This window comes from Podarcis erhardii (genome assembly GCF_964252035.2).
Source record: "Podarcis erhardii genome assembly, chromosome: 9".
Classification (NCBI taxonomy): Eukaryota; Metazoa; Chordata; class Lepidosauria; order Squamata; family Lacertidae; genus Podarcis; species Podarcis erhardii.
The window spans coordinates 64,396,234-64,540,412 of record NC_138512.1 but is presented as its reverse complement, the minus strand read 5'-3'; the positions used below and the strand labels follow the sequence as shown (position 1 = coordinate 64,540,412).

The window sequence follows — 144,179 nt, the reverse complement described above, 5'->3', positions numbered from 1 at the left end:
TCTGACTAGCTTTGCAGTTAAGAGAAGGCTCAGGTCTTGCTATGGTCAGAACTTGTATTCAGCTACCTTAGGCTTAGGGTTGTATGGCTCTGTTTCAGGAGTTATTATCCACTGGGGCAAAGTGAGGAAGGGTTTGTAGCTCCATAGTCAAACATATTTGCATGCAGAAGGGCCCAGTGTCAGTCCCAGGCATCTGCAGGCAAGGCTGAAAAACATTCCCACCCCGAAACCATGCAAAGGTGCCGGTGCCAAACATTGCTTTCCTTTGGACCACATCAGTGAGGTCAAGGGGGGATGTCTGTGTCGACATACAGAGGGCCGGGAGGCCAGCTGGCTAGCCCCAGCTGGGCCGTCTCCTTCCAGCTGTCCCGCTGCGAAGACCATCGGCCTCTGTTCCAACGTAAATCAGCGACCCGGGCTTCTGAGCCAGGGCACACTATCAGCTGATCGAACTGCGCACACAGAATAGGCGTGAGGCTTGTGAAAGCATACTACAACTACAGATTTATTAAGCATAAATCAGGACAAAGAAACATGTCGTCTCTCTCTCTCTTCATCTTTTTGGAGAGAACTGGAAAAAGCAAAAGCTATACACACAACGGAACTTCCCAGCAAGCTGTGCTGGAATGTAAACAGACATGTGACACGCAACAGTTCCACACGTCTGCTCCTTAAGGTGGAATAGAAATCTCAACTGTCTTCTCATCTGGGCAGCCCAGGACCTCGATAAACGCTGCCCAGGCTTGCACCCCGCAGTGGTCACCTCAGTGTTGCTAGCACAGCTGTTTGACTTCACCCCCAGAGGCGCACTCCATTGTCTCTCAAGACAGACGGATGCCAACAACATTTATAGGGTGATTGTAAACAGCTACCTGTTTACAATAGGGTATTTTACTTACTTACTTACATTTATATCACACCTTTCTTCCCAGTGAGCTTTCCAAAACAATATGAGAACAGAAACACAGCCATCCTTTGAAGTTTGCAATGCTCTGAGTTTTGCAATGCACTACTCCAGTCAAGTAATGCCTATAAAAAATGCATATACTGAGGTCAAGTGTGACTAAGTGGAGAGGTTCTGTGGTGGCAGGCTGAAAGACGGAGCTTCGGAGGTATGGTGCTCCCTTTTAATGTTTGTAGTGCCATTTATGTAAAATCCACACACATACGATTAAAACACAATATTGTTATTGCTTGATGTTTACAAATTATATTCTAGTTGCCTCTGCACAAGTCCTTTGTTAGGACTCCCCTGCCGCCACCGCAGGAACGTCCTAAATAAAGAACTTTAAATACATATAAAAGAATAGTGAATTTTTTTGAAGAGTTACAGGAACAGGGACACCGACCTTGCACTCTTAAGATAAATATAGCTGACTTGTGAAAGCATGTTGATAAGTCTTGCCATATTTGGTATTTGCGGGGCATGGACAGATAAACTTTGCAATTCCAACAATCACACTAAGCTGCAAGAAGTCAGGGCAAGAGGTGGCTTTGCCAGAAATGAGATCTGGGACTTGGCCGCTGACAGGGTGGTGGAGGAAATAACTGGATTCTGCCAACCGTATCAGGTCAATTGGGCTGTTGCTTGATAGACCTCAAGAGAGCAATTGGTGATTGATGACTGAGAAGCACAGCTGTATGGGAAGACACGCAAGGCAGAATACCACGGGACCATTTTGGTTTGCTGGGTCGGATCACAAATGAATTTTCTCTGGAAGGATTTCTATTCTGGCATGGTCTCCATTTCTCCAAGTGTTGAGAAGCTCCACTGTCACTGCTCCTCTGATTTGATTTCCTGTGGATGAGAGAGTATTGGAAATTGCAAGCCTGTCTTAACATAAGCAGAAAATTCACCTCACACAAAAACAGAAATGTTATCAGAAATGACTGGGGGCTCTGCAAAAGCACATTGATTTCTCAAAGCCTCATAGCAGGATGACTTTTGACATCTTCACATCCCCTTGGTCCAGGCATAGGCAAACTCGGCCTTCCAGATGTTTTGGGACTACAACTCCCATCATCCCTAGCTAACAGGGCCAGTGGTCAGGGATGATGGGAGTTGTAGTCTGAAAACATCTGGAGGTGCGAGTTTGCCTATGCCTGCCTTGGACTCTCATTTTGAATATTTTCATTTCCCTTTCTCTCTTGAGCTTCTGCTTGTAAAAATTCAGTCATCTTCCCTGGTGCCCCTTCTTCCTGATACTCTCTCCCAGAATAGGATTTCACTTCTCCCTTTCTTCAGCTCAAAATCTACCTTTCCCATGAAGCCATTGCCAGCTGAGGCCTCCCAGCTTGAGACTTGGCTGACTGCAGCTGAAGACACATAGGTTCCCCCCCGACCTCCTGCCAAAGAAAATATTTTCACACATTGACCTGGTTCGCATATAATGCTAGGCCACAGTTACAAAGAATGAAATGAAGCACTAACAGCTTAATACAATTCAGAGTGCATATTTATTCCCCTCCCAATGTTTCCTTACCCAATAATTTCAACATTTTATGTGGTTTTTCATATGGCCTAGAAGCCACTTCTGGAAAATCTAGTTGAATTTAGTGCTTATTTCCAGGTTCATTGCTTCCGGGGGGTGGGGTGGGGGAATGGCACACCACTAACCTGGAAAGTTGAGGGATGAAATTTGGGGTGCCAACCCTGCATGCAGTTCTTTCCCGCTGCTTTCATACATGAACCATGCGGAAACAGAAGGACAACTGCCCCAGGAAAACCGGGACATCCCATTCCCCCCTGCGAGAGTACGGCAATCATTTCAGGCTGCAATATCCCGCCCCCAAAAAGCTGGTTTTTGGAGTCTGTGATCTTGCACGGTGCCCCCAAAAGTGTGTTTTTGGGTACCATACCTGACAGTGTGCTTTTTCTGGGTCCAGGATGTCATGTGACTGGCACGGGATTTTGGACCTGGAAGATGGTGTTTGTTGGGGGGTATAAAGGGGCAGAAGGTTGGCAATATGTCCAATGATGCCTGTTTTGGCACACCACACGCACTGGCGAGAATGTAATTTAGTGTGACATGGTGGTATATTGATAAAAAAAGCCACCGTTCCATAATGCCGCAGGTGATGTGGTGTAAAAGGAACATTAGAAACTGGTTTGTGTGTGTGTGCGCGCGTGCATGAGTATTATAACCAGAAGAACCTAACACAATGATCCCAATGTCTGAATGAACCATCAGCTGCTGTTTAAAGGACAGAGGAAAATATTTCAGCCTGGTATTTAAGTCATAACAATGATGACCCCAAGGAGAACTTGTCTCGGGAAGAGATTTCACAGCCAGGATGCCGGCACAAAACAAACATTATTTCCTGGTTGCCACCTGCCTCACCCGCAAAGGATGGCCATCGGCAGCTGTCGTTACACAAAACCCCACTGTAAAAAAACGGATGCAGACATTCCCAAAGAACAGGCAATTAGAATGATAGGTTATCATTTTATTAATAGCCTGCAACACGCTACCCCTGAGCAAAGTGAAAAAAGAGGCAAACAAATGAGCCACCTTCCCCCCGGCCTTTGGGTTCAGCGGATGACAGAGTCCACTCAGATTGCCCAGCTCCCTCGCAAGATGTGGTTAATTGTACAATTAGAGACCCAGCTGCATTGGGGATAAAATAAGCAAGAATAGCGATGTGGAGCCTGTGTGCATTTCCTACTCCCTCTGGTCACGCACTCTATCCATGCGACCTGAATACAGCAAATATTCCACATGCTGTTTCAGTGCCTCTTGCTTTCCACCTTGCCTAATTGAGTGCTTCAGGTATCTCACAAATGGATCTGGATTCTGGCTAAACAACGGCACCTTTGTGTCACCGGGCTTGAATCGAAGAGGAAACAAAAAGCATTTGTTCCAGGTAGTTGGAAACCCTCCCTCGTTTTGGATGGAAAAACATTAAGGTACATAATGGATGCTATGCTAATACAAAGTATGCAAATATTTTGGGTGTCATCTCAGTCTTCTGCAATGAAACAGCACTGCAGAGGTTCTGGAGGCCTAAAGTGAAGCAGATACTCTTATTTCAATATCTATTTGAAATGTTTCCGGCCTGCCCTTCAATGTCACCGACCCAAGGGTGGGCTACAAAACATAAAAATGTAAACATGAAATATTACAAACAGACCAAAGTAGACAAAAGTACCACAAGTGAACCAATGATTTTAAATATACTATGTGGCAGAAGACGGATGTTCAGGAGAGCCTTTTATGCCCAATGGCCTTGTGGAGTAGGCCAGTTGTGCCTTTTACCTGGTAAAAAAAAAGGTAAAGGGAGCCCTGACCATTAGGTCCAGTCGTGACCGACTCTGGGGTTGTGGCGCAAACCAGAGCAGCACACAGAAATGGCGTTTACCTTCCTGCCAGAGTGGTACCTATTTATCTACTTGCACTTCGACGTGCTTTCGAACTGCTAGGTTGGCAGGAGCAGGGACCGAGCAACGGGAGCTCAGCCTGTCGTGGGGATTCGAACCGCCGATCTTCTGATCAGTAAGTCCTAGGCTCTGTGGTTTAACCCACAGCGCCACCCGCACACCTGGTAGTCGCTGCCAACACTTCCCTCTGAACTTACAGTCTTCTCCAGCTCGGAAGAAATCTGGGGATCCTGAACCAACGGAGCCTGTATTTTCCAGTCGATCCCTCTCAGCTCACTTTGAGGTTAAAGCCAGCACCCAACTCTCTCTCTGTCTCTCCCACAGATCAGAAGAGTGTGATTCTCTCTCTCTCTTTTTTAAATAAATTTTTTTTTAAAGCAAGGTTTTAAAGGTTACAAAAAGAAAAAAGAAAAAAAAGAAAACAATCAAGGAAAAAAAAAAAAAACAATACATATCATCAAAAGACAGAAAAAAGAAATAAAGAACAATTCAAACCTTTAACTCACTTACATACATTCACTTACTTCCTTGACTTCCTCACGCCTCCCATTTTTGTATTCTAATTCAATTAAATATTCCAGCAAATCCTTCCAACTTTGTTTTTATCCTAATAATTTATCGTAACATATTATAATTTTACCTTCTCTCTTTCACCAGTTCATTTTTACTTAATCCTTTATATCCTTTCTGCTAAAACCACATAATTCCCCCCCCCCAACATCTTTCTAACATTCCTTAATTTTACAATATTTCTGAAGATAAACTTTAAATTTCTTCCACTCTTCTTCCACCAACTCTTCTCCTTGGTCTCGGATTCTGCCAGTCATCTCAGCCAGTTCCATATAGTCCATCAGCTTCATCTGCCATTCTTCCCGGGTGGGTAAATCTTGTATTTTCCAATACTTTGCGATCAGTATTCTTGCTGCTGTTGTGGCGTACAGAAGAGTGTGATTCTCTATAACAGCCAAATCCTATATTCACAGAGTGTCCCAGCAGTTTAAGCGAGTGGGAGATTGCAAAGATCCCTAAGGTTGGTAAGCACCAAATTCTTAATCCTTATTAAGGACCTGACAGATCCGAAGCTGGTCTCCTCAAGAGTAGGGCTGCCTGGACATTACCGGGATTTCAAAGGCGGAATTGTCGTCATAGGGGGATTTATGAAATGTGACGCTTTGTTCTGGATGTTAGGCAAGTCAAGATTTTTTGGCGTTTTTGTAAAAAAAAAAAAAAAAAAAAAGGCTCCACAACTTTTGAGTCTTCATTTAAGAAGCTAAACTACTTTCAGGGTGTCCTGGTTTTTACTTGTTGAAATATGGCAACCCTGCTCAAGAGTAACACAACCAGGATGGTCACTTGCAAGTTTCCTGATGGTCAGCTATCAATTCTGGAGTTAGGGTGGGGATGGAGCCTAGTGTGCATACGACAGCTCAGTTTTTAAGGACTCCTTCTCTCTCCCATTGGTTTGTGTGACAGTTGTCATTCAGTGATCAATCAGACCTCATGCCATGTTTCATAGGTAAGGGCGGGTCTTGGCACCTGAGATCAGAGGAAACCAGTGATCTTGGTGCAGTGGCGTAGCGTGGGTTGTCAGCACCCGGGGCAAGGCAAGTAATTTGCGCCCCCTAACCCATGGATTTGCGCCCCCTAACCCGTGGATTTGCGCCCCCTAACCCGTGGATTTGCACCCGGTGCGGCCGGCCCCCCCTGCACCCCCCACGCTACGCCACTGTCTTGGTGTTCATAAGCACCTGGATTCCCCCCACTTTCCTCTTTGTGGATCAAAGAATTTGGCAGGACTTTCCGTGTCTGTCTCATTCAACCAAAATGGAGGGGCACCTGGGCAAGGATTCTCTCCACCCCACATAATATACTGTACGGGGGGGGGGGACTGCCTTCAATATTGCAGGTGGCTCTGTTCTTCCAAGACTGGGCCAAATTAGTCTTCTGCAAATGACTGGGAAAATAGCTGCATTATAAGTTGGCTCCAAAGAGTCCTCCAGGCATCTCCCTGCTGCTGATGAGTCACGTGAAGCCACCATCCCTCCCTGGCCCTGGCCAATGTCCTCCTTGAGTGTTTTTGCCCAGCTTGAATGTGTTCTTGAACTTGTGTTTTTGCTGCTTCCTTCCCTGGGTGGAGATTTGTATGTAAACCTCTGACCTTGGCACAGCTGGAATGTAGCTAGCAGAAGAAAGGTAAGAGTCACATCCATTATTCCGCCCACTTTTGCCTCTGGCTCCACCCACCATTAGCATACGGCCCCTGGAAGGTGGCTTAGAGAAGAATGTGGCCCTCAGGTGAAAAAAGGTTCCTTGCCCTTGCTTTAAAGGTACAGGCATATTTGACCTCTTTGTCTATCCAGTCCCACTAATAGGTTTTATTCATCATGAGGGTGAATGTTGCGTCTTATTTCTTATCCTGGAGTACCTTTTTTAAAAAATTGAAAAAGCTTGATGACTTTGCCAACTAATAGCTTCTCACAGGCAATTCAAAGAACTAGGCTAACAGTTTCAGAGCAATTATCAGTGCACTTCCATCCTTAAAAATGCAAATCTCATTAAATTTGCACAAAAAAACCTGGTTGTTTCTGGCCAGAGGTGCTCTGGCGACTCTGTGCATATGGGCGAATGTTTAAAAGTTACATTTCTGCCTGTTTCACTAGGCCACATGACAGCTTAAGCCGTTTGCATCCAGAATAACAACCATACATCCTCAAAGCTATCAAGGAACTATTTACTTTCTTTCCTTCTTTGTTCCCCAGGACTCACTTTGAATCTTTCACTGTAGGAAAGGCAGATAAGAAAAGAAGGGACATCTTCACACAGTGCAGAATTAATGTATGGGATACTCTGTGAAAGCAAGATGTCCTCACCATCCATCGTCAGCTTAGATTAGCTAGCAGGCTAAGGGACAGGCAGTGGCGTAGCGTGGGTTGTCAGCACCTGGGGCAAGGCAAGTAATTTGTGCCCCCTAACCCATGGATTTGCGCCCCCTAACCCTACCCCTAACCCTAACCCCCAGATGTTGCACCCGGTGCGGCCGGCCCCCCCTGCACCCCCCACGCTACGCCACTGGGGACAGGTCTATCAGAAACACAGGATGGGTCTATCAGTGGCTATTGATGGCTGTATCAGAGGGAGCATCCCCTGAATACCCATGGATGAGGTGGAAGCAGGAGTGCGAAAGAGCTATTTCATGCATGCCCAGTTTGTTGGCTTCTTGGGAACATCCAATTGGACTCTATTAATCTTGAGTTTCCTTTGATGGGGCCTCTCCTTTATCAGTTGACCCTGGCAAGCTGGCAAGCTGATCTTGCAGGTTTGGCAGCAATCCAGGCAGGGCCACCCCTTTAATTTCCCATAATGCTCCATAACAATGATAGGCCAACACATACACATTGTACACACATAGCCAAGTACAAAGCAAAAGTACAATATTGGATTCTGATATATGAGGTGATTGTGAGGGAAGGAGGGGGCGGGCTGGGTTCAGCCCTGCCAATTGGTGGATTCCAGCTTCTTGGATTCCAGCTTCTGGTTTATGTGTGTGTGACCCTGTCTGCCACATAAGTCAGATCAGATCCAAGAAAGAGGAATATTTTGTTTAACGGAATATTACTGTCTACTCTAAACAAAGGCTCACCTTCACTACATATCTTTAGGCGCCAGGCAAAAACATTCCTCTTCTCCCAGGGCCTTTGGCTAATTAAGCAATCTATGGCCTTTAAAACTGTTTACGATGTGTATACTGGGGGTTATTGTTTTTCTTTGTTACTATGGTATGTATTTTTGTGCTTTTATGTCGTAAACCGCCCTGTGATCCAACAGTGAGGGGCAGTATAGAAAATTAATAAATAAATACAACAAACAAGCAATAAATAAATAAATGCAACCTATCAGAATACCTCTGCAAGAAGTTGCTGGAGAAATGTAGAAACTCCCCAGGTATATGAGAGAAAGATTTATCTGTGCTTAATTATATGAACGGTAACTATGAAGTAGCCCTAAGGTACCAAAAGGATTTCCCACAAACAGTAACATTTCATTCTGGGTGTGCTCTCTGACAGGGTTCTGGGACAGAATATTTGCTTGGGATGTGAAACTACTTATTTAACTGTGATTTGTGGAATGGATACATTTTGGTTGAATGGATACATTTTCAGATCCTAAGTGACATGTTTGGAAATGAATGGATGTCAGTTCATTGTTTTCTCAAATCACAGGATGTCACATTGATGCTTGGAAGCCTATCAACCCTATAACATTGATCCAACCTTGTCTTTTCTTTTTTTAAAAAAGCTGATTCTCTTAATGAGTAGGCTTCAGACAAAGAGCAGCAAAAACTACCAGGATAAATGACAGCTACCGGGTTAAGAGCAGCATTTTGGCTCCCTTGAGGAGCCAGAGACTGTTTTTTATGTGGCACTCCTGGGTAGCTTTTTAGACTAGACCTGACCTGGAGCCTCTTAAAAATCAGTGCTTTGATAAGCACCAGGTAGCTGCCATTTTTATTTCCCACAGTGCCCACAATGTAGCATCTTTCTGGTGCATTGTGGGAAATTAAAATGGCAGCCATCCAGCACCAATAAGAGCACAGCTACTGCTCATCTAAGGGATACATGGAAGTAGAAGGGGGTCTCACCAAAGGACACTTATCTTCAGCCAGCCTAGTTCACAGCTGAGAGCCCATGCAGATAATTTGTCCTGGCAAATGCATACAAATTGAGGACCACACAACACAAGAGGAGTGGGGAGCAGCATTCTTCTCGCTGAAACTCCTTTAATTAAAATGAAAAGCGGCAAACTGCTTTTCTGCACACTGCAAAGGAGAACCTTAGGGGCCCGTGCAGAAGGGAAATTGCTTACATTTACATCCCATTCCCAAACCTTAATGCTGTTGCCAGGATACTTGCTCAGTGTCTCCTGATCATTATTCTCTCCTTGCTGGCCAAAAAATAAACAAAAATCAATGCAGTGCTTTGGTTATGGAAAAATTATTTTAATGCCAGATGGCTGGCCAATAGTATAAAAACTTTTCTAAATCTAGAGTTATTCCAGATAGGTGTTTATTGTAGAGTCAGTGCTGCTTACAGATGATACTTCTTGTTCAAACATGCATCAAAGTCCATATTCCCCACCCCATGCCTAGTTTAATCTGGCTTTACCTTTTTGGGGGAATATCTGGAAAGGTCGCTTCTAGACAACCTGTTCATTGAGCACCCACCCTGGATTGTTTGCACAAAGTTTGCAGAGAGGTTAGACGATGTCAGCTATACATCGATAATTTGTTCTGATTCGTCTGCAGTGAGGTTATACAACATTGCACCAAACAATTGAAACCCCAGAATTCTCAGCACACTTTCTTTATTACAAAAAGTTAAAAATAAAAATAAAATAAAAATGGAAGAGGGAAGTAGGTTTATTGTACAAGAGCACCATATCAACTGCAATTGTGCAATCTGAATTTGCGGGTCTGTTACTGAATCACACCAAAAAGCAGTGACAGTCTGGAAGCCCCCTTAGTTTCCAATGACCCACTGCCATTTTCTCCATGACATGTTTGTAAGTTAAGCCCCCATCTGGAAACATTTCTAGATTCATAACTAAAGCAAAGACAGGTTGTTGTTTCATGCTTTGTTTTTTGAAACTTGCATCAAAGGTTTTACAAGCAGAGCATTCGACTTTGGCAGTTTGACTGTGCATAAGGCTGCCTTAGGGACGCGGGTGGCGCTGTGGGTTAAACCACAGAGCCTAGGACTTGCTGATCAGAAGGTCGGCGGTTCGAATCTCCGCGACGGGATGAGCTCCCGTTGCTCGGTCCCTGCTCCTGCCAACCTAGCAGTTCAAAAGCACGTCAAAGTAGATAAATAGGTACCAGTGTGGCAGGAAGGTAAACGGCATTTCCGTGCGCTGCTCTGGTTCACCAGAAGCAGCTCAGTCATGCTGGCCACATGAGCCGGAAGCTGTCTGCAGACAAACACCGGCTCCCTCGGCCCATAGAGCGAGATGAGTGCCACAACCCCAGAGTCTGTCACGACTGGACCTAATGGTCAGGGGTACTTTTACCTTTTTACCTTTAAGGCTGCCTTATACTGAACCAAACCATTCGTCCATCTAGCTCAATATTTTAACACCGACCAGAGAGGCACTCCAGGATCTTCACAGAGTCTCTCCCAGCCCTACCTAGAGACGCCAGGGATAGAATCTGGAACTTTCTGCATCGAAAGCAGATGTCGTGCCACTGAGCTACAGCTCTCATTCAGTTTAAGAGTCTGAATAGAACTTCGCCACAAGCGTAAATTTGGTCGGCACGTTTGCCTTCACTCTCATGGACTCAGGATCTCATTTGTAGTCTGCAACGACTGTGCATTCATCCACTGATTATAGCTTAATGGCGTTCAGACAATGCGTCTGATTGCTCTTAGCGGAACTGAATCCGGTACTGTCCTCAGAAAGTGCTAATATAGTGTGTTTTGCTTTTCGTTGCTGGTGTCGCCACATCCCGCAGGAGGAAGGATTCAGGACTGGGATCCAGCCCCAGGCAAAGACATGTCTAGCCAAGGCATTGCCTGAGGATACAGCATGAATGAAGAACTCGGGGTTAATCCTATATATCTGCTACATTCTCTTTGTGGAGTTTGTAGCAGCAGCAGCAGCAGCACCTGTTTCTGGAGGGGCCTGCGCTGAGAAGCATCGACACGAGGCCCAAAACATGTGAATGGATTCATGAGGGATACGTCTTGCCTCCTCAATTGCATCATGGCTCTATCACTGCAGGGAAAGTTGATTTATGAAGCTCAGCTCCCACGTCTGTCCTGGCCCGGTTTTGTTGCTTAATTTAGAAACACTGAGCATGGGCTTGCTGATTGGCTGCCTTCCCCCTTCAAGGCAGTCCAGCAATTGGCTGGTCTCTCTCACTCTTTCTCTCTCTAGTGTAGGTCACACGCTGAAGAGCGTGAACATGTGAGCTTTGCTGCATACAAATTGAGTGGGAGAAAGCAAGGAGGCGTCTGAGGCAACTGTCTGGCTTCACGGCAAGCTGGGAGAAGCTTCCGGTGCACGTCTCTCTCCCCCCCCCCCGTATTTTTCAATTCATTAACAAAAAAGAAAGAAATCGATCCCAATACCCCCTTCACTTGCAACTACAGGTGGTTTGGGATTGGCAAATCGTTAAGAGATGGTAGAGGAATTATAAAAATGCAATCAAAGGGATTCAATGCAGAAGGGGGTTCACATTGCAGGCTGCAGCCAATCCCTCCCCCCTCCCAAAAACATACACACACCAGTGTTGCCTTTTGCAGGACTAGCAACTAAGGAGTGGAACTACGCATGCAGCAGAATGAGGTGTTACAGCCCGAAAGTGCCTAGAATAGATTGCATGTGGGAGAGATCATATTGGGGGAAAATCTGTATCTTCACGGGTCACTAGCATGGTGCCCGTGGGCTTCTGTTTCCTTGTCAGTACAGTGGTACCTCGGGTTACATACGCTTCAGGTTACATACGCTTCAGGTTACACACTTAACCCAGAAATAGTGCTTCAGGTTAAGAACTTTGCTTCAGCAGCGCAGAAGCAGCAGGAGGCCCCATTAGCTAAAGTGGTGCTTCAGGTTAGGAACAGTTTCAGGTTAAGAACGGACCTCCGGAACGAATTAAGTACTTAACCTGAGGTACCACTGTACCTCCTATAGGGCCCACGAAAGATCTCGGAAAAATATCCCTTCCCAACCTCACAATGCATGGCAGAGCTTCCTTCCTTCCTTCCTTCCTTCCTTCCTTCCTTCCTTCCTTCCTTCCTTCCTTCCTTTCTTTCTTTCTTTCTTTCTTTCTTTCTTTCTTTCTTTCTTCATTTTTATTAATTTTTGCATATGTTTTCCAGACAAAACTTCATATCACATTACATCATCCTCATTTTGGCTATTTTAGCCTGAGACTTCCATCAATCCTGTTTAGTGATTTTCAAATTCGCTAGCCATAAAGAAGGCTGATCGCTGAAGAATTGATGCTTTTGAATTATGGTGCTGGAGGAGACTCTTGAGAGTCCCATGGACTGCAAGAAGATCAAACCTCTCCATTCTTAAGGAAATCAGCCCTGAGTGCTCACTGGAAGGACAGATTGTGAAGCAGAGGCTCCAATACTTTGGCCACCTCATGAGAAGAGAAGACTCTCTGGAAAAGACCCTGATGTTGGGAAAGATGGAGGGCACAAGGAGAAGGGGACGACAGAGGACAAGATGGTTGGACAGTGTTCTCGAAGCTACCAGCATGAGTTTGACCAAACTGCGGGAGGCAGTGGAAGACAGGAGTGCCTGGCGTGCTCTCGTCCATGGGGTCATGAAGAGTCGGACACGACTAAATGACTAAACAACAACAACATTGAACACGGGCCCTTAAACACGCCAACATTTCACAGAATACAGTGGTACCTCGGGTTACAGACGCTTCAGGTTACAGATGCTTCAGGTTACAGACGCTTCAGGTTACAGACACTTCAGGTTACAGACTTCGCTAACCCATGAATAGTACCTCGGGTTAAGAACTTTGATTCAGGATGAGAACAGAAATTGTGTGGCAGTGGTGCGGCGGCAGCGGGAGGCCCCATTAGCTAAAGTGGTACCTCAGGTTAAGAACAGTTTCAGGTTAAGAACGCAACTCCAGAACGAATTAAGTTCTTAACCCGAGGTACCACTGTACCAGGATTCGACACCCACCCCATAGCTGTCAACCTTCCCTTTTTTGGCAGGAAATTCCCTTATTCCAGTGCCATTTCCCACTGATTCCCGCTGCTATTCCGGATTGTTAGATATCCCGTAGACCGTCCTCAGGACAAGTGAGGCTGCTGATCCCTTATTTTCGAGTTTGCTGATCCCTTATTTTCAAATCTGATAGTTGACAGCTATGACCCACCCACCCACCCTAAATAGAGGAGAGGCGCAAAGGGTTTGTTGTCTGTCCTAGCTTGTCCTGCAGTGATTTAAAAGTCAGCTGGGGGCATAGGCTCTTTGGGATAGATAGATAGATAGATAGATAGATAGATAGATAGATACACACACTAGAATGGGGAACCTCAGGTTTGGGGGTGGCACCAGGCAAATGCAGCCTCTCAAGCAACAAAATGCATTCCACCCGCCCTATAGAGTCAGTGTGGTGTAGTGGTTAAGAGCAGTGGACTCTTGATCTGGTGAACTGAGTTCGATTCCCCGCTCCTCCACATGCAGCTGCTGGGTGACCTTGGGCTAGTCACACTTCTCTGAAGTCTCTCAGCCCCACTCACCTCACAGAGTGTTTGTTGTGGGGGAGGAAGGGAAAGGAGAATGTTAGCCGCTTTGAGACTCCTTCGGGTAGTGATAAAGCGGGATATCAAATCCAAACTCTTCTTCTATACAAATCTAGCAGCTCACTCTCAACAACTGAAAAAGTGAAACAAAAGAAAAGAAGGCATCTTCAAAACACACACACACACATGCACACACACATAGGAGCAAGTATTGTCCAGGGGAGAGGGACTGCCTCTAGTAAATTGGGAGTTGGAATGTATCTTGTTCTAATAGCAGCAGCAGGATGAGGCAAAATAAAAAAAATATTGTTTTCTTGTTCATGACAGTCCCCCTGTTCCCAAGCGGTAGGGAGTTTCACAGGGTCAGTTCCCCTGTGAGGCGAGTGCTGGCGATTGATGGCATTTTAGTGGAATCTGTTTATCTACAAATATAGTTATGGAGGCCTGCGGGAGCAGGCAAAATCCCTGAGACAGACAGTGTCCGACTGCAAAGCAGCCTTATTTCCCCTCAAAGTAAACAGCTTCCACTCTCCCTGCCTCAGTCAGCTACAAAGAGTCAGGTTAGTCTGGTGCCTTCCCTTGTTCCAAGACAACCCTCACGTAGGCAAAATTTCGGTTTCCTTTCAGTTTCTCATTTTTCAATCGGTTCTCCGGTGCATTTTTGAGCTGACAACTGCACCACAAAACCCCGCTTTTCACTATACAGTGGTACCTCAGGTTAAGTACTTAATTCGTTCCGGAGGTCAGTTCTTAATCTGAAACTGTTCTTAACCTGAAGCACCACTTTAGCTAATGGGGCCTCCTGCTGCCGCCATGCCGTCGGAGCCCAATTTCTGTTCTTATCCTGAAGCAAAGTTCTTAACCTGAAGCACTATTTCTGGGTTAGCAGAGTGTGTAACCTGAAGCGTATGTAATCTGAAGCGTATGTAACCCGAGGTACCACTGTAGATCCCACAGCAGGTGAAATATACTGAGGAGTCAAGAGTGGATTTCATGCTCTTTATTCAGCTCATAGTGGTGGGGAGGAGGAATGGAAGTTCCCCCAGAATGTCTGCTTTATATACAGTTACAGATAGGTAGCCGTGTTGGTCTGCCATAGTCAAAACAAAACAAATTCCTTCCAGTAGCACCTTAAAGACCAACTAAGTCAGTTCTTGGTATGAGCTTTCGGGTATCTGAAGAAGTGTGCATGCACACGAAAGCTCATACCAAGAACTGACTTAGTTGGTCTTTAAGGTGCTACTGGAAGGAATTTGTTTTGCTTTATATACATTATTTACACAATGGATCCCACATGATTGGCTAATTCCAGGATTCACCTGTAGGCCAATCAGGTTGCGGATTCACTTCCACCTGGAGTTGGATTGGGTGGTTTCTGTGGACCAATCAGACTGCTGCCTTTTGGATCCTATTCAACTCAGTACATAACAGCAGGTTTACACAACAATCAAAACAGTTCACCAATCAAATAATACAGTCTTTAAAACAAACAAAACCGTAGGTAAGAACATAAGAACAGCCTTCTGGACCAGGCCAATGGCTCAACTAGTTCAAGAATCCTGTTCTCACATTGGCCAACCAGATGCTGTTTTCCTACATAGGCACAAAACAACTTGAAATACCTGCTGAAACAGTTGAATCTGAGTTCTGTACAGACTTTCTCTTGCTTTCTGTAAGACGAAGTAGGGGAGGTGAACTCCTAGCTCTCAGTTAGGAGTTTTACAGACAAGTTTTCTTCTTTTTTAATGTTTGCAATACAGCACTGTAACTGCTTATTTTTGTTGGATCTGGTGGCCAGAATCTCCTGCAGTGAGCTTGTCTTTCTCCCAGGGGTGTGTTTGCAAGAAACAACATCCTTTTTGTTGGCAGTTGCAGACCCTTTCACAGCTTGGCATCGATCCAGTACTTCATGCAGCGCAACCTTGTGTATGTTTGCTAGGACACAGATCCTAGTAGTTTTCCCAGGCAACTCTGCAAATAGGATGCTTCACCATTCTTTTGATATGGACAGTATCACGGGCAATATTTGATGTTAACTTTCAGAGAGGCTGAATAGATCCAGACCCTTACTAGATTGAGACCTGCTCTTAGCTCCTGCAAGGTTGCCACTTCTACTTAAATTTTTTTTTTAAAAAAAATTAAGCAATTTCAGCATAACAAATTATCAAACCATATAACCATTATTTTCCCCCCTTCTATCCCTCCCCCTCCACCAAAGACTTCCTTCAGCTCCTCTCTCTGATTTCTCAGCACATATCATTCTCTGCATGCTATAAAATTCTACATATCCTTACGTTATCTATCTATCATGTTGTCAACCAATAAATTTGTGTATGTTTATTCAAAACCTGCCAAGGAGTCCAATTCATTTTGTTGTCTTTTTAGATAACGTTCCCATTCTTCCTTAAAGTCCTTGTCTCGCAGTTTGTAAGTCAATTTAGCCAGCTCTGCATAGCTCATCAATTTTTCTTGCCACTGTTCTTTCGTTGGGATTTCTGCATTCTTCCATCCTTGTGCTATCAAGACTCTTGCCGCTGTTGTAGCAAGGTTGCCACTTCGTGGCCTCAGACTTTTCCTGGAAGCTCTGTCTCCTGCCAAAGACATTTCATTTTTTTAAAAAAAACAACAACACAAAACTTGTCCTTTGCAACAAAAGTATTGGTGAAACTATAACAGGAAATTTGTTTTAGTTCCTCCTACTCATGCAAGGCTATTTTAGCACCGGAGAAACACACATCACTCTCTTTTCCCTTTTCCTCTGAAAACTGTAACAGGAGAACCAGAAGTGGGTGGCTGGGTGACGCATACTTACATTGTACTACAACAAACCCAATGGCTGTGGAGTTGATACAATGTCAGATTATTACTTTTGTGCCTCTTTTAAACTATCAATAGCTTTGAACAGTTTCATCCGCCTGTAACGTTCTTCGGCCATGCACAGGAAGGGGCCTTCTCCTTAAAGCAGGCCTGCAGGACTAAATAGCCTACCTGCTGCTGCTAATAATAATAATAATAATAATAATAATAATAATAATTTCTATTTATACCCTGCCCTTCCTGGTTCAGAAAACTTGTCTCAGGGTGGCTAACAACAAATTTAAAGCACTCAATTGTGATACAACAAAAAAAATAATCATAAAATACAGTATAAAAGTGTGAATAACAATAAATTTAAAGTTCAAAAATCTATTTTGGGGGAAATCCATTCAATAAACGTTAGCCAGGGCTAGCTGGCTAAATTAGTCCTATTTGGGCCAGCGAGGAGGCCAGGGGAGAATTAGCTGTCTTCAAAGTGCTTGACAGTCACTCACTCGCCCCCATTTCTGCAATGTACTGCAGACAGCAAAACCAGGAGGTTTGTGAGCCACACATGGCTGCTGGTGACTGGCATTCAGCTTAGTGGGTCACGGAAGATACACAGACCAAATGGAAAACCACTAGCTTCTGAAAGAGCTAAATAGGAATTAAAGGTGCATTCCAACGCATGTTTGCACAGCAGCAAAACCCACTTCTCATAGCATATGTAGGATTGCAATATAACTGTAGCAGCTAGGAGTTCCTTGGGAGCTATTCAAAGCTGATGTGGGCAACCTTTAGGCCTCCAGATGTTGCTGAACCACGACTCCCATCAGCCCCAGCAAGCATGGGCAACAGCTGGGGATGATGGGAGTTGTAGTTTAGCAGCATCTGGAGGACCAAAGATCCCCTCCAGACCTGATTTAAAGGGTGGCAGGTTAGTGAGTGATCTTTTCTCCTAGAGCTAAGGAAATGCCCACATCTACTGACTCTTGAGAGTCCCATGGAGTGCAAGAAAATCAAACCTATCCATTCTTCAGGAAATCAGCCCTGAGTGCTCACTGGAAGGACAGACCCTGAAGCTGAGGCTCCAATACTTTGGCCACCTTATGAGAAGAGAAGACTCCCTGATGCTGCGAAAGATGGAGGGCACAAGGAGAAGGGGACGACAGAGGACGAGATGGTTGGACAGTGTTCTCAAAGCTACCAGCATGAGTTTGACCAAACTGCGAGAAGCAGTGGAAGACAGGAGTGCCTGGCGTGCTCTGGTCCATGGGGTCACGAAGAGTCGGACACGACAAAACGACTAAACAACAACTGTCACACATACTTGGAAGGATCCTAGCATTTTAAAATGTCTTTCTGCGTTTTCTCAAACGCATCCCTTGTTTTCTTCCAGCATAAGATGATTACGTCAGCTCCACTGGGGTGGGAACAGGTCCTTTTTGCTTATGCTGGGAAACAGAATGTGCATAATGCTACAAGGACCTTGGCATCTGAAAGTACAGCTCAGGTCTTGTATTCAATTAGCTATATTTTCTCACATGTTCTCTGTGCAGTGTCAAAATCCAGGCTGCAATCCCACTGGGACAGGGACCTGTCAATTTTGATTATGTTCGAAAACACATGGCTGACACTGCACTATTGTCGTTATGAAGCATTTATTGTTTCAGTACAATTGCACAAGAGATAACTCTAAAAGTAAATTGCAGATATATTTAAAAATCCACAGTTACACCATCACAAATGCCATTCAGCCTGGAATATAGACGGAAACTTGCAAATCAAACAAACCACCACACTATAAGATTTGCAAGTTTCCTTCTATATTCCAGGCTGAATGGCATTTGTGATGGTGCAACTGTGGATTTTTAAACATATCTGCAATTTACTTTTAGAGTTATCTCTTGTGCAATTTTATTGCAACAATAAATGCTTCATAATGATAATAATGCAGTACCAATTGATTGTATGTTTGTTTACTTGTATGTACGTCTGTTTTTCATAAATGTATTTATTTTAAATTAATAAAGATATATCAAATTAAAAAAAAGAAAAGAAAAAGAGAGAGAGAGAAAGAAGGAAGCTTGCAAGCCAAGCAGCTGGAAAAAAAAGTTTGTTCTTAGACGTCTCCAATGGCAGATACTTAAGATTAGGTGTCATTTATATATACAGTAAAAATATGAATGTGTTAATTGCCTCAAACAATTAAACACTATATTACGGTACTTAACTTTCTGAGAGTCAAAAACTAATTGTGTCATCGCTCAGTCCATTGCAGAGGGTAGAATGAGATGAAATATGCTCCAAAGGACAAGCTTTTCTTCAGATCATGTCTCTGTTTCATTCAGTCTATTTCTGTTAGCTTCCAGCAGGTACATTACTGTGTAGGGCTGGATAATTGTAGGCTTGTGAATACTGCCAACCATATGATCTGAGATTTTAGATGGGTGTGTGAAATGACGCTGCAATTTGCTGAGTCACTTGCACCTGAACCCAGCCCTGCCGATCTGGAATGTGGAACAGCTGGAACAAATTTTTGCTGCCCTGGCTTCAGTAACCTCAGAGCCTTCAACAGCACAATTATAAATATTATATATTTATATATATATAAATAAATATATATATAATATATATATACATACACAATCCTAAACAGGTGTACTCAGAAGTAAGTTCTGTTGAATTTAGTGGGTCTTCAACCCAGGTAAATAGGTTTAGGATTGAAGGTTTACAAAAATAAAATGTCACCCTACAAATATTTTTTCTCATGATAATCCTTACAATGGCCTTGTAAGGTAGGTCAGGGGTATCACAGTTTTTTGGGGGGAGAGAGGGGGAGGGGATGTTTGCTTTTAATTGTATTGTGTGGTCTTCCCATATTGATTTCCTCTGGATCCATCATTTTAATTGCACCTTAGTTTCCATGCTGTTGTTGTTTTGAATATTGATGGTGAACTGCCCTGGAAAAGGTGTCAGATGGAAGGGCAGGATAGTAAGCATTTTAAACAAATAAGGTTTCCAAGTCTCTAAGGTCACAGTCCTGTGTGTGCTTTGCTAGGGGATAACCCCATCACACACAGTGGGATTTACTTTTGAATTAAAATCACTGCTGAATCCAAGAGTTGTTCAAAGGGTAAGACCAGGGGTCAGCAAACTTTTTCAGCAGGGGGCCGGTCCACTGTCCCTCAGACCTTGCGGGAGGCCAGACTATATTTTGAAGAAAAAAAGAACAAATTCCTATGCCCCACAAATAACCGAGAGATGCATTTTAAATAAAAGGACACATTCTACTCATGTAAAAACACACTGATTCCCGGACCGTCCGTGGGCTGGATATAGAAGGCAATTGGGCCGGATCCAGCCCCCGGACCTTAGTTTGCCTACCCATGGGCAAGACAGTGTCCTCCCTGCCTTCCATTCATCAAATACTGACCAGACTGAGAAATGAATCTTACCCCTGACACCGGTGATAACTAGGGATGGAAGGATCTGTCCATTTTAGTTCTCCGAGTTTCCAATTTTTCAAATCTTAAATTCAGTTCTCCACACCTTGCAGCAATTTGCAATATTTTTTTTTTTAAAAAATAATTGCCAAAAATTCATCATTTGTGCTACTAAACACATTTTTAGATGCAGCTTTGAGTTTGCATGAAATTTGCCCTAATATAATGCATTCTTAAATGTTACTTTCACCAATATATTCAGTTTTAGGCACACCTAATTTCTGCATTTTTGTAAGCACTGGTTGGAGAACTGCACTGCAAAATTCGCATTGGTGCGAATTTTGAAACAAGGTTGTGTTTCGTTCGCATATTGTTTCACAAAGTGCACATCTGAATGTTTTGTCTTAAAATGAATACTGAATATAATTTCTCCTCCATCCCTGCTGGTGACATAACAGTGGTCTCCTCTGTACCTGAGCTTAGGAGGCAAAGGACAACCTTTGTAGCACACACACAGCTTTGTCTTCAGACACTTCACCCTCGGTCCCCAGTACTACAGACGCTACCGCCTGAGGCCTGCGGCTCACACTGCCTCGTGGCAACTCTGGCTCTGATGTTCAGAACTGAAGACCAGACATTATATTTATACGCAACAGTAGCCGCAAGGCTATTGATTGCGAAAAATTGGAAAAGTAGTATTATACCGACAAAAATAGAGTGGCTTGCCAAATTATTGGAGTACTACAATATATCCAAAACAATGGGAGAAATTGGAAGGATCTCAAAAGAGAAGATAGACAGGGACTGGAAGGTGTTTAAAGGATACTTGCAAAACCATACTGAAAAATCAGAACTCCTATTAGAATAAACAAGTTCCGTTTTAAATACTGGAATACTAAATAAGATGGATAACAATGTGTAATAGAAAAAGAAGCATGAAATTAGGTTAAACGTGTGTGAAAGAAAGTAATAGAAGTGGAAAGAAATTGCAATTGAGTAGATTGGAAGTCTAGCACAAAGGTGGGGTGAAGGGTGGTGGATGGTGATGGGAAAAGGATTATCTGTGGGATTGAGTGTAGGTATGTTTGAACATTTTTAAGGATTGTATGAAATGTATGTTTGTATATTTGCAATATGTGTGTATTAATGCTAAATTATTTTAACAATAAAAACTTTTCAATTTTTTTTAAAAAAGAACTGAAGTCTTTGTTTAATTCCCAGTTGGTTATAATTTCTACATTAAAAAATGCTTTTCTTTAAGTAGCCAGAGGGGGTCCATCTATTTGGGTGGGGAAGAGGGAGGAAAAGCAGAGAGAAGTTTTTCTTTCTTTCTCATAACACTAGAACTCATATACATCCATGAAACTAAATGTCGGAAGATTTAGGACAGGGGAAAGAAAGTATTTCTTCGCACAGTGTATAGTTAAACTCTGGAATCTGCTTCCATAGGATGCTGTGGCAGGAACCAAGGTGGATGGTTTTAATAGAGGATTAGACATGGGAACTATGTTCTTCCTCCGCGGTCTGAGGCAGTAATGCCATCTGATGGAAAACACAGGAAGGTCTTCTGCTCAGGTCCCGCCCACTGGTTTCCCACAGGCATCTGGTTGGCCGCTGTGAGAACAGGATGTTGGACTAGAAGGGCCATTGGGTTGACTCAGCAGGCTCTTCTTATGTTCTTAAAATGCTGAAGAATTTTCATAAGGTGGTTGTTGTTTTTTTTAAAAGGAAATTGCTGCAGAAATATGGAGTTCTGAATTTAATACTGCAAAAATGAGAAATGGGCAGAACCGGAAAACGGCAGAGCCATCGATCCCTACCCTTTCATCAGATTTGGCTGGGTTGTTATGTTCCGTCTTAAGTTCTGCCTCAAGAGCAGATTCTATCCTTACTATACTAATATTTAGGTGTGGTCTTACACACACACACACACACACACACACACACAGAGCAGGTTGAAGTCAGAAGGGACGGCTAGAATGGCTTCAAAGTCACTTAACTGCTTAGGAGACATTTTGGCATCTTTGTTGTTGTTTAGTCGTTTAGTCGTGTCTGACTCTTCATGACCCCATGGACGAGAGCACACCAGGCACTTCTGTCTTCCACTGCCTTCTGCAGTTTGGTCAAACTCATGCTGGTAGCTTCGAGAACACTGTCCAACCATCTCATCCTCTGTCGCCCCCTTCTCCTTGTGCCCTCCATCTTTCCCAACATCAGGGTCTTTTCCAGGGAGTCTTCTCTTCTCATGAGGTGCCAAAGTAATGGAGCCTCAGCTTCAGGATCTGTCCTTCCAGGGAGCACTCAGGGCTGATTTCCTTCAGAATGGAGAGGTTTGCTCTTCTTGCAGTCCATGGGACTCTCAAGAGTCTCCTCCAGCACCATAATTCAAAAGCATCAATTCTTCGGCGATCAGCCTTCTTTATGGTCCAGCTTTCACTTCCATACATCACTACTGGGAAAACCATAGCTTTAACTATACGGACCTTTGTTGGCAAGGTGATGTCTCTACTTTTTAAGATGCTGTCTAGGTTTGCCATTGCTTTTCTCCCAAGAAGCAGGCGTCTTTAAATTTCATCTATGTAGTAAATAAATAATAAGAGTTCCAAGTGGATAGACTGAAATGACTGAGAGCTGACAAGCGCCCCCACTTTTCACACTACCCTGAGACATCCTGGAAAGGGCAAAGGTTTGGAGTGGAAAAGGGAACAGCATGACTCCACTTCCTCTCATTGAGATTTATTTAGCATCCTCCATGACAGCTGATATTTAAACTGCAGCACCGTAAATTACACTGCTTTTCATTCAAAAGATTAGATTATTTCCATCGGATCATTTCCCTTATACCTTTTTTTTGAAACTGATATCCAGGCCCACCCTTCCAATGAGGCCACTGTTATTTTCTACAAAGTCCAAGTCTCTAGCCACAACACCACATGTTTCATATGAAACCACGATCATTATCAGCAGCGCATATTCTTTTAGAATCTGGGAGTTTTCAACCACAGCTGTTGAGAAAAAAATGAATAACTTTTTACTTTTGCATGATAACTGGCATACTACTCTATGCTGAGTTGGTTAAATGTATTAGAACTGCACCTCGGACAAGCTGAGTAGGATATTGCTTTGTAAGTGAAAATTAAGCCTTTTTCTTTCTTTGGTTCTTAGCGCCTGGCTTTTAAGTAGCAGCTGCGTGTTGGGAAAATGTAGCTTTGTACAATTCATACTGGAGTCTTTTCAGTGGGTGGTTTGCTAGACTGTGTCCAGGTGTGTGCAGGCCATATATACAGTGGTACCTTGGTTTAAGAACAGCCCTGTTTACGAACGATTCGGTTTACGAACTCTGCAAAACCGGAAGTAGTGTCCCAGTTTGTGAACTTTACTTTGGTCTAAGAACAGAATCCAAACAGTGGAAGGGCACGGGTGGCGGGAGGCCTCATTAGGGAAAGCGTGCCTTGGTTTAAGAACGGTTTTGGCTTAAGAACGGATTTCCAGTTCGTAAACTGAGGTACCACTGTATGTACATTGCCTTGACTAGGCACTTCAGAGCACAGATTGGTGTACCTGTGGCCCTCCAGCATTGGTTGAAGTACAACTTTCATCAGCCTCCTCCATCATGAGCAATGGTCCAGGGACATCTGAAGGGCCACAGATTCACCATTCTAGGTTTACAGCATGCATGCACAAACTTGCCCTCAGCACACTTCACGCTAATAGTGTCCAAAAGATATATCATGCAGAATATGAGGACTGTGTATCCTAAACATGTCCCTAGGTGGTCATTCATTTGGCATTAGTGTGAAAGCAGTTCCACATGTAGATTTTCATAGTTCACTTTAGCCCATCAGAGTTCCTGTTGCAATGGAGAAGGAGTCCCTGTGTGCTTACAATTTAGAGGAAGAGCCACAGCTCAGTGGTAGAGCATCTGCCTTGCATGTAGAAGGTCCCAGAATCAGTCTTCACCATCTCCAAATAAGGCTGGGGAAAATCCTGGAGAGCTGCTGCCAGTCAGTGTAGACCAGTGGGTTCCTAGAGGTAGCTGGACTACAGCTCCCAACGTGGTTGGACTGCAACTCTTATTCGATCATTGGCTAAGCTGATGATGGGAATTGTGGTCCATGGGAAGGAGATGATTGGAACTGCAGTCCAACAATGTCTGGGGATCCAAGGTTGAGGAACACAACAGTAGTTGGTCTGTCTTGATTTAAGGCAGTTTCCTACTGTTCTCACTGTAAGCATATAGTTGCTCTTCACACAGACACTGAATGTGTGGTCCTCCATGGATGCGGTTAATGCATCAGCTGTCAGGTCCGAAGCTGGTGGGGCATAAGGCAGGCACTAAGCAGAGCCCTTTATCACCCCGGTCCTACTTGTGAGGAGGTGGACAGGGCTGTTTGCTTTTGCAAGTAGTCCTTTTGGATTCTTCATGACATCTCTAGTTATAACCCAGAGACAGAGAGCCTTGGGGATTCATTTTGGAGAAACAGGGACTCTACAAACAGAGTAAAAGGCACAAAAACAGATTCCTTTTAAATCAGATCTATCTGCCATCTGAGAAGATTCTGCTTTAACATGCAGTTTGGGGGTGAAACGTTTCCACTTAGGCAGTTGAAAGCGTCTTGCTGGATTGACAGGCCTGTACTGATAAGTTGCTATTTGTTATTTATGGTGATTATATGAGGTGTTCTTTATTTCGCTGTATTACGTCTGCAGTGATGTAGGTCTTCTATTTAAAGATAATATTTATTTATCATGCCAGGAGTATCCGGTGTCTAGGAAGGTTTCTATCGGGAAAGTAAACACGAGGCGCAGGCAAACAAAGTGTAAGTGAAATGCTGTGTTTACGTTCAGTATTGAATTTTTAATTTCATTTCCCAATTTTGTAAGAAGGGAAAAGCCAAAACAAGAGTCATGGTGAAGGGATGGAAATGCAGAACATTTTGTGCTATCTATGGCAGCTGTTGATAGTCTTTGCGTACTCCTTTATTCATTTATTCCTGATAGTCTAGTGTTAGGACATAGAGAACACAGGAAGTTGCCTTAGGGAACACAGGAAGTTGCCTTATACCAAGTCAGATCATTGGTCCATCAGGGTTTCAGGCAGAGTTCTCTCCCAGCTCTACCTAGAACCTTCTGCATGAAAAACAGATGCTCTACTGTTGAGCTAACGCCCTTCCCGATTTTGCTAGGCATGTATTATCAGCAAAGTCCTCCCGATGCTACTGTATGGGGTTGAAATCTGGGGGTGGAACTTAAAAACACTACAACGGCTCGAGATTCTACAAAACTCCTTTGCACGAAAGGTACTGGGTCTCCCCAAGGGCTCGGTTGCTGCACAGTTAAGAACAGAACTGGGCCTCCCCTCCATTGTCGCAAGAGCCCACATTAGAATTATTAGTTTTTATTGTAAATTAATCAAAGCCCCAGGTTCCCTTTTAGCCAGGCAAGCCTTTTTAACCTGTTCTCACAGCAATAAATGGTCCAAGGCCATGGAGACTATTACTGCACGCTACTCCCTCCCAGATCTGGACACGCTGTCAGCTTGGGATCAACATAAAATCCGGGCCTGGATTCTTACTAGAGACGAGGCCATGGACCGGGCACAGTCCACCACAGCTCGCCTCTCTATGTGGCTCCCTAAAGTGAAAGTGGTAAGATCACTTGCCAACTACTTGATAGACCTGACAGAGCCCAATTTGAGAAGAGCGTTTACCATGGCCCGTTTCCATTCTATACCCACGGCCTTCCTGCAGGGGATTTATTCTAAGACCCCTATTACTCAGCGTCTATGTCCATGCACAATGAATGAAGTAGAGGACTTCATACATTTCTTTTTCTACTGCCCTATTTATGAGCTAATAAGAACTAAGCTCCTCCTCTTGATCCCGTCCACCATCACATCTAAGGAAGACTGTTTGAAATCGCTTCTTGTGGACGCAAATCCCCAAGTTACACGTGGGGTGGCAATCTTTATAGTGCAGGCCTTGAAACTCAGGGCTACTTTGACGGGGTAGTGTGTCCTAGACCTGGTCCTGTCTTAATTCTTTTATTACCTTTTTAACCTAATGTCCCGAGCCTATTTTGGGGCCATTATATGCTTTATATACATTCGCATTCTAGATTCCCGGCGCTGGCAACTAAATCTTTACATTATTGTCTTAGGGTAATTTAAATGTCATAACCCCAGCAATATCACTTTGAATTTTGTGTGGTTGTTTGTTTCTAGCATTTTTTGTTTTGTTTTATCCTGCTATGGCTGTATGCTAATGCAATAAAGGTTTGATTGATTGATTGCTAGGCATGTAGTAAAATCAAATTTACTGCACAGCGTTGTATCAAACTAGTGATTTTAAAAGTACCTGGTCATTCAGTAGAGCCTGAGAAATACAGTGGTGCCCCGCAAGACAAATGCCTCGCAAGACGAAAAACTCGCTAGATGAAAGAGTTTTCCGTCTTTTGAGCCATTCCGCAAGACGAATTTCCCTATGGGCTTGCTTCGCAAGACGAAACGTCTTGCGAGTTCTTGCGAGTTTTTTCCCTTTTTTTAAAAGCCACTAAGCCGCTAATAGCCGCTAAGCCGCTAATAGCCGTGCTTCGCAAGACGAAAAAACCGCAAGACGAAGAGACTCGCGGAACGGATTAATTTCGTCTTGCGAGGCACCACTGTATTTCTTGAAAAAGATTTTAAAGGGAAGAATTACTAATGAGGAGCAGCAAGAAATAAAAATAGCTTTTTGTCAGAGAAATTCTTTTATTCCTAACACCCTGACTGAAGAAAATGCTAGCACTGTACCCTAATTCTGGTGGGTGCAGCTAGAAACAAAAGACACCACATCTTTTTGGCTTTCCTTATGACCCCTTAGGGCACCACATCAAGCTGAGAGGAAGAGGCTCTCTGAGGGACCCCAGGATTAGCCCCAGAAGTCTTAAGTTGACTTATTTCCTCCAGCAAGCTCCCTTTGGTTGAACAAAAGCCACAGACATTTCCCTAAGATTTAAATGTGCGCCAGAGCAAAGAAGAGTAACGCAAATCAGGACCGACTGCTATTGAGCATCTGATGGTGAACATGCCACCAAGACTAGCTTTTAATTACATTTTTCCTGGAGAAGCTCCTTGTTTTGTACAGGAGTCAGGTCTTCAGAATGGCTGGCAACACTCCAATGGGAAATTAATCTGCTTTGAAATCAACGGGTCTGCACTTACTTAATTCTGAGTGGGTGCCCTTTAAAAGTTGTGTTTTTAAAAAGCAGCCAAGGCAAGTCGGAAGCAGCCTCTCTCCATTCAGTACAACTGTATCCTATTCCAGGGTTGACTAACTTGTGGCTCTCTAAATACGGCTGAACTACAATTCCCATCACCCCGGACCATTGGCTGTTCTGGTTAGGGGTGTTGGGAGTTGTAGTTTGGCAACATCTAGAGGTCCACCAGTTTGCCATCTCTACCCTGGTGTTGTCCCTGATAAACCATTGGTCCCCTTTTGTCCCACTATCCTTTTGGGGGGAGATTTGGATGAAAACATGCTTTCAAGTGAGCATGCTTAGGATTTCTGCCATTATTTCTAATTTCTGGTTTATGATTCAGAGCCGAACAATATGCTATGTTAAACGTGCTTCGGCATTTAAAGTAGGTTCAGTTTTACGCAGTTGCTGCCATGACAGGGGCACTGTATTCCCTCTCCTACTTTGGCCCCGGACAAACATGCCACCCAACCCTCACAGCTGCAATTTCCTTCAGAAACTAAGCAACTAAGCCCCCATTGGTGCCAATGAAAGCTTCCCTGCCAAGTCAAACTGCAGCCATGTGGGTGTCAGGAACTGGCTAGATGAGGAGGAAGAAGAAGAGTTTCGATTTGATATCACTACCCAAAGGAGTCTCAAAGTGGCCAACATTCTCCTTTCCCTTCCTTCCCTACAACAAACACTCTGTAAGGTGAGTGGGGCTGAGAGACTTCAAAGAAGTGTGACTAGCCCAAGGTCACCCAGCAGCTGCATGTGGAGGAGTGGGGAAGCGAACCCGGTTCACCAGATTACAAGTCTACCACTCTTAACCACTACAGCCAGGGAACACCACAGGGAAGCATCAGCGTGGGAAGGCTCCAAGCCGGGAGAATGGTGGTGGGATGCAGGAGATAGGTCCGACAAGGAGGGAGTGCAGGAGGGTTGGAGGCTGAGCAAGCAACAGGTTTAGGTGAGGTTGAGGTAGCTGAAGAGGAGGCTGAGATCCCCAGCCACCTGCCATTTCCACTGTTTCCTTCTCCCTTCCTCCTATTTCCCCAAGAACAAGGAGGGAATTACATGTAGCAGAACAAAAGGCACAGAGAGTCCCTCCCCAAAGGAGTTTGCAGCTGTTCGGAAGGCAGTTGGCTGGGGAGGAGCCTTCAGAGGAATTAGGAGGCTCAGTTCTCAGTTCTGGCAACTGCCTCACCAAGCTCGTCCTGGCCGTGGAGTTCTCTGTTGGGTTTTTTCCTCTCTGAATAAAGAATCAACCTTGCTGCTCACCTCTGAGCTTCTGCGCTGAACTGCAGCTGAGCCAGCCCTGAGAGTGGGAGAGGGCTGGACTCACAGCAGGGGAAGAAAGAGCTAAATCAGGGGTCAGCAAACTTTTTCAGCAGGGGGCCGGTCCACTGTTCCTCAGACCTTGTGGGGGGCTGGACTATATATATTTTTTTGGGGGGTGAACAAACTCCTATGTCCCACAAATAACCCAGAGATGCATTTTAAATAAAAGGACTCATTCGACTCATGTAAAAACACACTGATTCCCGGACCATCCGTGGGCCGGATTCAGAAGGCGATTGGGCCGGATCTGGCCCCCGGGCCTTAGTTTGCCTACCCATGAGCTAAACCCATGTACTATGATTGTAGTGACAATAGTTTAAAAATGCACTTACATTTAATACATTGTAGCTTATTTAATGTGACATGCAGGTTGTTTTTGCTCAGTTATAATTCGTATGTGAAGAAGTGCCTTTCCTTTAAGTAACCACAAAGGTCAACTAATGCCAGTCAGCTGGAGGTGTGAACTATTGGGTTTGCCAATCCCCTGCCCACCCATTTCTGGTACCAGGCAAGCCTGTTAGAGCACTCCTTGAAATGCCAGCGGAAATGCATGTTCTATCATCAATAAAGTCAGCAAAAGTCTACCTGGCATTTCTGTCATCCTTTAAGTCGAGGGCTTCCTTTTAGATAGTTTCTTAGAGCTGAACAAGACAATGTCAGCTGAACAACAACAACAACAACAACCAAAATGTCATGGCATCTTCCCTAAGCAGGAATTTTTTTCCATCCTTGGTGCAAAAAATAGCCTGGGAAAGGAGGTGACATGCATGGCAAAACATCAATTAGCTTGTAAAGAGGCTCAGATGGGTTGTAAAGTGCTGATTAGCTTGCCAAGGAGGGAAGCAAAGTGGGGCTTATTTGCAAAATGTGTTATTGCAAAGAGTGTGCCAACTGCATTTGGGAAACATCACTGCAAATGAAATTGAGTAGAATAATGAAAAAAGGAAGGAGATGGTATTTTGAAGAAGGAGAGTGACATAGCTTCTTTTAACGGATCCGCCTTCAAAGTGAGAGAGAGGTGGCAGGACTAATCAATGCACGATGTGACTGGAATATACTGGTAATAGAAAATGGCTGCGCTATTTCAGGCTCTTGTGGTTCTAGCTTCAGGACTGATTACCAACTTTCCACCCAGCGGCGTAGCGTGGGTTGTCAGCACCCAGGGCAAGGCAAGTAATTTGCGCCCCTAACCCCTAACCTGCCGCCGCTGCCAGCTTCTTCTTGCTGCTGCCTGGGCTGGGGTATTTACGGTATGGTAGCCATGGCGGTGGCGGCGGGTCTGTGTCAGGTGATCTGAGGCAAGTTGCTGCTGGTGCTGCCGCCCAAACGACGCGACTTGCCCGGAGGAGGAGGGCAGAGAGGCGAGGAAAATGCAACATGGCCCAGCCGCTGCACCAGCAGCGGCGGCGGCAGGGCTGTGAGGAGGGGCTGCCTGGCGCGCCCTCCGCGGCCCTGACGCGCGGGGAGCGCTGAGAGCCGCTGCCTGCCAGACGCCTTCAGCCCAGACGCGCGCACAGCTCGTCGGTTCCGCGAGACATGGGGCTCTGCTACAGCCTGCGCCCGAGGCTCTTCGGCGACTCCGGAGGTGGCGAGCGCCCCCCCAGATGTTGCGCCCGGTGCGGCCGGCCCCCCTGCACCCCCCACGCTACGCCACTGTTTCCACCACACACGGACAAAAGCCTTCCTAACTTCAAAACATCACAACTGTTAATATGAATGCCTTTTTGTTTCTGTCCTTCACACAGTGCCACCCCCATATTACCTATCACCAATAAAATGGTGTTTACCTAGCTGCTCCTTCTTACTAAATTCTCAGTCTTGTTACCTGAAGTTGAAGAGAATACAGACTCCCCCAGTGTCCCTGTTTTCCAGGGACAGTCCAGCATTTACAGAAGCCATCCCAATTTCTGATTTGATTCCAGAATGTCCCGCTTTTCCTTAGGATCAGGGCTTTTTTCCCAGCCAGAACTCACCGGAAGTCAGTTCCGGCACCTCTCAGGTGGGTGCCAATGCCATTATGAGAGAACAAGGAAGGCATTCATGGTGAGTGCCAGCACCTCTTTTTCTAGAAAAATAGCACTAGGCACCCCTTTTTCCATCAGAGAAATGTTGGAGGATACCGTATACAACAGGATGTCCCTATAATTCATGGGGACTAAATTCAGGAGAATTCTTTCAGCATTCACAAACTAACCAACACTGGAATGCAGTGCCACTTAGTGGTTTTGCGATAGCATGCTCCCAGTTTGGTCTGAAGACAAAGACTGTATTTAATTTAATTAGAGTTGACTATGGTGTGGTAGAGTTGATATTCATTACTGTGAAGTGTTTATACATAGTTACATAACCCTTGGACTGCAAAAAGATCAAACTTATCCATTCTGAAGGAAATCAGCGCTGAGTACTCACTGGAAGGACAGATCCTGAAGCTGAGGCTCCAATGCTTCGGCCACCTCATGAGAAGAGAAGACTCCCTGGAAAAGACCCTGATGTTGGGAAAGATGGAGGGCACAAGGAGAAGGGGGCAACAGAGGACAAGATGGTTGGGCAGTGTTCTCGAAGCTACCAGCATGAGTTTGACCAAACTGTGGGAGGCAGTGGAAGACAGGAGTGCCCGGCGTGCTCTGGTCCATGGGGTCACAAAGAGTCGGACACGACTAAACAACTAAAGAACAACAACATACACACAAATATCTACACACACACACACACTCAGCCTCCACCATTACCACTTTGTCCCATTATTGGTTCATGCTAAATAATTTATTTTAGCACTTCAGAAGCCTGTGAAACCTACCTTGTCTTCTCCAGTTTTGTTTCTAGTAGCACCTTAAAGACCAACTAAGTTAGTTCTAGGTATGAGCTTTCGTGTGCATGCACACTTCTTCAGATACACTGAAACAGAAGTCACCAGACCCTTCTATATAGTGAGAAGGTGGGGAGGGGTATTACTCAGAAGGGTGGTGGGAATGGGTGATTGGCAGATAGTTGTGATGAGCCTGTTGACGACTCTTAACGACTGCAATAGGTCTTACAGGAAAAAGCAAGGGGTGAGAAGGTGAAAAATGGCTTTGTCATGTATAATGAGATAAGAATCCAATGTCTTTGTTCAGACCAGGTCTCTCCATGGTTTTAAGTTTGGTAATAAGTTGCAATTCAGCAGCTTCTCTTTCCAGTCTATTTCTGAAATTCCTTTGTAATAGAACAGCTACTTTGAGATCTTGTATAGAATGTCCAGGGAGATTGAAGTGTTCTCCTACTGGTTTCTCTGTCTTCAGGAATCACAAGACCAGTCTGCAGAATGCTGCGGTGGTAATTGAGGAAGCTCTTTGTGGGCGAATCAGGTTAAAATGGGCAAAAAAGATCACAGGATGGTGTGGTGCATACTAAGACAAAGAAGCAAAGTCAGCAGTTAATGCAACTCTGTCTCTGTCACTGATTGGAACTCATGGGCTCCTTTGCAATGCAAAACAAATACAAAGCTTTTACGGTCAAAGGACAAAGACGAAAGCCACAGAATTTTTTTTTACTTCTTGTCTACAGGGATCTGTGGCATCAACGATCAATTGCCTGCTCCTTCCTTGCTGTCTACGATGAGCACAGAATGTGATGTTTAGGTAGATCAGTTAAATTAGGGTCAGGGAATCTGTGTCTCTTCAGATATTTCTGAATTATTTATTTACTTATTTGATTTATGAACCGCTTCCCACAAGGCATCCCAAATCAATTTTTTTCCAGTGGAAAATAATTTTATTCTGCAATTTGCAGCACACTAGAGGACAAAGATAGCAAAACAAGCAATTACAGATTTCTCGTGTGTCACTGTTACGATATATGGTTGGGAAGAAGTGATAAGCACTGAGAATCAGATAAACAACAAGTAAAACAACAATCTGATGCAGCCCCCTTCGAAACCCAGCGTGCGTCACTGAAGGTTGTGAACTCTCAAGAGAAGTATTTATGAAAGCTAGGAGCGGAAACTGTACAGTTCCAGATTGGTTAGATGCAGTTTGGCTCCTTGCTTTCTACTAGGATTGCCAGGTCAGGAGCATCCCAGACCCTGAGAATTCAGGGCTCAAATCTGAAACCTAGGGGTAACCCTTGGAGAAGTCACATGGGCAGGCCCTGGAGATGGAGGTTAATTGGGAGAGGGGAGTGGAGAAGGGCAGCCCGCCGCTGCCTCGATTGCCTAAAATGCTATTATTTGCAGCCAGCTCCTGCTGGGCCAAGCTTGCAAACTATATGCAAAGTCTTCTTTGTTTTGTTTTGTTTTATTAATTTTTAACCACACTCTCGCCCACCTGGGGATTCGAGCCCCCCCCCCACCTGGAGGGGGCCAGGCAAATCTGGAGACTTCAAGTCACACTTGGAGGTCTACTCTAAACATATCACACATTAATCGTTCCATGAGAGCAGGATGCGAAACACGCTCATGCAGTGGTGGATTGTGTTTTAATGGCCCCAGACGCACGGGCAAAATGGAGCTCACCACACGCCAGCCCAGCCCTCACCGCCCTAAGTAACACCAGCCCTAAGCTGCTTTGTAACCCAAGGCATATGTAACCCAAGGTACCACTGTACCACTTTTCATTAAAAAATACAAAATAAACCAGAGGATGTTTTTCAGTCACTGGCTACCAATGATCTGACTGCAACCAATAGGAAATTAATAAGATCTTTATGGAGGAATTTTGAGGCAGTGAAAACAGAGAGAAGAGTGAAGGGCCTGCTCTGGGGACAATCAGGTTTGTTAATTTAGAAATATGATCAAATATTTGAATTCATAAATCTGGATATAATGGGTCTTGTCAGGTGTTCCTGCCTTTCATAGAACTACCGTTATAGAAGAATGTTCTAAGTCTGTAACATATTTTATATTTGCGGTGTTTCTGCTATCTCAATGATTTTCAATGACAATAGTAGCCAATTATTGTGGTTGTCTGCTTTGAATCTGCTAAGTAAAAGGAAGACAGGCATTTAAAAATGTGTGCATTATTACGCCCTTCTTTCCAGCTTGCTTCCAGCACTGACAGGGATACGGGTGGCGCTGTGGGTTAAACCACTAGGACTTGCTGATCAGAAGGTTGGTGGTTCGAATCCCCATGATGGGCGTTGCTCAGTCCCTGCTCCTGCCAACCTAGCAGTTCGAAAGCACGTCAAAGTGCAAGCAGATAAATAGGTACCACTTCGGCAGGAAGGTAAACGGCGTTTCCGTGTGCTGCTCTGGTTCACCAGAAGCGGCTTAGTCATGCTGGCCACATGACCTGGAAGCTGTACGCCGGCTCCCTTAGACAATAAAGCGAGATGAGCGCCGCAACCCCAGAGTCAGCCATGACTGGACCTAATGGTCAGGGGTCCCTTTACCTTTACCTTCCAGCACTGATAAGACATCCTGAGGCTAATTTGACATCAGCCTTGGCTCCACTGAGCCTTGGAAGTGATGAAGGAATACCCCCCAAAGGTGTTGTTGCAGGGCACAAAGGGGTTCACTCCAGCACTCACCTTGCACCTACCTTCTGGAACATGTGCTCTTCAAACACGTGGCAAGCAGAGGTCTTCAGAGCATGATGACCCTCAGATGCTACCAGAATCATTTTGTTTGTTTGTCTGCCAGACAGTTGGGCCATATTATAGGATCCGGAAAGGAATGCTAAAAAAGCTCATTCTCATGCTTTTTTTCCAGGATTATTTAGGTTCACAGTCAATCACTTCCAGGAAAAGATGTCAGTGGGAAATGGGAAACCAACCGGCCAGTGCCTAGCCAGCTGCAGCTAACTTGCAAAAAATGCCAAAATGCAAGCGAGCTAATGACTCATTCTTTAACTCATGACTCATCTCTTAACTGTAAGATAGAGAAAACTTGAAAACCACAAGAAAATATTTGGGACCATATGTTGTGATAAAAAGAGGATCTGCTAAACACTCGCACACCCATCTTGGTACTGATCTCTCATTCATTGCCAACAGCCATCACTGCCTTGGCTTCCGTGGGACTTAGGCTATTTTAATCTTGGTCTAGCATCTGCATTGCGAATTCCCCCCAGTCTGAACCACAAACAGAGAATGAAGAAGAGGGAACTTCCTGTAACAGGGTGTGAATCTGCACTCTCCTCTTTATGTTTATTCATTTATGGCATTTCAACCCCACCTTTCTTCCAAGCAGCTTAAAGGGCTATAGGTGGTTCTCCCCACCCCCACTTTATGCTCACGATAGCTCTGTGAACTAGGTTAGGCTGAGAGACCGATCCACCGAGCTTCAGGGCCAGGTGGGCAGTTTTGAACTTGGGTCTCCCACGCCTGGGTCCAACGTTCTAACCACTACACCACTTCTTGATTCCATCTGCACTGTACATTTAAAGCAGCGCCACACCACTTTAAACAGTGGTTTAACAATAAATGCATCTTCACAGTGCCCTCTGGGAATTGTGGCTCTGTGAGTGGAACAAGAGTCTCCGAACTACTATCAGACCGTTATCAAACTACATCTCCCAGAATACTTAGCGGGAAGCTGGGACTGTTTAAAGTGGTGTCACAGTGCTTTAAATGTACGGAGCGCATGTCATCATAAGCAGCCTGTGATGGCTTCTCAGTTACTCATATGTAATTGGGGAAGGGTCTAGTTTAACACTGTATTTCTATCACTGTTTGTGACTTAATATGCTTTATAAACCATATTCCAATTTTAAAAAAGAAACATCTCACTGCTTTCAGGGTTAAAAGGGCTGGTGTCTAATGGCTTAAGTTAGCCTTGCTGTTCTTTTCAATACTTGTCCACTCTTGCAAGCTGTGCAAGGTGGTGAGTTTCACCCAATGTCTCCTTGATTTATTTTATTTTTTCCCTCCCTCTCTCCCTCCCCCTCTCCTTTCTCTGTGTAAGCAAGGGAGGGAGGGAAAAACATATTACATGGGTAAAAGTGGACCAAATAGTTCTTAAATGGCTCCATGCCCAGCGACGGCAACTGGGACAATTTTCAAAATGGCACTCTGCAAAATGCAGTGTTTATTTTATTTTCGCACCTTGGAAGGAAATGTGCTCTTCGGGGAAATTGCCACTTGCACATTTTGTTTGCTATAATGGTAAGCAAAAGTTTCAATTTTTATATAAACGCCTGGGCAGCCATCTTGGCTAATTCAAAGCCCTTAACTGCAGTAAGGCTTAGCAATTGTCAGGCTAAGAGCTGGAAAATGGGGAGGGCAGCCTGCCTTGAATGGAGTTGCACTTCCTTTGCAAACTCATGTTTGTGGGGAATAATCCTAGACCTGGCTTTGATTATCAGGGGATGAGTGACACATACTTCAATGGCATCAAGGTATGATTCTGTGATGCACTCTATGTGGGGCTATCTTTGAAAAGTGCTGAGAAACTTCAGCTGGTTCAGACCACAGATTTATTATTTATCCTCCAGAATATTGTATACCACTGGATCATAAAAATATACCACTGCAGTTTAAAACAATATAAAAACATAAAACCAGACAGTAAAATCATAAAAAAATTAAAACATGTTCAAAGCAAAAACAACAACCCTTCTCTGAATTTTGCAATGCAGTCTTCCAGCCATGTTATGTGTACAAAACGGCACATTCCCTGAGCTGTTACAGGTAAATGTAGTTAAAATCCCACACCTGCAACAATGGCGCCGCCAGACACATTTGAAAGCATTACAGAGAAAAGCTGGTTTGTTTATGGCACTTTCCAGGGTGTACTGTAGGTGGCACTGTACCGTTGAAGATCTGCATGAGCTACAGCCAGTTTGGTAAGGCTAGGGTGCTCCTTTATGTGGCAAGTAGGATAAAAGCATAGTTTAAGGCTGCCTCTTCTGGTTATATAATGCAGGAGTTTCTATTACAATTCTGAGAAGATTGGTCTGTTGTTGTTTTTCCGGCTGCAGCTGAAGTGTAGCAGTCAAAGAGAATAATTCTTTTGATGGGACTGTCCACAAAACAGGATAATAGAATTTTAGAGTTGGAAGGGATGCTGGAGTGCTGGTGGTCATATATTCCAGTCCTCTTGCCCAATGCAGGAATCTTGCAACTGAGAACATAAGAAAAGCCTTAATGGAGAAAGCCAGAGGCCCATCTAGCCCTGGGCTCTGTTCTCACAGTGGCCAGCCAGGTGCCCATGGAATACTATGTTTAAAATACCATATTTCAAAAAGTGTGTGATTGCTGCCCTTTCACAATGCTTTATCTCCCCAACAGCTCTGTGACAGCTGCCTGCAGCCTGCAGCCCGGAGAGCGCGGCGCTGTGCACTCTGGGCTTCGGGCAGCTCTCCGCAGCCTGCTGTCCCTGAAGCTAAAACAGCGAGACGGGGTGCTGCGCAGCCCTCCGTCTCGCTGTTCCAGCTTCGGGACGGCTGCGCAAAGCCTCCGCAGGGCGGCGGGGTGAAGGCCCTGCGGAGGCTACAAAGGATGTCCCCGAAGCCTCAAGCCTTTGGAGTGCAGCTGCGCTCCAAAGGCTTCAGGGATCTTTGAGGCTGGTGGTAGGGGAAAGCAGCGTCCCCCCCCCCACCGCCAGACCCACAAGCTCAGGGGGCAGCGGCAAGGCCTGCTCTTGAACGCACCTTGTTTTTGAGGGGAAGAACAAGGGAAATCCCCCCCCCATTCTCCCCCTCCTATGTTCCAATGCGTCCTATGGTCCGGTGCGTCCAATAGAGCAAAAAATATGGTAGGTTAGTTTGAAAGGCCAAGACTCTCTAGAGAGCCCCATGGATGAGTGCAGGGTGCTGGAAGGGATTGGAGATAAGCTGTGCTCTGATTCTATGGAAGGGCAGAGTTGCATGCCCTCAGAATATGAACAAGGGTCAAGTCTGCTAGTAGGGCCGGTCCTACCGTTAGACAGTGAGGTGGCTACTTCAGGCAGCAGATTTAGAGTGGCTTGAAAAGGCAGGAAATTGCAACTTATTTGTTTTACTGTTGTATTTTTCCTTCCAGGGAGAGGGAGAGGCTCTTGTGGATTTTGTTTTTATCAAGCACCAAAACAAACAGACTGTTATTGCTATCATTATTTATTGAATTTGTTAATTGCTTTACCTTGCCCAGGGCAACCCAGAGTGACTTACCACCAACAAAATAGACAACAAACCCCACATAGATACATTAAGACCAAGAGGAAAGAGAAATACATTAAAAACATCCCGCCCACTTCTAAAAGGCCACAGATAGCTAAAGGCCTGGTTTTAGAGGAAAGTTTTTCCCTGGCACCCAAAGATATATAACGATGGCGCCAGGCAAGCCTCCTTCAGGAGAGCATTCCACAAATGGGGAGCCATCACAGAAAAGGCCCATTCTCTGTTGCCATCTTCCAGATGTGTCTTGGAGGAGGCACATGAAGAAAGGCCTCAGATGATCAGTGCACAGTCCGAGGCAGTTTGTTTGGGGAGAGACGGTCCTTGAGATATTGTGGTCATGAGCCATTTAAGGTTTTATAGGTCAAAACCAGCATTTTGAATTGTGCCCAGAAATTAACTGGTGGCCAGTGCAGTCAGGCCAGGAGCAGTGTGATATGCTCAAAGTGTGTTGCACCAATGTGCAACCTGGCTTCTAAATTCTGTAACGGCTGGAGTTTCTGAACCGTCTTCAGAGGCAACCCTACGTATTACCTGGAGGTTATCTGAGCATCAATGACAGAGGTTAGGCTATCCTAAGGACTAGCCTTGGGTCATCCCCAATAGTCAGTTGGCCTTTAAAGGCTACCTTACCTAATTTACACTTATCAAAACAATATGCGAACTGAAACACAATAATCCCTAAAAAACTGGCACCTCTCTGAATTTTGCAGTGCAGTTTTCCAGTCATGCAATCGTGAAACTGAGGCTCCAATACTTTGGCCACCTCATGAGAAGAGAAGACTCCCTGGAAAAGACCCTGATGTTGGGAAAGATGGAGGGCACAAGGAGAAGGGGACGACAGAGGACAAGATGGTTGGACAGCGTTCTCGAAGCTACAAACATGAGTCTGATCAAACTGCGGGAGGCAGTGGAAGACAGGAGTGCCTGGCGTGCTCTGGTCCATGGGGTCATGAAGAGTCGGACACGACTAAACGACAACAACAACAATTTGTACAAAAATGCATATATTAGCCTAAAGTTCTCATAAATGCATATATTAGTGAACATAACATACCAAAAATGCATTATATTGGGAGTAATTCCTTTAGAAAAATATACCCACAGTCTGAAGGGAACCCTATTGATTTTATCTTTAATTATGATTAAAGATTTCTTTAATTATGATTTTATGTATGCTTGTTTTTAATTGGTTTCTGCATTTTAGTCATGTCCTGCATACTAATTGGAATCGTACACTGCTTGGAACTTATTCTGAGCAAGCAGTCATTTTATACATTTTTGAAATAAATAAATTAGTTGAACCACCATGTAACCTGAAATATTTATCTAGACCATGTTCCAGTTCAAGTTCTAGATAGGTTAAGAAATAATGAACTAGGATTTTGAGAAACAACACAAATGAATGTTTGAACCAGCTCTGATTTTTGGGGTGGGTGGGGGGAGTTTGCTCTATTTTGGGGATACAGGATGCCTCTATTGTAATGTGGGGAGCAGGCCTCTTTTGGTCTCACAGAAGAAAATTACTGGCTCACACAATTCCTCTTTACTTCTTCTTTTGACAACAAGGCACGTGCCTATCATCTTAATGAAATATATTTTGCTCTGGGCAAAATTGCAGTGGCAACTCTAGATGACACCTCCTTGCCCCAGTAGGAAGGTTCCGTCAAGCCATTTCCTGACAAGCTCTATTTATTAAGCTTTTAAAAGCATTAATAATCTTTGACCAGCATGAGCAGTTAACTACATAAATAGTGTAATCCCCTAAAATTATCTCTGCACGACGTTGCCAGAGCTCTACTTCCTTAGCCTCCTAATAATTTGCCCTTGCAGCAGGCATGCAGAAGGGGGGGGGGGGAGAGGAAAGGAAAAAGTGAGATTAAGGGCATAGCCTGAAATCAGGAAAGGCGTTTAAACTGACCGTTAATCTATTTGTAGACTTCCTTTCAGGCAGTTTAAAAAATGGTATTGTGGCAGACTTATGGGCAGCGATAAAGGAAGGAATTAAGACTCCCTCTTTCAAAACCTGTCCCCAGGTTAAGTGCAGATGGCTTCAATCAAACACAACATGAAATATTTTTGCGTACCACTGTAGAAATGATGGGGAAGGGCAACTAAAATCCCTTTTGCCACCTCTCAGGGCAGGTCCACACTTGGCAGGGTCCAAGCAGTTTCCCCCTGGGAAGTGTGGATAAGCCCTTTTGTGTGATACGTATTGTCTCTGCAAACCTTGGGATTTTCCCACAGTTGTTGGTACATGTCAAGGCTTCAGGAAAGCTATTCCTCCCCCGGTTGCAGCAAGAGCAGAAAAAACAAGGTTGAGTCCTTTTTAATAAGTTTATTTGTTCATAATAGTGAGAGACAAAAGAACGCAACAAGCTCTGACAATGGGGTTGCTCCAACTGAGCTCCTCCTCCCTCCTTCCTAGCAACAGCATCTTCCCTTACGGTGGCTTATGGTGGCCAATTGTCTCTGAGTCCATTGTTCCTGCGCTCTTAACGAACGTCGCACTCTGGGAGAAGGGGGATCAGAAATACTCTCCAGTGACGTGTCAGCTGGCTCCTCTGCTGTTGGCTCCCCACACCTTCTTCTAATACTTCCCAACTCTTCTGTTCATCTATCTCTGAGCTGTGACCTTCCTCAAACCCTTCAAAGCCCTGCTATGAATCAATGCTGCATTCCACTTCTCCTACGGCATTAGGAAAAGGGTATAGATCTCCACCATTCCTCCTCCAGCTTGTCCTCTTGAGACCAATCCCTGACAATACATCTATCTCTCTTGTGTACAAATGGTGCCATCTTGGCAACCCTTGTTCTAACGTACACAATCCATCTCTACACCAGATTACTAATCTGGCTCAGTAGAGCAGAGGTGTCAGGAGTGTGTGCAGGAGCCAGGCCCCATGACCAGTAGGGCTTCGCAGGACTGGGGCCTACCTAAGTTTGTTCTGGAGAGGCAAGGCGTGGCCGCACAGGTGAGGCCGCTTGGTAACTCACTGCACCTGGTGGCAAGAGCCAGGAAGGGATATAAGGTCAGCATTTCCCTTTGGCTCTTTGCCACAGCAACATGCCTCCTGTTTTGCTGCGTTTGGCTTCTTGCTTCCTGATCCTCGGACCTTGGCTTCTTGACTCCTTGTTTCTCAACCCTTGACTTCATGACTCCTTGCTTCTTGACCCTCCGACCCTTGACTTCTTGAATCTCTGCTTCCTCACCCTTGGACCCCTGGCTTCTGGACTCTCGTTCCTGCTCCCACCCTCCCACACTGACAAACTGGAACGTGTCCAGAGGAGGGCAACCAAAATGGTCAAAGGCCTGGAAACGATGCCTTATGAGGAACGGCTAAGGGAGCTGGGCATGTTTAGCCTGGAGAAGAGGAGGTTAAGGGGTGATATGATAGCCATGTTCAAATATATAAAAGGATGTCACATAGAGGAGAGAGAAAGGTCGTTTTCTGCTGCTCCAGAGAAGCGGACATGGAGCAATGGTTCCAAACTACAAGAAAGAAGATTCCACCTAAACATTAGGAAGAACTTCCTGACAGTAAGAGCTGTTCGACAGTGGAATTTGCTGCCAAGGAGTGTGGTGGAGTCTCCTTCTTTGGAGGTCTTTAAGCAGAGGCTTGACAACCATATGTCAGGAGTGCTCTGATGGTGTTTCCTGCTTGGCAGGGGGTTGGACTCGATGGCCCTTGTGGTCTCTTCCAACTCTATGATTCTATGATTCTATGCCATCTTGCCCCCGGGTCCTGATGTCCTCAGCTGGGACTTCAACCGCCTGTGGAGAACCTGATTTGGCCAGCAAGCCAGACCCCTACCTCCCCTGTCCATCACTGGAGAAATTTGACAGGTGGGTGGAGCCACTCACCTCTCAAACACCTGATGTCACCATGACATCAGATGACGATTGTTTTCAGAGCATGATCAACTGATGGGTGGTGACTTCAAGTTTGCTTTCTACAGGGAATTGGCTGTGCAGTTGACTTCTTCACTCGGTTGTGGTTCACATGGCTGATCAAGACCTTCCTTTTTCAACAAGTCATATCAGTGGAGATGTTTGTCCCAGTCTGTATCTGTGTTGGATTCAAAGCTTTTTTTTCATTTTACATATGGAAGCATTTCCATTCATGAAAGTGTTTATATATTTTTAATTGTTAAAGTTATTTTTCTATACGAAATTGTGCAATTGCTTTTAATGCTGATGTTCATCCTGTGAAATCGCTTCAGAGCATTTCGTGGGAACTGATTCATAAATGGAGATAGATAGATAAATAAATGCAATCTCTTCCCCCTCCCTTAATTTTTTTATTGAGATCAATCAGGTGGCAGGACCTTAAAAATCAGTGCTTCGTGTTTCTTGATGCTTGGCTAAGTTTTGATGACTGCTGTTTTCAAAAAGCATTAATTCACTGGAGCTTCTCCAGTGATTTCTCAAAGATGCCTTCAGGCGATGCTACAGTTGCAACCTTTGATGTCACTCCTTTTGACCCTTGATGCTTGTCGTTTTGGATGTCAAGCTCTGCCTCTTGTTCTGCAAATCCCATTCCACTCCATTGTGGATACAAGGTTGCCCAGGGCTGCTGCCCTTGCCATCCTGTGTTAACCTGTTACTTCTGAAAATTCAATTTATCTTCTTGCTAGCTTTGGAAGCACAGCAGATGCAGTAAGTAAGTCTTTCCAAAGCTTGGGGGAACTCTGCTGATTTGCTGGGAGATTCATATTGTTATGTGTTTGGGTTCCAGAGTTTGCAGGTGCAAAGTTTGTGGGTGCACATTTAGAATTAATCAAGGTTGCATTAAATTGTGCCAAAGGTGCTCCACCAAACAAAAAGAGACAAGGTTGAATGAACTGGCCACTCTTGCTTGAGAAAAAAGTAGTACAGTGGTACCTTGGTTCTCAAACGCCTTGGTACTCAACGCCTTGGTTCTCAAAAGCCGAAAACTCGGAAGTAAGTGTTCTGGTTTTCAAACATTTTTCGGACGCCAACCATCCAATGCGGCTGTCGGCTATTGTTTGCAGGGCACTTGCACCAATCAGAAACTGCGCCTTGGTTTTTGAACATTTCGGAAGTCAAGTGGACTTCTGGAATGAATTAAGTTTGGCACTTTAGTTTTTGCTATTTATTTTGTATTTTTGAGGCTTTTTTGGTTAATTGTTTTTGTGACTGTGTGGAACTCAGTTCAGCTACTGATTGATTGATTGATTGATTGATTGTGTGACTGCGGAAATGGATAAAAGCCCCCTATCCAAACAATGACTATCATCAGTGCAGGTAAGAATTTTTTAAAAAACTTTTATCTTTATCATCTACAATACTGTCTTATTTATTGTATAGTACAGTACATTGATTATTGCTTTCATTTTATGGATCAATGGTTTCGTTAGATAGTAAAATCCATGTTAAATTGTTTTAGGGATTGTTTTTAAAAGTCTGGAATAGATTAATCCATTTTGCATTACTTTCTATGGGAAAGCACACCTTGGTTTTGGAACGGACTTCCGAAACGGATTAAGTTTGAGAACCAAGGTACCACTGTATTTAGTACTAGAGAAGTTTATATATTGGGTGGATAAAAATCTGTGGGCGGGCCTGCTAAGCTGATATGTGCATGTCTGTGATGTATACAGGCAGCTGGAAGGAGGATTCAGGAAACAGAACAACGCTGGATGCCTCTTGCCAAAGGCTGCTCTAGAGACAAAGAGAAAATCTGTTCATATTGGCTCCCTTTCCAATCCTGAGCAAGGTTCCATTATTCTTTCTACGGTAATGGAAATGTGTTGTTTTTAATGCAGCTCAATGGAAATCTACCACCCTACGACCTCCACCTCCCACAGCAAGAAAGAACAGATAAATCGTGAAAAATCCATTTCAGCCCAAAGTCTTAGCTTCATTTTACAATTATCCCAGCTAATAAGGGATGTGATGGGATGCCTCCAGGGCCTTCACATTCACTGAAAGCAACGGCATAATTCTTGCAAAGCCACAACAAAATTCTCACTGAGCTCTTATTATTCCTATTTTGAAGGGAGAAGCTGAAAGATTAGGACGACAACTTTACATAAAAGAGGGGTGGTGAACTTTTTTTTAGCCTGAGGGCCAGATCCCCTCATGGAAAAGCTTCCTGGAGCCACATACATGTAGGGGATTCAGCCAGAGGCAAAGTGGGGGTCGGGTCAAAGGCAAAAGTGGGGCAGAGTGCCCAGAATTATTACAGGGAAAGAATGTGCTTTGAAAGTATCGTATGTATACAGCCTTTTGGGCACATAATGGCCCATTCAAAACGTCTGGAAGAAGAGGAGAATCTTTAGCAGCTGCTGAAAAACAGCCGAGTTTGGAGCCAGCCAAAGCTCAGAAAGGAGTGTGTTTCTTAGCTCTCTGGTGATCTGCAGATCTCCTAATCTTATGTAACAATAGCACTGCCAGAAGAACATTTCCAGCTGACCTCAGAACCTGGGCAGGGTTATGTGTCTTATAATTGCCATTATAAGAGAACAAGGGTGAGATCTAGCACCTCTTTTTCTAGAAAAATAGCACTGTTAACACCCTGAGTTGGGCCTAATGACAAAAGACCCAAAGCCAGTGCAGATCTTTGAGAATTGGGGGGAAATACCACTTAGTGGCGTTGTGGGTTAAACCACAGAGCTTAGGACTTGCCGATCAGAAGGTCGGTGGTTTGAATCCCCGCCATGGGGTGAGCTCCCGTTGCTCGGTCCCTGCTCCTGCCAACCTAGCAGTTTGAAAGCACATCAAAGTGCAAGTAGATAAATAGGTACCGCTCCGGCGGGAAGGTAAACAGTGTTTCCGTGCGCTGCTCTGGTTCGCCAGAAGCGGCTTAGTCATGCTGGCCACATGACCTGGAAGCTGTACGCTGGCTTCCTCGGCCAATAAAGTGAGATGAGCGCCGCAACCCCAGAGTCGGCCACAACTGGACCTAATGGTCAGGGGTTCCTTTACCTTTACCTTTTACCACTTAGCAATCTGGCTGCTACTTTCTGCCCTAGCTGCAGTCTCCAGGCTGCTGTGAAGGGCAGCCTCATGTAGAGTCCATTACTGAAGCAGAAACGTAAAGGAACTAAGGATAATAAAATAAAAAGTGTGGTTGGGGGGGAAAAGGGGGGTGTTTGTGGAAATTATGTCATTATGCAGTTTAGTCACTAGGTGGCACTGGACCTGTTTGTAGTTAGGAGTTTCCTTTTACTGTCCTATCGTTGTTCAAATGATAATAAATTCATTGTTTAGATTCTTGATAGGTGTGTCCTCATTTCAGGGTCTACAATGCAACCCAAATCCCCGCCTTAACCTCCCTACCACCATTCAGATTTAACCAAATTATGCCTCACCCCCATCCTTATAACAATAAGGGAATATCACAAATGGTAGACAGCCCCTTCTTCTGTCCTGTGGGCGCTGGGATCGTACATGTTTGTGGAATTGCGTCCATAATTCATACAGCTTGCTACTGATGGCTATTCCTCATAAACGAAATCCCGACAAACAATAGGGAAATTTCACATGGATGATGGATGAATCACAGATAATATAGCCACTGCTTTGATAGATGGAGTGAATCAATATGTCCTCTATTGATATAGACTGACATTGTCATCAAGAACATGCCACTTCTTGGCAGCATTGCCTGATGAGGAATTTTCCACAGACTGTAATTAATCACCGTTTTGGCATTAGTATCCCATATCCCCCCGTGATGCATATAACTGAAAACAATCAAAATTTAATCCTCAAAATGAACTCCTAATGCCCGCCCCCGGAACCCCCCCCCCCCCAATCCCACAAATCATTTGGAACAAGGTTATAACTTCCAGCAGTTTTGGCACATCTCTGCTCATTACATCTCTGCTCTATTTAGCCCCGTCTCATCCCAGGGTTACTTTACAGAGCTGGGATGGCTCAGTTTGGTAGAGCATAAGACTCTGAATCTCAAAGTTGTGGGCTCGAGCCCCATGTGGGGCAAAAGATTCCTTCATTGCAAGGGAGTTGGACTAGATGACCCTCGTGGTCCCTCCCGACTCTGTGATTCATGTGTAGAAACCCTGGAACTCACTGCCACAAGGTGATGTGAGGGCCACCAGCTTGGATGGCTCTCAAAGAGGATTATACAAATTAACAGCAGGGCAGGCTATCAGTGGCTGCTAACCCTGATGCATACCGTACTTTTCCATGTATAAGACTACGATCTCCCCCCTCCAAAATAATGTTCAAAATCGGGGCTCATTTTATACACGGATAGTGCAGAGGGGGGACGGGCGATTGGTTGCAGCCGCGACCAGGAGGTTGTCAGCGGCGATTGGGTGGGTGATTTGTGGCTGCGGCAAGGATTGCTTTGGATTGGCTGCTGCTGCGGCAATTGTGTTGTTGATTTTTGGTTGCGCCAAGGCCTGCTGTGTATACAGTCATACCTCGGGATGAATACACTTCAAGACGCCCAAAATGATGTCACGTGCATGTGCGGAAGCGGCGAAATGTGACCCGTGCATGCGCAGTCGTGTGTTACATTTGTTTCAGGATGCGAACGGGGCTCCAAAATGGATCCCGTTCGCATCCAGAGGTACCACTGTATTGGCTTCCGCTGCGGCAATTGCCAGCTTCTGTTGGCGATCAGGCAGACGCTTTGTTGCTTTTATGACGCGTCCGTTTCTCAGTCTGGTGAGTGATTTTCACCCCCTGCCCCAATAAAGCTCAATAACTCTGGGCCCTCTCCCCCCATTTTCTTAAATCGGAGTCCCCCCAAATAGGGGGCGTTTCTTACATTTGGGCGTCTTATACACAGAAAAGTACGGTATGTCCTAACTCCACTAATGAAAGCAGTATGCTTCTGAATACCAGTTGCTGAAAACTACAGTAGGGGAGAGGGCTGTTGCATTCAGGTTCTGTTTGTGGGCTTTCCATGGGCACTTGGTTGGCCACTGAGAGAACAGGATGCTGTACCAGATTGGGCCCGATCCAGCAGAGGTCTGAGGGTTATATGATTCTCTGCACCTTCGTGACTTCCAGATAATTTGGGGGAGGCAAGGGAGAACAGGGAGAGGATGCGAATGGCGTTTGGTTTGGCCGCAGGACTGTGTATGCACAGCAGTGCTGCAGGCAGCCTGATCCGGAAAAGCCAATGAATTTCATTAGACTGACCTTGAGGGTAGGAAATAAATTCCATGGCTTTCTGGCGGAAGGTCCTCGGGATTTAATTATACTTGTTCAGCTTCGCTGGCCGAAAGAGGCATTTTATTTCCAGCTATGACCGTTTGTTCACGTGAGACATTGTTGATAGTCTCGGGATGTAAAGGAAAGAGGCAGCAAGTGTTTTTGCTGCCTTTAAATAATGATTGCTAATGAAGAGCAGCTGAGAGGCAGAGCTATCTCTCACTGTGTTTCTATCATGAGTCGCTATCAGGGGGGAGCAGCGGAATAAAAATAAATATAATAATAATGTTTAATATTAGCAATTAATATAGGATGTGATCCAGCCAAAATATAAGAGCTCTGAATTCCCATGGGTTCCAGTAGAAGAGTTATATTATATCCAACAAGTCTTTCCCATTAAAACCAATAGGTTGTGGAGCCAAGTCTAATTCAGAAGTAGCAAGTCCCACTGAGTTCCACGGGCTGTAAGTGTGCCTGGGATTGCAGCCTTCATGTGCTTTACTTTGAATGGATTGTGTCCATATTGTTGGCATCTGTCTGTCTCAGGAGACAATGGAGGAGTGTGCATTTGGGTGAAGTCAAACAGTTGGAAGGTTGCAGCACCAGAGACCGATACAGGAGAGACATGTTTTGTTGCAGCTGGAGCAGATGAAGGCGTCCAGTTGTGCTGCGGCAGATGCACCACGGCGTATCTTCTCTCTGCGCTCCTCCCAGTGGTCATTCCTCTTCTGGTCACTGTCTGTTCTAGGCACTGCGGTCGTTGGCAAGTGATTCCCACATGGCGGGGTGGGTTGGAGCTAAGTGGGTTGGAGTTCCCAGGATGCATTTGGCCCTGGACGCATTTTCAGAAATGAGCTCATCAAAAGGCTAACCATTAAAGAAACAAAGCATTTTTTTTTTTAAAAAAAAAGCACTTGCTTTTCTCATTGTTCCTTTGCTGAATGGTAAGGAACATAAAGCCCGGCATTACAGCAACAGAAAACAAAGCAAAAAAGGAGGTCACCTTAGGGTAGAGATGGAATTTCCCATTGTTTTCAATTGAAGGAAGGAAAGGGAAGGTGGAAATGGAGAACAGCAGAACATGTGCTTGACCTTCAATATAAGCCACAGGTGTAACTGGGGATGGGGTTGTTTCTTTTTCACGACTATGTAATTAAAGCAGCTAAACTTTAAGGGGTATCCTTTGCACCAATGTCCCTCCCAATGTTGAGCTAAAAGTCCCAGCATTCCCAACCACCGACTGAACTGATGGGAGTTGGATTCAAGCAACAACTGCAGGGCCACAGAGTCACAACCCCTGCCTTAAGGTGAATGACACTAAACAAGGACTTGTGCTGAAATTCTTGCTTTAGGTGTGTCTCCCTTCCATTTCAAGAAAGGTGCAGAGATCTACATATGCTGGGAGGGTGTTCCACAGGGCAGGTGCCACTACTGAGAAGGCCCTCTGCCTGGCTCCCTGTAACCTCACTTCTCTCAGTGAGGGAACCGCCAGAAGGCCCTCGGAACTGGACCTCAGTGAATGATGGGTGTGGAGATATTCCTTCAGGTATACAGGGCTGAAGCCATTTAGGAATTTAAAGATCAGCACTGACACCTTGAATTGTGCTCAGAAACATACTGGGAGCCAAATTATTTTAGGACTGGTGTTATATGGTCCCAGCAGCTGCTCCCTGGATTAGTCTAGCTGCCGCATTGCAGTTGTTGTTTCTGAGACACCTTCTGAGTCAAAGTGAATGAACCTAAGTTCTCATTTATCCACATTTCCACTTGTCCTGCTGCTTTCCCCTAGGAAAGCCCACTCTTTAGTGCTCAATCGGAGGAAGCGGCAATTCAGGTTTTTTCTGGATTGATCTTTGCTCTGATTTAGCATTAAAGAGTGAGTTTTCCATGGGTTTTCCATTGGATACCATACAGACCGGAGTTGGTCCAGCCAAATTAAGTGCGGGCCCCTTGCTAAAGGACAGGGCTACTGGGCTTTGACTCTGATGCACAGCCTGTTGTGCAGTTGTGTATAGTAGGAGAAATACATCATTGCTTCCAGGCTCATTGGTAGGAAGAGCATGTTCCCAGCTGCTTGCTTTCTGGCTCATAATATAAGTCAGCCTGTCAAAACAATTCTAGCCTTCCATTTTTTAGGGGAGAGAAGAAGAGAGAGAAAGTACATGCACAGTGGGCAGCAGGGCTGGCCCAAGACATTTTGCTGACTGAGGTACCCTTCCTCCTGTTCCATCGGAGGCAATATAGAAATAAGAGGGGATGCTTTTAAAAAAGGAGGGGTACCCTCCCCAGGAACATTGCAAATGTTCAGAAATATTTCTCCAGCAGTAAAGGGAATTGGGTCACCTGCTTTGCAATCTTGAGACAGGACACCTTAGATCACATACAGTGGTACCTCGGGTTACATACGCTTCAGGTTACATATGCTTCAGGTTACAGACTCTGCTAACCCAGAAATATTACCTCGGGTTAAGAACTTTGCTTCAGGATGAGAACAGAAATTGGGCAGCGGCGGCAGCAGTGGGAGGCCCCATTAGCTAAAGTGGTGCTTCAGGTTAAGTACAGTTTCAGGTTAAGAACGGACCTCCAGAATGAACTAAGTTCTTAACCCGAGGTACCACTGTATTGTGGAATTGAAGCCATAGTGAATAACCATTTGACCTTCCACCAATAGCTGAGATAAATTGATTAGGTGCTACAGGTGCTAAGGAAGGTGGTGAAATGTGCTGGAATCAGTATCTGCATGCAATTTGAATTGATTCCCCCCAGACAGCTGCCATCTGAGCAGATAGGAAAAATAGCTGAATGGCTGTCATAGTGTATTTGCTGGTGATCACACAGACCTGCCCAGGAAAGATGTCTGGAGCTCAGACTGGGTTCAAATGCTTTTATGATGCAGCACTGCAAACTAGTAGATGCTTTTGAATATGGACATGTCCCTCATCAGTCTTCTTTTCCAGCAGCTCCAACAAACGGCATTTCCCAGAGTTATTTGGGAGAAGCCATTATATATTAACTAACATGAAATGAACATAATGGGTGGGATTCAACTATGTTTTAGACCCACTGAAGTTAAAAAACCCATTTCTATTCATCACCCATTTTGAGTGAGTAACCTCTGATTAAGACATCAACAGTTTGGCAGGTCACTGTGGGAACAGGTGGTTCTTCCCTAGTCTATAGGCAATTTTTTTCAAATCTTTCTTAAAGCAGATGGCCAGCGAAGTAATTTTAATACCAGTGCGAGACGCCGTCTACTCTTGGGATCAGTTAGCAGCCAAGTTGCTGGTGCATTCTTCACTAAAAGGCATTTCAAGGGCAGCTCCACGTAGAGTACAATGTAGTAGTCTAACCTGGATGTAATAAAATCCAGGATAAATGGATGGACATGGATAAATGTGGCTGGATTCCTTTTTCCAGAAAAGGTCCTCAGTCTTGTGTATACTAGGAGTTGCCACCTGTCGCCTATTTTACCTGCCTCTGGTTTGGTAATTTGTTGAATAAATTATATATTTTGAGCTGCAGGATAAATCTAAGGTTCCATTGACCCCCATAGCATTCCAGGCTTCTCCCTCAGCACATCAAAGTTGACCAGGCTTTACCCCTTGACCCAGCAAAAATTGGTGGTCTCTGGGAACCCATGATATTGCTTCAAGACCTGAGTTTCCTTTCCATGGTACATTTATTGTGAATGATAATAAGCTAGGTCAACGGGACACAGATTGCACTGAGCTCATATGGAAGCATCTTTGTTTGGTGCAGATTAATACTGAGACCTGAGAAATCCAAAGGAAAGCTCCCTTGAACTATGATATATCTGTCAAACTTGCTTCATTGCAGCCAGAAAACCAATAATGATAACACACACACACACACACACACACACACACACACACACACACGGTGTTTATGAAGCATTCTTGGTTTGTTGTTCCCACCCACCCTCGATTGTCTGGTGATTCTATCATTGCAAAGGGCAATGAGTGTGTATTCCAGAGAGAAAGAGCTTTAAAATGCCACACTTGACAGAGCAGCCACCTGGGTCGTGTAGCTGACACACAAATCATCATTAGGGTCAAGAAGATCAAGGGAGTGACATTTTAATTGCTCGTTATTTCTACCTGTTGACTCATACTTCACGTTCCCATATGGCTGTATACCAAATGTGATTCTGGGCTATTTTGTCCAGCATTTGAAAAATATCTCTGAACTTGATTGGTCTTCATGTAGATATGAGCCAGACGAGGAAAGACATGGGCGCAGGTTGGTCAAGTCCTAACAACCCAGACCCGAAAACCTTAAATACAGCCTTCCATCTCTACAGAGCCTATCAGGTGTTAAGAACAACAGAGGAGGTCCTCTCGGTAGTTCTAGCACCCTCAGAAGTTCCAGATCATGGCGGTTCAGGAAATGCTGTTCTCTTCTGCAGTTCCTAAGTTGCGGAAATACCTATTGTAATGTTCGGAATTGTTTTATTGTACATTATAATTATGTGTGTGTTTGGTTTTTTAAAAACTTGCTTTATATTTGTAAATCACTTAGAATACACTTTGGGAAAAACAATAACAATAGGAATATGTATTATACCCCACACGCATACGCACCAACATGTATCATCCTATTCAATAATAATAATAATAATAATAATAAATAATATCCCACCCATCTGGCTGGGTTGCCGCAGTAACTCTGGGTGGATTCCGAGATATATAGAAACACAATAAAACATTAAACACAAAAAAGCCCCTATACAGAGCTGCCTTCAGATGTCTTCTAAAGGTTGTATAGTTATCTCCTTGGCTCAGGGATCGCATAAAGCCATACCCCCCAACATTTCTCCAATGAAAATAGGGACGTCCTAAGGAAAAGTGGGACATTCTGGGATCAAATCAGAAACTGGGATGGTTTCTGTAAATCTGGGACTATCCCTGGAAAACAGGGACACTTGGAAGGTCTGCAGTAGTAGCAGCTGACAGAACTGGCAGCTGCTACAGTCACCTGAAGGCTTCTTATCAGGGGGAGGCATCTGTGTGCCTTCTTTAGGAAAAGAGGGTGAAGTTTCCCCCACATAATAATGTAAGAAGAGCAAGCTGGATCAGGCCAATGGCCCATCTAGTCAACCACCATCGTCTCACAGTGGCCAACTAGATGTCTGCAGGAAATTCACAAGCAGAAGAGCACTCTCCCCTCTTGCCCTTTTCCAACAAGTGGTCTTCAGAACTACACCGCTTCCAGTTGTGGAGGCAGAGCACAGCCATCAAGGTTAGCAGCTACTGAGAGCCTTACCCTCCATGGTTTTGTTTAATCTTCTTTTAAAGACATCAGAGTTGGCGGCCATCACTTCCTCTTGTGGGAGCCATAGCTGTCAACTTTCCCCCCTTTTTAAGGGAAATTCCCTTATTCCAAATAGGATTCCTCACAAGAAAAATTGACAGCTATGGTGGGAGCAAGTTCCACGGTCTAACTATGCACTGTGTGTAGCTTATTATTAAGATTCCCAACTGGAAACAGGCAAAGTTCCAATATGGAAACAGCATTGGGAACAGGGAAATCCCTTTGGTGCTAAATGAGCAATTAGGAAAAGGTAAAAAACAAGCAAACCCTGACCTTTGGAAAACCAAGCTTCTGAAGTTTGGTAAAGGACTTTTTGAATGTCACCTATCAATCACAATTATACTTTAAATTTTCTATTATCCACCATGTGTAACATTCAGTAGGAAAAGCCCACCCTCTCTTCCCTGGCTTGGTGACCTTCACAGAATAAATATGTATAATCAAAATCTTTCTTTGTAATGACTGCAATACTTTCCAATTTGAAATTCTGTCTATCCAATTACTGAAGCTTGCAGTGACTGAATCTTTTTATATAAGGAAACAACAACCCAAATCTCTCTCAGTGGTTCACATTTTAATTATAATCTGCTTTTTGAACAGCTTAGCCATCATTCTGCCGAGAATATTGTGCTCTGCAAAAAAACAAAAAAACAAAAACTACACACAGTACCTGGAACTCATCGTTTGGCCAAATGATAGCTTTGTTGAACAAGAATGTAGCCTGTTCTTTAATGGAAGCCATTGTTACAATTTGCATTGCTGAAAACACACAGCAGCAACAAATGAACTGTCAGGAGGGGGCGGGGGAATGACACGGTAATGAACACACTTTGGCTGGGCAAGTGTGACACATAAGGAATGAAAACATGCTTAGAAAGCCACTTCCACCTTAAGGAGGAGGTGGGGTTGCGGGCTTCATGGCCCCTCCACGCACAGTGTGGGTGGAGGCCAGCCCTGCACGATTGGGGGAACCTCCGGCCGCATCACCCCCTAGCTGGCCAATCGGCTGGTTTGGGGGCATGGCCTGCCCTATATAGGCAGGACACGGCCAGGGATCTCCCTCTTTGCCACTGGCCAGCTGTTCCTATTTTTCCCACCCTCCTGCCCTATATAAGGTTTTCATCCTTTGACCTTGCTATGGACCTTGGTTGGTCACCACTGAGGGGCCTGGTAGGAATTTTTCCACTTGGCAAATTGGCACCAGCCACTTGGTCTTCGCCTACCTCGTAGCAAATCGTCACAACTTTCTGGGTATTGGCAGTTAGGCATTGGTATAGTTCTGTAGATGGAAGAGGGGAGGTAGCGCCATCACCTGCCCCACATATTGAAGGGTAGTCCGTTAAAGGATTCCGGGGGGCATGGCCCTGTCCGAAGCCTAGGGAGGTTAGGGCCTAAGGTACGCCCCCTATCGGTGAGCCCGGGGGAGTTCCTAGTTGATGTGCATCAGCAGGACTCCCCCTACTGGTGGTTAACCCTTCCCGGACTTCAAGCAGACAGGCTGGAGTTGGATATAGTCGGTTAGGACCAATGCCTAAGCCAATACCGCTCATCACCTGTAACCAATAAAGTTGTGGCCTTTTTAGCCCATTAACCTTAATAATTGTGTCATGTGTTATTATTTCCACCTGGGGGGGTTGGGAACTCACCATGCAATCAAGTTCAAACTGTTGTTGCTGGGGGAAAAATAAAGGAGACCAACCCAAATAGTGTAGCCAGGTGTCCTCTTTTTAAATTTTATATTTTGCTGGAAGCTGCCCAGAGTAGCTGGGGAAAGCCAGCCAGATAGGCGGGGTATAAATAATAAAATTATTTATTATTATTACTGAAAGAAGTGCTGACTTTATATGGGTATTGAGGCAGGGGGAGTTAGGAGAACTGGAGTCGAAGGCTAAAGACAGCCCCTATTCATGCATTATAGACGACAACCAACTTATGCGTGACCAACTGACATGTGACTATGCATGTGTGTATTGCATCCACAACACATTGCTGAAAATAATTCCCCTGATATTTGGGGTGATGGCAGTTCAAAAAGTACACAGTTTATGGTGCTTGAAATTGTGCTGCAATATGTTTGAGGTTAGAGGAGTTCAGGGCCTTGAAACCAGGGCTGAATATGGATCCCTTCCATTAAAAACTGTTGGATTCCACTATCATTAGCAACACATTTTTGCCGCTAAGTCATTCCCCCCCCCCCTGCAAAGGGATTGTTTGCATAATTGGATCTTAAGCACGCATGCAGCTGCACCCATTGTTAGTAAGTAAAATGTTTGCACAGGTGAATACAGTCGTACACAAAGGAGGTATGTGCTTGTCCATATCTCAAGGACTGTTTATTTGCAGGTGGCGGCTGCTCTGGAGCAAGCCAGTTGCAGATTTCAGGTTCTCTTAATGGAGTCCCTAGCTGACAATGCATGGCCTGCTGGACTCCAGCTTCCACCATTCCTCACCATTGGCCACTCTGGCTGGGGCTGATCATAGAATCATAGAACTGTAGATTTGGAGGGGAACTCAGGGGCCATCTAGTCCAACCCCGTGCAATGCAGGAATCTCAACCAAAGCATCCATGATAAATGATGGGAGTTAAGAGTCTAGAACATCTGGAGGGGGACTGGGTTGCCCACCACAGCACTATGGAAACTTATCACTAAAAACTCTTTATTTTTGACCTTGCACAATATGCCGGTGAGATAAATTATTCCCATTTCACAGACGGGAAAGCTGACGCTAAGCGGAGAAGTGATTTCCCCGAAGGCGTTCTCTGAACTTACAGCAGAACTGCAGCCCAGACCTGCTTTCCAAGCACACCTGTGCTAGGCAAATTGCAGAGAGATGGATGACGAAGCTGGTACATGCATCAATTGTGTGATGCCTTCAGTTTTTCCAATACTGTGCCTAGGGTTGCCATGCGCCCGGAATTTCCCAGACATACCCGGAACACTGCAGTCGGTAGCAGTGTCCAGGTGGAAACCAGCAAAAAAAAGTTCGACAACTTTGGTCCACGTGACGACGGACACGCTTGCAAAAAGGCCCATTTCCCCACACACACTGATAAAGTGTCCAGAACATTGAATGAGTCCACAGAACTGCTACAAGGTTCAATATCTGACTCAGTTCTGAGCACCATTCTATTGCTACCACCGCTCCAGAAACTCTTGTTTAAAAACCCTAGTAGGTCTTAAGCTTTGTCACAGCATCTCTCCACCACTAGGTGTCCTTGGGGGATAATGTTCTTTATAGAATCTTGCCTTGTTCTCTCTCCTAGTTCTTTAGTTTGGCACGGTTGCTCAATTATTTCAATTCAAGCTTTTGAAGGGGGGGGGGGAGAATGAGATTCTAAATTACCAGTAGTAAATGATCTAATGATAATAATGTAGCAGCAGGGATCACTGCTCTATAAATAGTTAGAATGTGCAACGCAGTTTGCTATTCTATTAACATTCTGCTAATGTTTCCCAACATTGCGAACCTCTGATTGCTTCTTAGGCAGGGGGCTAGGCCTTGCATTGCTGTCAAGCCTGGCCCAAGGCGTTTTCCTGTCTATACTGGGGTCCTCCAGATGTCCTTTTTTTGTCGCGTGCTCACAGTGGTACTGGAGCAGATGTGTGTGATCCTGCTTTTGATGCTACCAGCATCTGCAAAAGTTTCATGGGGGACGTTTTGCTTCCAGCCTGTGTATGTCCCATAAATTCCTGCTGAAACCTTGAAACTTGTTATATCACAAATGTTTCATGTGTTTGTGAGTGAATGGCCTGCTTTTGTTGCCCTATAGCATAACAACAACAACAATTTTTTATTTATACCCCACCCATCTGGCTGGGTTTTGCCAGCAAAATACTGAAATACAATAATTCATCAAATATTAAAAGCTTTCCTAAACAGGGCTACCTTCAGATGTCTTCTAAAAGTCAGATAGTTTTTTATTTCCTTGACGGGAGGGTGTTCCACAGGGTGGGTGCCGCTACTGAGAAGGCCCTCTGCCTGGCTCCCTGTAACTTTGCTTCAATCAGTGAGGGAACCACCAGAAGACCCTTGGCACTGGACCTTAGTGTCTGGGCTGGATGATGGGGGTGGAGACGCTCCTTCAGGGATACTGGGCTGAGGCCATTTAGGGCTTTAAAGGTCAGCACCAACACTTTGAATTGTGCCTGGAAAGGTACTGGGAGCCAATATAGGTCTTTCAGGACCGGTGTGGTGACAAGAATGACCCTCCAGACAGCCGTACTACACAGGAACCCAGGGAAGGCATTGCAGGACAACTAATACAGTGGTACCTTGGTTCTCGAACGTAATCTGTTCCCTGAAGACGTTCAAAAACTGAGGTGCAAAGGACTTGCTGCAAGTTCAATTGGAAAAACTGAAAAATACATAGTGAAAGCTTTCGGCATTCGAAAACCGAAACATTCAGCTTCTGAGACGCTCAAAAACCGAGGTATAGCAGAATGATACAGTATAAATCCAACAGTGATTACTGTGTCAGTTACATGTTGCAGAATATGTCTGCTCAAAAAACCACTAGTTTGGAGTGTTTATTTTTAAACAAACTAGTACAATTTTGTGCTTTTACAAAATCATGGGATCATAGAATTGTAGAGTTTAAAGAGACCACAAGGGTATTGGATTGGATTGGATTAGATTGTACTGTACTGTATTCATTTAAATTTGTTTACTGCCCTATACCTGCAAGTCTCAGGGTCTCTAGTCCAACCCCCTACAAAGCAGGAATTGTTTTGCCCCAAGTGTGGCTTGAACCCACAATCCTGAGATTCAGAGTCTCATGCTGTACTGATGGAGCCATATAGTTCAGTTGAAGTTCATCCAGATGAATGTTTTAGTTTGTCATAACTTCACCCTTGGCCATTTCCCCCAGCATTCAAAAGATTTTGCTGAAATAGAGCTTCCAAAAGTAAATCACCAACCACACATGATGATATATTTATTTATACACCGCCTTTTCCTCTGATGAGACTCAAGGCCACTTATAGATAAACTGCTAAAAACATAGAAGAATCAACCATTAAAATACAATTAAACATGGATAGAATACACACACACACACACACACACACACACACACACACACACACTCAAAGCATACCAATAATTACAATAAAAATGGCTGATATTCACAGGTATACGGCTTCCATTTGTTTGGGTTCCATTTAATTATCCTGATACAATAGCCATGTATATACTGATCGTTAATGATAATCAAAACTGGCAGATCCATTTATCCTTACTTGGAGAATATGCTCCACTGCTAGATACAGATTTGGTACTCACCCGCTGGTGAGGCAAGGAAATTGGTACAGGATATGTTAAGTAGAGTATAGTAACCAAGGAATTTCCAAGGTTTTACCTGCCCTTGTTTCTCTTCCCCAGCATGGTCTGCATTGCAGTCTAGAATTAGCCAGCTCTGGGATGCTTTTCTTCGCATTGTGTCTTTACAATAGACCATTTCCCGCCTCTCCTGGGATGCTGCTTAGACAAATAGGTTAAGTTTGGGATTCCCTTTCTTGCGATTTCCCCAAGGTCACATGAGACATTGTTCAGCTTTGTGTTTCAGCTCAAGACGGTGACATATTAAGATAAACACTGGACCGCACTGACAAAGGATGTTTATAGCTGTAGCATGCCCCCGAGAACAGCTATAGGCAAAACACTGCGAGCCAAATTTAGTGCTACGTCTCCAGAGAGGCAAATGTTTCCTGATTCTTACCACTCAGTAAGCAACTGTATTTTGCAATGTAATGTACAGCACGCCAGCAGGCACTATTGCTCCCCGCTCCACCGGCTGTTATCACAGGGGACAGATGACAGTGGAACACAGAGTGATTGTAATACATAATAAAAGAACCTTTCCCTAGCTGTTAAGATCAGCAGCCAAAGTGGAGTGTGGCTTCTCTCAACAATGCACAGTGGTTTCTCTGTCATCTATTATTGGCCTTTGGTCAATGGGCTAGATTAGGATTCTTTTTTCCTTTTTCGGAAATAATTTTTATTTGATTTTACAAGTGTAGAGTTATAACAATACCAAATAAATACCCACATTTAGAGATTTTTTAAAATCTCTAGATACCCTCCATCCCCTCCTTGGGTCTTACTGTCAGCGTTTTCAACTGCATATTATTTCATAATCCATACAGTGGTACCTTGGTTTACAAACTTAATCCGTTCCGGAAGTCTGTTCTTAAACCAAAGCGTTTGTAAACCAAGGTGTGCTTTCCCATAGCAGCGGGGGACTCAATTTACAAATGGAACACACTCAACAGGAAGTGGAACATGTTCTTATTCCAAGGCAAAGTTCACAAACCAAAACACCTACTTCCGGGTTTACAGCGTTCTTAATCCAAGTTGTTCATAAACTAAGCTGTTCTTAAACCAAGGTACCACTGTATTTTAAATCTATATTGTCCACATAACTTGTTACATTACAAGTGTTATTAGAATCCTGCTAATGTTTTCATCTGCTTACAGTTGTCTCCTAAATAAATTATAAATTGCTCCCATTCTTTCTTAAAGCTTTTGTCTTCTTGGTTCCTGAGCTTTCCGGTCAGTGTTGCAATTTCGGCATAGTCCATCAGCTTGATTTGCCATTCCTCTCAGATCAGGACTTTATCTTCTTTCCATCTCTGGGCTAGTAACATCCGCACGGCTGTTGTTGCATACATAAAAAGTCTTTTCTGGTCCTTTGGAATAACTGTACCTACTAGATTAGGATTCTTCATTCAGTGGCAACTGGCCTCTGCCATTCCAGAATGTTCATGAACGTTACAGTAGAATGTATACACAATACATAAAAAGACTCCTTGCTCTTCTCCATTACAACTGAAGGCCAAACAGGCCACAGAGATCTGTGAACAGATATCCTGATGTTTCTATTTTTACAAATATGGGGGCATGGAGGGAAAAGGGTGATAGGTTGCTTATCCATCTCAGGGTAGGCGGCTGTTGCGGCCCTGCAGCGGCAGGCTCCATCCCCCAGGGAGCAGCACTGGGCTAAGTGGCCAGCATTTCGGGAAATCCCCAGGCCAGCTGTGATGGGCTTTCCCGCCACCCAATATTTGAATTCTGGCCAATCCGACCTCACTGGGTGGGCGGGGTTTGGGAGTGGACCATAGTGGAGCAGGCTTCACTCCAGTCTGCCCCCAGCCTTTAAAAGGGGTGATAAACCTTCCCCTCACCCCCATTTTCCCGTCCTAAATCCAAAGTGGCTATTTATCCTCACTGGGGGAAAAACATACGAATGCCTCACAGGAAATGACAACTACAGCTGCCACCATCCCTGACCATTGGCTGTCCTGGTTGGCACTGATGGAAGTCAGAGTCTAATGTCATCTGCAAGACCACAGATCCTCCACCCCAGCTATAGATGAGAATGCTTCTCTTGATTTCTGGAACTTTATTGGTGTTGTAAGGAAAAGCTTAATTGTCACTTTCAAGACAGGAGTGTTGATTACACGTATGATCAAGGCTTCATTTCTAAAAGGAGAGCTAACAGGTTTTGGAGAGGAACACATGTTATACATAAATAAAACTCCTACACACTTTACTGGCAGGCTAACAAAACAGGCTGTTTGTGGCTGGTATAATACCAGGAAGGAACAGAAAGGAACTTGAAAAGAAGGTCTAAGGCCCCCTCTAGACATCCTTTCTATTGTGCATCTACAATGATTTATGCACACGATAATATCAAGCTGGTCATGTACAATGCTGCTTTCAATACTGTTCAAGCCCATAAAAGTTGGTGTGTGAGTGTGTGTGGACATACAGCCTTCAGCCAGTGAACACCTCATAATTTCCTGCTGAAATCCTGTAACTTTTTATGCCACAATTATGCCAGGTTTTGTTGTCCCACTTTTGTTGTGCTCTAGTGCCGGAGTGCCCCTCCAGTTGGCAATAATGCAACAACATAGCACTAACATCATATTATTGCATAAATGAAACGTTGGGAAATACACCTGCAACCCCCCCCCCCACTAGTCTGGGACCTTAAGGTTTGGATCCTGCTCCATTCCACAATAAGAAGAGGTTCTTCAAATTGTTGCACCAGAGATCAAGGCTCCCTGGAAATTCCCACACAGAAGTACTTCTTCTAATCTTAAATAGGAAGGCGGATTGATAGTGGTCACTCAGCAGGGCAGGTCTTGCTCTTTACTGCACACTTTAAGAGGCTGAACTCTGAAAACATCCTTTGTGGTGACACCTCTCACAAAATAAAGCCCTGGTTTGACTAACAGCCTATCAAATGCCACATAGTTCTTTTTTTAAAAAAATAATTTTTATTAATTTTACAACATAAACAAAAAACAAACAAACATAACGCGACTTCCCCAAACCTCCCCTTCACTGCATCCTTATTTTAAATTTTTTTTTAGCAATCCTTCATCCCTTTTTATATTTAATTCTCTTTAGAGCTTTTTTCTAAATTTCAATTTTTACAGCTGTAATTCTTTATATCTAATCCCTTGACATCTTTAACATTCCGAAATTTTACAACAATTTTTAAGATAGATTTTGAATTTTTTCCAGTCTTCTTCCACTGTCTCTCTCTTCTGGTCACGGATTCTGCCGGTCATCTCTGCCAGTCCCATAAATTCAGTCACCTTGGTCTGCCATTCTTCCAGAGTAGGTACTTCTTTAATCTTCCAATACTTCGCCAAAAGAATTCTTGCTGCTGTTGTTGCGTACATAAAGAATGTTCTATCTTTCTTTGGAACCGTTTGGCCCACCATGCCCAAGAGAAAAGCCTCTGGTTTCTTTATAAATGTCCACTTAAGGATTTTCTTAATTTCATTATAGATCATTTCCCAGTAGGCCTTAATCTTCGGGCAGGTCCACCAAAGATGATAAAAAGTTCCTTCGCATTCATTACACTTCCAACAATTGTTATTGGGCAAGTGATATATCTTTGCAAGCTTGACTGGGGTCATGTACCACCTATAGATCATTTTCATTATATTCTCTTTCAAGGCACTACATGCCGTAAATTTAATACCTGTGGTCCATAACTGCTCCCAGTCAGCAAACATAATATCATGACCAACATCTTGTGCCCACTTAATCATAGCTGATTTAACCGTTTCATCCTATGTGTTCCATTTTAGCAGCAAATTATACATTCTAGACAGATTCTTAGTATTGGGTTCTAGCAATTCTGTTTCTAACTTTGACCTCTCCTTCTGAAATCCTAGTTTCCTGTCCTGCTTAAAGGTTTCATTAATCTGGTAATAATGTAACCAGTCTCGGACTTTAGGTTTCAATTTCTCAAAACTCTGTAATTTCAGGTTTTCTCCATCATATTCTATAATTTCACAATATTTTGGCCAATCTGAGTCCATATTGAGTCTTTTTACCGCCTCGACTGCACCCAGCTGTTGTTCCTCCTCGGTCGGTGCTTGGTTCAATCCAAATGATAAGTTTGAAATGTCCGGTATTTCCCTCTCACGAACAGTTCCTTTCTGAAGATCCTCTAGGTTTCTTTCCAGAAAGAGTTCTTTATCCTGATTTGTTTTTATTTTGATTTTCTTCCCTTTATAGTTGAAGGACAGCCCTTGTGGGAATTCCCATCTAAATGGGATATTGTTCCGTTTGAGTAGATCCACTAATTCTTTAAATTGAGTTCTAACCTCCAAAAAGTGTTTAGGAATATCCTTGAAGATCTGTATCTGAGAATTTTTAATGACCAAGGCCTTCTGGAAATGTAAGTTCAATATTTTATCTCTTTGTTCCTTTGATCTCAGGGTGATTAGACAATCTCTTGGTTTCTTGCCTTGCTTCCTGCCGATCCGAAAGGCTGTAGTTATTACAAATTCATCTTCCTCTCCATCTAGCTCGTCATTCCAGAAGTCTTGAAATTTATCTGTAAGGAATTCCCCAAGCTTGTCCTCTTCCTCTTCTGGTACCAATCTCAGTTTCAGGTTCTTACTTTTCCTTTCCAATTCCAATAGGGCTAGAGCTGCATCATGTTCATGTACTTTTTTTGCAATTGGCGCAAATTTTCCCTTGGTTTCTTCAGCAGTGGTCCTGGCACTCTCGGCTATTTTCCTTGTTTCCGTAGTCTCTTGAATTAAACGGTTAATAGAGTCTGTATTAGACGATATTGTCGTTGTGTTCAAGTCTAGTCTTGTTGTCAGTTCTGTCAGTTTCTTAGAGTTCTCTGTAGACTGTTTAGTAAGCTCTGCAGACTGCTTAGTAAGTACTTCTAGAGATTGATTTATTCTAAGCAGAGCCTGTGTCATTGAATCCATTGATGCTGCTGTTGTTTTCTCTTGTGCAGCTGCTGCTCCTGATATAGAACCTCTTTTAGCTTGTTTTTGAGCCTGCTTTGTTTTACTTCTTGTTGAGATTTCTTCCTGCGGGTTGCTCATAACTCAAGGTCATTCACACAGGAAAGTTGCAAGTGGAAAATCCCGCTAAATACACCGTAATGCAACTGAAGCCCTCTAGAGGGAGAAATTGTGTCCAAGTAGAGATAACAGCTACAAAGAAACGGAAAGTTCCAAAGGCACAAGTCCAACCAAAAGTCCCTACTTTGTAGCACTTTATAGTATTAAAACTGTAATCCACCAAAGTCCCGTTAAAATGTTTCAAATAAGTCTTATTTTGTAACCGCTATCTTTTGACAGCTCATTGACAGTTCCTTTTCTAGGCAATCGCTGCTCCGGCAGCCTGGCCAGAAGTGTCGGCAGCAGAAGCTTCCCCGTTCGTTACTTTTTCTTTCTTTTACAGGTTGAATTAATTCTATTTCCCCCCCCTTCCCCTGCTCTATAGGGGGGGGGGATCCTTTCGATGTCTGGTCTGGTAAAGTTCAAAATAGTTTCCCTTTTAAATACAGCTCAGTCTTTTTATTGCTTCGTTACTCATGCAGATCCGGGAGGTTGACTTCCTTAATTTTATCTCCCGCTTTCAGCCAAATCTTCTAAATTTTAAAGGTCCTGTTTCTTTAATTTCAGTTCTTACTCACGGGTATTGTTGTTGCCAATCGTTAGTTTCAGAAAGGAATCGGCGCTCTCCGTCAATGGCGACGCGGCTTCACTCCGTAAGCTGGGTAGCGATCCTCAGCACCGCGCTCACCCCGATGCCGCTCTGGAGCCTTTAAAAAGGCTCTTTTACGATACCGGGGGGCGCAAAGGTGCCCACCGAATCTCCTTGCTCACAGGCTTCAGCGCCTGTGATTTTAGGGGTCCCCCGCTTGCCGTAGCGGGTAAGACCCGAACTTACAGAGCAGTCCTGCCTCGGAGCTCAAGGCTAGGACCGCCATTGAGCGCTGGCGCCGACCGGAAGTCCCTCCACATAGTTCTTTCCAATCCAGCCCCAAATGAACAAACTCACAGATGGCAAAGTAGAGAAGAAGAAGAAGAAGAAGAAGAAGAAGAAGAAGAAGAAGAAAAGAGACTGTCAAAGAAGGATGGTTAGAATATGTCACTGGGCATCATCTTTGCATGAGACAGAATTTCTTTTGGTTTCTTTTCCAAAGAGTTTCTCCACTTTTGCACTGGAAGATTCGGGAGAGACAAAAGAAAGTGCTTCTTCACACAGCGCATAGCTAAACTATGGAGGTCATGACGGCCACCAACTTGGATGGCTTTAAAAGTGGATTAGATGAATTCATGGAGGATATGATGACCAATGGCTCCTAGCTAGGATGGCTATTTTCGACATGGTGAAGTCAGTAATGCCTCTGAATACCATTTTCTGGGAACTGCAGGCGGGGAGTGGCCACTGTGAGAACAGGATGCCAGGCTAGATGAACCTTGGGTCAGATCCATCTGGGATCTTCTCATGCTTTTATGCCCTTGTGGTTGTCTAGTCTTTTTGGCTTTGTATTTATACAGGGGAGAACTGCTCCCCTGTGCCAAAATGGCAGCCTCCGTGTTCTGCTGGTGTAAGCTGCTTCATTCAAGCCATTGCTGTGGGGTTTGCTTATCTATTGGTTACAAGGGCCACCACATTTTCTTCATCATCATCATCATCATCATCATCATCATCATTATTTTGTATGAGTTTCACAGAAAATGCAGTAATGAATAAGGAAGGGACCACCCCGTGTAGCCACCAGGTGGAGATGAAGTGCAGTTATTTAATATTGAAACTAACTGCCTTTTAATGTAAAAGTTTCCCAATATTGTTAAATAATATTATTGTGTGAAACTGGCACCGTGTGACTGACATGGGGCTGTCACAGAAAATATTGTGTTCCTCCTTCATAACATGCAGCTGTGCCATATTTACCCTCATGCAAAAAGTGCAAAGCCCTAAAATGTGGTGGGTAAGAAAATGAAACCATGGAAACCTTAAACTGGATTTTTTTCATGATGCAGACAACCCCCCTCCCCAAGCCCAGCTAGCTCCAGTGCCCATCCTCAACCCCCATAACCTCCTTGCCCTCCACACACCCCTCAAACTCCAGCCCTTGCAGGCCTGCCTGCACCCTGCCAGCTACACCCTTCCCTACCAGTCCAGAATCCCAGGGCCTGCTCCTACCCAGGGTCTCCTCCAGCTGCCATTTTCTCTTCAGGCTCACTTTCTCCTTCTTGATTCTATTTGGCATGGTCAGGCTGGAGAGTTGCAGCTTCCCAGCTGGGACACTTGTCTCGCTCCCCCTTCTTCCTTCTCCTCTTCCTGCTACTCCTACTGCTGCTACTCCACCGGCTGGCTCCCTCCCTCGGACCTGGCCCAAGACTCCTCCAGCACATCTTCTCTGACTCCTGGACGTGGTGGCAAAGGAGGAGGAGGAAGAGGCAGCACAGTGACCTCAGTAGGCAATTCTCTCTTCTCCCTACCTTCTCCAAGAGGAAGCCATTTCTGGCTAGCGTACCTCAACAAAGATGGGAATTCAGGACTTTGTGTGACAAAGTGAGAGGCCGTGATGGCTTAAGGGTTTTCAAGACACCTGATCTGTAAATGTGAGCTCTGGGTGTGCTTCCATCCACAGCTCAGTGGGAACTAGATGGAACTTTAGCCTTAGCTGGGCAGCAAGTCCTAGTGGCTATTTTGAGTTGTTGTTCTTTTGTTCATAAATAAATGAAGTTCTCCTGACTCTTGCTGCTTCCTGGTTTCTGGGAGACCTACCACAATGTTTCCTCATCCAGTGAGTACCCTCTGCACTTCAATCAGGAGAAAGCTGCACTCGCAGAGCTCAGGCGATGCTGGATTTCGGCATCAGTGTCGGCCCTTGTGAAAAGATAGCTGCCCAGGTAAGAGAAGTGATCAACATTTTCCAACATTACACCGTTAACTTGGATTTGTGGCACGGCAGATGGATTTCTAGTGTTTCTTGGTCTGGTATCCAATAGTTTGTTCACAGACTGCAATAATGGATGTCTTTAGCCTGGTCCAGTATTCCTTGATGTTATCATGGAAAGTAGATGGTCCTTAACAGTCGTTTGGAAGCAATCCCGCCTAATAGGATCTTGAAGGGCTTGAGTATTCATTTTGTACCTTGATTTCCTTCCTTGAAGCCTGCATTGAGGTATAATCTTGACAGCCATCGTGGAATGTATTAATTGGTGATCTGTCCAGCAGTTGTTGGCACTCGTCATAGCTCTGATAGGGAGCACATTGCAGCGATCTTCAGCTTGGACAATTACATAGTCTAAGAGGTGCCGGTAGTTCAACTGAGGGTGCCTCCATGATATTTTAAATTTATTTTTTTGTTGAAAGTCAACACCACCAGCAATATCACCATCTGGAATGAGGAACAAGTGGATTTTGACAAATTGAATCACCACTTGGGTTGTGGTTTTGCGGATGTTCTGCAAACACTTAATTGACAAATGCATTTTGTTTTAAAAATCAGTAGCAAGAGCATTCTGCTCCATAGCAAAGAAGCAGGGGGAATTCACAGTGTTTACACTCCACAGCTGTTTCCTTCTCTCTCAGGAGAAAGTAGGCTTGGGGAATTTCTACAGGAAACATAAACAGACACACTGCTCTTTCTTTCTATTTCAATGCTGTGCTGCATCCCAGAAGAATGTCGCTTTGCCTCTCACTGGCAACCCAACAAAATATTTGCAACACACATAAGGCTTGCTTGGGAATTGGATAAAAACCGCTGACCAAGTGGCCGTACTCTCCTCTGCATGCATTATATAGATCTTCTCCACTAAATCTGCTGTATTTTCTGTTGCTAATTCCATTCATTGATTTTCATGGGTTCATCCAGGGTCATTTTACTTAGCTTTCTACAGAGGCAACCCAAGTTTCATGCTTAAGGCCCAAACTAAATGCTAGGCTGAATGTGTGATTGCATTTGTGGCTCAATTTATGCTCCTCTTTTAAACTACAGCTGCAGGGTGGAGTTGGGGGAAAGGGGTCAGGATTACCACTGATACCAGCTTCCTTCATGGAGCAAATATGAGCAGTGCCGGATTTACGCATAAGCTAAGCAAGCTATAGCTTAGGGCCCAACTCTATTGGGGCCCCCTAAAAAAAATTAAAGAAAAATAACTGGATGTACATTTCCAAAATATAAGCTAAAAAACAAATAAAATAAAACCTACATACAGCAAAAGTGTTTCCTATGATGTAAAGTAATGGGCCCTGCCTGCTAGCCTGCTCCCTAAAATATCACTGGTTTGCTCATTTCTATATATAGGGTGATAGGGACATGGGTTAAACCACAGAGCCTAGGACTTGCCGATCAGAAGGTCGGCAGTTGAATCCCCATGACGGGGTGAGCTCCTGTTGCTCGGTCCCTGCTCCTGCCAACCTAGCAGTTTGAAAGCAAGTCAAAGTAGATAAATAGGTACCGCTCTGGCGGGAAGGTAAACGGCATTTCCATGCAGTGCTCTGGTTTGCCAGAAGCGGCTTAGTCATGTTGGCCACATGACCCGGAAGCTGTACGCCAGCTCCCTTGGCCAATAAAGCAAGATGAGCGCCACAACCCCGGAGTCGGCCACGACTGGACCTAATGATCAGGGGTCCCTTTACCGTTACCTTTTATATATATGGTGATATATAGGGTGCCTACATTCTGCATGTGCAAATGGCTTTATATACCTATTGGGTGAATAAATTACCATATAGCATATATTCAACACAAAATTTCATCAAAATTAGCCTGAGTGTTTGATACGAACAGCAACAGTGAGCTGGAATAGTGATCAAAAGCAACACCAGGCCCAGACTGAGACTTGCATCCAGGCTGAACCCTGCCCTGCCCTGCCTTTACCCTGAAGTTTGCCTATTGCCCATTCTGGTCTTGCCTCACCTCAGAGCACCCACACTTCACAATGGTTGTTATATAAAAAAAAGGAAAACTAGACATTTCAAATGGAATCATGCATTTTATTGTATTGTCTAGTTTGGCGTGGAGTGTATGCTCAACGGAGAGCTACAGCTAATTTCTGCCCCCACACTTGCTTGCAAACAGATGTGGTCCCCACATCCACACACAGTATGCATCGTCTGGTGCAAGAGAATTTAGACGGGATGTGTATATATCAATTATATATAAAGAGGAATGATATATACCTTATTATGTTACGATTTCTGCTTTAAAGAGTTTGCAAAGTAGTGCACAATGGGATCTGTTCAAAAGCAAACAGGAGCTCTACCAGAAACAACAGCAGGTCCACACTGAGGCTCTCAAAGCAGCATCAAGCACTAAAAGTAAGAACAGATAAAGCAGCAAAAACAGATAAAAGAGCAAACCCAACAGCATATAAAACAACCAAATAGCAGAAAGTACCCATAAAAGAAATAAAGATCTGCAGATCATCAGACAAAGCCTGAGATAAAACAACTTATCCCACTTGCCTCAGATGAGAACAAAGTTAAATAAAGTGTTTTGCAAAATAACAAAGGGCTCATCCTAGCACCTAAAAATCCTGGAGATATTGAACATGTTTCTCATCTACAACATTGCTGTTTGGGTAGAGAGCAGCCTCACAGTTGGATGTGTCCTCATTTGGCTTTAATTCACACACATAATACAACAACTGGCCTTTTTGCTAAAGCTTCCTTTTGGGTCCAGATCTCCTTAGCTTCTTCCCTTGTGAACTGCAACCTTGCAGCGCTAAAACCCCCAAGCCTCTCTCTGTTCTCCACCCAGGCAAACAAGAGTATTATCAAATTTCAGTGATGCATCCCAGCTGGGCACAAACACTCCAGGAGGATGTGAAGCCAGGCTGGCGAGGGGTGGGGAAAGAGGGTGAAGCTAGGAAGCTGGTGGGTCCTGGAGAGAGTCTCAAGGGCCAGACAGAGAGGTCTGGAGGCCTGCATTTATTGAATCATAGAATCATAGAATCATAGAGTTGGAAGAGACCACAAGGGCCATCGAGTCCAACCCCCTGCCAAGCAGGAAACACCATCAGAGCACTCCTGACATATGGTTGTCAAGCCTCTGCTTAAAGACCTCCAAAGAAGGAGACTCCACCACACTCCTTGGCAGCAAATTCCACTGTCGAACAGCTCTTACTGTCAGGAAGTTCTTCCTAATGTTTAGGTGGAATCTTCTTTCTTGTAGTTTGGAGCCATTGCTCCGTGTCCGCTTCTCTGGAGCAGCAGAAAACAACCTTTCTCCCTCCTCTATGTGGCATCCTTTTATATATTTGAACATGGCTATCATATCACCCCTTAACCTCCTCTTCTCCAGGCTAAACATGCCCAGCTCCCTTAGCCGTTCCTCATAAGGCATCGTTTCCAGGCCTTTGACCATTTTGGTTGCCCTCCTCTGGACACGTTCCAGTTTGTCCGTGTCCTTCTTGAACTGCGGTGCCCAGAACTGGACACAGTACTTCAGGTGAGGTCTGACCAGAGCAGAATACAGTGGCACTATTACTTCCCTTGATCTAGATGCTATACTCCTATTGATGCAGCCCAGAATATTGCCTAGACTTGAGGTTCCCCCCCTCTGCTTTGAATGATGGCCCTGTTCCTAGAAGGTTGGCATTCACAAGGTCACAAGGAAAGAAGCAGAAAGGGAGCCATCAAGGTCACAAGGAAAGAAGCAGAAAGGGAGCCATCTTCATAGTACAGTGGCTCATAGGAGAGCTTCCTCATCGTTGTATCTTCTGGCCTTTCACTGATAAATATACTGATTTATGAACATGACATAATTATAGTTGACTGGTGCATCTTGTTCATGGCCATTGGTAGTTAGAAATATTCTTCCCCGCCACACCTGGTTTAGAAATCCAATCGGTGTAGAAATAGATTCACTTGCTTTTTTTCTTATCTGTTGCCACACCATTATGTTATGATTCATGAGCACGGTTCTCAGGTTAGATTGAATTTTAGCTCCGAGGCACATTTATGTTAAACAAATGCTTTCTGGTACCGTTGTGGAAAAGATGAACCCCATCAGTTGAAAGGGAAGCTGGTTCTTTTAAATGACTGATGTTTTCATCTCAGCTGACACAAGGCCAGATTAGAAGTGATGTTAAATATGGGTTTGCATTCAACAAGCAGTCCTCTCCCCCACCACAAAAAAATGTGCATCTGCTGCAGTTCTGAGGAAAATCTTTTCTTTGAAGCTGTTTTCTGTACTGAGGGGAAATCCTACTCATTGAAAGGGATTTCCTCTAAAGGCAAACTGCACTTTCAAAGGAGGGTTTTTCATCAGAACCTCAAAACAAGGGAGGGGAGGGTTAAGCACCCCTTTACCCTGGCCTTTGACCCCTGAGATGTGTGCTTTGGGGGGGGGGCAACCCTATGCCCGTGGTCGTAATCTATTTAATCTGTTTTCTGTGAGACAACTAGATGACCCTATAATTAAATGATTTTAAGCTCCAGGTATCAGAGGCCTAACCATAGAGAAGTCTCTCTGGCGGTGTAAGCTGTGACAGTGCACCACCAAGAGTGTTGAGAATCGATGGGGTCATCTTAGGCACAACCTAAGAGCTAGAAAACAATTTTTTGGTTTTCCAAGAGCAGATTATGTGGTTCTTCATCAAGCATAGACTTACCATGCTAAATGTTGTCCCATCACAAAAAATAATAGATTTGAATTCTTCACACCCCAAAACGTATTTTTGACACCTCACAGAAAAAATCTGCAAAAAATTAAGTTTCACCCCTAAAATGGCACACCCTACAGATCCACTTTCCTTTGTTTTTCCCGTAATGGCCCATCACTCATGTGATCACCTCAGCATGGGAAGCTAGCCTAGCTTACGTTTTAACACTTGCTGGATCCAGTGGTTAAAAGAATCTCAGTAAACAGTCTACTTTCCCCCACCACAAACTCATAAAACTATCTTTCAGGGTTTGTATCAGGCTTCCCTCACACCAGGAGGCTTGCAAGCACGTACAAGCTCACAAGCCCTCTTCAGGCCTTTGCAAGATCAGTGGCGGAGCAATGGTGCCTGGATGGAGGAGAATTTCAGTTTGCTGTTTCATTCAAACTCACTTTGTTCGTGCTTCCTGAAACAAAAAGTAAACCCAAACACACCTGTCCTTTAACACATCCCCAAATATTGATGCTGTTCTGCTACCAAAAAGAGTGTGCAAAAAATGCATATGCTTGTGAAACTAACATACAAAACTACAGTGGCACTTCGGTTTTCGAATGTGTCCATTGACGAACATTTCAGAATCCGATCACTGAAAACCCAGAAGTAAATGCTTCTGTTTTCAAATGCGCCTTGGAAGTTGAATGGCTTCCACTGCGTGTTTTTCAATTTTCTCAATTGCATTTGCAGCCAGTCCTTTGCACCTCAGTTTTTGAACGTTTTGGAAGTCGAACGGTCTTCAGGAATGGATTACATTCGAGAACCGAGGTACCACTGTACAGTGGAACCTCGGTTTTCGAACATAATCTGTTCCGGAAGACCGTTCGACTTCTGAAACGTTTGAAAATTGAGGATCAACAATCGGTTCAGCAAAATCCATTGGAAAAAAATGGAAAAACACATAGAAGAAGCAGTTTGACTTCTGAGGCGCATTTGAAAATGGAAGCAATTACTTCCGGGTTTTTGGCGTTCGGGTTCCGAATTGTTCAGCTTCCAAGACGTTTGAAAACTGAGGTTCCATTGTATATTATTTTAGGGGAAATTGCTAATAAAGATGCATACTTTAGACAAAACTGTATACAGTTTAGGGGAAATGCACACCAAAGCACAAAATTCCATGCAAACTTTTTTTCCTTTAATTAAATGTGAATTGAAGTGAAAATTAGGTGAATTGAAGTTTCAATTGGTAAAATGAGAAATTAAAAAAAGCAGAAATCCATGTATTCATCTATCTCTGGTATGGAGACATTGGAAGCAGGTCTGGTGTACATATCCCTGATCCTTTGTCTACAGATATTTGCCCTTATGTTCATGTCTCTTGACAGTGTCAAAGTAACTCTGTCTACTTAAGTCTGCCTTCACCCTCTAAACATGACCTCAGATGACTGGCTGAGTTGGTAACAGCAGTAGATAGGTGAGAAACAAAGAAAGGAGAGGAAAGAGAGGACATGGTCCTTAAACAAGAATGAATGCTTCAACGTGGACAAGGGAGCAATTGGACAGGGCTTTTTACAGAGATATAAAACAGAAGCCAAGGCTATTGATCTTTTTTTTAGGGGGAAGGCGGAAAATCTGTCCCACCATCTTAGGACTTCTCTGCCCCCTGTTGTTAAATAGCCTTCTGCTTTGTCACACATGCAGTCAATTAGATCATGTAGCCAGGATGTCTACACCAATATCAGGCGTACTTGGAGGACAGATGGAGCTTTGCCAGAGACATTTGCTGTCACACATATCAAGCTACATTGGAACCACATTCCAAATTCCCTCAAGCTTGCTTCTGTTAGTATTTACTCAGGCTGAAGGCCTCCTTTGGCATAACATTCTGTGCTGACATTTCGTTTTTCCTTTCCAAAGTGAGCTTTTGAAGACATGGGTCTGGAAACATGGGGCCGGATTCAATTAAACACTTGCGCTAGTGGGAACCAGCACAATGATTGCCCCCATCTGCTAGTGCAATGGGGCTTTCTTTCCTCTCCTCCCCCCCCCACCACACCAAATTGACTCTGTGGGGTTGGGAGAACCCCTAGAACACCATGGGGGGGATATGGTTCTGTCTCGCAAGGAGAAAGGTTTGCACCCACAAAATGATCCTACTGGCTCCCGGTGGAGTACAGGGTCAGGTTTAAGGTGCTGGTTTTGACCTTTAAAGCCCTATGCGGCCTAGGACCCACATACCTACGGGACTGCCTCTCCTGATATGCCCCACGGAGGACCTTAAGGTCCACAAATGACAACATTTTGGAGGTCCCAGGTCACAAGGTGGTTAGATTGGTCTCAACTAGGGCCAGGGCCTTTTCAGTACTGGCCCCGACTTGGTGGAATGCTCTGTCACAAGAGACTAGGGCCCTGTGGGACTTGACATCTTTCCACTGGGCCTGCAAGACAGAGCTGTTCTGCCGGCCTTTAGTTTGGACTCAGTCTGACCCTTATGTTTCCCTCCCCTTATGGTTTTGATCTATGGGCTACTTTTAAAATGAGGCTGCATTTTAAATTGCATTTTAACCTGTATTTTAAATTGGTCCCCCCCCCCCATTATGGCCAGGGAGGGCGGGGTATAAATAAAATTTATTATTATTATTATTATTATTATTATTATTCCCCTCAACTGCCCTGATTAAATTGGGACATCCAGTTTTTGGCTGCTGTGGTCTCAGCACAGCACATAAAATCATGTGAGATCGCAGAGCCCAAGAACGCATGAGATCATGACCTCATGCAAGAGCTCATAGCCCCAAAAGGCATGTATTTTGGCTCTGTGCTCCCCTGCGAGTAACGTAATTTGTGCAGAAGCATGGACAGGAAGATGCACGTCCCGGTTTGCAGCCTTAATGTGTTGGAGGGTATGCATCACACAATGCTGCATTCCATCCATGATTCTGAAAAGGGTTATCAAAATAGTTGATTCAGGATGCACCCAGGTCCATGGCCTTATGATTGCCTTTAGTCTTCTTCAGGCATTCAGGGCAAATACACGTGGACCATAAATCCAAATGAAACAAGATCCAGAGGGATAAAGACCTAGCTTCTCTCAGAACTATACGTGTCTGTAAGGGTGCTGAAATATAAGAAAGAACAAGATGATATATGGACTTCTCCAGCTGGTGTGGAAAGTCTTTAAATTACACTATGGTCTTGTGTACCTGAACACTCTGTTGATTGATGATAAGGAAGAATCTGCTGGGTACCAAATATTTATGAAAAAGGGTTTGTTTAATAGCAGTATGTCAGGCAATTAATCCTGAGATCATTGAGATCAATTCACTTCTGGAGTTTTGTGGGCTTTGGTGCTACAACTTTTATATTAAATTGTTCTGCCAGATAAAAACAAGCATTTGAAAACAGCTGAGATAATATTTTTTTGGGGGGAAACTTGTAATAAAGTTTTCTACAATACAACAGCAGAAGTACAAAAATCAGATGCAATGCAGAGGTTCAGATATGTCAGTTAATTGATAATAACAGGTGTTATTCCTGTGTGTATTTTTACAAAATAAAGATGGAACCAAACTTTCCTTGCCCACTGGAATCTTTCTTTCTACCTCTATTTTAACTTTAACCATTTCAAACATTAAAATAAAATGTTCATTCAAACCTTCGGACCTCCTTCCCTCCCTCCATGGGTTCTGTATTTAAAATAAAGTATTCTGCATCTTTTACCCTTATCCATCTATTATATATCCATACTTACCATAGTTGATTCCACAATACAAGTTTCATTATATCTCTGCCAACTATTTTAACTGTTTACAGTGGTCTTTTCAATATATTGAAAATTTACTCCAGTCTTTTAGGAATACTTGATCTTCCTGGTTTCTGATCTTCCCCGTCAAGTTTCGCCATCTCTGCATACTCCATCAGTTTAGTCTGCCATTCTTTTCTGGTCGGTAGAAATTCCCTTTAATCTCTGCCAAAATTTAGTGCATCACAAATACGCCCTATGTATCAAACCATTTTGCTATAGATGAGGCTTTGATAAAATCCAACTTCTTGAGTCCCAAATTTGAGATGCATGTCTTCCCTCCTGTGCTCCCACACAAGTCAAGTGACCCTCGCGAGATCACAGACCCCCAAAGATGCATTTTTTTCAGGGTCACGCTTGCATGGCATCCGAAAAACTCACATTTTGGGGCACCACGTGGGATCTTCGGGGTGAGATCACGGCACCCAAAATGGCTGTTGTGTGTGAGAGAAAACAGGGTGTCCTGTTGTTGTTATTGTTGTTTTTCTGGGACACTTGTGGGGTACGAAATTCTCATTTTAAGACCAGAAGCATTTTGAGTGATTCAAATCACTCTGAAAAGGGGAGATATAAATTCTCAAGGTTGGTGTGACGTAGCTGAGTTGGGGAGCAGAACCTTCTGTACTATCAGTTCTGTAACATTCAGAGGGGAAGTTGCGCTGATCATTTCCTTGCTATTGAATAATTTGTCCAGTTTTATTTCTCTCCCTCAGTTCTTTGCTCATTTAGCTCTTGTAAGGAGCCAGTGGTTGGATGCTGAACAAAGAGCCTTTGTTCTTTTAGTCCAATGTGGTATGTTAGTTTGACCATTGCAGCAAACTCCCACCCTTTATCAACCCACATTTTAACACTTGTAGAAGTCAAATGCATCATTCCCACCACCTAGGTTTGAATCTGGAGATAATGGATGGATGGATTTATTATTACAGTCACAGACCAGTTCCGGCTCACTTACAATATCAGGAAAATCATAAAACACGATAGGGATACACTGGGAGATAATGGAGCACAGTTGCCCTTGGCTTTCAGGCTTATATTACCAGGTGCCTGGCAATAAATGCAGCCATCTCGAACCAAACTTGCTGACAGCCATATCACCTTCCTGGTATGATATGACAGATTTGCACCGTAAGACTTCTCAGATGGAAAGGAAGATTTCTGAAAGATGTCCACATTTAATAAATAAAGTAAAAAGTAACCATTCTCTGCAGTCAGAAGAGAAATGTACGAATTTTCATTTGACTTTGCTCCGTCAAATCTGTATGTGGTGTCCATTTAATGGAATATAAATTGTGTGCCATGTTTAACCATCTGTTCCTGTTCTTCCACAGAACATGAGAAACATTTTTGAAAATCTAATAGTAGCATCTTTATAATTCAAAATTGAAACAGAATAAACAGGTGGTTGCTGCCACCTTTTCCTCTGGCTGTATAGAGCAACAGAAGAAAATCAACAAGCATAATGCTTCAATTCTGTGCTATGAAACATGGCATCAGTGGATCTCTGCCTGTCATGCATATACTATCAGCAAAGCAACCATGCTAAGAAAAAAATGGCATTCACAGCTGGTCATATTTATTGAGTTTAGTGAGCGCAATAACTCTCTTTGTATGCTTAGAAAGATCAAGTTTCAAGGAACATATTGCCTTATATCAGATCAGGCTCTGTCTCCTTCTAACAGAGATGAGCAACCTGTGGCCCTCCAAATGTTGATAAACGCCCATCATCTCCTGGTGGTCTTGTAGTAAGGTTAAGGCTTACTGGGAAATGATATATAATGAAATGAAAAGGATGTTTAAAAAAATGTTTGTAAAAAAAAACCCCAGAAGCCTTTCTTTTGGGAATTATAGGGATAGAACTACCTAAACTGCATAGAAATTTATTTATGTACGTGGCTACGGCAGCAAGAATGTTACTCGCCCAAAAATCGAAAGAAGAAGTCCAAGGAAAGGAAGAATGGATACAAAAACTTATGGGATATGCAGAAATGGCGAAACTTACTGGAAGAATAAGAAATCAAGATAACAAACTTTTTATAAAGAATGGGAATGGTTTATTGAAGATTTACAGATAAATTGTAAACAGATAAAAACACTGGCAGGATTATTGTCGTACCCTGTAGCTATATAAGAGAGAGAGAGAGAGAATGAATATATATATACATATATGAATGAATGATGAATAAATAAGCAAGTTAAGTTAATTTGGAAATGCAGAAGATATTAAAAATAAATTGAAGGAACCGCAGAAAGAGGGGGAAGGAAGTAAAGTTTTAAAATGTTAAAACGAATGTAAAATCAGCGAAATGTATATATCTGAAAAGTGTAAATAATTTATTTAAGAAAAAGATAAATTCCCATCATTCTTGGCCATTGACTATTCTGTTCTGGATGATGGGAGTTGGTTTCCACCACCATCCAGGTTCCTTAGATGTCTGTGAGTTCTAGTGTTATGAGGGAGGGAGAAAACCCTTTCTCTCTCTGCTTTCTCCATTGTGATGAGTCTCTGAATTAAAAACAAAAATTACTCCTTAGTTTTTAGCTGCCTCCTTGTCTGTGTATCGATAATATATGCAAATTAAAACCTTTACTATTTCTATTTTCATTGTCCTTTCTTTACAATAACACATGTTTTGGGGGGTCATGCTATGTGACTGCTTAAACTCAACTTAGCTCCAGGTCCCCCTCCTGTCATAATCTGGCTGGGCCTCAAGGCAGCCCTCCACTAAAACTGAAGATCTCAGCCATCTCTTAGTTCAGGCCAGGCTATAGCCAATGCTCGCAAAAATGAAAGGCAATATCAGTTATGTTGATTCCCGAAGCAACCCAGTTCTCCACCAATGAATCTTTAATTACCTTTTATATTAAAAGCCAGGATTTTTATTGTATCTCCCAACTCCTCTCCTTCTCAAACAATCAACAAACTCATTAACTGAATGGGCAAGACAACAATAAATGTAGCGGAAGAGCTATAGCCAGTAGAGAAATGGTATTATGAAATGGTGTTATTATTATTAGTTTGCAAAAGAGGCCATAAAGCAAACAGCCCTGTAGCAGGCACACCTACTAGTGACACAGATTTGGAAAGGATGAGAATATCTGTGTATTTCTTGCTGGAAACAGAGTATATGGTCAGTTGCTGCATCAGAAAAAATAGCAAAATATTACATGCATTAAATCAGGCATAGGAAAACTAAGCCCTCCAGATGTTTTGGGACTACAACACCCATCATCCCCAACCACTGGTCCTGTTAGCTAGGGATGATGGGAGTTGTAGTCCCCAAACATCTGGAGGGCCGAGTTTGCCTATGCCTGCATTAAATGATGTAGACGATTTTGTTGTAATATTGGCATCCTTTTTAAAAATACTTCCCTGATAACCCTGAAGAATGGCAACCACCGAAATCACAGATATAATTCATAGAACCATAGAATTGTAGAGTTGGAATGGATCATGCGGATCAACTGGTCCAACCTCCTGCAATGCCGGCTTAAACGCTACTCACGTTGCATACCAAAAAGGGTTTCAATAGGTAACTGACCCTATTAACAGTAAGCAGTATTCCTATGGAGACTGTCCCTTCCAATATGAACTGAACTGGTCCCTGTGATCATCATATGAGGCCGTTCTTCATGTGCCTCCTCCATGAGAGGTCCAGAAGGTGGGAACATGAGAAAGGGTCTTTTCTGTGGTGTGACCCTTGTTTGAGGGATGCTCTCCCCAAGGAGGCTCGCTTGGTACCTTCATTGCATATATTTAGGCACTGAGCAGAAACATTCCTCTTTTCCTGGGCCTTTAGCTAATTAAACAATTTATGGCCTTTTAAACTGTGTGTGTTTAAACTTTAGTCTACATTGCTTTAAAATTTTGTTTCTAGGAGACACGATTTGAGTTGCACAACTCAATTTGGTTGTTTTTTGTTGCACATATTTCAACAATCCCAGAGTTTGAATGTCAGTAGCACAGATGTTGTGAAGGTGCGTGATCTGTCGTGGAACAACTCAATTGAAGAAGATAACAATGGTTACCCAGACCTTGTTGGTTGCAAAGGGAGCCCCATAACATTTCAAGCTTCAAGGCCCCCCAAATGTAGGTCCGCCACTGAGGAATGGAGTGGTTGGAATCCTGAATGACAGCGCTCAGCACTGCAACAACATGGGTCCCATTTGTATTGAAAGCAGTCATTTCAGCAATAATAATTGTCAATGTTCCGAATAAACATTTCCTCTGCTTGCAATGAGTTGCGGAAGGCTGCTCAGCGAGTTCCATCTACGGTGCTCAGGACCCTTGGTAATATCTGTTGCTGAGCACCTTCCACCTTGCAGTGGTTATTACTGCAAGAATGTGTGTGATCAACATCACTGGCAAGGACTGCGGCCTGTGGACTGTGTGAATAATTCAATCTCTGTGCCTGTATAACAGCAGCAGCAACAACACAAAGACACCTCTTTGTTCTTCTGCTCATTGCCTTGAGGCTTGTTCTCCAGCCTGTTTAATATTCTAGATTTAGGTTTTAATAAACTACAGGAAAAATCCCCTGTTACGTTTCAGAACTCGTTGGAGCTTTAGCATTTTTTAAAATGGCAGCTGCTGTTAGAATTCCTGCTCCATGATTGCAGTCATGGGATTGTTGTCTTCCATATGATGGTGTGTGTTTTGACTCCACAGAGGGGGAAGTGACGAAGGCAGGATGTTTGTGTTACTGTGTTCCGTGAAGTGGGCCTATTGTCCTTTGTCCTTTCTCTTTGCTGTCTGATGCTAGAGAGAGAGGGAGCCATGTTGCAGTGCTCCGTGTGTGTTTATATGTAAATAAAGTAGATTAGCCAAAACGCTGAGTTGCTGAGGTCTGTCACGCAAGCTGCAAAGACTCTGCGGATCCTAAGTGTCCCGATGTCTGTTGGCATTGGTCCCTGTGATGTTTGGGCGGCTGAAGAAAGCTTTTGAAGCTCCCGAACAATCAACCAGGAGGGAGGGAACATGCCAGTTGGGCATGTGTCTCTGCCAGGGTCCTACTCGAGTGTAGGACAAGCTCCTGTCAGCTGTAAGGGTTGCTCGGAAATGTTTAGTTGCCCCCAGCACTGGCTTCACGACACCAGTTCACTGACCCTAGCATGAGAAGTATCTACATGATCTGGGTAACTCTTGTGATGGTCAGTTTCATCAGAATGGCAGGTCTCATGATGTCTCAAGCATCATTGGGAGAGCTACAGATCTAGAACTGGCTACATCCCTGCACCACCCAGGTTGCTGGTAAGAGGAGCGGAGCGCAGATAATTGATAGGAATCTGAATCTGAATACAGATGTGTCCTATTTAAACAGGACACTTGGCCAGCCCAGCCCCAGCTCACCTCTATTCTGCTTGTGAGCTTTTTTTAGCATCCCAATTTCAAATACTCACAACATCCCTTCTAGACTTCTTCTCTGTGCCTGGGTTAACTAAGCTCCAGCTTTCTTGCAGGTTTCTTACTGGAGTTAGAAAAACACCCCTAAAATAGTTAACACTAGCTCTAGCTGAAACATGGGTTATTTGTTCTAGACAGTTTACAATATTTTACAATGTTCCCATATCATTTTTACTTATAAATGTAGTTTTGTTGCTTGTAATTGAAAATGAAAGGCATAGCTTATTAAAGGAACTGATTTTTTTCCCATTTACTCAGTATGCAGGGGCAGAGGTCAACATTTACCGCATAGAAAAAAATCTTCCTTCTCTGATCTGGTTCTGGATATTTAGGTATCGTCAGGCACGACATTATCAGGCACCACAGGCACAAATATAATCTGGGGTCTAGATTCTAAACCCTTTCCCCTCATATTGAAAATCTCATTGGGGTGAGTCCTCTCTCCCCTGGCCATTGGGAGAAGGTTAAAGCAGTATCATACCAATTTAAACAGTTGTGGCTTCCCCCAAAGAATCCTGGGAGCCGTAGTTTGTTAAGGGCGCTAGGATTGGTTCGGAGACCCCTATTCCCCTCAGAGAACTACAATTCCCAGAGTGGTTGAACAGTCCAGTTCTCTTCCCAGGGAACTCTGGGAATGGCAGCTCTGTGCAGGGAACAGGGGTCTCCTAACACCCCTCAGCACTCTTAAAAAACTACAGCCCCACCTTTCAAGGTAAAAAATAAATACAGTCATACCTCATGTTACGGATGCTTCAGGTTATGTGTTTTTGGGTTGCGGACTGCGGAAAACCTGGAAGTACCGGAACAGGTTACTTCCAGGTTTTGCCGCTCACGCCTGCACAGAAGCGCCAAATCATGCCGGCACCTATGCAGACGCAGCGCTTCAGGATGTGAACGCTGCGGGTTGCGGACATGCCTCCGTCATGGATTATGTCTGCAACCCGAGGTTCCGCTGTAAACCCAAAGATGCCATGAATGTATATACCGGTACATTCCAAAGAGAATGTATATTCTTCTTCATTCGTCCTATTTATATGTCTTAATTCTTCTAAAGACACGACTGCTTCTTCCTTCTGCCTTGCATTCTACTAAAAAGAATGAATCCCTTTTGTTCTGCTTGCCTTGACTCTTTTATTGTAACAGACAGACTTTTGGTCCTCACACAACCTTTTCATAACTCCTGAGAGGTGTGCAGAGATTTCCTTTTGAGCATCTCTTTTCAGAATGCTGGCATTGTCAATGCAATGGTATCCTGTCATTTATTGTGAATTCCCTACCTCCAGAAATGTCTAGCAGTTGCTCAAGAATCATTTTCAGGCCATACTGAGATCTGGAAAATTTAGACTCATCAGGGGTGCTAATTGATGTCCATCTGGTTATCACAATAAAGAAGGGTGCGACCGATTAGAAAAGATTAAAAAGAACACCCATATCAATAGTAATAACAACAATATTAATATTAATATTAATATTAATATTAATATTAATATTAATATTAATATTAATATTAATACATTTGTGACTCACCTTCCACACCTATGTCCCAAGGCAATTGAAAGACATATCCTTAAAAACAGGTAAAACAATTTATTATTATTATTATTATTATTATTATTATTATTATTATTAAGAATAATAATTTATTGTTTATACACCGCCCATCTGCGCGCCTTCCAGCAGAATATTAAAATACAATGATTCATCAAATATTAAAAGCTTCCCTAAACAGAGCTGCCTTCAGATGTCTTCTAAAAGTCTGGTAGTTGTTTATTTCTTTGATATCTGATGGGATATGAGTACAAGAACAAGTGAATATAGGTTTAAAAACAACACGATACAAATGCCTGAGGCAGAGACCTTTTCATCCAGCTGGAAAATGAAAATACTTGCACCATGTATTTCAGTTTAATTTACTAAACTGAATTTAGGATGTGATAAGCCTGCTCAGTCTGAAAATGAACTGGGGGCTCATTAAATGTTCCAAGTGAATGTAACCGAACATCTTGCTATCCTCACACATTCAATTAATGTCTCTCTCTCTCTCTCTCTCTCTCTCTCTCTCTCTCTGTGTGTGTGTGTGTTATTATACTGAAATGAGAACTATGACACATGATAAGGCCAGTGTGAACCAAAGCAATCGGAGGTTTAGAAAATTACTTGACTTATCATTTGTGGGCACACACAGCACTGAGCATTTGGGCAGGCCTGCAGGTGGGGGGACATTGTCCTCCCCAGCTGCAGTCCAAAAGAAGATCATTCCTCTGAAGTCATTTTTTTGCTTTGGGATGAAGGGAATCTCCCTTTGGCAACAGTGAAAAATAGGTGGATCTAAACACAGGGGGGAAATGCTACAAATAAATCAGAAATTATATCGCTTTAACAAAAGAAAAAAATCCCTACAGAAAATTTTGTTTTTTAAATTTCCTGCTCTCTGGTGCCATCTGGTGATGCATTTTTATGTATGCTACAACAGCTGCAAGGATGCTTCTTGCCCAGAGATGGAAATACAAGATACCTACTAGGGCGGACTGGCAGATGAAATTATTGGACTATGCAGAGATGGCAAGGTTAACCGGGAAAATCAGAAATCAGGAGGATCTAAACTTCAACAAAGAATGGGACAAATATATATTGTACTTGAAAGACCACTGTAAACACTTGAACTCTTTGGTAGGCTTTAAATAACTCTTGCAAAGACTTTGGATACAATGGAGGATGATAAATTAGATGGATTTATAACATGCAGTTAAAAAAGTTATTTAAAGAACCTACGGAGGGGAGGAGGGAAGTCTTGAGATTCGGAAGAATCTTGGGTAAAGTTTAAAATTTGTAATAATATGACTTGTGTGAATGAATTTGTAAAATCAAATAAAAATTATTTCAAAAAAAGAATTGCAGGAATTGCAAGCGACTAACCCACCAAACTCATAACACTATTATGGTTGTGTCTATCTCTCTGTGCGTTCTCTGTGTGTGCAGGGGTCTGGGTTGGCCTTGTAAAGCAATCTCCTCCATCCTAATTATCTCATCTGCCCATGTCATAGGGGACATGAATAATGATTCTGTGGTCGCTAAAGGACTAGACTCTGCTACAATCCACTGGCGATTCAGCACGCTCTTTCAATTGGTAACTCATTTCTCGTATAACAAACAAGCAATAATTGGCTTGCCGTGCTGAATTCTGATCTATTGCTCTTCGCAATAGATGAAAATCAGTAGACGAAAATAGATCAAGATTGTGATCCTACCAGCCTCTTCTTTGGTGCCTAGGGCATCATTTAATTTAGGATTCAGCTACAATGTGCTCTGGTCCATGGGGTCACGAAGAGTCAGACACGACTAAACGGCTAAACAACAACACAACAACAATGTTTTAAATGCATTATACAAATGTGACACTAGATGGCGCTGATGAGCTAATGACAAATTCCATATATATATTACAACGGTGTTTGTTTTTTTAAAACATTTTCACAGTGTTTTTTAATTTCTGTGTAGATCCATTCTTGGTTCAAATCAAGGATGGGACAAGCATGACTTCTCTCTCTTGGGACAAACAAGTCCTTTTGAAAAGGAAAGGTAGCTCCTTAGAATTGTTATGATTCCAAGTGAGCCTTTGCGCTAGTGGAATATTTTTGGGATGGTGCCCAATGCCTTATATGGTACAGCATGGAAAGTGGAATGAGAACTGAAGGACTGTTGCAGCAGGTGGTTAGGAGAAGACCCTGACTTGTGAGCCAGCACCAGTCAGAAGCAATATTTGCCTAGATGGACCAGTGGTGTGACCGAAAATAAGGAAGCTTTCTATGTCCGTGTAGCAAAAGCAAGGCATGCAGATACCTGTATGCCTACAGCCGATCCACCAGTCTTTTATGTAGCTATATCTTCCCATGAAAATGCATCTTCCTATGAAAATGCACCCAAATACGTCTCCAAATAAAACACACAAGGCTCCTCAACAGGCAAAAAATAGTATGGAAACAATTCTCTGAGACCAGGAGGTCTTTGGGAAGAGCCATAATTCAGGGTTAAAACATCTCAGGTTCCACCTCTGTCATCTCCAGAGAGCCAGTGTGGTGTAGTGCTTAAGAGTTATAGACTCGTAATCTGGGGAACCAGGTTCGCGTCTCCGCTCCTCCACATGCAGCTGCTGGGTGATCTTGGGCTAGTCACACTTCTTTGAAGTCTCTCAGCCTCACTCACCTCACAGAGTGTTTCTTGTGGGGGAGGAAGGGAAAGGAGAATGTTAGCCGCTTTGAGACTCCTTTGGGTACTGATAAAGCGGGATATCAAATCCAAACTCTTCTTCTTCTTCTTCTTCTTCTTCTTCTTCTTCCAGACAGGGCTAAGACTCCTGTCTGAAACTCTGGAAATTTGCTGTCAGTAATTGTAGACCATGGTTTCCCAAACTTGGGACTCCAGCTTTTGTTGGACTACAACTCCCACCATCCCTAGCTAGCAAGACCAGTGGTCATGGATGATGGGAATTGTCGTCGAAAACAAGCTTGACACCCAAGTTTGGGAAACCCTGTTGTAGACAATACTGAGTTAGATGCAGGTCGGTTATCTTACATGATGCAAAGCAGTTTTCCATATAATAAGGTTTGAAGCCCCTGTTATGGAAAGATGAGCTAGCTGAAAGACAACGGTTTTGAAATATCATTCATTCTCCAGCTGCACGTTTCCAAATAAAGCTCTGGCAGACTTCCAACAGGTACAGCTAGCAGTAAACATGCAAGCCGGGTGTCTGTTGCAAAGGATGCCCATCTGGTCACAAAACGTGTGAACATGTTGTTATGAGTTTGTGGGTGCTAGACTCCCCTAAATTCCTGGGTCCAGTAGAATTTAATTAAGGCTCGGGGTGCCAAAAGCTAGGCTAATCTCCTGTGGGAGTTGAGAGCTGTGTATTAGGCTGTGTGCTGGGCGCTTCTGAATCAGCATGTGTTAAAAGCCAATTTTGCTGTGTGAGACAGCAAAAGCATGGGGCCCCTTTCACTCTATAGATAAAGCCAAAGGTTAGAGAAGTAGGGAGGGGGAGCAGTGTGAGCAAGACCCTGTTGGAGTGTAATGGTGGGAAAGCACTCACTGAAGGCTGAGGTTGTATATATGTGTAAATAAACCATCCATCATAAGGACATCACAGTCTCTGCTGTCCCTCACTTCCAAAAGGCAACACGGACCCTGGGTAAGTGTACCTGGCACCTCTGGAATCTTGCACCGCTCAGAGGCCAGGGTAGCATGAAACAATATTTTCTTTGTGTGTTTGCGTGTGATTGTGGTGGTGTTCTTTTCTCCCACAAGGTTTTCAGCGATATAATTGGATATAGCAAGCAAGGTATTGTCATGGTTGACTTTGCAGGAAAGAGAAAGATGAAGGGTGGTTCAGGTCTATTTCATTATAATTATCCTAATGAAATGTGTTGCTCTTATTTACTTTAAATAATTATTCTAATGAAAGAAGTGGCTTTTTTCCCCCTCCACAGATTGCCAACTTTTGATCTGGACCTTTTAATAGAAGTGTGAGCTGCAGCAATTAGTGGCGATCACATTTATTTCAGTGCTCTTGGAAAGGCAGAGGAGAGGCCAGGTTATCGGCAACTATAGCGTTCAGTTGCCGCTCTTGGTTTGAGGGGCAAAACAGGTGGCATGATAGCTTTAATGGAGCCTATTTCTGCTTCTGAAATCATCTGGACATGTAAACATTTCAACATCACAAAGTGTTTCAGCTAATGAAGAGTTCTGTATGACTCAGAGGTGGGAAACCTCAGGCCAGGGTGGGAGAGTAAGTACATCCCTCCAAGCTCCTCAGGACCCTTTCCAGCTACAGCTCTTCCTCACTCGCATCCTCTCTCCCTAGCTTACACCCTTCACCAGTCTTTCTTTGAACCTTCTTTGAGAGTTTTTGCCTGAATGCAATGTAAACGGCCTTGGCCCAGTATACCTGAAGGAGCGTCTCCACCCCCATCATTCTGCCCGGACGCTGAGGTCCAGCGCCAAGGGCCTTCTGGCGGTTCCCTCATTGTGAGAAGCAAAGCTAGAGGGATCCAGGCAGAGGGCCTTCTCAGTAGTGTCACCTGCCCTGTGGAATGCACTCCCATCAGATGTCAAAGAGATAAACAACTACCTGACATTCAGAAGACATATTAAGGCAGCCCTGTTCAGGAAAGTTTTTAATGTGTGACATCTTAGTGTATTTTTGGTCTTTGTGGAAGCCGCTCAGAGTGGCTGGGGAAACCCAGCCAGATGGGCGGGGTACAAATAAATAATAATAATAATAATAATAATAATAATAATAATAATGTTGCATTTCGACAGAGGACAAGATGGATGGTTGGACAGTGTTCTCGAAGCTACCAACATGAGTTTGACCAAACTACGGGAGGCAGTGGAAGACAGGAGTGCCTGGTGTGCTCTGGTCCATGGAGTCACGAAGAGTCGGACACGACTAAACAACTAAACAACAACATGTTGCATTTATATCCCACATTTTTCTCCAAGGAGCTCAAGGTGGCCAACATGGTTCCCCCCCTCCTCATTTAATCCCCACAACAACCCTATGACATAGGCTAGGCTAAGAGGCAGTGACTGGCCCAAGTTCACCCAGTGAGTTCCATGGCCAAGTGGAGATTTGAACCCTGGTCTACCAGGTCCTAGTCCAACACTCTAACCAAAATGCCACACTGGCTGTGTCCTCAAAGCCTAACATTGCCTCCTGCATGCCTGGATGGAGGATGTGGAGTATTTGAGTCTGTGTAGAAATTCTGTTGTTGTTTAGTCATTTAGTCGTGTCCAACTCTTCGTGACCCCATGGACCAGAGCATGCCAGGCACTCCTGTCTTCCACTGCCTCTCACAGCTTGGTCAAATTCATGTTCGTAGCTTCGAGAACACTGTCCAACCATCTCATCCTCTGTCGTCCCCTTCTCCTTGTGCCCTCCATCTTTCCCAACATCAGGGTCTTTTCCTGATCAGCCCTGAGTGCTCACTGGAAATTAGTGAAAGTGTAGAAATTAGAATTAGAAATTAGTCCACGGTAAAAAAAGAGTAAATTTTACACCTGTTGCTTCACCCAATTTTATTTTATTTTTACTTGTGGCCCCTGAATGGCTTTCCTGAAGGGAATCTGACGGCTAGCCTGCAAAATCCCCCTGCCTCTTGTATATCTCACAAACACACACTCTTCTATACCAACAGAAGTGTCCCAACATCAATTGCTACCTGCCTGTTTTATATCCCATTCCTAGACACCAGAATGAGTACTGCCTGCACTGAGTTGTTAGGCTTGAGATTTTCGCTTTTTGACTATGTCTTGACCTTTTATATTAAAAACTTAAGCATGTTTACTTGTGAATAAATCCTACCTGTTCCCGCTGAACTCGCTTTCAAGGCAGCATGCTTAGATGAAAGGCTTAGGATAACAATTTAATTGCAGTCTTAAGACGGAGAGCAGCAATAAATTGCAGACTTACGGCACAATCCTGTATATGTCTGCTTAGATGTCCCACTGAGGCTTCCTTCCAGCTAAATGGGTTTAGAATTGCAGGTGTTATACAGGTTTTAGGATTGCCGAGGCAAAGAAACACCCCTAGTGGCTGCGCTTTCCCCCGTGTTAAAACCCAGCAGCCACCAGGATCTGTCTCCAATCTTAAGTGAACCATACAGGCCCCTTGTTAAGCAGAGTACAGAAGCAAAGAGAAATGTGACAGTTTTTATGTTCGGTGAAGGTGGATATTTATTTTTGTGTCAAACTAACACCGTATCTCCTCCTCCTTCCCCCGTGGAATTCTATCAGAATGATAGGTCTCACGTCTGACCTACTTTCCTGTCTTTTTGGCTATTTCATCTGTTCATCCCACCTATTGCTTCCCCATCTGCTAGGCATTTTTAGATCACAGGAGCTTCCTTGAATTCTGCTAAATGTCAGGTGCGCAACACAAAAGGGCTAGGCCCACTTTTAAGTTCATGTTATTTTCGTTTCTTAAAGGAAAGGTGTGCTTGAATAAGGACTCCATTCTGTTCTTTATGCTGGGATCGAATGAAAAGCTCCAGATTAGACACTTTAAATCATGCATGTGGCCTTGACATGCCCATGGATTATGGAATGTGGCACCTAGTGTGGAACTTTTCAGCTTGGATGGAAGATCTGGAATTTCAGCCCTTGTTGCAAACAATGGAGGCTGGTCCATTAGCAGACAAATAGGTGGCGTATTATTATTATTATTCTGGCAAGTGGGGCACTTGCCTTGCCAAGCTCTCAGCCTATTCTCAGCCAACTCCCACCTGCCCACTTGGCTACTTACAGCCAGTCCAGGGGGTGACATTGGCTGTGAGCTTCCTCCTCCTCCATAGTCTCAGGGTTGCCCCTTGCAGAACTTAGCAGGAAGGAGAAGGGTGGAGACAAAACAAGAATTAGTTGGCTCAACCTCTCACTGGCTCTGGTGCCACCTACTCCCTGGCTTCCGATCCACTAACCCTAAAGGGCACCAGCCACCACCCCTGGCTACAAATAATATTAGGGTCCTAGCACATGCACCCTTGCTGCATGAATACCAAGTTAAAATATTCAGGTTGGAAGATGACAGGGACTGGTTGGATGCATCAGAATGGTGGGAGGAACCAGCTGGGGAACCCTCAAGGGGAAGAGGCTCAGAGCCCAGGGATTGGTGGTGGGACAACAATGAGTGGTCAGAAGGAGGAGAGAGAGAAGATTGGGAAGAGGTAACAGGACTTAGTGAGCTTGGAGAATCAGTTGCAGAGAGAAGTCCAAAATCAGAAGCTAAAGCAGGAGAGTGGGATGGAGGAGACTGAGATGAGTCAGGCTGGTGAAGAAGCCAGGGTGTCTCTCCCTCCTGCTGTGACAAGCTCCCCTCTGATCTCCCAGAACCAGGAGAGGCATGAAGAGGGCGGAGGAGCAATTAGTGTCCCACAAGAGCAGTCTCAGATTGCTTGGGGGGAAACCCTGAAGAGGAGGGGACTTAGGCAGCTGTGGGGAGGCAGGGATATTCAGTTGCCACAACTGCTTCATGGGGGCAAGACCTGTGTGCTCTTTAGTCCCGATACTCCTGTGCAGATCCTGTTTCTTCCTAATACAGAATTAACTCCACTTACTAACAGCTGGTTCGCTCCTGACAGGAGAAACTTCCTAATGGAAGTGGAATGCAAGAGCTACCTCACATCAAGTCAGACTGAAAGTCCATCTAACACAATACAGTGGTACCTCGGGTTACATACGCTTCAGGTTACATATGCTTCAGGTTACACACTCCGCTAACCCAGAAATAGTACCTCAGGTTAAGAACTTTGCTTCAGGATGAGAACAGAAATTGTGCTCCGGCGGCACAGCAGCAGCAGGCCCCATTAGCTAAAGTGGTGCTTCAGGTTAAGAACAGTTTCAGGTTAAGAACAGACCTCGGGAACCAATTAAGTACTTACCCGAGGTACCACTGTGCTGTCAACTCTAGTTATTCCCTGTGTGTTCACATGTGTACACATGCATTGTCTGTCTGTGGAGGGCAGATGAGAACCAGGTAGTATTTTGTAATGCGCTTCATGTCTCCTTCTGTGTTTGACTCCAGGGCTGAATAATCAGGCCTCCCTCCCCCACTTAAGAAAGGACTTCTTTGAATTCAGTCTGATAAGAGCCTCTCATGCCACAGAAATCATTATACCATCACACTTTCCATGCCTGGAATTAATGAGTTGATTGTAAAAGAGGATATTAATCTACATCCCTTGGTTGTGTTACTAAGGTTATCCAGGACGACATACAAGAATTATGAGCATTTGGCTGCTGGGGAGTTAATGGCAGACTTTACTCCATCAAGTGACGCATTCCTTCAGGTATAATCTGTCAGGGGCCATATGCCAGCTATAGATAGGGCTAGAGTCTAACGTGGCCAGAACAGCTTTTCTATCTCTTTCTGCGATTCCCCCTTCCCCCTCCCTCTCACTAGCACACCTCCTCTCTCTATTTTCCACTCCCTTTGCTCCTTCCTTGTCACCAGTATGAAATTAGGCCTCACTCTGCATGTGACCCTAAGGCTACAGATTGCTCATCACTGCTGTATGATATTGATTAAAAGTATTTGGCGAGGTAGGAGTGGGTGTATTCCAAGAAAATTCACAAAGTGTAGAGTACCGCTAATGCAGCGTTTACTTCTTCAGGTGGCTCTCAAGCGGCGCAGATTGCATCACTACGCAGACTGTCACTGATGGTTTGTGGGGTGGTCAGCAACTGGTTTAATGGCTAGGTGCAAAAGTCAACCCCAGGGGAACTCTGGGAATGAGGAAGCTGGGACCTAGGGGAGCCTGAGTTGATGTCAGTACATTTGGCCGGGGATGGGTGCTACTGTAAGAGCGGGGAAGAACAGCAGTTGTGGCAGTAAAAGAAGAGCACAGTTTGCTGAGACCTTGTTCTTCCATGCATAGACACTGCAAGACAGATAGGGTGGGAAAGGGACGCGAGAATGGACATTAATTGTGAGAGGCAGATTTCCTGCCTAATAATAATAATAATAATAATAATAATAATAATAATAATAATAATTTATTTGTACCCTGCCCATCTGGCTGGGCCTCCCCAGCCACTCTGGGCGGCTTCCACAGACACCAAAAATACACTAAAATGTCACACATTAAAAACTTCCCTGAACAGGGCTGCCTTCAGATGTCTTTTAAAGAGAAGATAGCTGCTTATTTCCTTCACATCTGTAGGGAGGGTGTTCCACAGGGTGGGCGCCACTACCAAGAAGGCCCTCTGTCTGGTTCCCTGTAACCTCACTCCTCGCAATGAGGGAACTGCCAGAAGGCCCTCAGCGCTGGACCTCAGTGTTTGGGCTGAACGATGGGGATGGAGACGCTCCTTCAGGTATACAGGACCGAGGCCGTTTAGGGCTTTAAAGTTCAACACCAACACTTTGAATTGTGCTCGGAAACGTACTGGGAGCAAATGCAGATCTCTCAGGACAGGTGTTATGTGGTCCCGGCGGCCACTCCCAGTCACCAGTCTGGCTGCCGCATTCTGGATTAATTGCAGTGGCAGGAGGACTGGAAAAAAGACATTGTTTACCACTCTCACAGCCTCTTCACATCCAGTAATCCACACCTCCAAACTGAAGTAAGTTTAGGGACCATACTTCAATTTAATGTGGATTGTGAACCTCTTGTAAGAACATAAGAAGAGGCTGCTGGATTATGTCAATGGTCTATTGAGTCCAGCATCTAGTTTTCAAAGTGGCCAGCCAGTAAGCCAGATTCAAGCAGAGCAAGCAGGATTGTGAACCCCTTGTGTCTTCTTTAACGCTCCTTCATCCACGTGGCGTTCTCCTTCAGTTCCTGCTGCCCCACACTTTCTGCTCCCTAAACCTGGAGATTTCCCGTGCAATCGATGTAGCTCTCCTGCTTAGATTCTCAAAGCGTAGGGTGAAGTATAGGTGGGTTCCCACAAGGCAAGACACAGTGATAATAGCAAGAGCCTTTATTGAACTAGCAGAACTAGACAACAGGGGCAAAGCAACTGCTTATATACATTTCTGAAGGCCTGGGCCACTCCCACTCCCAACATGATTGGCTGTCCAAAGTTCCAAGCTGCGAATCATAACTCAGAGTTTGAGGGCCAATGACCAAGACCCAAATCCTGAAATGTCCTGTGATTGGATATCATGTATCGAATCAGAACCCCGAGGCTCAGAATCCTTAGTCCAGACTCAAGCTCAGGCAAACACAGACCACTGAAAGCATAACATAGGGAATCTCTGGATTTAAGCAGGAAAAAGTGTGAGACAGCAGTAACTGGAGGGAAAATGCCACATGGGACATAATCCACATTAAGCTGAGCTATGGAGGGGTCTTTAGAAAGAAGAGGCAAAATGAGACAAGGGGAATGTGAATTGCTTCTGTTGCTATGGGGGGGGGCAGAGTAGAAGCTGGAATGAGCTCCATACGCAACAATGGAGCAGTTGCTGTTCCTCTCATTCTTCATGGATGTGCCATGGGCCACCAGTTTTGGAACCCCAGATCTAGAGGGACAGTTATGGTACAGAAATCTTACCTCAGGGAAATGCGTGTGTTTCCTCTCTGCACAACACTTAAATCTCATGGTGCACCACATAGAAACTCTTCAGCTGTGAATATTAAATGACATCCCAGTCTATGAGAAGAAAAGCCTGATTTTAACACATGTAATTAGGAGTCACTAGAACACCAATTAAAGCTGTTGAAAAGGGGGAGGTGCAAAATGTAGGAAGAATAGTGGGATAATTTATTATTAGCTCTTGCTGATTTGAGGAAAGTTTGCTGGCTTTCAGTTCTGTACGAGCTGTTTATAACTTGGGATGAATCCCATTCCCATTCCATTGAAATATTTCACATCATTCGGGAGAGGGTTGGGGGGGGGAGAGAAAAGTGGGGGAGAAAGAGGGAGGTGCAGCCAACCATTTAACCCCCATTTGTCTGCACTCGTGGTGCGATAAAATTCTCATTACCACTTGGTACGATAATAGCGGGAGGCTACACCTGGCAATTGGTAAATAATCACTGTGTGCATGCAACCATTTCATAAACCAGTTGACGGAGCACGTATTCTCTGATCAATGATTCCAGTCACCAGTGTTGTAAAGCTGATCTATAAGTGGAATCAGAAAGGTGTGAGGGTAATCAGCAGGTAGACAGGCAACAGAGCAAGTGAGGGCAGGCAGGCAGGCATAGTCAAGGAAGCTTTTAGCCCAAACACCTGAGGGGAGAGCCAAAAGCCACTCTCTAGCGTGGGGGAGGGGAACATCCTTGCCAGGAGATCTTTTCAGTCTGGAATGGGGACCTGAGGTGGGTGAGCAAAGCAAAAGGCATTATGTGGGTTCAAGGACACAGTCCAGGCAGGCAAAAACACAGAAGGAGGGTGTGATGCAGGGCCAATGATGGCTGAGAAGAGAGGGTGCGGCTGGGGAGGGTATGTCCTGAGGGCCAGAGAGAGGCACAGAGGGCCACCACATTCAGGCCACAGGACTCAGATCCTGCCCCCACCCCCCACTGCAACAAACATGGGGTAGCAGAAGGCAGGACTGGACATTACAGGTTCCAGCTCTGATAGCTCTGGACATATAAAGTACTGGGCCAACTATATTGTCTGCCAAATGATTGGGATAATTTCACTACATGTTGGCTGCAGACGTGTGGTTAAAAGGAGGATTCGTGTCCCACTAGATTTCCAAGCGGTTAAATGCAAATTTTGGAAAAAATTAGTGGTTGGTAAGTTCATGTCCAAGCAGAGAGAGAGAGAGAGAGAGAGAGAGAGAGAGATTGGGAATGAGCATTTCTGCTTCTTGCTTCCTGACTTAGGCTCAATTATTCTTCTCCAAGCAGCTTTCCTTATTGCACAGATCCTCTGGTTGCTTTCAAAACAAAAACACAGCCACTCTGGTCAGCCCTTTGACTCTCGTTCATTTGATCGTTGGAGGATTCAGTTTTGCGAGGGTCAGCTTCAGCTCCGATACCTGAAGTCTGAATTTTGTCTTCTGTAGTTCCACAAGCAATAAAGCCCCCCTTTCCCCAAGTGCTTTGTCTACTGGGGGGGCGGGGGGGCTGTGCAGGATCTAGAGGAATTTCATTGAAATGCATCTTATTACTCGTTCGCAGCATCTCTCTCTTTCTCGCATGGTTGCCATGGAAACCATGACAGCCTATGGGCAGCTACCTTTCCGGCCATCTGAGGGCAGGTTTTTCAGCAGGCATGTGAACTGGGGGCTACTCTCACAGTGTTATTGCAGCTTGCCTTGAACTGCGAGTGGTTTGGCTCATGTGAACCCAGACAAGAAGGAGGGAAATATAGCTGGAAGAGACCAACACAACTGACTCACTGTTTCCAGATGAATTTATGCACTTAATATTTTCCAAGGACAGTGGTTCAGAAGCACCATATGATGGCAACTTGACACAATGCGATAAATAATTAAGACATCTTCATGCACATCTATGAAAAATACATTAATTGTGTGTGTGTGTGTGTGTGTGTGTGTGTGTGGTGCATGCCTAAGGAGAGGTCTCATGTTACCAAGCGTGAAAACCAAGGTCCTACTTTACAGAGCAAAGTCCTCTTATTTTGAAGGCACCCTCCTGTAGTTGAAGTCCAAGTCCAGTTTAAAGCTAAACAAAACTAAGAAGGGAGAGCAGGAAGTGCCTGAAAATTGTTCATCCACATTTAACAGCTGGACAGCAGACAAAGCATGCAGACAAGTCATCTGGTCATGGAAGGTGGCTTTTCCACATGCTGTGGAGGGAAGTGAGGGGCATCAACTGGGAAGGTAGCCCATGGAGGAAGAGGAAAACTGATCCCAAACTTCTGCTGCCTTGCGGGATATCTTTGGGAGGAGGAGAAGAAGAAGAAGAGGAGGAGGAGGAGGAGGAGGAGTTTGGACTTGATATCCCGCCTTTCACTCCCTTAAGGAGTCTCAAAGCGGCTAACAATCTCCTTTCCCTTCCTCCCCCACAACAAACACTCTGTGAGGTGAGTGGGGCTGAGAGAATTCAAAGAAGTGTGACTAGCCTAAGGTCACCCAGAAGCTGCAGATTACAAGTCCACCAGATTACGAGTCCACCGCTCTCAACCACTACACTACTACACCTTACACAAATCCAGAGTGGAGTCCCTAAGATGGTTGGATGGCACCTTCTATGCCTCCTTCCTTTAACCAAGCTGGTGCCAAACACATTGCTCTGTTTTCCTTTGCACCACATCATCCTGTCATTTGGGCAGCCCAGGATACAGGCTTGTGCCCGGGGAGGTAACTTCGGTGCCACTGATTCCGCAGTTTGACTTCACCCCTGGAGGTGCACTCCTTGCCTCTTGAGACAGACAGATGCCAACAATACTCTAGACACCCGAAATGGCCCCTGTTTCGCTGCCCTTTTGCAGACAGTGAAATGAGAGGGATTTTGCAATGTTTCCCTGTGGATGGCATGGTTGGGCAGTGGCACTCACTTGACCTCCCAAAAACTGAGTCACTGTTTACTGAGCAGGAGAGGGGAAGAGGCAAGGCAGTGGGGCTCAGAGGCTTTGCTGATGTCGAGGTAAATCCTTAAGGGCCACAATTCCAGATTGGCAACCCTAGCTTTTGCATAGCCTCAGGATTAATTTCCTACAACCACCTTTGTCACAAGGATCAGTTTGCCTGGAAGAAGAGGGACTGATAGGGATTTCAGCTATCTCCCCGAGTTTTGATTCCCTCCCCCCAAGGCAAGACAGGGGAGAGTGTCCATCGCTGGTTCTTTTCAGGGAGCTGAAAACATGTATTTGCTGTCATTTAGTATGTAACACAACCCCAACATAAGAATTTATTGTGAAAAAGGGGGAGCTAATTATTTAACACCAATTTTGAACAGATAACATTTTATTTATTCCAGTCGGACACCGTTATTTACAAATACAAGTTACTAAAACGTTTCACAAAACGAGTAAGATCCCACAGTAAATATTTATAGGTGCATAGTTCATGCTCAATTACTTTATATATATGTATATATGTATAGAAATATATTAACAACTTTCACAATAATGTTATCCTTTGACAGAAAAAGAAAGATCATAGGTAACAGTTAAAAAAAAACCTTGTGTCAGAAACAATACCAAATTACTGACAACCTGTCAACAAAACATGTACAGCATTAGAAATAAGGAGTAGACACTTAGGTGTTTATTTATTTTATTTTAAAAAACTGCTTTCGGACTTTTTAGAACTTGAAGCCACAATATCCAGACAACAACAATGGCTCTGAGACCCAGACCTTCGTTTCAGAGGGAGGTCGGTCGCTGAAACGTAAACTGGACGCAGTTACAGATGCTCCAATCATTGCTGATGGAAGACTTCAAAAGACACTGTACAAACTATAAAAAGTAGTTCACAACTGGGCACATTGGAACTCAGCACTTGTACAGGACAGGATGTCTTTGCCAGCAGCTAACAGAAGGAAGAGAGTTGAATTCAAGCCTCGGGTTCATAATCCTGGTATTCTTCCTGTTGGAAACAGCAACATCAACATTGAAGAAGGAAGAGAAGGAGGAGGAAGAAGAAGAAGAGAGAAAACATCTCAATATATGATGTGCTAGTTCACACTAAAGTGGTACTTAGTTTCAGGTGGTTGTTCACTAGGGATGTATGGGTTAGAATGTTTTCACGTGTTTCCCTAAGCATCACATCTCCTTCCTTAGCTGGGCAGAAGCTTCCTGGGCTTTAGGAAAGAGGCAGAAGCCCCTGTCCCATTAATGGCAGAATGTTGGAGCGTATGCAATAGCAGCCTCTTCCCTGCTGTGGGTTAAACCACAGAGCCTAGGACTTGCCGATCAGAAGGTTGGCGGTTCGAATCCCTGTGACGGGGTGAGCTCCCGTTGCTCGGTCCCTGCTCCTGCCAACCTAGCAGTTCAAAAGCACCTCCAAGTGCAAGTAGATAAATAGGTACCGCTCCGGCAGGAAGGTAAACGGCGTTTCCGTGCGCTGCTCTGGTTCGCCAGAAGCGGCTTAGTCATGCTGGCCACATGGCCCGGAAGCTGTACGCTGGCTCCCTCGGCCAGTAAAGCGAGATGAGCACCGCAACCCCAGAGTCGGCCACGACTGGACCTAATGGTCAGGGGTCCCTTTACCTTTACCCTTTGAAAGGAGAAGCATCATGTCATGTTCTTCTGCATCACTTTAATCCATGAGTTGGAAAATCTTATGGGAACTACTTTGCATGATGGCAAATACACTGTCTTAATGGAGACAGTTCTTTAGAAAATTCTGTAATGCAGTGACATTCACAGTCCATTAAAGGCTAGAATTTTGTATTTAAATTTAAGTAGGTATACATCCATAGGAACTTGACTGAAGAACACAAGCTATTAGAGGGGAAAGTGTTTTGCAGGGAGAACAAAAATCTACAATTCTAAAACAGCTTTTGAGAAATGGTGTGCCTGAGGAAGCAGCCTGGGTGTGTCTTTTCACACTGAATAATAATATGAATCATGTTTGTGTTTTCTTTGGTGCTGGTTTAGGATCTGAAATTAAAGCCCTTACACTGAATTTACTGGTATTACAAGATAAATCACAAAGAAGGTGGCTCCCCCCCTTTTTTTAATATGCATGCAAATAAAAAAATGTGCTTTTGAGTGAAGAATTTATCTTTGGCAGGCTTCCCCCCTTTCTTTCCATTATTGTTCTGGTATTGCTTTTGGGTTCTGTCAGTATGAGGAGCATAACAATGGTTTTCATCCTAAGTAAATGCTTTCACACCACTCAGGAGTACTGAGGGGGCATTGTTTTCTTTAAAAAGTTTTCATCATTAATACATGTTATTTTCCTTCTATCGTGGGGGTTTGCAGTTCGACAGCGTAACCTTAGGTTACTCCAAACTAAGTATCTCTTTGTTCAGTGGGGTTTACACCTAGATAAATGTGCATGGGATTATGTATGTATGTATGTATGTGTGTGTGTGTGTGTGTGTGTGTGTGTATGCATGCATGTATGCATGTTTGTTTTTATTCCATGCTGGAGCAGTAAGTAGTGTGGTCTTGTGGAAAGGGGCAGGGCAGTGGCGGCAGGGCCTGCCCACCCATGAGGTGTGATGAATCCACTGCCTCAGGTGGTGGAAACTGAAGAAGGAGCATGCCTGTGGTCACTCCACTGGCAGGGACTGGGGAGAGGAGGTGTAGACCGCCTTCCCATCCTGACCTTTCTAGGGAGGAGGAAGAGGAAGACAGTATAGATTTACAACAGGGGTTTGAGGGAGGTCATAGCTCAGAGGCAGATGAGGGGAAAAGGCGGGAAATCATGGGAGAGGTAGAGTAACACCCGGCTGACATGTTGTCATTAGAAAGCATTCTAGACCCTCCATCTCCCAGAACCCGGCGAGCCTTAAAAGTAGGCGAGCAAAGAGCTCAAAGACAGAGGGCACATAGCAGCACCCATAGAGGGGGTGATGAGAACAATGAATGAGGAAGTGGGAGAGATGGAGTGTGTGGAGATTCACTTGGGACAACGCCATTATCCAAGAGGCTGAGTTCCATAGCCTCTCTCTGAAAAGATTGAAATAAAAAAGGACTGTAATAAACTTTTCCTTGTCTTCATACTTTCCTGGGCAACCAGATGGGAGCCGCTGACAGCATCCTAACACCCATCCACTCCACCATTGATGGAGAAGCAATACCGGTTTCCAGCGAGATCTCACAAAAAAATTAGTGAGATTGTGAGAGATTTCAGTGAGATCTGGCAAGATGTTGCCAAAACTGGCGCCACTGCCAGTATAATTCCATGGGTGGCAGCATGTGGGGTGCCCACAGGTTTCTTCTGTGAGTGCAGTACATGTTTATTGACAAACTAGTTTCTAAATTTCTCCCAACACTTCAAGCATAAGTGGCCAGGATGTCTATCACGAGGTGCCCATTAATAGTATACTCTGTGAGAACCCATCAAAGAAAGATTTTACCTCAGGAGGCATTTCGTAGGCCTCGTTTTCTGGGTCTGCTGGCATGTCTGTGTTACCCATCATTCCTTCCTGCGGGAGGCCTTCTTCATTCTGCAATTGTAAACAAGAGGAGGAAACAATAGCATGGCAGATTTCTTCTTAGTTTAATTTGAAATGCAACCCGTCACTTCCCACTTCCAATAAAGCTATTTGTTGCTCAGTTTGGTTAATGGAGTATTGAACATAAAATGTTCCATCGGTGCCACAGAGAAAGTGGAAGACAGAAATTTCCCTTAAAAGGAGAACTGCTCCTCATTTTTTCCATTTTAAATTTTGGTAAACGTTTCAAAAACATTTAATGAAACCCGGAAGGCTAGTGGCAATGTGGGTGCAGCTGTTGTTTCTCACAGGCTTCCATATAAATTATAAATCCATCATGAAAATTAACACAGTCCTTCTTGTAAAGGTATATTTGTGCCAGCAGAAGTAATTCTGTCCTCCCCTTCCCCAACAGCCGGAAGGCCCTCATCTTGGTAGTAGAGCTTTGCATGCAGAAGGTCCCAGATTCACTACAGCATCTCCAGGGAAAAGATTCCTTGTCTGGTGCCACTGAGCTAGGAAGACCCATAAATCTGCATTGCAGAGGGTTGGACTGATCCCCAAAGTCCCTTCCAACTCTACAATTCTATGATTCTATGACTCAGTGTAAGACAGCTTCCTAACAGATCTAATGGGTCTCCTTGCCCTAGCATGCATACTTAGTGCGTGTACCCTATGAACATGTATGTGCTTCATAAGCAGCTCTTCTACTGCAAATGTAGTCTGTTGGTGGTACATTGTTGTTTGCCTTGGCATAGATGGGTTGATATTGGTGTGCTCATGTAGGAGGCAGATGTTCTTAACCATGGACTAGATACCTTTTCTGTACGGTGCAACCCTATGATTCCCTGCTTAACAGCTTTAACAAGCTCCAGGCTTGCGAGATGCAGGAAGCCATAGATCATTTGAAAGCAGCAATTACTGGTAGGCCAAGACATATTTGACAGTCAAGATGGAGTAAACGGAGCTAACAGGGAAATCATGGGAAAGTGGCCCCTTCGTCCTGGGCTGAGATGCCTAATGAGCTACTAGATGCAACATCTGTCACTGACATATAAAACAGGCAGCATGCAAGCAAGTCCTCAGTCATACTTGGTTGATTGACCTGTCTCACAATGTCTTCTGATGGCGACCTTAATTCTAATTTAGATCAAGAACTTCGGCAGCAACATCTGTTTCAGTTTTATGTTCTAAATTCTGCCAATTGGCTGGCTTGGTTTCTCCTACAAGTATTTGAAGCTGCTGCTCTTAAAACTGTTGCCTTAAGCCAATTGAAATGAGATGAGATGGCTTTAAACCAGTGCTTTTTTTCCTGAGGGGCCGCAGGGGCACGCGTACCCCTAAACATTTTGTGAATCTAAGTTTGGCCTCATTGAGGGGCAGCATTTCAAAATGAGTAGGAAAATGAGAGTACCCCTAAACATTTTTTTTAAAGAAAAAAAAGCACTTTAATCTATTACCAGCAATGGTCCTACAAGGGGCAATGCAACCCAAACATTTCCAAGTAGCCCAGAGATGGGCAGAGGAGAGGCAAACAAGCATCCTTTGAGTACTTTTGAAAGTACAGCATAAAAAAATGCAACCATGTGTTCATGTAGGTGGGCAATGCAATAGCTGCAAATAAAAGATCATGCATGTTATAATTCACTTTCTTTTCTTATATAGTTAAGGACATGAACCAAAGGAATGCATCACTACTTCACCTATCGAGAATTCAGTCAAACCACTGCACTGGAAAGTTTTGGAATTATAATCATGTTACGTCTATATATAGCACAGTCCATAGCACATTTTCTGTGACATGCGAGTTGAAAGTTAAGATTTGATAGAGCCTTCCTTCCTTCCTTCCTTCCTTCCTTCCTTCCTTCCTTCCTTTCCTTCCTTCCATCTGCTGTTGCCCCTGATTAAATAGATTTGAAATGCTTCCAAAGCAATACAGATTCTACCAAACCTGTTTATTGAAGGTGACTGTGGCAAAGGTGTGTGTATAAGACATGACCACTCTTTGAAAGTGTCCATCTTTTGACTTTTTTATGGCCACCGCATGCCCCGTTCCTTAAAAAACAACACCAGATGAATTAACTTTCATTTCCACACACTATCCACTTTAACATCTGCTTTATTGATATATATATATTTAGTTTTCCTTAAAAATATATATGTTGGGTTGGATGTAAAGTCAGTTAATTGCACTTTAAGTCTCACTGATTTCAAAGGCAACTAAATGCTACTAATTTAGTCTGTAAAGATAAAGGTAAAGGGACCCCTGACCATTAGGCCCAGTCGTGACCGACTCTAGGGTTGTGGCGCTCATCTCGCTTTATTGGCTGAGGGAGCTTCCGGGTCATGTGGCCAGCATGACTAAGCCGCTTCTGGCGAACCAGAGCAGCGCACGGAAATGCCGTTTACCTTCCTGCTGGAGTGGTACCTACTTATCTACTTGCACTTTGACATGCTTTCGAACTGCTAGGTTGGCAGGAGAAGGGACCAAGCAACGGGAGCTCACCCCGTAATGGGGATTCAAACTGCTGACCTTCTGATTGGCAAGTCCTAGGCTCTGTGGTTTAACCCACAGTGCCACCCACGTCCCTTAATTTAGTCTGTATTGAACCCATAATAATGAAACATTTGTGAATTCCTGATGTTTTCCCCACAAGCTGCACAATCCTATGCCCGTTTATTCAGAGGCAAGTCTCACAGAGGTTGTGGTGAAAAGCTACTTTTGCACTAGTCATGTTGCATCCATTTGAAACCCCTGGCAAAAATTATCCCAAAGGTGGGTAAATTTGGAGAATTTGGTCTCCAAGGTTTCAGATACCAATAACTTAAAATAAGACACGAAACAGCCCTCCCTTTTAAGATTTGGGAGTATTCAGTAATTTTACTCCCCACAAGAATGCTTATTGACTTTGAGGTTTGTGCTGATCACGAGCTTAACGTTTTGTGTCTGTCTTCCAATTTCTTTTAAAAAGCAGTCTTTCCTTTTGGCTTGCTAGGAATGAAATGCGTGTCAAGCAAAACCCACTTATAAATGGCTCTTGAGGTTCCACAAGAAATAACATATCTGCCTTCTAATGGCGACTGTAGCAGGAAAGCAGAAGGCATCTGACTTTAGTAAAAACAGAAAGAACCATTTTTTGCTGGCTGAGTTGCAGGCAGAAAATCATAAACTACTGGGACCCACTAGATTTTCTAAACATACGCCTCAGCTACCTGGCAGGTTATTCTGGACTGGTCTGTACTGAGCAAACCAAAATGACCAGGGTAGTAGCATTCTGAGGCAGTAAAATGTGTCACTTTAGAGAGGAGATACTCACATTACTGAATGCTCCCTTACAGAAAAAGCTCCTGCAATTATAAAACTAGGAGAGATGTGAATAGGCTGGGCTTGAAACTCTGTTTTGCTGCTTATTATTTATTTTATTTTTAAAAACTTGTAACAGGCAGTTTGTTGCCTGTTCCAAAAATGGAATCCCCCACATGCTACCAGCTCTGGATTACAGTACCTGTAGACCAGACCAGATTCTGATGCACCTTGTAGACCAGACTTAAGAAAATAAACATATGTGTCTTAAATTAGGTAGAAACATGTGCATTAAAAAATGAATATATTCATGAAAATAACTTGCAAAATTCATCTTAGGAGAAATTGCTTGCAAAAGTGTGTACATTAGGCAAAACTGCAAACTAAAATGTGTTTTTCAGGAGAAATTCATATTGAAATACTAAAGAATTTTCATGAGTTTTTTTATAAAACAGCAGCAGCAGCAGCAGCAACAACAAAACCCCTGCAAATTGTGCTGAAATGTGGATAACTGAATTTTAGGTTTGAAATATTGAGGAACTGAGATAATTGAAATGGACACGTCTTCCCACCCCTACTTTCACACAGTTTGGTCTTCGTTGTGTTCCTGTCTAGCAATACTGACCTTCATTGACTGCTTGCTCCTTAAACTAGCAATTACCGAATTAACCCAGATCTTGACTTTTTGGATCCATGCCTAAGTGCCCTCTCCAACCTGTTAGCTGAGCTCCTGACACTGTTTAAAGAATGAAACCCAATAGCTGCATCATCCTTTATTCTTCTGCAATTATTTATCCGTGCTAATAGAGCCTCCCCAAGTAAGCTTCTCTGCTGCCAATTAACTTTAATGAGAAAAACTGGGTGTTTTTCTGACCATCAATGCAAGCAAATACAGTACACCTGTTGTTGAGCATGTTTATCTAGCAAACAATCATTTTAGCGTATTATATTTTAGATTATATTTTTTATATTGTATCATTTGAGCAGTGCTATGTTTCTTAAAGTATCCTCGACAAAAGGTAATAGTGAATTGGGATGATTATTTCCACTAAGAAGCTGTGCTGAACAGGCAGATAGATGCCTGTTCTCTCTTCAGTTAAGACCCCAGAATTAGCATAATTATTCCTATTAAGCTTACAGAAATCTACCTCTTTTAATCAGCAGAGTTTATAATAATTTCCTGTCTCCGGTTACTACTGTCTGGTATGCAATGAAATATTTAGCAGCTTTATTCGGTTACAAGTTCAGCATTTTCTTAATGAGACCATTCTGTTAAACAAGACCAACAGAATTTTGAATATGGACACATAATATTCTCAGTTGTGTTTCTCTTTCTTATGTCCAAATACCTGGGAGAGGGACCCTGATGCAGAGGACACCTTTATGAAAGTGAACCAGCTGGAGAGAGAGAGAGAGAGAGAGAGAGAGAGAGAGAGAGAGAGAGAGAGAGAGAGAGAGAGAGAGAGAGAGAGAGAGAGAGAATGGGGGTGAAGGGGAAGGGAGCATAGCTGTCAACTTACAGATTTGAAAATAAGGGACCAGCAGCCTTGAAAATAAGGGACCAGCAGCCAAAATAAGGGACCTGCAGCCTCACCTGTTCCAGGCACTCCAGTCTTCCTGTCCTCCTGCAGTCTGGTCAAACTCATGCTGGTAGCTTCGAGAACACTGTCCAGCCAACTTTGTAACCAGAGGTTCAACTGAATAGAATCTGAATCACATGCACCACAAGGCCTATGCAGCCTCAACTTAAGATGGCTCCCCAGCCTTGCTTTGCACTGCAAAGTTTGCTGCAGCACATGTAACAAAATGGCGTCCAGCATTCAAAAACCCCCTCAGCTTGCATTAACTAGCCACACACAAGGCATGCAAGCTCCACCCCCCAGTTGTTCTTAGACTTCTTATTGGGTAAGCAACACAGCCAAGCAACACAGTTGGAGCCTCCCTCCTCCCTGGCCAGGAGGGAGGGAGAGGAGCTGCTTCCTTTGAAATTTAAGGGACATCATTTAAGGGACATCCATCAATAAGAGACAGCAGCGGGACACCGCGCTGGAATAAGGGACTGTCCCTTCAAATAAGGGACACTTGACAGCTATGGAAGGGAGGAAACTAGAAAATCTGACTGCTCCTCCAAGGCCAGAGATTCATAGATTCATAGAATTGTAGAGTTGGAAGCAGTGGTGTAGCATGGGTTGCCAGTGCCCAGGTCCATGAAAAAGCGTGGGAGGGAGGGAGGAAAATGGATGGAATATGCATGTCCATTCAACTACCTAACAGTGTCTGTGTCATCCAGGAGATTGCAGCCACAGAGATAAGAAAAGAAGAGTTGTTCTGCTGTTTGGAAAGGTCACTTCCTGGTCAGCATCCTGTTCTCATGGTGGCCTCCCAGATGCCTGCAGAAAACCCTCAAGAAGGAACCGAGCACAACAGCCCTCCAGTGGTTTACAGCAACCGGCATTTGGATGTTAACATCAGACCATGGTTTAGTGTTATAGGGATGAGCCTGAGTGAGCCACAAAGAGACCAGAAGCTTTCACTTTCATTTTTGGCTAACTGCAGTTCCTCATTTTGCCCAAATGTGTGATCTGTGTTAGTCTTAACTGGTACCCAGGGTCATTTAAAAATGCTGAGTTATTTTCTAAGGCAGTTAAGACTAACCACAGTTTGTTTGGGCGTAACAAGTGATTGCGGTTAGTTGAAGATGGAAGCAAAAGCTTCCAGTTTCCTCATCGTGGCCATGCTGAAGGAGGTGGAGGGAACATGAGTTCTGAGGCTTATGCATATTATGCTAACTAGATCATTGTCTACGTATATATGCAGGCACAGTAATGACTTCAGTGTTTACAAATAAGCAAGTGAGTTGTATTTTCTAACATGCAAGACTTACTCCATATATAATCTCAGACAAATGCAATTTCCAGATGAAACATTAATAAATATGTACTAAGGGGTGGCTAGGACTGACAAACACTCATGCTCTCTGGGTGCATTATTTGTCTTCTCAAAATGAGGTAAGAGAACTGTAATTGTGCTTACCTATGATTAATGGAGGGCAGTACAGAAAATGCTGTAACCTCAGCTAAATTAGGCTACGGCAGGGAGGATTGTATTCTTGATTACGTGCTTATTAATGTCACTAGAAACACCCACATTTTATGCTGCCTGGCATGATTAGCTATTCAGAACATGAAATGTGTATTGCACAGAAATGGTGTTTTTTTTGTTGTTTTTTTAAATAATGTAGTAGTATTTAAATACTATTTACACCTTCTCGAACTGTTCACAGTCTCTGTTTTCTGGTACCTCTAGGGATAAAATCAGTGTTCCAATTTTATCCCCATCTTTGCCTTTGCAGATGCTGTCTTTATTTTATTTTTTTTATAATATTTTTATTAAGTTTATGAAATACAGAAAAAAGAGATAAAGACAGAAATAGAAAAATACAGTAGAGAAATTACAAATTTCCATAATCCTTTTTTCCAGCACATCTATTGGACTTCCCCACATCCTCCAAACCCTGCATTCTCTGTAATACAAAACATCAGCAATTTGTTAACTTATTTCAAAGCTTATTGTATCTTTCATTTTATCATGTTGCCTAATTTCAAAACTATTGTAACCCAAATCTTATATGTTTTAGCTTGAACATAATAAAGTTATTTCATTATTCCACCTTTGACTTCTTGTACCTTAATTTCCATTTCATTAATTTACCGATGCTGAAGCAAGAATTTCTAAAAAGTGCATTTTTTAACATTCATACAACTTGTAATGTTTTTTCAAATAGTCTTTAAATTTTTCCCAGTCCTCCTCGATTGTTTCTTCTCCCAAGTCTCGGATTCTGCCAGTCATTTCAGCCAGTTCCATATAGTCCATCAACTGCGTCTGCCATTCCTCCAGCGTGGGTAAATTTTGTGTCTTCCAATGCTTAGCAATCAGGACCCTTGCTGCTGTGGTAGCGTACATAAAAAAAATTCTATCTTTCTTAAGTACTCTCTGGTCTACAATGCCCAGAAGAAAGGCCTCCGGTTTCTTAGGTAAGGTAAATCTAAGTACCTTTTTTAGTTCATTATGAATCATCTCCCAAAAGGCCTTCACTTTCGGGCAAGTCCACCAGAGATGGAAGAATGTCCCTTCCGCCTCTTTACATTTCCAACATTTATTGTCAGACAGGTGATATATCTTAGCAAGCTTGACTGGGGTCATGTACCACCGGTATATCATTTTCATAATATTTTCCTTCAAGGCACTACATGCCGTAAATTTCATTCCGGTGTTCCATAACCTTTCCCAGTCTTCAAACATAATGTTGTGCCCCAAGTCCTGTGCCCATTTTATCATGGCGGATTTGACTGTCTCGTCCTGAGTATTCCATTTAAGCAGCAAGTTATACATTCTCGAAAGTAGTTTATTTTTTGGCTCTAACAATTCTGTCTCTAATTTCGATTTTTCCACCTGGAATCCAACCTTTTTATCCACTTTAAAAACCTCCTGGATTTGGGCATAGTGCAACCAATCTCGCACCTTGTTTTTCAATTTTTCCAAGCTCAGCAACCTCCAATTGTCTCCAATTTTTTCAATTATTTCCCAATATTTAGGCCAGTAGGCTTCCATGTTAAGTCTCTTACGTGCCTTGGCCTCCACCGGTGAGAGCCACCTCGGAGTCTTACTCTCCAATAAGTCCTTATATTTTGTCCAGACCATCAAAATTGCTCTTCTGACAATATGGTTTTTAAACAATTTATGAACTTTAACCTTGTCATACCACAAATATGCATGCCACCCAAAAGCATTATCAAACCCCTCCAGATCTAGGACATCAGTGTTTTCCAAAAGAATCCAATCTTTCAACCAGCAGAAGGCTGCAGATTCATAATATAACCTCAAGTCCGGCAGGGCAAATCCCCCTCTTTCTTTCGCATCAGTTAGTATTTTAAACTTTATACGGGGCTTTTTGCCCTGCCAAACAAACTTGGAAATATCCTTCTGCCATTTTCCAAAACATTCCACTTTGTCCACGATCTGCAGGGCCTGGAACAGAAATAACATTTTCGGCAATACATTCATCTTTATAGCTGCTATTCGGCCCAACAAGGAAAGTTTCAATCTTGACCATATTTCCAAATCTCTTTTAATTTCTGACCAGCATTTCTCATAGTTATCTTTAAACAAATTCAGATTTTTGGAGGTCAGATACAGCCCTAGGTATTTTACTTTTTTAACCACATTTAGTTCCGTTTCTTTCAGGAACTCATCTGTTTCTGTAGTTGTCAAATTTTTTGCTAGAACCTTAGTTTTTTGCTTGTTCAACTTAAATCCCGCCACCCGACCAAAATCAGAAATTAATTCTAACACTCTTTTAGTGCTAGAGACTGGCTCCTGTAATATTAATACCAAGTCATCTGCAAAAGCTTTCAGTTTATATTGTTTCACTCCGACCTCAATTCCTTGTACAGACCGGTCCTTTCTAATCATGTTCAGTAGCACCTCCAGGACTGAACGCATTCCACTTTCAACGCATTATGGTCGGAGCAGGTTTTTGGGCAGATTTCCACTTTTCTAGTCTTAGGTGCCAGTCCTCTAGTTGTCTATATTTGGTCTATTCGTGTCCATGTCAGATGAGCTTCAGAAAAGAAAGTTCCTTCTTTTCCTAAGGGGTTCTTAACCCTCCATATGTCAATTAAGTCCATATTGTCAGTCATTTCAAAGAAAGTTTTAGGTAGTCTGCCATCTTTCGTTATTTTAGCACTTTGCGACTTATCCATGTTTACAGATACAACCCCATTCATATCGCCCAACATAATGATGTTGTTATAGTCTAAATAGTCCAGCATAATCTCATGCAGCTTCCTAAAGAATTCCGATTTTCCTTCATTTGGAGCATATATTCCTAATATCAGAAATTTTTCTCCTTGCATCTGAATTTCAATCGCCATTGCCGTTTTGCTGTCTTTAAATGTTATCTGAGTTTCTAGCCTAAGGCTATATTTTTTCAGGGATCAGTCCTGTCCTCTAGGATCCAGATGGGTTTGCTACCAGACTGCTGTGAATAAGGCTGGCGCTATGGGGCTCCATACATACAACATTCTATTCTAGGACCAGAGGATATTGAGCACCGCAACACCCCCATCTTGCATGCATTTAACATAGGCAATTTCAACCATACACAGTTGAAGACAGGTTGGTGAGGGGAAGGAGAGGTGGGAGGAAGCTGGAAGCCCCAAGCAGACCTGGTGCAAAAGGACCTATTAATTTCTCAGTCTTCCTTCCAGGGCAGGTCCCTCTCAGGGTGCCTTTGGCTGGTGGCATGGCGGTTCTGGGACAATATGGGCACCACAATTTAAGAAGGATATTGACAAGCTGGAATGTGTGCTGAGAAGGGCAACCAAGATGGTCAAGGGTCTGGAAACCAAGTCTTATGAGGAACAGTTGAAGAAGCTGGATATGTTTGGCCTGGAAAAGAGGATATGATAGCCAACTTCAGATATCTGAAGGGCTGTCACATGGAGGATGGAGCAAGCTTGTTTTCTCCTGCTCCGAAGGGTAGGACCCAAACCAATGGCTTCAAGCTACAAGAAAGGAGATTCCGACTAAACATCAGGAAGAACTTTCAGACAGTAATAGCTGTTCAATGATGGAATGGACTCCCTCGGGAGGTGGTGGACTCTCCTTCCTTGGAGGTTTTTAAGCAGAGGTTGGGTGGCTATCTGTCTTGGATGTTTTAGTTGAGATTCCTGCATTGCAGGGGTTTGGGTTAGATGACCCTTGGTGTGATGGCCTGGGATTCCGATTCAGAGGCTGAACCAGAAGAATCCCAGCCTGCACAGGAGTCCCCGCCTCCAGGGCCGGCTGAACTGGGGCAGGGCCTTGATTCTGAAGCGCCTGCACCTGTGCCGGATCCTCAGGAGCAGGCACCAGGTGATTCCACTCTGGCTCCAGAGGTGGTTGAGGACTCAGTGCCTGCAGGTGAGTCTCCCCCTGGGCCCAGTAACCCTTCAGCCTCTCCTGAACTGCAGAGGCTCAGGGCAGAGAGGCGAAGGGAACTGGTTTCTCCCAGGAGGAGTGCTCGCCTTAAGGCAAGGAGAGGCGGGTCTCCTAGGGGCCGGGACCGCCCCTGGCCTCAGAAAAGATAAAGGCCAGTCAGCCCAGTCCCAGGTTGCGGGAGCAACGTCGATGAAGAGCTGTTTCGGCCAGCATCCAGTCCTGTTCCTCCAGTGTTCCTGTCCCCGCCCGGCTTCCTGCTTCGGACCTCGCCCCGCTCCTTCGGAACTGTTTCCAGGCTATTGACCCAGGACCGGACTTTGACTACGCCAACGGTAACCTTCCCCCCGGGACCAGCACACTTGGGATCCCTTCCAACTCTATGATTTTAATCTTGGTTTTGGCATGGTTAATGAGAAGAGAGCTTAACCACAAGTCCTGGTTCACTGTGCCAAACCTTGACTTAGCACAACAGCAAAGTGGCTTCAATCTGGGACACCACATAGTAAGCCATAGTTTGGCTTGCTGTGTTGTGTGAACAAGGACAGCGTATAATAAACGGAGCGGAGCCTTAAAAAATGAGCAGTGATGACGACGGGAAACTTAGTGCAGTAATTCTTGGGCATTTCATCTGTGTGAAATGTCAGGCTCCTGACCACCACCCATGCCATTTCACCTGTTGTTGTTGTTGTTGTTTAGTCGTTTAGTCATGTCCGACTCTTCATGACCCCATGGACCAGAGCACGCCAGGCACTCCTGTCTTCCACTCCCTCCCGCAGTTTGGTCAAACTCATGCTGGTAGCTTCGAGAACACTGTCCAACCATCTCGTCCTCTGTCGTCCCCTTCTCCTTGTGCCCTCCATCTTTCCCAACATCAGGGTCTTTTCCAGGGAGTCTTCTCTTTTCATGAGGTGGCCAAAGTATTGGAGCCTCAGCTTCAGGATCTGTCCTTCCAGTGAGCACTCAGGGCTGATTTCCTTAAGAATGGATAGGTTTGATCTTCTTGCAGTCCATGGGACTCTCAAGAGTCTCCTCCAGCACCATAAAGCACCAATTCTTCGGCGATCAGCCTTCTTTATGGTCCAGCTCTCACTTCCATACATCACTACTGGGAAAACCATAGCTTTAACTATAGGGACCCTTATTGGCAAGGTGATGTCTCCTTTTTAAGATGCTGTCTAGTTTTGTCATTGCTTTCCTCCCAAGAAGCAGGCGTCTTTTAATTCTGTAACTGCTGTCACCATCTGCAGTGATCGCCATTTCACCTAGCATGACTCATTACAGAGAGAAGGGCAGTAATAAGCGCATAAGAATAGCCCTGCCGGATCAGGCCAGTGGCCCATCTATCCTGCATCCTAGGCCCCCAATGGCCAACCAGATGCCTGTGGGAAGTGCACAAGAGCCCTCTCCCATCCTGCAGTTTCCTACAACTGGCATTCAGAAACATTGCTACCTCTGACCACGGAGGCTGAGCAAGTCCATTATGGCCAAAGATACATGAAGTAGGGGAGCCAACAAACACTTTGAGCGTTATTCCCTGCTGAACTGTAACATTATGCTGTATAAGGAGAGAGTAACAGCCACAAACTGTGTTTGAAAATCTGCAGAAAAGACTCTTGCTGTTGTTGAAGTGGTTGCTCTGCAGTTATTGACATTGTGCGTTTCTCTCTCAAGAGCTCCCTTAGGTACAATGCATACACTAACGTCCGTCTACCAGGATGGTGTTTAACATTTCTTCCAGTTGAAAGAAAAGGCATCACTCAGTTGGAGAAAGTACCTGCAGTGATGATTAGAACATGAAAGCTTTTTGGATTCTCCCCAGCACTGGTAAACTACTAGGGTAAAGTATGAATACAGTGGTAACCTCGGGTTACAGATGCTTCAGGTTACAGATGCTTCAGGTTACAGACTCTGCTAACCCAGAAATAGTACCTTGGGTTAAGAACTTTGTTTCAGGATGAGAACAGAAATCGTGCTCCGGCGGCGCAGTGTCATCAGGAGGCCCCATTAGCTAAAGTGGTACCTCAGGTTAAGAATGAACCTCCGGAATGAATTAAGTTCTTAATCCAAGGTACCACTGTATTCAAGAAGATGAGCATGCAGGCTAACAAGCATTTGGCTTAGCTGATTACCCTCCGGAAGCAGGCAAAACCTTATTATTGGCTTTAAGGGTGCAGGTTACATCTGCTACTAACTTGAAGGATGCGCATGATTGGCTTCGCCAGTCTTCTTGCTCCAGAGCCACTGGGCTTTTTTTATGTTATCATAAAACCATTCCATTCCTCTTCTTGGCATAGAGAGACAGTGGGGGTGTACTGGTTTGAGTGTTGAAATAGGACCTGGGAGACCAGGATTCAAATCCCCACTTGGCCATGGGGCTCATTGGATTACTCTGGGCTAGTCACTGCTGCTCAACCCAGCCTACCGCATATGGAGAGATAGAGAGCCATGTGAATCACCTTAAGCTTCTTGGAGGAAAGTAATATAATATACTGCCGCACATACCGCACATAGTTAAATTATAGGTGTGGTGAGACAACCATAAACTTAAGATAGCTTTAAAAGGAAATAAGACAATTCATAGAATCATAGAACCCTTCCCAACTCTACCTAGTATACCTGAAGGAGCGTCTCCAACCCCATTGTTCTGCCTGGATGCTAAGGTCCAGCGCCAAGGGCCTTCTGGCGGTTCCCTCACTGTGAGAAGCAAAGCTACAGGGAACCAGGCAGAGGGCCTTCTCGGTACTGGCACCCGCCAGAAGGCCCTTTGGAATGACCTCCCATCAGATGTCAAAGAGATAAACAACTACCTGACATTTAGAAGACATCTGAAGGCAGCCCTGTTCAGGGAGGTTTTCACTGTGTGACATTTTAATGTATTTTTAATATTTGTTGGAAGCTGCCAAGAGTGGCTGGGGAAACCCAGCCAGATGGGTGGGGTACAAATAATTTATTATTATTATTATTGTTGTTGTTGTTATTATTATTATTATTACAATATATTTTGTGAGGTGAGGTGAGGTGACCAGGGCTATACACAGTACTCCAACTGTGGTTGCACAGTTTGTATAGCTGCTGTAATGGTTCTAGGGGTTGCTCGTGCGTAAACCGGTGCAACACCTGGCTGGGTTGCCTGAGTGAACCTTTTCTGTCCGGACAGCCACTCACCTGTGACTGTCTCAATCGCTGGCAGAATCCATCAGTGGGTGTTTCTTGAACTTCTTCCAGCAAAGAAGCTCTTTGACGTCTAGTCTCCTCCTACTCTCCCTGCGCGGAAGCCTTCTGCGCAAGGATGGTGTAGGCAGCGGAGGACCCTTGCTCTCCCCGCTGGTCCCTGGCAAGGAGTCATGGGACCGCCTCGCGGATTCCCCCATCTGCCCCCCTTCTCCACTGGTGCTACGCTGATTCTCTTCCCCAGAAGATGGGCTGCCTCTCCCCATCCCGGGACGCTCTCTGGAACCCCTCTGGAGCCCGCTCTCTCCCTCCGGCTCTGATGGCAGTTCCCTGACAGCTGCATTATGATCTTGGAAGTTTTTATTTTCAATTCAAAGGAATTTGCCTTTTCCACAGCCACTACACACTACTGTCCATCACACGTTATTGCTCTTCACACCCAACCATGATTTTTTTAAAAAACACATGCTGTGGGCAGCAGCAAGACCAAGAAGGCATTTTCCTGGGTTCACCACAATTATTTGATGGCATTACATAATCTGAAAGATGATCACTGGGTTCCATCAGCTGAGGGTATATGACTGAAAACCAAATAGGAAGTTAGGCTACGCAGACCACAAGTACAGTAGGAGCAGCCTGAGGATAATAATCACAACTCTCCCTCCCACAAGTAACATTTGCGGTTGAGCTAATGAATACTGACAAGCTGTCTAGAATTATGTAGCAATACCAGCTTTTAAGAGCATGCTGGCGCTGATACAGGACTCCACTTGTGTGCGTTCTCTCACATTTGCATAGAGGGAAGAGAGATATAACTGAAGGAACGGGTGGCTTTACACATAATTCCGAAGCAATGCCAGTGACTGATTGTGCTTGGAACACAACATACAGAAACAGGCTTCCTTTTCTCTCTACTATTTGTTACGGACTGGTTGGGCGCAGAGGAATGGTAGGAGGAACCAGCTGGGAAACCCCAAGGGATGGAGGCTCAGAGCCCGGGGATTGGTAGGACAACAAGGAGTGGTCAGAGAGAGAAGACTGGGAGGAGAAGGTGTCAAAAGCTGAAGAGGTAACAGGGCTTAGTGATCAGGAAGAGTCTGTGGCAGAGAGAAGCCTGGAATCAGAATCAGAATCTGCAGCAGGAGAGTAGGGTGTGGGGAGGAGGTGGCAAGAGGCAAGAGATGAGTCAGGCTGGTGAAGAGACATGGGTGTTTCCCACTCCTGCTGCGACCAGCTCCTCTCCTCCACTGGTCTCCCATAACCTGAGGAGGTGTGACAGGCAAGAGGATGGAGCCTCAGATTACCTGGAAAGGAACCAGGGGAGGAGGAGACTTAGGGAGCTGTGGGAAGGCAGGTGTGCTGGGCCCGGGGGTAACCCGAGCAACATGGTCCAGGTCCGGTCCTGAATCCAAGGGTTCCACAAGGAGTCATTCCGACAGGACCAAAGCAGGACACGAGGCAGGAAACTAGGCAAGGTCAGGCACAGGATCACAGGCAGGTTCTGGCAAACAGCAACATTGCTCCCACAACCTGGGCAGGCAGGGTCCAGCAGCCTTTTATCTCTGTCGGGGTAACGGCCGGTCCTGATCCCCCAGTGACTCACTTCTCTGTCTCGCCCAAAGGCGAGCACTCCTCCTGCGAGTACTCAGGTCTCTCCTTCTCTCAGACCTCAGTCTCTGCAGCTCGGGAGACATCGGTGGGTTACTAGACCCAGAGGCCACCTCAGCCTCTCCTGACCCAACTGGTAGGGGAGCAGCAGTAAGTGATGGTCCAGCTGAAGGCAACGAGGTAATCCCCGCATCTGGAGCCAGGGCAGGCTCAGGCTCCTGACTCGGCCCAGCTGGTGCTTGCTGCAGGGGAACCTGTGCAGCCTGGGGCTCTTCAGAATCAGGCCCCAGACTAGGTTCAGCTGCCGCCTGAGGCAAAGGATCCGGTGCAGACTGAGACTCCTCTGGCTCCGAGTCCGAGCCCGAGTCCCAAGCCATCACAGCAGGGACCTTCAGTGGTAAAAACTGGGAGTAATATCTGCTACTCCCTGTTCACTCACTGGCTCTGTTGGGCACAGCAGAAGGTGGACATGACAATGTATTGGAGCAGCAACAACTACCAACAGCTGCCCCTATCAGTGAGGAGACTAGGCTCACTGAAGGTGGAGAACCAATCTTGCCCAAGTCCTCCCCCAGTCTCCCAAAACTGCCACCCTCTGGGAGGTGAATGCCAATCCCAAGCAAGATATTCACTGCCATCTTTCCTTCACAATTCTTTTATTGCTTATATGAGCACCTTCTCACTTTTCCAGTCAATTCCGAGCAAAAGGATCAGTGCAGGTCAGCTTGCTGGGTTTCAACCAAGTGGAATTTCCCCTTCCCAGGTACAACAAAGGCATCCAGCAGAGGACTCAAAGGTCAAGAGCTGTCACACAGGCTTCTTCGTGCTGTTGCAATTCTGCCTCTGGTGCATATGCATATTTCCTGAATAATAATAATCTCTCCCAAAGATCTCCATTTTTAAGTGATGGAATGTGTATGCTGAGTCAATACCTTGCTGTAGTGGGTCTTCAAACAAGATGGTGAGATGGTGTACAATATTCTGGAGGGTATTTTAACAAACAACAACAACTAAACAAAAACAGCAGCTTGCATTTTTCTGAAAAATTTCTTGTCTTAGAAATACCCTTTGGAGAAGCAATCATTGGCTTCACTGGACAGTTTGACATTAAGCCATAGCCTGGTCTTCACTAACTTAATGACCTCTAGCTGTTTGGACTACATTCCTATCAGCCCCAGCTGATGTGGTTGTGCTTTGTGAACAGGATCTAGATTGGAACATACAGTTGTGATAGTAGGGCCCTTTCTGCTTTCTGTTTTCCCAATGAAAGCTTCCTCCTTCCATGTGCTATTGACCTCCAACACTGCTATTTCCTACAAACAGTTTTGTGGGGGAAGTCAACAGGGAAATGACACAGAGGCAAAGTGTTAAACACTCCATCTGTGCCCTAGTCCTGACCTAAATTATCACACTTCTGGCATTGCTGTTAAGAGAGACAGAGAGATGAGAGGATCCCAGGACCAGGGTTCTAGCTGGAGCTGATCCTACTGTTGAGCAAAGGCAGATGGCCACATCAGGCAGCTGATTCTGGGTGTCACATAAGGGCAGCAGATGTTCAGCTGTGCATTGCAGGAAGTACAGTATCTGGTAGAGATCATAAGTGTAAAAGAGAAGTATAATAAATGTAAGCATCAGAAGGAGAGATTTTGGCTTCAGGTCTCCTGCTGCATAAAAGCAAGAGGAACAAGTACAAAGTTTCCCCAAACTATCATTACTAATCCAATTTATACCCTGCAATGAAAGGAAGCATCTGAATAATGGCTTGTGGGAAGCTAGATTTACTGCTTTTGATTGCCATACTCATCTCTTCCTACATGGGGGGGGGGAACAGAGTGAGGAATCGGGAAAACATTTGGCATTTAAGAGCAATTTCTGAAAGACCGAAGAATGGATTTAGGGAAGCAAAAGACAGGAGCATTTCCATAACTGAGCCACACAACGGCTGGATCTCCTGTCTCTGTGATTACCTATTACCTACAATTCATTTGTGGCATTTCCTCCCCCTTGATGGTGAAAAAGCAGCTGAGTCCTCAACAGGTACTTCATCAAGAGTGTAAATGTTCTGATGATGCCGGCAGGACCTCTTGAACTGAAGCTCATCCTAAAAAAATATGGATCATATATACCCCTTGGATGTCTCAGGCTGGCTTATAAATGAAATTGGCTGCTGTTGCCTGCTGCTAATCAGCGTCACTGGCTGTGCCACAGAGTTCAAACATTAGAGGCAGAGACAAAGCTATTTTAGAACATAAGAAGAGTCTGTTAGATCAAGCCAGTGGCCCACCTAGACCAGCATCCTGTTCTCACAGAGGCCAACCAAGAAAGAAAATGAAGATAGCAATTTAGTGGCATGAGAAACTTGTTGCAGATTCCAATATTGTGTTGTTTGAAGTGACTGGAAGCACTGACTGCTGTTGGAAGAAATCTTTGTCCATGCCCACAAAAATATTATTCATTTTTTTTACTGGCAGAACTCTTCAAAACAAAACATAAGCATCAAAGATACAGCCAAGATATCCTTAGAATGTCTTGTGCTGTGCAGCACAGGCTCAGCAGACCTATAAGCAAAGTTTCCTCTCTCTTTAAGAGCATCCATTTCCCTGGAGCTGTTTTCCTCAAGAGCTTCATTTACATCTTCTGTTCCTTGTGGCATTCAGAGAAAGAACTAACTGCCACCACCCTTTCAAGATGGCGAATTTGCAACTCAGTACCTTGGTCACCTGATCTAAGATGACAACAGTTTAGAGTAACAGAAAACAATTGAAATTTTTTTTTTCCTTCCAGAAGCACCTTAGAGACTAACTAAGTTAGTTATTGGTATGAGCTTTCATGTGCATGCACAGTTCTTCAGATACACATGTATCTGAGGTCTCTAAGGTGCTACTAGAAGGATTTTTTTTAAATTTTGTTTCGACTATGGCAGACCAACACGGCTACCTACCTGTAACTAGAAAACAATCGGTAGGTAATCACTAACCCATTTAGGAGCTTAGAGCCCCTTGGGAAAACTACTGTGAAAAACCCCTAATGTTAGCAATACACATTTAGCCATTTTCCACTTTAAACCTTCATTGATACACATATATCTCAATTAAATCTATTATACTTAACAGATCTGGCTTAGAGAATGAGCTGGTTGACCACCTAGGACGCCCTATCCATTCTTAAAGGCTGACCTTTAGCTAATTTGTTGCTTGCTGGTGCAGCAAAGTGCCTACAATCCCAGAAGTGGAACCAGACCTGAATTATAATCAAACCAGCTCCCTACCACTGGACGAAATCCACCGCTGTGCCACCCCTGATCAGTTACCATGCAGCATCTGCTTTAAAACATGTAATATTTATTTTTATTTAGTACAGTCGTACCTTAGATTCCAAACTCCTTGCGAGTTGAACGTTTTGGCTCCTGAATGCTGCAAACCCGGAAGTGAGTGTTCCGGTTTGCAAACGTCCTTTGGAACCCGGACGTCCGATGCAACTTTTGCAGCTTCCGAAAGTTTTGGAAGTCAAATGGACTTCCAGAACAGATTCCATTTGACTTCTGAGTTACAACTATATTTATTAGTTGCTTTTTTAAAAAAAGAAACAAAAGCCACTCAAAGCTGCTCACAGCAATAAATAAATACCACATACTTGAAAACCAGCATAAAAACAAAACAGGGGGGGGGAGGGCATCCAAAACGCATTCATATATATTTTTTAAAGTTCCCTGGGAAGAAGGACTGTTAAGCTACTGTGGGGATTGCAGCCTCTCATCACCCTTAAGAAATAACAGCTCCAGGGATTCTTTGGGGGGAAGCCCAAAGTGATGTAACAGTGCTTTAAATGTATGGATCAGATGTGGCCTGTCCCTTCCACGTCACACAAGACGTGGCCCTTAGTCATGGGCTGCAGCTGTCCTGGCCTTACTCCTCAGTGCTCACCCCTTCCCTCCTCTCATTCTCTCAGCAGGCTTTTCAGAGAGAGAAGTGGTCTTTATAGCACACAACGCCCAATAATTACTTATCTGGGTTAGTCACTAAGTAGGAAGAGTGTATCAAGTTGTTTAGGTCTCTGTGCAACCTGCTATTATCTCTTTCAGTGGGACGCCTGGATAAAAAAGAAGGCTGTGTGTCTCTCTCTCTGTGTGTCTGTGTGAAATTAACTTGTGTGGGGTTTAAGAAAAGTGAATTGCATTTGCTTTACTTGACAACCTTTTTCTTAAAACCAGTTTTTTGATAGTGAACCAAATAAAAGAAATGCTTTGGTTCCATTTCCTCAGTGTTTCCACTGATCTGGCAGCTACACTTTCTCCTCCCAGATATTGCAGGGCCAGCGCTCAGTTCATTGGCCAATATGCTATGCCTTAATATACTAGATATGAAATGAAGTCTTGGTAATAAACTGTACAGTGCAGCATTCAGAACACTGGCCATTCCTTTGCAACAGGAGCACAGCAACATGTCCTGAATGGACAAAGAGGGCATTTGAAATGAACCCTCCAGTGGCCTTTTGGTACTTTTTTGTTGTGTAATTTTGTAAGGGGGAAAATATTGGCTATTTGCGGCATTCAGCTGTGTAGGATGTAGGACTTTATTCATTCACTGATGTCTTGTTTCATTCTGGCGGCGTCTGGTGAATTAGTGGTTTAATAACCCAATGGCGGGGGAGACCTTATTTTTCAGAAAACATGGTGCTTTTTGAGAATACAAGAAGAGCTTTGCTGGGTCAGGCCAATGGCCCATCTGGTCCAATCAACTGTGCTGACCCTGAGGAGGGCCTGAATGCAAGAGCACTCTCCCTTCCTGCAGTTCCCAGCAACTTTTGGAACAGAAAGTGCTTCCTTATGCAAAGTCTATCTGGTTCCCTTCATACCCTGAATGGAGATTGATCACCAAGGTCTTTGCCATAACTTCTCCATGAGATCCTTTTAAATGCAGACACTAGAGATTAAAGGTAGGAGCTTACTTCATGAGGGTAAAGGTAAAGATAAAGGACCTCTGGAAGGTTAAGTCCAGTCAAACACGACTATGGGGTTGCTGTGCGCATCTCGCTTTCAGGCTGAGGGCGTTTGTCCACAGATAGCTTTCCGGGGCATGTGGCCAGCAGAACTAAACTGCTTCTGGCACAACAGAACACTGTAATGAAAACCAGAGCACACAGAAACGCCATTTACCTTCCCACCACAGTGGTACCTATTTATCTACTTGCACTGGCGTGCTTTTGAACTGCTAGGTTGGCAGGAGCTGGGTTAGAGCAATGGGAGCTCACTCCATCACAGGATTCAAACTGCCAACCTTCTGAGTGGCAAGCTGAGAAAGAGTGACAGGTCCAAGACCATCCAGTGAGTTCCATGACCAAATGAGGATTAGAACTCGAATCTCCATGGTCACTGCCAGGCAGTCTAATTATTATACTGCAACTACTCCTAGTGGGGTGTATTCCTCAGTTACACAGAAAGCTGCCTTATACCATTGTCAGACCACTGGACCACCTACCTCAGAATTGTCTAGCAAGTGTAGTCAATACAGTGTCCTCCAGAGGTTGTACAACTCACATTTATATACCAAAACAACCCAAAACTTCCAAGCAGGTTCTAGGATGGGTCAACACCTTCCACAACATCTGGGGCACCAGATGATAATCCTTGTCTGCTGCAGGAATGCAGATCCTGTATCTCTCTAGATTGTACTGCACTCCAGTTCCTGTCATTCTGATCATAGGGGCTGGGAAGGATGGGAACTGGAGTCAAACAACATCCGGAAGGACACAGGTTCCCCAAATCTGAACCACTCCAAATCCCACTTGGATGTGTGAAAACACATACCTGGTTCTTTGAATCCTAGCCCTCATACTGTGCACTTTTTCAATTTATATTAAGACATTTTCATTCATCAACCAACCTTTGTGCCACAGAGAAGCACAAAATTTCTCACAAGGAAGGAACATCTTTCCCATGTTAGAAAATTGTCGGCATAGCTTTTAAAACAAAATTAAAACCTCATCATTTGAACATGAAGTCCATGTGAAATCATTGTGGAAAATACTGGAAAACACAGCACAGCACATTTCCACAGTAAGTGACCTTAAATTCCTATAAATCGGTGTCTTCTATTCTCTGTGGAAACTAAAAAAGAGGAAGATTCGGTGATTCTTGATTTTTCTTTTCCCTTTTCTTTGTAACAGCATTGAATCAGCTCTGACTCAGGGTCAAACTACACATTACATTAAATGCATAGTGTGCAGGACCACATCAGGATCAAATCATATAGGGAAGGAGAGCTTTGATTCCAACAAAAATTACCCCACATGCAACACTTAGCCTTTGAAAAATGCCCCCTTAAGTGTAACTTGACCCTCAGGAGTGACTATTAGAAAGACAGACTTGGCCACTTAGCTATGGTCCTCCAGATTTTGTTGGACTCCTCTTCCCATCAGCCACAGCATGCATGATCAATGGCCAGGAATGATGGGAGGTGTAGTCCAACAATATATAAGTGGGGCCCAAGTTCCCTGTCACTGCTCTAGCCATATATATTTAACATTACTAATAGTAGGTAGCTTATAATCAGGCATGAATAATACTTTTTACATGAATTTTAAACACACACACACCAGTTCCTGAGCAGCCTAGCTAATCGTACAATAAGATGCACATTTTAATGGCATTTGACGCCAAGATAAAAATACTTCCAAAATGACACTATACATCCTCACATTATGAAAATTGACTTCCTGACTTTGCCTTGTTTTGGTAATCCCATTCTCCTGAGTCTACTTCATGGGCTTTGTTTCATGGCAAATGGCATTTTCTATGATGGATCCAGCCCAACCATTTAACAAAACAGTAGCCAAGATCAAAGAAAAGAGGGAGGAAGGAAGAAAAGAGACAACCCAGATATGAGAGACATTCTTAAAAGATATTTCCAGGACTACACCTAAAGACATGTCTGCCACAGTGTTGAAGAAACTGGAAAGCCTAAGGCGACCCAAAACAGCTTAATACAATTCGCCTGTCCCTGTCTGAATTATGTTTGGAGTCTGAAGGAGTAGGGAGAGATGATAGCAAACAAGATATTGCAACGCAGCAACTGCTAATGGTCTGAACATGGAAAATTGGAAGTCAGCCATGGACAACACAGTTACGTCAACTATTCTTCTGTGCAGGAAATAAAACACTCTCCAAAGAGACTCCAGAATATCGTTGCCAGGCTGCTCTTACCATCTCCCAATGACTTTAAGCCTCAAAGAGCCCCGCTGAAATGAAATTACAAGCTTCAAACATGTGGGTCTGCAAGGTGTGTGTTGACAGGTCCTCTTGTAACACAAAGCACACAATTCCCCATGGAAGTAGACTCGGAAATGTCAAAGCGAGAACCTACAGAACATAGCTGTGAAAAACTTCTCAATCTTAATATACTAGATAGCAAATTGCAAAAAAAGACAGTTGTTTTACAGATCATGTGCTACATATATTTAAAAAAAATTAAATAAACACATAATAGTTTTCCCAAGTAATGTGTGACCCGAAAACGAGAGGGCACTATTCTTTTGACTTCCCTGCTGGCCTCTCCCCTGATCCGACTCTCGTGGTCTTTACTGCAGTGTAGGTCATCCTCCCCTTGTTTAGAGTTCTCTCTGCAGTTCACCATCAGTTCTCACTCGATCTCAGAGAGTAAGTCACGTGCCTGAAAAATTAAGCACACCCCCCATCTTTGCAGAGAACTCCAGCAACTCAGAAAGCTCGTCTCATAGCTTGTGTAGGAGGTGGAAAGAAAAAGTGCTAAATATGCATTCAATCCTGTGAATGCTCTTCACACAACATGCCCTAAAAATATATGCTAATTTACTGAATAACATGCTGTACGCAGCTTAAAGAAAGGGTGTCTCTCCAGGCCTTGGTTTATGGGCAGCCCAGCTCTTTAGGGTTACTGTACTCTGGTCACATCCACACCATACATACAAAGCACATAGTTTCCCCCAAAGTATCCTGGGAGCTGTAGTTTGTTAAACGTGATGGGAGTTGTAGCCCTGTAAGGGCTAAATTACAGTTCCCAGGATTCTTCGGTGGGGGGAGCCATTCACTTTGAAGTAGATATGACCTCTCTGCTTCTCCATGGTTCAGCTTGTGGGCTGCCATTTTGAAAATGCTAATAGCTTGAGGGCTGAGCCCGCTGTGGTTCTGAACCAGGAAGCAGGTTCTTCCTTTCTCCAGCAGAACCCAACCTCTATCAAAGCACGCGGTGTGAAAGGGTGCATGAGCAGATTATCTAGATGCAGGGTCACAGTCCTTTGGTGGGAATCTCTAGAGAGTAAGTCAAGCCCTGCGCTTCTTGAATCCAGGCAGCCATTTTCCTTTTTCTTTTGTGGTTTCACTCCACACATGGGATTTCAGGATTAATTGGTATTCCCCAGTTATTTCCCCAGTTATTATGGTGCAAAGGCGCCAAGTTTGAAAGCACTGGTGGTTGAGAAATGCTGGATTGCAATGGGCAAAGGAAGACAGGTCACCAGACAGAATGATGCCAAGCATCTGCCAGGTGAGTGACCCTGCCTACCTGTCAGGCCTGGCGAGGGTGGAATCCGGCCAGTTGGTCAGATCCACTTCCCCACCTGAGGATAATACAACACTGAAAGGCTGTTCCTGCTTCTAGGATGGAGCGTGGGGCTTATTTTTCTTTGCCATCCTTCTGTGGAAACAGGAATATCGCATGAAAGGGCCCAGGATCCTCTTGCAGCCTAATGTGCCAGCAGCTATGCCTGGGAACTAAATAGACTCTGAGAGAGAAGTTATACAACCGCTGATCAAGCTGAAGAACACACTTGAGACTCCACAATTGTAAACCTAGCACTGTGAAGTATTACTGGGTGTGGTAATAATAGTAGTAGTAGTAGTAGTAGTAGTAGTAGTAATAATAATAATAATAATAATAATAATAATAATAATAATAATAATCCTTCTTCTTCCATCTATTGAATGTCATGCCAAGTGTCTCATGGCTGAATCACCTTTCCAGGGACTGCCCTTTTAAAGCTGTTTGAGTGGGGTGTGGGAGACGAACAAAATCTTCTCAAAGTCTGGAAATAATCCTTCTCTAACTCTGTAATAAATCCTTCTCGTGCTTTTTCAACTCCCTTCACCTCTTCCCCCTAAGGCAGACGTTCTGTGTATATATTAGAAGCTGATCTGATCTCTTCTAAAATTATGCCTTGAGAGCTCTGGACAATGAAAATACTGTCCACTGGGATCTAGCAGATGACCAAATAATTAAGCTATTGTGACATGTGAGTGCAAAAGCTATTAGAGGCGGATGCATTTAGCTTGCATTGTTGACTCACCTCGTGAATTCATCCCAACGTGGGTTGAACAAGTATTTAATGGAAGATTGGTATAATCCTTAAATAAGTTGTGCTTTAAATGATAATGAATCAATGTTTCGAGGGGGAATCAGTTGCATTTAAGATTGATTTTATCAGTGATGGGACTAAAGCAACATACCTTCTCTACCTTTCCTGACTCCCCAGTTTGTACTTTTCTTGTCTACATATAGATGTTGGAGGTAATATACAGATATATTGTATCTAAGCACATAATTATTCAAACACCCCCGCAAGGCTGAGCGGTATTACAATTCTCATATTGCTGATGAGGGGGGTGGGAGGAATAAGAGACAATAATGATTTGAAGCCATCTTGCCATTTCAGAACAGGAGCAAGCCCTGAGTGGGAGCTTCCCAGACTACAGCTCTGTCTCTCAAACATTGTTTGTGTCTACGAAGTGCCCTCATGGCTACTATATTAACCTAATTCTTTGCATTTTTTATTTTTTTCTTCTGTTTGCACATTCTCCACTTATGTTAATAGCTTGCTTGATGAAGATCTCTGGAGAACTCAGTAGTTTGCCATACTTTTATGACAGAACTTTCTAAAAGTTCTGTACCCTTTCTAGCAACAAAATCCAGAAGCCATCCACCCACCAACTTGTGGGATGCAGCTGCCAGATGTTGAAAAGAAGTCTGATTTCCAAGTTGCCAATAGTTTGGAATGTTGCTGTTCAATGTCTTCATATTGCAAACACAATTTTCAGCCCAATTTTCTTTATTACCACGTCAGCTTGTTTAAAGATTTGGCTTAAACCCAACAACCTTCAGAATGGCTCACAATTGCAGAATCTAAATACAATAAATCACAGCCAAAAACGACAACAACAAAATAGCCAGGAGAAGATCAGATCAGAAGAGCCAAAAACGATATAGTAGCACAATTAATTTAGCTGTCCCAAAACCTGCCTTAAAAGGGCTAATTTTGATCAATAGTCATGCAAACTTCTTTGCTGAAGACATACTGGAAAGTCAGGGAGAAACCCACGTTTTCTAAGTAGAAGGAATTTTTTAAAATGTTCCCTTTTCCTTTTAATTGGGGGAACCCATCCTACAGGGAGCCCCAGTGAAGGTTGACCACGAGAGTGAGGCCAAAATGAGGGAGCAATTCACAAACACACACTGTTGTCTTCCTATTTCTTTGCTATACCAACATGAGTATGTTTTCTGAGAGCCATGCGCATAGAATGAATAAAAACGGCCTTCCTGATTCCAACATAATTTCAAGTATTACTTGTGTGAAAGATGCAGAAGTAATAAAAAAATACAGAGAGCGGCTTTCTTCTTAACCGCGATCCACCAAGTTCCCTAGTGGTTTGTAGCTTGTTCATTGTAAATGTTGGAAAATGGCATTAGAAAAGAGCTTAAACCAAATGCACAGTAAAACAAAGTTTCCTTTATCAATAATAATAATAAAGTGGAGAAAAACTGCCAAAAAAAAAAAAAAAAAGGCCACTACAATTTCTCTGGAGAGAAGTTACTTACAACAAGGCTTTTATAGAAGATAAGAAACTGAAAATGGAGTTTAACATTCTCAGAGCAGCTTAACAATCCATCTCTCTTCCCAGTGAAGTCTGAGCCCTGTGGCTCTGTGAGAGGAACAGGGAGTCTCCCAACTACGGTACTTTCAGCACCCTTGACAACTAGGATTGTTTGGCAAAAGCCATGGTTGTTTACAGTGGTACAATCCTGCTTTAAATGCCTCGTGGGTCATCTTCAGGAGAAGAAAGCCACTTCCGCCCTACAGAGGAAGTGGGGTTGTGGGCTTCACGGCCCCACCATGCGTGCTGTGGCTGGAGCCCAGCTCCGCACGATTGGGGGATTCCCAGCCGTGTCACACCGTGGCCAGCCAATCGGCTAGCTCTGGGGGCATGGCCTGCCCTATTTAAAGCAGGACACGGCCAGGAGTAAACCCTACACAAATCCAGAGTAAAGTCGCTAAGACCATTGGAAAGGGCATTGTACACCACTCTCTGCCAAGCTGCTGTCAAAAGTATTGCTCTGCTTTCCTTTGAACCACATCAGCAAGGCTGAGAAAAGGGTCTTGTGGTCTGGGCAGTCCAGGACACACTGCCACGGCTTGCACCCCTGGGGTGGCCACTTTGGTGCTGTTAACTCAGCAAAAACAATGCGAGAGGCTGCCATCACGAGTTATCGGTCTTTGCAGCCACAGCAGGCTCTGCGATTCCCCAGCAGTTTGACTTTGGCCCCAGAGGCACACTCCATTGTCTCTCAAGACAGACAGATGCCAACAACAACAACAACCAATGTATAGTGCTTATGGGGTCTAAGACTGGGCACACTTTGTTTTAAATCCACACTCAGAAACGACACTCACCTCTGAGTGTGGGTGAGCCAATCGCTATATTGGTCTCACAGAGACCGATGTGAAGATAAAACTAGGGCAGAGGGACAGAGAAGAAGCGTGTGTGTTGCCCTGATCTACTTTAAGGGTGAGATATAAAAGCGTGAAATATCAAACAGACACGTTGTTGGCTGTCATAGCGCTGCGCATTGTGCTGACTCAGATAGAGTATACTGTGGGGTGAGGTAATGCTTAACACAGTTCTTTGAAGGGAGGGGCAGGGCAACACATAATAGAGTGGTATCCCATCATATGTCCATCAGTTACCTGGACGTAACAACAAAAACAGGTAGTAAATAAAAATGGGACGGGGGGGGGGGATTAAGTTGTAGACAATCTTAAAACAGGGCTGTGGACTCCAAATCCCATCCATCCCAGCCAGTGTTGTCAGTGGTCAAGTATTATGGGATCGGTAGCCCAATGACATCTGGAGGGCCACAGGTTCCCCCGCTTCTGCATTTAAAAGGCATAAAAATACCACAGAAAAATATCAGCATTAAATCCATCTCTCTCAACTTTATAGTAGGTAAACTAACCTGTTTCGCCAACTGGTCCTTCTTGACAAAGCCAGTGGCAGCGGCGATATTTCCGGCACCTTCCACTGTCTTTTGTGCCACGGCTGTGACGCCAGTCACTACAGCTCCTCCCACGTTTGACACTCCCTCTTTAGTTTTCTCTGCCACTGTGGAAAAGGCAAAAGGCAAATCCCCTCAGGTTTCGGTTTTGAGGTAAACTTGGCCTGCTTGCAGCTCTCAACATCATGTGAAAGCAAGTTGGCTCTGCGTGAGTCTCCCTTCAGGAAGGTTTGTCCACAATAATTCATGGCATGTGGGACTCTCCCCCAGCACTACACGCTGTGGCAGCCCCTGGTCCAGACCTGCTAGCCTGAGCACAACCCCACCTTTCCTTGGGTTGCAGAATCAGTGGCAGAGCATGTAACTTTGCGAGTGGAACCTCTAGGGATAGGCAAAGGTAAAGGTAACCGTAAAGGTAAATGGACCCCTGACCATTAGGTCCAGTCGTGGCTGACTCTGGGGTTGCAGCGCTCATCTCGCTTTATTGACCAAGGGAGCCGGCGTACAGCTTCCGGGTCATGTGGCCAGCATGACTAAGCTGCTTCTGGCGAACCAGAGCAGTGCACGGAAACGCCGTTTACCTTCCTGCTGGATCGGTACCTATTTCTCTACTTGCACTTTGACGTGCTTTCGAACTGCTTGGTTGGCAGGAGCAGGGACCGAGCAATGGGAGCTCACCCCGTCACAGGGATTTGAACCGCCGACCTCCTGATTGCCAAGTCCTAGGCTCTGTGGCTTAACCCACAGCGCCTGCATTTCTTTTGGTTTCTCAATTTTCCAGGTTTGCACTGTTCCAAACAGGTTTGGGATTTATGTTAGACTTCGCGGGTGCATAGGGGGCAGAAAAAGGAAGAAAAAGTTCCTTTGCAGAAGGAGAAATCCTTGCAATGAAGGAGCATTTCACTTAGTGCTCCATTGAATACAACCGTATTTCTTTTAAATAACTGCATGAGCAAATACGTTATGCATGTTATATTTTAGCCTTCTCTATATGGCAAAGATTTGCAATCCTCCTATCATTGTCCCAGGACTTTGTGCTTTGCGGGGCACAATGAGAGTACACAACATCAGCTACCAGCCCGTTTAACATTTCCCCATGCATGGAGCTGAGCACTAAAGGGGGTGGGTGGGCAGGGAAGAATGCAGGATTATTTTTTTTATGTCCACCCGAAAATTCATCAGAATTTAAGTGCAAATTTCTGCTAAGAAACACATATGCAACTTTGCCTAATATACACAGTTTTGCAAAGCAATTTTTCTCTAAATTCTTTGCATCTTATTTTCACTAAAATGTACATTTTTAGATATGCTTTATCCTACCATTTGCATTTTTAATATACATTACTGAGCATTGCAAAATGCAGAGAAGTGTGAATTGTTGTGTTTCAGTTCATGTATTGTTTTGGAAAGTGCCCGTTAGGTAGGCTCACCTTTAAATATGAACTGAATTGAATTTCTTCCTCATCCCAATAGGCCAGGGAGATTGTCTCAGAGGAAATGCAGCCATTGACAGAGAAAAGGTTCTCTGCCTGTGCTAAAGTTATAGCTGCAGGCACATTTGTTCCCCAGCAAGACTGAGTTGTGTGCTTTCCAGCATGCTTGATTTTATCCCACACCTACTTGCCTCCATGAATCAGAGCCTACTCAGAAATAAAGGTCTCTTGAAGGGATAGGTGGGAGGTTTAGCATGGATTTAGAAACAGAGATGCAGTGATGGGCTTACCTGTTGTAACCCCATGAACAACTCCGTCCCTGGTCTTGGAACCTGTTTTTTAAAATATATATTAAAAAGGAGAAGAATTAATAAGCAGCGGGGCTCAGTAAAACAGTTTTTAGTAAACACACAGGCAGGAGTCAAAGTATTTCATATGCACCCCACTTCCCCAAGGAATAGCAAGCTCGGAGGGCAACTTTTTTACAGAGCCAGTTTTCTTGTGAAAACTTGTAATAGTTTTCTGTATATGTTGAGCCAAAGATAGAATCATAGAGTTGGAAGGGAACGCAAGGGTCATTTAGTCCAACTCCCTGCGAAGCAGGAATCTTTTTGCCTAATGTGGGGCTTGGCCCCACAACCCTGAGATTTAAGAGTATCATGCTCTACTGACTGAGGTAGGTGGATGCATGGTGGTTTGTATCCACATTGACTTGGGAGCAAGTCCTATTTGACTCAATGAGACTGGCTTCTAAGTCGAAATGCACTGTCGCTCCCCCAAAGCCCAACGGCAACCCCCCACAATCCACCCACAGAGACTGCTTCTTCTGTTTGCATGTAAACAAAGCAAGTCCCTCAAAACCAATTTCAACAAAACTGGAAAACGGTTTTCTTTGGTTCTCACTCAGACAAGAAGGGTGTGGCCTGCACTCCACACTGACATTAACAAACCAATGAACAACAACCATAGTAACTGGTGACCAATCACTAAACAGGAAGACATATGTGCTCTGCCCTGCCCCAAGTGGTGAGAAGTTCCAGCTCATGCCATCCTTTGGAGGAAAGAGAGTGCTTCACACACACCTTGCATCAGCTTCTCCCCTTACTGTTTGCTTTGGAGATCACCCTCTCAAAGCTCTGATGGCCAACACTCAAGAGAAATCTCTATACAGTATATGTATTAAGCATTCAGCTCCCATTGAGAAAACACCAACCACTCACAACTGAGCCATTAAACAAGCCATCTTCCTAGAAAAGGAATGGCTGATGGCCAGATATAACAGTTTCATGCAACTGTAATGATAATATAATGTTAGGTTGCTTTCAGGTGCAGGGGGCTTAAGATTGCAAGTAGGTCTTTCAGATGTCAGAAAGAGGTTGGCAACAGGATCGTGGTTGTTGTTTTTAACTGACTTGATTTGCAACAGAAAGGGTAATTGGGTTAAATTGGGGAAGGAGGGAATGGAAGCTGGCATTTTGATGCCAACAGCATCATGCGCATGCTGTGAAAAACCTGTACGCATGAACTCCACTGCCCCCACAACACCTGGCTGGAAGCATCCTTAGAACTTAGTTTCATACTCAGGATGCTATCAATACCTGAAGTCTGCTTACAGTGCTATAAAGTAGGGCTGTTTGCAGTTCTGTGATCTGGAAAAGACTGGGAGAGTGTGGGCTAGCAAGAGAGAAGGGAACATGGTGTGTCATGCCCTGACACACTATCATTTTGCACAAAGAGGATAACTTCCGTTTTACAGATTCAAGACTCGCTCTACCTTGGCAGGCGGGAGGGGGAGGCCTATACAACACCATGAACATACGAAGCTGCCTTATACCAGATCCGACCATTGAGCCCATTCAGCCCAGTCTAGTCTACTCTGACTGGCAGCAGCTCTTCAAATCTGAAACTGATATCTTTCTTATCATCTGTCTGATTGTTTCAACTAGAGATGTCAGGGATTGAAACAGGGATTTTCTGTATGTGAAACACGCCTGTCACCTGCTAGCCTGGATAGCTCAGTTGGTTAGAGTGTTGTGCTGTTAATGGCACGGTTGCAGGTTCAATCCCCGCAAGGGACAGTGGCATATTCCTGCATTGGAGGGGGTTGGACGCGATGGTTCTCAGGGTCCTTTCCACCTCTACAATTCTATGCTTCTATGGTCCTTCCTTCTCTGCCTAATATATGTAGTGACTGCAGGGTAGAGCCATATGTTTACCACTTTCTGCAGACACCATGGTGCCAAGAATGAAAACATCAAAATGATTCTAGTATCTACAAAATGTAGGAAAAAAGCAATATGTGAATCAGCCATGAGAGATGCAGTTACTGTTCCAGGTACGAAATCCTGGTAGAGCAATCTTTTGCAATCCATAAGACTGGCAGAGGTATGCCAAGTATCATTTTAATACCTTTCAAGTGAGAACATAGTAGTGTATGGGTAAAAGAATCTGACAAATTGTTTTCTAAAAGGCATCCATAATATTTTACTACAGCTGGGCTGAAGGGGCAGACATTGGCTATGTTTGCACATCATAGTAGGCCATAAATGATGGCTTGCTGTGGACAAACAAATCACAACCACTTTGTTGCCCCCACTTCACACTGCGAGAAAACAATCCGTAAGTCCTGGTTTATGATGAGGGATGTTATGGAAATTCCAATAAAAGTGAGTAAGGAAGTGGTAATTGCTGCAGGTGGTGTGTTCATCAGTGTTCAGGAATGGATATCAGTCAAGCGAATGTGATCAGTATTCAATCATATTGTTGTTGGTTTAAAATCTGCAAATGTTATGTAGTTAATGACTTGTTTAGATGTGTCCTTTACAATGAAATGAACGTAAGTTAATAGTGAACAGCAAGAAGAACAATATAGCATTTGGTACAGTGGTCAGGATGCTGCACTGAACCAGGGACCCGAGGGTTCAAATCACTGGCTGATGTTTCTGACCTTTGCGTACCTCACAGGGTTGCCCTGAGTATGAAGCACAGAAGAGAACCATGTCTGTCACCTTGTTCTCCTTGGAGGAAAGGTGGTCTAGAAACATCATAAATAAACAAAATACTTTTGCTACCTACAAAGTCAAGGCATCCTGAGGCAAAGTGACGGGGAACTTCTTGAGTCAGTGGGCCAAGGTGGGCTGACCTGGCTGAAGTGGGCTAGAGTGGCCAGTTCTGCATCACAAAGAAGAAAAGAAAGAGGACACAGGCCAGCACATCATGCACATATGCTAAATTTATATAGATTCAAATTTAGCAGCGATTGCTGTTATTTAAACTGGATCGCAGCACCTCTCACACTGACACCATCTGCTATTCAGGTGCTAGCTGCTGATGGGCAGCTTCCAGGCTCCTGCTCAAGGTTTTAAATTTTTAACCCAGATTTGGACCAGACAGCCTTTCAAACAGAAGTCTCCTTCAAATGGAGGGCTTCTTTCTGATAACCCTTCCAAACAGGGGATTGTTTGGGGCACACGGCTATCCTAGTGGTGGCTCTGCTCTCTAGACAGCAGTCTGCAGCCAGGTCTAGTCTGCCTTTCAATTTCCCACTGTGATAAGAATTTTAAGGTCTTAGATATATATTAAATGTTCATAAATGTACCAACCAAGCACATACATAGATCAGCACAGGAAGACCGACCTAAAACCATTTTTTGTTCCCAGACTGACCAAATGTTTTCTCTGCAAGGTCAAAGGAAAATGGAAAAGCCTCCCCATTGTCTTTTCCTTCACAAATCCTGTCTTAAGGGTATGTCTGTCTGTGTTTGAATGGGGTGAGCCTGGCTCAGGAACTAAGTATTTATCATTACAAAAGACTGGCCAGGCTTCCCAGGGTATCCAATCAAGTGAGCATTAACAGGTGACCTGTCAGACGAGATAAACAACGCACTCAGATTTCTGCTGTAGACCGCCCTTTCTGTGATGTAGGTATGATGTATCTGGGAGGGGTGGTCTTGAACTACACCCCTTCTGTGATGTAGGTATGATGTATGGAGGGGTGGTCTTGAGCTCCAGGGCAGGGCAATTTAAAATGTCTATATAAGGGCGGACACACCTTTGTTCTGGGTTCCTCCTCCTTTCCTGCGTGTGAGGGAGCACCCTGTTGCAACAGATCAGTAAAGATCAGGCTTACTAGCTGCTTTGCTTCTCAATATTCTCTGGTTGGCCTCTGTTATTTTCTCCTACCAATAAGGAACCTACGTAAGGACTCTGTATGGGCTCTTGGATACCCCAAAAGGGGAAAAGGGCACATTTTGTTTACAACATGTGCCAGAGAAAATCTAGGTAAGGAGCTTTGCAGGGAATTGAATGATGGCCTAGACCCAGCCATCTGGTGCTAGCCCAAGTTCTGGGCCTGGAAAAATAAAACAAGGGGAGGGCAGGTGGGTTACAGCACTGGGCCCTGGCAATACACTGGGACTCCAACATCTGCTCCAGGGTGATGACCCCAGCCCCATCCAAAGAATAGTTGTACTCATTTTTCTTTCCCACACACTCCCACTGATTTGCCTGACATATTTTCCTCTCTCTTACAAATCAGTCGAAGAAGAAATAAAGGGATTTCTTTGTCCTTTGCTCTGATGGTTGGCCATTTCCCCGATTTGCAAGCAGGGGGTCGATCTCCTACAGACAGTCTGGCATCTTTACTAAGCAGGCTACCTTACGGTTCCATAGCAAGCATGAGGTCATCTCACATGACAAAGGCAGAGCAGCCATGCCTTTAGTAAATAATCCGGTTTTTGATTTCCATATTTCCCTCCTGGTTACCAAGGGATATTTTTTCAGAGATGATCATAGAATTGTAAGATGATCCTAGGTATACTATTACAGATTTAGGAGGGGGGACTGCCTTAAACCCCAGAAATTAATAAATGGTAGGATTTTGATTATTTGGGGAGTATTGAGGGGAAGATTGGAGGCCAGTGGAAAAGTGTAAACTAAGCCAGGGCCTCACCTGGGATGAAGGCATTCATATGACAAAAGGTGTTGATGGCCCATATAGGAGGAATCTTGGGATCTATAAGAAAGTCTTTAGAGCAAGGTGTGTTGGGAAGGAGAAGAAGGGGAGAACAAAGGGGGAGATGGATCTTGCAGGCTGGCTGATGGCTGGTAGAGATGCCTTGCACTCCAGTGCTGCACTGCTGTGGGGAACAAGCCTCTCTTGAAGGGGTAAATATGTGAATAAAACCTAGTTCTAAAAGCTACAACCGTATTTGCTGTGTCTTCAATTCTCCAAACCCTGGGTGAGAGCCCGGAACTCCCTGGCATCTTGCCAGTGCTTGACAGAGAGTGTGGGTGGCACCCAACTTCTGTAACAATACAATACAGAAGGTCTCATGGTTTCAGGCTGAGAGACCAGCAGGACCAGCTGGCAAGCCTGTGTGGGACACAGGTCATGAACCCCTGGTGTTGCTGGACTACAGATCCCATCATCCCTGACCATTGACTATGCTAGATAGAGTAGGTAGAGTACAAAAATATCAGGAGGGTACCACATTGGATACCCTAGTTGGAGATGCTCTTATTTTCTTTTGTGCGGTTTCATATAGTCACCTTGGAGTGTGACCCCCCACAGTTGTGCTGCTCCTGTAGAAACATAGGTTGTAGAGTTGGAAAGGACCCAAAGGGTCATCTCGTTCAATACCCCTCTTCCCCCCGCAATGCAGGACCCACAACACATGCATATGAAGAAAGCACCAATTTGGAACACCCACTACAAAAGATCAGCACAAATAAAATAAAATCACCTTCAAAAATAGGTGCTAAGGCCCAATATACATATCAGGGATTGAAAACAAGACCCTTAAGATGGGCATCTGCAAAGGTGGAGGCTACAAAGTCTACCCAGGTCAACATCAACACGTTCCTCCCTCAGACACAAGAACCCCCAGGAAGTCGTTGTGTGAATCATTCCTGATTTGCTTCTGAAACTTTTTGTATAATGACATGACCATGTGTACATCATCACACTCTACTACTGCAATCATATACCTGTCTATTCATATTTAAGCCCCACTGTAGTCGATAGGACTTAATCCCAGGTAAGCGCAAATATAGAATTGCAACCTTTGTCACTACTAATCCCTCCCATCTTTCTATTAAATGGCTTGCAATGAATTGGAATAATTAAAATTATAATTAATGGGGAAACATCAATTAACGAAAAGTGACTATTAATGAATGTTAAGAAAATTAATCAAATAAATAAAAACGAGACCCTGCTGGGTACTTTGAAGTCAGTTGGATGATTAACGTGTTTAAAAATTATGCCATGTGGTTAAATGATCTGCTCTACACTCTGCTGCACTGATTCCAACAAAACTTCCAAGCTTATCTATATGAAAGAGCCAACAAAATGATAAGTGCTATAGCTATGGTACCCAGGAAGGGAAAAAACACAGAAAGTTTCCTTCTCTTTTCTAAAAACATTGTAGGCAATAAAGAGTAGACCGATTGAAATTAATGAACATGGCTAAGGTCCATTAATTTCAAAACATCTAGACTGAGTAGCAGTACCACCACAATTACTGAGTCTTTGGCCACATTTACACCATACATTTAAAGCACTATAATACAGTGGTATCAAACAGTCATGGCTTCCGCCAAATAATTCTGGGAGCTGTAGTTTGTTAAAGGTGTTGAGAGGCCCCTATTCCTCTCACAGAGTACAGTTCCTAGAGTTTCTTGTTAAAAGGGAATGCCATTTGTTAAACCAGTCTTGTATTTGTACAAATTGCTAGCATTGTCATTCTCCAGGATTCAACGGCCCTCTCAGAGACTCTTAAGTGAAGTAACATCTCTGAAGGAGGAATGGGTGCACCCTTGTCTTTTGCACATATATCCATGTAAATCAGGGGTGGGGAGTCCCAGGCCCGGGGGTGAAATGTAGCTTGACCCTTGTAATTATTCCTAGGCCGTCCCCTTCACTGGTCCTGCTCCACACCTTGAGTGTTTTTTCGCTGGACCATGTCCTTGAATTCTGATCATGCTTCTTCCTTGTCTGGATGGAGGGTAGAGTGGTGCGAGAGTGTGTCCAGAAACTAGCTCACTATACAAAGGTAAAATTTATATTTGCATACCCTCCAACACCCTGAAGGCAAAAATTGGGATGCCATCTTCCTGTTTTTTCTCGAGAGAGAGAACCTTGGCCATTTTGGGCGCCATGATCTTGCATGATTTTGTGTTGCGATAGCCCCATGAAAACAGTGCTTTATTCAGGCACTGTGTCCATAAAAACACACATTTTGGGGCACCACACAAGTTCGTGACCCTGGAACAGCACTTTTTTTGGGGGGGAGGGGGAATTGTGACACAAAACCAAGTGAGGTAATGGTGCCCCCCATGCCTGCTGCTTTCTTGTGAGAAAAAAAAAGGGGGGGTTGGCATGTTTTTTTTCCAATACACCGGGGTGGGGGGGGAGGGAAATGCACTTGTGGTTCTGCTAATTTTTGCCTCTGGCCCTGCCTACCAATGATATGTGGCCCTCAGAAGATTGGCTGGAAAAGAATGTGGCCAAATAAATGTTCCCCAATCCCAATGTAAACGAATGTACACAAACGCCAAGGCGTCGTTTTACATCCTACGGCTGCTGAGGTAGGTTGAAATGGCTAAGGAGTCTATGGAAACTTAGCTTTTCAAGTAGATTATTTGGGCCTATTACCCTCTTGGCTTTTAAACTAGTGGAGGGCAGGCTATTGAAAGCAAAGCAATGGCTTGGCTGGCTCTGCCATTAGGCAGAGAGAACTGCCTTAGACAGCAGTTACAGGTGGCAAGGAGTGACAGTGACATGCTGCATGACCTCCTCTACAGTCACCTAAAGTCACCTTCTCTGGTGTGATGGAAGATGCTGGCCCATCAACAGTGGACAATCCAGCTGCCCATCTAACCAGCTTCTATTACACATTGGTGAGGATGGGGGGCAGCAATGATGGAGGAGGTTAGGCTTGTGCAGTGATTCTCAGGACAAGAATTGGAGAGTCATTAGAGGCTCATTCCTATTTTAACCTCCTGTGATATGCTGGAAGATACAAGTGAGAACTTTGTAGGAGGAGGAGAGCAAGCTCCTGTTTAGAGGGTCTGGGATAGCTGCGAAATAAATCAACAAGGTTTTTATTCGCTGGGGTGGGGAGAGCTACACTCAAATTCCATTGCTTTGATTTGCTATCATCTATTTAAAGCAATCATCTCTTGAGTAAAAAGCTGGAATGCTGCTTATTCAAAGAAAGAAAACAGATTATTTCAAAACAAAAAACCCACAATATACTATTGTAATAATCTGTGGGAGAAACACCAATGTAGCTTTTTTTTTTTTTGCTTTTTTTCCCCAGTGAAAGCATGCATTGCTCTTTAACTGGCAACTGGAGGGACACTCTAGGACGGCCCTGAACCACAAACTCCTACTTGGTAGTAGAGAAGACCAAGCACTTCCCCTCAAGGCAAATCAATTATGAAGCTCTCCAGTTCTTTTCAGCTGCTTGCACACCAGATGGCGAGGGGAGGCTGGGGGAGATGGCATAATAAAACTCAGAGAAAATGCATGTTCTCAACCAAATCTTCTGTGGAAAAGCTGCTTCACACTAGCTATGAATCATGCAATCACACACGGGTTTTGTTTTTTTGGGGGGGAGGGGGGAATCAACTGGCCCTGCACTGATCACAACCCAATCTTGATCGTTCCTAAACTGTATTACCAAGGAGGAATCTGACATGCATCCAGTTCTGCCGTGCTCTTGCATCCCAACGGAGCACGATCCATAAAATGAAGGAACCCAGGGAGCAGAGAATGGCTGGGTTGCTTCTGGTTGCCTCCTGCTGTGTTCTGTTGACCAGCGTCAATGAGCTCTAAGCGAGAGATGTGGTCTAGGAGGAGAGATGGTTGAATGCGATCAAGCTTCCCTATACCTAGAGGCAGGGGGCAAGTGCTGCAAATTCTCCATCTTCACTTTTCATATACAGTGGTACCTCAGGTTACAGACGCTTCAGGTTACAGACTCCGCTAACCCAGAAATAGTACCTTGAGTTAAGAACTTTGCTTCAGGATGAGAACAGAAATCGTGCTCCGGCGGCGCGGCGGCAGCAGGAGGCCCTATTAGCTAAAGTGGTACCTCAGGTTAAGAACAGTTTCAGATTAAGAACGGACCTCCAGAATGAATTAAGTTCTTAACCCGAGGTACCACTGTATAGTTATGGTCTGAAGACATGAGACCATCACCTTACAAATACTAAGCAAGTCTAGGTCTGGCCAGGGCCTGGATGTGTGACTGCCTGGGAGAAGCATATGTACACCACCATATGTACTTTCTTCATGATGAAAGAAATTTTAGGAAAGGCAAGATACACAGTTTAAAATGAGTACTCCTGGGGGAGGGGGGGAGAATGAAGAACAGGAACAGAACCTAGCTACTGAGTTGTTTTGGAAGCCAACACTATTTGTGATGATTCAGAAGTGAACTGGACTGGTAGTTGAATCTGTTAGCAAACTCAGTTCAGTAATGCAGATGGAGAAATAAGCAGGTATTTTGTCTTTCTTCCTTCAGACCTTATACAAAGCAAGGAGACATTTGACCAAACATACAGAAGAAAAACTTCCTCAGAACTACACAGCCAATCAGAGCATGTGCTACTTCAGCAAACATCATGAGACTCTGACAGGTTGCTAAGCAACATCTCTTCCCTCCCCAGCATGGTTAGTTGACTTCCTGATTAAAGAATTAACCCATTGCAAACTGAACGATCCCTGCTCTTGTATTTCCAGCAGTATCACTACCCCAGTAGTGATGAACAGAATTCTCTGTTGTCTTCTGAATTCAAAAAACGGGCTCTACCACTGAATGATGGTCCCTCTTTGATCAATATCTCCAACCTGGGCACTGAACTGCAATACTTTACTTGGAGGATTTTGCCGACTCTTACTTTTCACAGTACTCAGAATTTAATGCTTAGAAAGCAAGGCTTAGGTCTGTCTCTTTCGACTTTATGAATCACCCACATGTTCAAACTAGGGCATTGAAACAAGTGTGGTGCTGCCACTATCGATGAGTAAGAACACCAGGTCGCTCAGGTGCAGGAGAGGGGGAAATTGGGGAGCCTGTTCCTAAGTTGTCACCTTTTCCCCTTCTTAAAGATAAAGGGACCCCTGACCATTAGGTCCAGTCGTGGCCGACTCTAGGGTTGCGGTGCTCATCTTGCTTTATTGGCCAAGGGAGCCGGTGTACAGCTTCCAGGTCATGTGGCCAGGATGACTAAGCTGCTTCTGGTGAACCAGAGCAGCGCACGGAAACGCCATTTACCTTCCCGCCGGAGCAGTACCTATTTATCTACTTGCACTTTGACGTGCTTTTGAACTGCTAGGTTGGCAGGAGCAGGGACCGAGCAATGGGAGCTCACCCCGTCGTGGGGATTCGAACCGCCGACCTTCTGATTGGCAAGTCCTAGGCTCTGTGGTTTAACCCGCAGCGCCACCCGCATCCCTTCCCCCTTCTTAGTCCTTCTTATTTTCTCCCTGCAGGTTCCCCACTTTTAAGTTATGGGATGCTCAGGGAGGCCAGGCAGTGTAAAGGGTTTGCTGTTCTGTATTTTAGTATTAGCAAAAAACCCACAATTTTTCCTAAACATTTTTTTTTAAAGTAGGAAAGCACTTTATCTAGCACCACTGCAACCAAATTCACATGAAGTACTACATAATGGTCTCGAAAAATCAGTGGAAGGGATCTGGATAAGCCTACAGTAGTGAGTTCATGAGTCATTATCTGCTAAGTGTCCATGATAATGAATATAGACACCTTCTCCAGAGGAGCATGTGTGTAATAGTCATGCCTGCAGGGGTGAAAAATGGCTGGTGCTCAGTAGCAACAGCTGCCAGTTTCATGGCTGTGAAACACAGCCATTTCACAGAAAAAGGAACCGTTTCCAGGCTCCTGCTGTTGCTTGGCTGCTTTAGTCACCTGCAGTGTTGCTCCACGAAAGCCACCAATTCTGAAAAAGTTGTACGAAGCAACTAATAATAATGTTTGGGCATATACTTGAGGGCACTTCCAGACTTCTCGCTGTTTTTAGGTGGGATTCAATCACATGCCAGCAAATCCAAGTTGCCCAATAGTGCTGATAATGCCAAGGTTGCAGTTTCAATCCTTGTAAGGGACAGCTGCATTGCAGAAGGTTGGACCCTATGATTCTCCAAAAGATTCGACTTTTTGCAGCATGGAAAGTGATGGTGAAATACACTGGGCAGTGTGCAATAACGCTCGCTGTTATGCAATGTCACCCAACCTTCTCACAAACAAATCAGGATGTATGCTTATTGAACAGGTCACCCCAAAGTGCCTTAAGCTGTGCCTCTAAATTTAGTCTAACATTAATTCTGTCCTCCAAAGGAACCTTAGGAATTGCTGCTATTTGAAGCAAGCTGGGTGTCTCTATCAGGCAAAAAATGACCTCAGCTGAGCTAAATTCCCATGAATCTTTGGGAGAAGCTATGATGGTTGAGATGGTGTGAATCCAATAACGGTGTAGTGTAAACACGCCCTTGGTTTGTTTGCATCTGCAGATGAACACAACAATTCTCACTCTTGCTGAATATACTTATCTTCAGTGCCCAACGCTCAACTTTCTTTCAAACTTGTAGTAGCTTTACCTCAGGGATAGGGGCCTGTGTCCTCCAGATGCTGTTTGCACTCAAACTCCCATCCCTGTTTTACACAAATGTTCACAGCTTATGCCTGGATAGGTCTTTCCCTCCTATCTCCCTCCATTCCCATCGGTCTTTGAGACAGGGCAGACAATCCTAACATCCATGAGTTCTCCTTTCTGGAGAACCTTGGTCATCTTGTTAGATGACTTGCCAAGTGGCAAGGAGAATCTTACCACACACATCAAGTATAGAAGCCCTCTTTGGCATTAAGCAGTACATAAATAAAATAAAAGAACAATAATAATGTTATCTATTAATGAACAACAGCAGCAACAGCAATGTAAACTTATATTTGTTGTTGTCCTCAAAGCTTGCATACAGCTTTATATTTCAACAGGAATATCTAAACCAGGGGTGGGAGCAATGGGCCCTCCAGATGTTGCTGAACTACAACTCCCATCAACCCCTGCAAGTATGGCCAATGGGCAGAGATTATGGGAGTTGCAGTTCAGAAACATCTGGAGGGCCAGATTTTCCCCACCCCTGCTCTAAGCAGGTGCGTGCACCCACCCACACACGATCACATACAACCCCACTTTTTATCTTGTATTCTTCAGATGTCAAGGAGATAAAGATAAAGATACAACTTTTAGAAGACATTTTATCATGTTTCTATATGTGTTGGATTTTGAATTATGGTGCTGGAGGAGACTCTTGATAGTCCCATGGACTGCAAGAAGAATAAACCTATCCATTCTTAAGGAAATCAGCCCTGAGTGCTCACTGGAAGGACAGATCGTGAAGCTGAGGCTCCAGTACTTTGGCCACCTCATGAGAAGAGAAGACTCCCTGGAAAAGACCCTGATGTTGGGAAAGATGGAGGGCACGAGGAGAAGGGGACGAGAGAGGACAAGATGTTTGGACAGTGTTCTCAAAGCTACCAGCATGAGTTTTACCAAACTGCGGGAGGCAGTGGAAGACAGAAGTGCCTGGCGTGCTCTGGTCCATGGAGTGACGAAGAGTCAGACACCACTAAACGACTAAACAACAACAACATATGTGTTGGAAGCCACCCAGAGTGTCTGGGGCAACCTGGCCAGATGGGAGGGGTATACTACCACCACTACTACTACTACTAATAGTGGTAATAATAATGGATGGCAATATGTATAATAAAATGGTTGTGGGCACCCAGTTTCTAAACATCACAATGTAAAGTGGTGAAAGAAGAAAAAAATGACTGGCTCCGTTTAGATCTTGTTGCCCACCTACCTACATAGAGAACTCCTTCTTTCGTTTTCCCTGCTGCTTCCGCCATGCCCTGCTTGGTCTTTTCCGCTGCCGCCACAACTCCTTCCTTGGCTCTGTTAAATCCTTTCATGAATACATCCATGGCTAAAGAATGTCAATATCCAGCCCTGGAAAGAAAGACAAAGAAAACAAATTAAATGAAGGCAGAGAGAGAGAAAAAAAAAAGAGGGAGAGAGAGAGAGAGAGAGTGTGTGTGTGTTCAGCATTAGATGCCCACCTGTTCATACAGTGCAATATGAATCCATGGAGACAAAAAGATATGGCGCTAATCAAGGCACAATAAGGGAAACAGGATCATGGCCGTTGAACCCAATACAGGAAGGGTTGAAGCTCAGTGGTAAATTTGCCTGCTCAATGATGGGCCTATCACCATGGAACACCCTCCCATGAAAAGTGTGTTTGGCTTATCTGTTAACTGATTTTAATGTTGTTGTTGTTTTAAAAAAGACCTGTCTGAGTATATCCACTTTTAGTCAAATGATGTTGCTGGTCTTCGTTTTTAAGACTGTCATTTTAATGTTGCTGCTAAATATTGCTGGTTTGGAGTGAAATGTATAGTTGTGTGTTGTTGTCACAATGAGTCATGTTTTATCTCTAAAACTGTGCAATGATCTGATTTGAGAATCACCTTCAGGCGGTGGTGGCTGGGCGAGAGGCAGACAGGCTGACAGTAAATGGAGCCAAAACCAACCACGGGCGGAATCAACTGATTCTGGTTCTGACTTTGTGCTGGCCGTCAGGGGGTGGCTTTTTTCCACCTGCCTTGCCCTACCCTCCAGTCCTAGGAGCCTTCAGAAAGAAGATGCTGCCATGAGCATCGTGTGGATGTGTCTTTTAATGAACTGAATAGAGTGGAAGATGGTGAGCCAAAGAGGTGGGGAGAGTCTGTGTATGAATTCAGCAGTACTTAGTTTATTATTTAATTGCTATCTTGTTAATGTTGTTAGAATGGTTTTATCGATTATGAATGCTGTAGCACTTTGTAAATCCTATATTATTACACTGGTACCTCGGGTTAAGTACTTAATTCATTCCAGAGGTCCGTTCTTAACCTGAAACTGTTCTTAACCTGAAGCACCACTTTAGCTAATGGGGCCTCCTCCTGCCACTGCGCCTCCAGAGCACGATTTCTGTTCTCATCCTGAAGCAAAGTTCTTAACCTGAGGTACTATTTCTGGGTTAGCAGAGTCTGTAACCTGAAGCATATGTAACCTGAAGAGTATGTAACCCGAGGTACCACTGTGGTGTTGTTGTTGTTGTTGTTGTTGTTGTTGTTGTTGTTGTTGTTGTTATATTACTATTATTATTAATTAAATTTATACACCACCACCACCCCATCTGTAGATCCCTGGGCAGTTCACAACATACAAATACAAGATGAAAGACGCAAAATACATGATAAGAAAATAAGAACAAATAAGAATAATATAATTTTTGTTGTCTTTGTGCTGTTTAGCTTAATTTTTTTAGCAGTTTTGTTAATAGTGTTTTATAGATTGCAGTTGTTTTACTGATGGTTTGTAATTGTTTTACTGATGATTGGTTAATTCTTCCATATGATCTATATTGTACTTGTGATGTTCTATTATGTTATTGTTGTTGTCTGTTTGTAAGCCGCTTTGCGATACATCTGAATGGAAAGCAGTGTATAAATATAATAAATAGACCAATCACATCAGCGTCCTAGAATGACAAAACTGAGATGAAGGAGGAGGAAGCTGACAGGCAGGATCACCCACTGGACTGGGTTTAAGAAAGAAGTCTGGCAGGCAGAAGCTGACTCAGGGCACGACTGGGTTTGGGTAGGCAATGTCCCATTTGCTGTAACAGATCAGCCTCCGTTGCCTTGAGAGGTCCATTTGCCCAGGAAGCTAGTATAAAAATAAGTGAGAGTTACCTTGCTGGGGGAGAACAAGGTCTATCAGTGAACACAAAATTCCCAATTGTCTTTTTAAAGCTGTTAGTACCTAGCAGCTAACAAGCCCTTTTAAACCAGATTTTAAACCATTTTAGACCTTTTTTCTGCCACGCTCAAACATCAGAGAGAATGGAACCCCATAGCCACAGCTGAGCACTGCAACAAGTCCTTCCAAACCGTGAACAAATGAGTAATTATTTAAAAATAGGAGTGTGAATCTTCATTACCAAGTCCTGGGAAATATACTATATCCAGCAAACCTAGGAGAGGGATGTGAGGGGGAGGAGCATTAAGCTGTCTTTATCTGAAGATGCTAACATTAGCCCCTGAGATCATGTTCATTTACATGCCAGCCCTGCACAGGATTTTCTTTAAAAACACCCACATATTGCAAGTGTTCAGGAAAATGCCAATCAATCATGGAATTGCACCAGGATAAGTTTGCATAGAAGTGGTGTGCATCTCTGTGACATGTTGGCTGACCTTGATTCACTTTTGTTCACAGCTGCATAGTTTAAAAAACACCACTGCCAAGTTCTTCACTTTAATTTGATTTCAATTTCTCTCTCTCTTACACACACACACTTGACTTTCCCCCTTAATCATTGGGTAAACAACAATCTCAGTGCTGTTAGTCTAGTCTATTTGTATATTTATAGTCTAGGTAATGTAGTAAACAAATCTTGAGAACCACTGCGATCTTAGCTAATCCCTGGACAAGAGCCAAAACTTCATCGGACTTGTCAATAAAGGCATCCAATTCCCCGGTAATGAAAGGAAGGCAGATCCCTGCATACAATGGCACATGGTGTGTGTTCTCTCTCTCTCTCTCTCTCTCTCTCTCTCTCTCTCTCTCTCACACACACACACACACACACAGTCTCTTACACAAGGGAAGATAAACCATTAGTCTGTGGGAGGAGGAGTACTAAGACAGTAGACACCATGTTTAATGGTTTGGAAACAGAAAGAAGATGGTCTGCGTATGGGAGATTTAGCAGGCAGCAAATTCTTCTAGAATGGATGTTGTTCCATTTCTGTTCTATCAGAGGCAGGCTCTGGACATGGTTTCTCCTTTTAGGATGAGTCCCCTTTTCAACTGAGCACTTTCCACATTTTTGTGTCCACCCCCCCAAAAAAAAACCCAACAACTGGGGACAGTCACACACTTCACCATTTTCTGAAGCGATAGTACTTGTATATATACGAAGACTGAATGTGACAACAAACATGGCCAGGCTCTCTTAGGATGCCTATATAGCTCTGGTCTCATGGTAGAACAGGGTAGGGTCCATGAGTTAAATCAAGGGTGGTGGAGGACAACCTGTAGTTCTCCAACATTCATCAGCCCAAGTCAACATGGCCAATGGTCAGGGACAAGGGAATTTGTGGTCCAGCACCATGCCTATACGTGCATATCTCTTTAAATCGGGGTAGCTAAACTATATCCCATCATCCGTGTCCTTTGGACAATGCTGACTTGTGCTGACAGGAAATAGAGTCCAACAATATCTAAAGAGCCACACAATTGCTTAAAGAGGAAGGCTTCTATGCTAAACACCTGCTCTCTTTTGTCCGTAAGAAACACAGCAAGACAGCTCCCATTGCTGCCTCCCTGTCCCACCTTTCCTAATACATTTTTCTTGCTTAGCTAATGACAGACACTTAAATATATTCATTAAATATATTCATTATTAAATATATTCATTATTGAAATTATAATTTCCCCTTTCCCCCAAAGCCAAGCTTCTGGGTTTGGGGAGTGTGCGTGTATCTGTGTATGTGCGTAAACAAGATATATTTTATAGAATGATCTAATGTATGTTTACTCAGAAATGAGTCCTGTTCATTTCAACGGGGCTTACTCCAAAGTAAGCATGCACAGGCTGCAAGCGTAGGCATAGGAGTCTACAAGCTTCTGAACATTTGCAGAGAAGTAAGCCCTCCATTGAGCACACAAGGGAACTTACTTCCGAGTTGAAAACCTACATATGACATCAGCTCTTAGCATTCTGCCCATGCCTTTGCAGAAGTAAACCTCGTCGGGTCCAGTGCGATTTACTAAGTGTGCAACAGGACCACATCCTCAAAAGTCCTCCTCCATCATGTTCCACCCCCCTCCACCGCCTCACCACCATAGGAAAACGAAGATATAGAAATTTCATCCACGTTACTTACCCTCTCGCTCCTTGCCTCGATACTTCTCTAGAACTGTTGAATTTGAAGCGTAAAGGGAGGACCAGAAAGAGCGAGAGCGACAAACAAGAGAGAGTTCCGAAGGATGCTCTGATCAGTACATGGCTGCTGAAGGATACAGGAGAGAAGAAGAGTCCAGCCGCGTCTAGTGGTACCCAGGTGGTCCCAGTTCCGCAAAGCTGGAAGGAGTTGGAGGGAAAGGACCGGGGGGGGCGAGAGATCCTGCCCTCCAGTTCCAAGGCGCCGGGTGTATCGCTGTGTGTGTGTGTGTGTGTGTGTGTGTGTGTGTGTGTGTGTTGGGTGGGGGAGCAAAGCTTCACTCTCTCCTTTTCGCAGCCTCTTCTCTCCGCCTGATTTGTCAGGTAAGAAGACAGGCAGCGCCCACGAGCTCAGCCCAGGGAGAGAACACCGCCCTCCCCGCCCTCCCTCTTTCCCTCGGTCTCTCCATCTTCTCGTGGCTCCGCCCGTGAACGAGCAGCCTCCTCCAGAGAGACAGAGAGCGCTTGCATGATGAGGAAGGGATAGGAAGCATCTTCGCGGCTGGAGGGAACGAGATTGCAATGGCAACAAGTGGGGGAGCCTTAAGAGCAGGAAGGGTGTTTCTGGAACGTTCAGATTAGGGGGACGCGAACTTGTACCTCCGCATCCTGTTGTTGGTTTTCCTTACAAAACAAATGCATGCATAAGTAAGTCACCGCGGACAG

The 144,179-nt window shown here is 44.1% G+C and overlaps 1 protein-coding gene and 1 long non-coding RNA gene across 2 annotated transcripts; both read right to left on the bottom strand.

The window, feature by feature from the left end:
* Positions 1 to 94,465: 94,465 nt before the first annotated feature.
* SNCA (synuclein alpha) lies at positions 94,466 to 143,893 on the bottom strand. Its single transcript, XM_081877422.1, has 6 exons — positions 143,458 to 143,893; positions 139,323 to 139,468; positions 126,715 to 126,756; positions 124,953 to 125,098; positions 97,551 to 97,640; positions 94,466 to 95,107 (listed from the first exon to the last, which is right to left on the bottom strand). Exons 2-6 carry the CDS (start codon positions 139,441 to 139,443, stop codon positions 95,075 to 95,077), a joined length of 432 nt encoding a protein of 143 aa, XP_081733548.1. The 5' UTR covers positions 139,444 to 139,468; positions 143,458 to 143,893; the 3' UTR covers positions 94,466 to 95,074.
* Positions 95,192 to 97,176, bottom strand: LOC309350498. The gene is made up of 3 exons (XR_014160439.1): positions 96,357 to 97,176; positions 95,737 to 96,185; positions 95,192 to 95,395 (listed from the first exon to the last, which is right to left on the bottom strand). It is a non-coding gene; the product is annotated as an uncharacterized lncRNA (long non-coding RNA).
* Positions 143,894 to 144,179: the final 286 nt, after the last annotated feature.

Excerpts from the sequence above, each read along its gene's own strand:
- SNCA (XM_081877422.1), bottom strand. The coding sequence starts at position 139,443 with ATGGATGTATTCATGAAAGGATTTAACAGAGCCAAGGAAGGAGTTGTG. Across the intron at positions 125,099-126,714 it reads TGTTCATGGGGTTACAACAG|TGGCAGAGAAAACTAAAGAG; the intron begins GTAAGCCCATCA and ends CCTTTTCCACAG. Across the intron at positions 95,108-97,550 it reads CCTACGAAATGCCTCCTGAG|GAAGAATACCAGGATTATGA; the intron begins GTAAAATCTTTC and ends TGTTTCCAACAG.